Consider the following 125,513-nt stretch of genomic DNA (forward strand, 5'->3'; position numbering starts at 1 on the left):
ATCTGGAATTGCCTGACCCTGATTTGGATTCCCTGGTTCTGACCCTGACCTGTCTGACTAAGAAATCGTTTATTTCCTATTAAGCACCAGTTTTTGTATTTACTGTTCAGTCCCTGCGTCCATCAGTTCCTGAACGTGTCAGGAACGACTTGTCTTTGAAGGTCAGAGAGGCCCCTTCACTGTCCACTTTCAAAGCTCGTCTTAAAACCCATCTATTTTACTTGGCTTTCAACTCCAGCGGGATCTAGTTTTAAATTATATGTTTGTTTGTTTTTAAACTGTAAGAGTTTTTATTTTTTTAATTATTTTTTTTTATTATTATGTTGTGTTTTAATGTACAGCACTTTGTATCAGCTGTGGTTGTTTTAAAGTGCTTTATAAATAAAGTTGGTATGGTATGGTAATTGACCATCTCGTTCACCAGATCGAGAGAACCAAAGGAGGGCGTCCTCAGTAAAAACACTTCTCGACTTTAATCCTCAAGGCAGAGCAAAAATAACTCTGTCCAGTTTCATTTTTTTTTTTTTTTTTAAAGTGCCGATAAGATAAGCAGGGAACATTTTTGCCGCTACTAACAACGATCTCCTCCTGAGACGCACGGGTTCATCTTTGCCACATGACATGTTATTAGCAACATTTTTTCTGCTCAGACGGACGTGAGAAATCTCACTAAAACCAGCCTGCACAACTCAAGTAAAAAAAAAAAATTTTTTTAAATCTGTGGAAATGAAGAAAGACAACTCATGACGTCCATGAAACCAAGCAGTCCTCCACGCTGTAATCTCATATTCAACGCTGCATACTAATATATGACTCACATTCACTATGTGGTAAAGTGAGCTACATGCTCAAGGACCGTGTGTAATGACCCCCTGCTGACTCTAACTTATGCATTCTGGTGAGACGGTATATTGACTAATTTCAAGGATCTTGCGTTTGTGTGTTACTGATCTTGTTAAATTATCAAAACGGGCTACAAGCTCCCCGCCTCGCTGAGAGTAACATTAAGAGGGAAAGACGCTGCTTCCCTCTTAAGTAATCTACATTTGAGCTATTTTATTTGTGTATGGTAAGAGACATGCAGCAATGCAAGCTGAACATTTATGTATAGCATGTGTGGAAGTAGAGAAAATGCAGTTTGTAAAGGGAATATACAGCATCATGATGGCCAAAAGCTTAGCAGATGTCATGTTAAAGGGGCAGGGCAGTATTATGTGTTTTCCAGGCACATAAAATCATCTTATAGCATAATAAATAACTATGGTAACTTCAGTTGTTATAAAAATTCTACATACATCAAATATGACTTTAAAAATTTGTTTACTTTCCTGTTTAACGCCTTGAAATTAGCCTCTGTCTCTTTAAAAACTCCTGCTCTTTCTAAAACTCCATCTTCAGGAAGTCGTCACACCATGGCTCCTGTATTCATGCTTTAACAACGTTTTTACCAGCGTTACACTAAGAAGTAACTCCTATAACGAGCTAACTGCTGTTGGCTAGTCGGAAGGGGCTTTCTGTGAGCTTGGAAACTTAGAAACTGCAGCTCAGAGGAGGAGCTACATCCTTGAAGGTGGAGCGACTTCCACCCAGATGTTTTGCACAGCTGAATGGTTGCCATGGGAGATTAAAGGATTCCCCCAAACATGCATGTAAAACTCAAGGCAGCTCTCCAGGTGTGTTTTTGATTAAGGAATAATAATAACATGATATGATGCTCAAAAAAGTCGATTTTACATAATAATAAGCAGTGTACATTTAGGAGCATTTGTTAGAATAAAATAACTTTCCAAAAATATCTTTTGGCTGGATGGAATTTTCAGAATGATAACGTAGAAGATTTAAGTGACATGGTTCGACCAAATCGCAGAAATAATGTCAAGAACATTTCTATGGCTCCCAACTGGATCGAGCTGTGAGGACGGTATTTCCTTCACCGCGTCTCGCACAGTGTGGCAGATTAGCTCTGAGCTCTCTTGGACCGAGGTCAAGCTGCGACTTGTGAAGAGTTCTGACTCGAGGTTGCCCCGCCTGCAGCTGCCTCTGTGGAAATCATGCCTCTTCATACAGATGTGTTGCTTAAAAACCTGCCAACATGGGAGTCATTTGGAATGAAACAACAACAAAAATAAATCTTTGGAAGAGTTATTTTATGGTAAAAGAGTTTCTCGAGAAAGGCTGTTGTATCTGCTTGAACAGCTGCTTCAAAATAGCACCTTGCATTTTGTATGCATTCTTGTACTTAGGTAAATGTGTGGTCTTCTTGCTTCTAAACATCAAAGAGTGACTAGTGAGCTGTTAGGTAAGATTCATTCACCGAGTAGAATAAAATCTGATTTTTGAGTTTATAATTGGTCAGTCACAGGAAAGAACCAATTAAGAACAAAAATATTCAGTTAACCAGCTGATTTCTCCATATGTTTTAATTTTAAATGGTGTAAAAACATTAAGTACAACAAGTTATACTGGCTGCAGCAGAAACTGCAAGACTTGTTGAAGGAAACAAAACCCTAAATGAGAATCAATGTCACAGTCTCTGTACTGTTTTATTAGTTCTGGTTGTTACAGTGAGACTTTTTGCCATCATATTGTTGCGTTTGCTGTCGTTTTGTTATTCCTTCTGGGCCACCGTAACCTCTAGATTGAGAAAGAATCTAGTAATTGTTTGTTTCCCAATCATAATCTTGAGTAAATTAAATGTTCTATTGTGATCAGCTGGTTTGTACCCAATAATGCCATAATTTATCTTCATATTGTCTTGGAAAATGATCATTTACTACCTGAAGAGAGAGGTGAGGGAAGAGGAAACAAAGGATTGGTCAGCGTGTCCATGTGCTCAAGATAATGCTGGGAGTTGTAGTGAGGTTTATGACCTGCTTACAGATGATAGGTGGAGAGCAGAAGGTGCTCCCCCTGTAGGCCAATGCTGTAACTGTGTCTGATACTGACCTTTTGTTATGAGGACACTGGCAGAAAAGCAAGTTTTAATCAAAATCATGTTTAATTTTCCATCATTGCCATTATTTGAAAACAAGGAAGTTACTTGCTGATATAATAAATATTCTGTCAGCTGCAAATGTGTAATGATTGTACATATTTCATTTGATCATTTGCTTAAATCTTGAAGGCTAATCCTACCACAGCAAAGCACCTCCTTGGAAATGTGTCCTAAAAAGTTTATCTCCGTTTGGTACAGAAATAAATATAGAGCTACAGCATGTTATTGTTGTTACCTTAGTTGTTCACTGACTGGAAATCGGCTTAGACTCCAAAGGACCGTCTCCTTCAGACTTAAACATGGCAGCTGTGTTTTTTTCCCCCCTCTCTTTTTCTGTCTCTGTAAGCTGTGGGGGAAAGAAAATACAATCTGTTTCAGGGATTGGCGTCAAAAACACTAACACTGAAGAGCTGGTGGTGCCTTGTCTCCTCTTTACAGGCGCCCTGTCTCTGAAATGTCTGTTGGCATCTTTAAAAGGAGGAAAAGAATCAAGTGAGTCAACTCAGGTTGGGTTTATGTGCTTAACAGCGCAGAGAGCAATTAAATTTTTATTTTATGGCCCGATGAATAATTGTGTAACAATTAGGAGGTGTAACAATACCTCAGGAAACAATGCACAATTTTAGACTGAAGAACAAGACAAGGTTCTAGCAAGTCTTTTGCAATAATTTTATGTTTTCAATTATAGAGTAAATGCTACACAAGTCACAAACTGTGTGTGCGTGTTTGTACTTGTTTATGTATTATTTTAGGACAATTTCTAACCTTCTGAAAATCAATGGGCTTTATGGGGACCAACACCCGGTCCTCATACAGTGGACCCCTTGCTTAGGTTAGAGTTAGAAATGATGTAAAATCACATTGTGGGAAACACATAATACCACCAAAATAAAAATGTGTGTTTAAGTTCAGGGTCCTGTTGGAAGAAGATGTTTTTGTTAAATGGAAACAAAATTTACTAATTAACCTTTGAGAGCAAAACACTATGTGGTGGAAGAAATAAAATAAAACTACATGTTACTCTGATCACACCAACATAACACATGGTACATCAAGTGTCATGCTGTGGGGATGCCTTTCCCCAAAACTTCAAGCATTCAAGGAAAATGCTTGAAGTTGATCAAAAATGGAGCTGAATACCGCATAGGCCCTTCGAATACCTGTTAGAGACTGCAGGAGACTTAAAATGGACCAGACTCCTCGAAAAACTCTCAATCTGGTGGAGACAAACCCATAAATACTTCCAGGAATAATTTCTGTTAAAGGTGGCTTTACAAAGTATTGCCTCAGGTGGGTGGGCTGAATACAGATGCACAGCACCCTGTTCATTGTCATTATTTTATTTTATTTCACAGTTGCACCACTGTGTGTTGGTCTATCTCATCAAATTCTGATAAGATATACTTAGTGGTTGTACTGTGACACAATGCAAAAAGGCTCTGCAGGAATAAAGACTTTTGAGAGGCATCTTAAACTGCCTTGCACCCCCACATCCAGGGTTCTCCTGCTGTTTTCCTACATGAAAAGCATTAGCTGCTCATCGTTCATGAAAATGACAGTTTTATGACAGTTTCAGCATCTTGGATAGACCGTTTCTGCAGTTTTTTGGGACAGCAAGTTTAGAAAAAACTCTCATTTTTCAATCAAAAAAAATCATTTTTTCAATCAAAAAAAAAAAATAAAACAATCAAAATTGTTTTATTTCCTCAAAATGGAAACACTTTTTTCATGTCACTCGAGTCACATGATCAACAACCTGATGTTGCAAGCCATGAAGAAGAAAACAGGAAGCAGTTGGAGGATGATGGCGCTGCATGTTTTTTAATGACTTACTGCATGAACAAACTTTATTCACATGTGATTGTAGTTGTTTCTTATTTAATGAAAATGCCACAATAGCAAAACTGTGTTTTGCCGACATTAGTGGAATATTAACAAAGTTTGCTGCACATTTGTAACGGAAATGCATCTTGAGACTATTTGCTGGAAAACTGCCAAGTCAACAGTCTTTCCTATGATTGTAAAGGCCAACAGTGTGTGTTTTTGCTTTTGATTCCTAGAAATCAGAGCACTGATTAACATATTAGATGTATATTTGCTTTATGATTTTAATGACATTTGACAGAACATCATGTTTATTTCTTGCATCATAATTGGTGACTGTATGATGTTTTCTGGTGTAAAGCACTTTGATCTTAATTGTTGCTGAAATGTGCTGTACAAATGCACTTGACTCTGAGCCTCAAACATGACACTTGCTGATAGTAAGCATGAATAAACATCTTGGAAAAAACAAAAGAAAAGACGCTTGCACTGTATTTAAACCCTAAGCATCCTTCTAAAAGGTGCATTTTGAGCTTCCACTGTAAGCTTTCATCGCCTGCCACAGCAAGGTTTTAGTTCAGCTTCTGCAGCATTCTTGGTACATTAACAGGTCAAGGGTCAAAACGACAAGGACTGCAGCGCAGGCTGAATTTCACGTGGCACATACAGTGCATGCAACCAGACACAGAAGCACAAATAGCTTAAGAATGAATGAAAAGCATGATAGCACTGACTTTTTGTTCTTTGAGCCTACACATTCAGACATGAGAGCCTCTGAATTGTAATGGATTCCTGCATATTTGTGCTTTTAAGCCCCACTGTGACTGTTTTCTTATCCTTTATCGCTGTCTGCTTTGAGGAATAAAAATCTAGTCGCTGTGCGGTAGTTAAAAAAAATAAAAACACGACATCGTAAAAAAAAATATGTGACAGTGTGTAATATATGACAATCATAAGATAGTAAAAGCAAGTTTCTTATAGTGGCTCATAGCCCTTGAATAGACTCTCAAAAGCGTTGAAGGATGTTTCAGAGTTTGATTTGTGTGCGGCAGATGGTAGAATACCTAATAAATCTCAAAACGCACAGTCTGTCGCTCAGTTATCCTCCGCGTCTCTCCTGGCTGATCTAAAAGGTGGCATAACAGGAGAATATGTAGTTTTTCTATCATGTAAAAATCGCATGCGGGTGTGTATTTAATTCTATTTTGTTCCTTGGGGCAAAGCAGAATGTTGACTTTCCACAATAAGATGGCGATACTTAAGGAAAACACATACTTTTAAGTTCTCGTGTGTTATTTTATGATCTGGACTACCTTTCACAATTAAAGGAGTAAACTTTTGTGGAAACATCTCAAAAAATGTGGAAATTTTACATGTGGAGTTGAAGTCAAACTGGAGTGGAAATGATCGGTGGAAATGATTGGTGCCTGTTCCTTTGTGTGTGTGTTCAATGTTCTTTTTTCAGGCAGAGCACTTTTACTTGAACATGTTTACTGCCGTTAAAATAACACACCGGTTTTGATTACAACGTTCGACGTTATAATCTTTCCTCTCTCTTACAAGATTTTGGTGCATAGAGTCAAGAGTTAAAACTGTGTCATTGAGGCTGAACACAATAAAAACATGCATTATCTGCAGCGCTGCTCATTGAAAAGGCGCAACAGTATTGATGTGTTGAAGAAAATATGCAGACAGTAGGCGCACTTAGTGATATTCTAGTCTGCACCATTCATTGCATTAGGGAATACATTCGGCAAGAACTTTTATATCGGGTATTTTTAAAACCAAGTATGAATTTTGCTTTTACTACATTATATATTTGTCTGCTTATTTTTGTGGGGCCTTAAATGCTTTTTTTCTATTAAGTGTATTACCAGAAAAGAGCAGAAACATTTTCAGCTCATTACATCTAACAATTTTTGAGATTTTGGTGGGTAGGTGTACCTTACCACAAACCCAGCTTTGAATAGAAAAAGATGGGATTTTTGAAAGCCGATTACTTAAAAAATAAATCAATTTGACACTTATTTGTAATGACATTCTTCAAATATATATAAGTCATATTGCAAAGCAAGAAAATCCACAGTATAAATAGCTTACTTTTAAAATGAAAGTTCTTTAAAAAAAACTGTCATTTTGAAAAAAAAAAAAAAAAAATTATATTGACCCTAACAGCAGACATGGGATTTTTGGGATTCCATATATATGTTGAAACCAAGCCCCAAAAGCTATATTCCCCCTAATCAAGCCTGTTACATGGTCTTAACAGGCTTGATTTTTTTGTAGGGGTCTGGTACTGTCAAGTAAAGATTTATTAGGCCCCGAGGAAATACTTCCAATGCTAATTTGACCGTCTGAAAAAAAAATTTAAATAGACAAAATTGAGCATTTATTTGACTGTTGTTAGTTTATAAATCAGTGAACGGTTTAGCACCACAATACCTTAAAGATCTGTTATTGCTGTACCAACCGTCTAGACCCCTCAGATCTTCTGGTTCTGGTCTGCTCTGCATCCCCAGAACCAGAACCAAACAAGGAGAAGCAGCATTCAGTTTCTATGCACCACAAATTTGGAACAAACTTCCAGAAAACTGTAAAACAGCTGAAACACTGGGTGCCTTTAAATCTCAACTTAAAACCCACCTGTTTAGAGTTGCTTATGGCTAAATTAGGGTTAGAGTGCAGGTTTTGATGTCTTCGATGTTTTTACTGTTTTTATCTTTAGTTTTTATCTATTTATTAATTTCTTTTTATTTCTCTTTCTCACTGTATACGTTTTACTGATGTAAAGCCCCACGGAAAATGTCCCAGTTAAAGGGCGTTTAACTAAAGTCCTACGGGGTTTAGAGTCCCAGTTGACGGCCTTTTGACTAAAATCCGAAAGGTTAGAGTCCTTGTCAAATGGCGTTTTGACTAAAATCCGAAAGGTTAGAGTCCTTGTCAAACGGCGTTAGAGTCCCAGTTGACGGCATTTCAACTAAAAACCTAGAGGTTGGAGTCCTTGTCAAACGGTGTTTTTGACTAAAGTCCCATAGGGTTAGAGCCCAAGTTAAACAACAGTTAAACGATATTTAACTTTAGTCCTAAAATGGGTGCGGGTTTTAATGTTTTTATCTTTTTTTAAATCTTTTTCAAAATGTGTTTCTCTTTCTCACTGTTTTTTTTTCAATGTCACATGCTGTTTTTATTTTAATTATGTGAAGCACTTTGAAATGCCTTGCTGCTGAAATGTGCTATACAAATAAAATTTGATTGATTTTTGATTGATTGACCACTCAGCAAATTAGTATTTTTCATTGGATTTCAATAAAACGTCTCTACTCCAGGTAAACAAGGCTGCTGAATAACATAAAAGCATCCATTTTTGGCCATCCTCAATAGTTTCCTTGATATTGCTGGGATTTTGGGGTTGTTTTTTTTTGTTTTCTTTTGCTCCAAAATGTTTGTTGTACTTTTACTTAAGTGCAGCATTTGAGTAAATTCCCCACCTTTCCCTTTATCCACATTTTATCACAAATGATGTGGCATCTCAATCAGCTGACGATGACTTTCGCCACTTGTGTCGTTTTAGACCAATCAGATCCATCTGTTCTGAGAGCTTCAGCGTGGCGGGAGCCGTTAAGGGCTTCGTATAATCAGAACGTCTCTGGGAGTCGTCAAGATTTCCCATCTGGTCCCATCAGTAATGAACTCTTCTTTACATTCTTTGGATTAAACTGGCGGCAGCACCGACTCCAGAAGACTTTTTTTTTTTTTTTACTGTTTCACAAACTGCGTCCGACGTTCTACGTCGCTTTGCTCCGGTTTTAACTGCAGAGCCATAAAGGCGGCGCACGCGATGATGAGAGGGCAAATTGCGCCGTCAGAAGTCAGATTCCATTAGTGCCTCCGCATTAATGGAATCCGTCGACCATAAAGAGCTAATGGTAGCTCGTACCCTGCCAGCAATTTGCACGGGGGAGGTCGTGGCATCGACAAAAAAAAAAGACAGAAAACGCCATAGAGAGCCATCTGGAGCCGCGGCCCAATGGCAGAGTTCTGGATGTGCCATTAGCGCTGACTGCTACTGCAGCGCCTGAACCAATCAACATCACATAAGTAGCCCACTCAGAGCAGGCAGCTGACAGACGCTCGTTCCAAGGCTCGGCCGGGCCGTCTTATCCCAACTGTAATTTCCTTGTTTGTCACTTTCTCTAGCACTCTAATTAAAATGGCTGGATTTTTGTTGGCGTTTTTTTCTCCTGCCACACACAGATTTGCTCTGTCAGTTACAAAAAAATACAATATTTCCCACACTTTCAAAAAGTGACTGTTTTTTTTTATGACACTCTCTGTTGTTGTACAAGCAATTATAATAACTGCTGTCGGTGTAAGCAGACGTATTTTCTCCCTGAAGCAAATCAAACAGTTTCTGAAGATGTATATTTGCATGTTAGCATTAGCTTTGACCTGCTAACAGGAAGTGGAGAGGTGTGGACCTGGTTCCAGCATTCAGCCCTGACCTTTTCTCTCCGATATATTGTCATGTGTGGCAACTTGTCTTCCACTGACGGGCGATGTGGGGGTGGCAGGTTTTATGTTGGTGTGCAAGGTGAAACGGTAATTAGGTAAACGGCTTGCCTGACAGTGCCAGTCATCTGAGATACTTAATTACAAGAACTTCCTCCTCCAAACTGAGCTGTTTATCTAAAGCATCCATCGGCAGAGTTGCGCGTCTCCGCAAACCTGTCAGTCAAACCGCCTTTGATGCTCATTTTTGCTCAAAATGCCGCATTTTTATTGGATGATTTTTTTGCTGATTGAAATTTTTTTTTGTTTTCTGTTTTTATGTAACTGAATCCTTTCTGCATTGTGCCGGTTTTATTGAATGATCAGGGCCGTGAAACGGTTTGTCTGGTTTCTCGATTTATTCTGACGAAAACAGCAAACAGAAAACATGGGCCGCCTGCTCCAAGTCCTACACAAAACAAAAGTACAGAACAACACTAAAGCTAATTCCTGCTATTTTGCAATTGTAGGTTCACTTAAATATTTGTGCTACACACCTCTCCCGTAGGACAACATGACAAAAGGGGCGCAAACAGTTTAAAGACAATACCACAGAAGAAGAAATAAAAAGGAGGGGCTTCCCATCCTTAAAACAATGGCAGAGTTTTTAAAGGTGTTTCAGTGAAGTAAGAAACAAAACGAATAACCAAAAACAAGGCATTTTGTGTAATTATAACAAAAAAGAAACACAACCAGGTTACGTTTACATTTATCACATAGCAACCACAATTTTGATATTTGGGATTGATGAGATAAAGTAGAGGACATGTTTTTATTTAAAAAGTCTTAAAAGTGTGGTGTGCACATGTTTTTAGTTCTTTTTACCCTATAACCAATGAAATGGTTTAGGACTCTTCCAAACCTTTCCCTGCTTTAACACCATTACCTTCTGGGTTGTTACTCTCTTTTCTCTCTTTTGCCAAAAGAAAATTTGTAAAGAAGCATTAATTTACAGAATGTTTGGTTTTTCTAACTTTTGTTGACTTTTCGATAATTATTACATTCATTTAGCATAAATACTGCCTCAGACTTTCTGATTTTAGTTAGAAAATGGCTTTGTAACCGTCTTCCAGGGTGATAAATGTCAATGAATATTTTCCACACTTTTTCTTTTCCTCTCAACTTTTTATGCTGTATTGTTTTTTGAGATCTTTCAGTGGTCAGAAAGGTTCTATATAAATTATTTGTTACGTCTGCAGGTCAGGTAGTAATTAGGCCTAGTCCCGGTTAGCGAAATTGAGCTTGACTTTTTATTAAATTGTGGTTTAATCCCAGTTGATTCATCATTTAACAAGGTTGGGAAATGCGTCCCTTCAAAAGGCCAGGCTGGTTTGGAAAGCTTTTCTCCCTTATTGTATAAAATTATCCTTCACTTGAAAACTGCTTTTTTTGTATTTTCTTGGGTTAACTTTAAGGAATAAAATGAATCGTTTGATGATCTCAAACATGTCAGTGTAACAATATGAAGAAATTAAGCTAAGCAAACAGACACAGCTACAATGCAACGGCTAAAATCAAAGTAGTCCAGACAAAGTTAAATCAAGAATATTTTGGCAAAACTCGATCCTCAAAGCTGCTCCCTGATCGATCAGACTGAGCTCCAGATATTTTCCAATGAAGAATAGACAACAGAGCTGCAACTTTAACCGTAGAGCCAAGTTCTGTTTAATACAAAACATGAAGTCGAAGGACTGTAAACATATTTTCAGATTTTACATTCCCCCCAAAAAATTTTAAACCATAGATTAAATTTATTTTTATGTCACTACATGGTGTTGGTTTATCACAAAAAATAAAGTGGCGTAAGAAATAATTTTTAATTTTCTGTTTTACGTCATCGGTGTAAATAAATGACTAAATAAAAAAAATCTACAAAATTCAATTTAACGTCACAATCAGCCTTGTAATTCTCGTGGGTTTATCAGCCTAACACTGAACACTCTGCTGCTTTCAGTCTGTAGATCATCATGGTGCTTTGCTCGATGGCTGGAGAAAGTTACTCTGCTTTATTTTTTTTATCATAAACTTGCCCATCTCTCCTCTGCACCACTCCTACAGCCCCACCGTCTTTATTGGCTTCAGAATTTGTCTCCACTTTATTGCATTTGGCTCGCTCGCGCTTTCCTCGTTCAACGCGCTGGCATTCAGCGGCGAGTGCTGAGCGAGTAATAAAGCGCTCGTGAAGGGCAGCGCGCGGAACGCAATGCATTACGCTCCAGGAGAGTTGAAGTGGCGGTCGGCGTTCTGGTGCTGCGCGCGGTGAAGAGGCGACGCTTCAATGCTTCATCAGCACGACGCGGGTGAAGACTTTTGCCACAACTTTCCGAAAGACAAGAGAATCTTCCAGGCGATCTGCAAGGAGTTTTTTTATTTTAATTTTTTTTACTGACTTCAAAGAATTTCTCAAATAGTTCCCATTAGAAGTGGCTATACCTTAAATGTATATTGCAGAAATACTAACTTCAACTTTTCCACATTTTTTCATGTTACAATGACAAACGATTAGGATTTTATGCAAAAGGTAAACATAAACTAACCCTAACCCATACTGCGTCACTGTATAGGGGTCACAGGTTTGGATTTTATTTGCAATCAAAACTGATTCTACATCACGTCACATGTTGGTTTTCGATTCATTATTATGCCATATTCTGCCTTAGTTTACATTAAGAAATCCAAAATAAGTTAGACTGTATTTTATGAATATAATGACAAAATTAAAAAAGAAAAAAAAAAACATTTGTAGGGGCGTAGTTGCTTTCGCAGGGTGCCGTGTTTGTTATGTTTTGTACATATTAGTCCCTCTAGTAAGCCACGATGATGCGATTGCAGCTTTTAATCATTTGAAATTTTGAGACGACTTGCAATTTTCACCAGTCACTGCAACTTTTTCCCAAATCTGGCCAACGACCTTGACGTATCCTGAAGGAGCTGAATGGAGGAGGGCTGCCCTGTGAGGCGGAAACTATAAATCTTAAAAAAGACGATTTTACGTAATATTGCCCCTGTAATAAACTTGACTGCAACTTTTTGAGAAGAAAGTGATGCAAAATCGATCATTTTAAGCAGCAATAATCACAAAAAAAAAAATCACGACATCCTAGAGGAACTGGCTTATGTAAACATTAAACATACAAACATACTGAAATGTGAAGCCTGGACCTCCAACAGAGGCATAACGGAGAGCGTAGCCAACAGATGTGTAGCACAGAAAGTTGTGCACAGCTGCATCCAAAATGCTGATAACATTAATATTAATATTAGCGTTGCTGTCAAAATACCTCGGTTTCATTCGTTCACAATAGGACTACAAGGAAAGAGTGAAGACGCTACGAGGGCTGGCGTCGAGAGCACGGCGCGTACAGTGGAAGCAGCGCAGAGCTTTTTAGCGCTGCGTTTTCTCTTGGCTGCATGTGAGGCCTTATTACGGCAGCAGAAGCCAGAAATCCGTAATCCACAGGGGTCTCAGCGGGAAGGAAAAAGCTTCTTGAACAATCCCCCATTCTGGGAGCCTGTGGTGAAATCCAGCGATCAGTCAACCCTGAGCCTCTGAGCCTCCTGAGGGCCTGGGACTCAGGCCAGTGTTTTCCAACGGCCCCATGCACCACGGAGGGAGAGAGAGAGAGAGAGAGAGGGAGCAGCAAGCGACACGGGGGTGCAGTAAGAGATGACAGAGATGCAGTGAAAAAAATAAGAGAGAAATTGACAGCCAAAGAGTCTGCTGGGGGTGAAAAACACACTATAACTCAGATACAAGAAGACAAAAAAAAAAGGAAAGGAAAAAAGACTCAGGATTGGTGCATTCAGAGCTGAGTTACAGTGCTGGCAGAACACATGGGTGGGTGGTGATTTCGCATCAAGCCTACACACACACACACACACACGCACACGCACACACACACACACACTTAAGCAAACATGTCCTGAAAAAGTACTTATGAGGCCAGTACAGGTCGTATGTGGAAAGTGAGACAAAACCACCTTTCGGATGTGATCTGTGGGTATCATCGGAGGCCAACAGGAGGCCCCGGCGAGCCGTCTTCCTTGTTTTGAGGCTCTGATTTAGGAGCCATTCATTGTGCGGCTGCTCCTCTGTCACTGTAGGAGGTTGTGTTGTTGAAATGTGAATGGACTACCAAACGGTTTTACTCGGTGGAAGAATGAGGAAGGCAGCTTTTTCACAACCAGAAGCAGAAGCTTAAAAACATTCCTACCTCCAGAGTTTACATTCACAGACATCATGGTATATGTTTGGACTTTGACGTAAGATAATTGTGGACAATTCAATGAAAGCTCAACCATACATTGTTTCCCAAACTGATAATAAATAAAAATCTGTGTGTGATTTGGTGCTCAGCCCCCCGGAGTCGGTAGGACCGTCTTTCGCTCCGTCTTTTGGGACGTTTCGCAACCAGCTTTGCACATGCAGAGGCTGGAATGTGTTTCCAATTTTAGCAAAAGTAGCTCATTGGATTGGATGGAGAGATAAAGGGAGCAATTAATTTGAAATGTTAAAGAATAAGCTGAAAGTAGATCTGAACATTGAGTGAGCCATTCTAACTAGACAGCGTTTTCATTGGCCATAAAATCGCACAAATTGGAATTACGAAAAGAAATACAGAAATTCGGAAAAAACTGAGTTTTTTTTTTTATAAACGATTTTTGTGCTTGCGGTGGTTTATCCAGTTGTATCGAAAGAGATGTAGTTTGCAAAACCTTTTTTTTAAAGATTTTTTTTTTGGCTCTAGTGGCTTTTATTTGATAGTTAATAGACAGGAAAGTGGGTCATGAGAGAAGGGGGAAGACATGCAGCAAAGGTCGCCAAGGCCAGGAATCAAACCCACGACAGCCGCGTCGAGGACCAAGGCCTCCACATGTGGGCTGCGCTCAACCTCTGCACCACCACAGCACACCCATAGTTTGCAAAACCTTAATTGGAAAATTTTTTTATCACATCACAGGAGTCACCTGATCAACAGTTGGATGTTACTACTGGTGAAAACCACAAAGAAGACGCCATGCAGTGGTAGGAGGACGATGGGTTGTTTTTGTTTTTGTCAGACAATGTGCATCTGGCTCCACCAGAGCTCTTACAGCATCACAGTTCATAAAAAGCTGTGTGTCTTTCTGAGGCGTTGAATCCATGGCCCTTCTGTAAAATCACAGACAACAATTTCCCTAAAACGTCGCAAACGTAGCCGCTAACAAGGACAAAGGGTTTCTCACTCCAACGCCTTAAAAAGATGCCAACGTCTCCTCTGATTGGCTGATAGATGATGCCATGGCTGAATTATGAAATCTCATGTAATTGTTTACATCCATGGCTGCCATGATTTTCAATGATCTACCGTGAACAAACTCATTTTATCGATACATTCTGGCACAAACCGGCCCTTTAAGGCTGTTCATGGTCTTGATATGGAGCAAAATGAAAATGAGCTAATTGTTCTTTATCGTCCTCAATATAATCAGAGGAAATGTTGAAAGAGATTGTTGTTTTTTTATGACATTAAAAAGTTTTGTAAAACCTGTGACGTTCTGCAGCGTTACTAAGCCTTGTTACTAACAGGTTAAAAATGTAGTTTATAGTACTTTTCTAGTGAAAAGTATGTATGTGTATAGAAGGTCCACACACTGCCATTTGTGTTTTCCACACAAGAATGTTGTGTGTCATTCCCACCACATGTTGCATTTCGTATAAATCCCCCCGCAAAAAAGTCTAATTTTGCTCTCTTCTGATATTTGCTGTCCAACTTTCCGAAGGATTTCTCACAGCTGTCGTTCAACAACAGATTTCTTCTTTCTCGCTGCTCCTCCGTAAAGGACAGACTTGTTGGCTGAGTGCACCGTCAACAAATTCCTCCACCTGAACTGTAGCTGCAGCTCCTGCAGAGTTCCCCTGGGCCCGTTGTCGGCTCCTCTGATTAATGTTCCCTCCTGCCCGGCGTGTCGGTTTTAAGGTGGACAGCCGCGTCTTTGTGAGTCTGCAGTTGCGAGATTCTCCTTCTGTCACTGGAAGATGGATTGAGCAGCACTCTGTAAAAATGTTCAAACAACTCAGCTATAAACTTCTCCAACACTTTTTCCCCCCCGACCTGTCGGCTGTTCGTTGGTCTTCAAGATGCAGTTTGATCTCTAATGTTCTCCAACAAACTTTAGCAAAACTTCTGGATCCGTACTGAGACTCTCCACTAATTAGATGATTTTTGAATTTGATCCAGATTAAAACGGTAGATAAGAGATGCATGCCACGCTGTTTAAAAACTACATATCGCGAAAATACTAAGGATGAGCCGAGCCACTTTTTTTTTTACTTCCGTTATTGATGCCGATATCTAATGTTTAGTATCGACTGATACCGATCTCATACAGAAAATCAGTGCTGAATTGACGGAAACCGTTTTTGTAAATACAGACATAAACGTACTAAATAACTAAATAATGAGTTTATTTGAGGACTCTGCACCAGTACAGCACACTTAAATATGCCAATATACTCACAAGTTTGGTCAAACATTTAAAAACATAACTTTCATTTGTTCAGTCGGTGTAATTAGGCATATCAGTCAGTGTAAAACAAATAAAAAAGAAACTGACAAAAACAATAGGTCAGCTACCTTGTACCTTAACGAGTTAAAATAAACTTTCTTCTTTCAAATGGTTCAGGAAGTTCAACGAGGAATTTTAAATATAAAATAAATAATAAAGCAGCACAAAGCATAGAACTAGACTGAATAGATCTGCCCTCATTGATCCGGCAGATCGTCACCAATATTTGATCTAGAATTTTTGTCAATATTGGGGTTTATCTCCGTATGAATATCAGATCGGTGCATCTCTATTAAATACAGTACCAATAAAATGCATTAAAGTTTGAGGCTGTAATGTGGAAATAGAGGGGTGGGAATACTTTTGCAAGCCACTCAGATTCAATACTACTGATGCTTACTGCAAATGCAACTTTTTGTTTCATCATAAACCTAAAATAACCACAAAAAAACCCTGTCAGTGAGTAATACAAGCCTATTTTCTTGATTTCATTCCCATGTAAATCAACCTGCTGACCAGGAATTATTTTCACAAGCTTATATTTCCTGCATTTTTTCCCAGGAACTTGGACATTTCTCTCACTCGCTCCGAGACAAAGAGGCACTTTCTGTTTGTTTATGTAGCGATGACTTCTTCCATGAGCGTTCAGGGCGAAACGCTGAAGCACCGAGCGGAAGCTCTCAAAACGAGAGCTTTTCCATGGAAACGGTCATAGTGAGACGTGAATTATTCAGACCGTTTCTCTGCGGATCCCCTCCGCCCCTTTGTGTTTGTTCCCGCTGCCTAGCAAGTGTGTGCAGTCAGACCGGCCTGATGAGCGGTCATCAGAGCTCATTTGATCGGCCACCAGAGGGCAGCGTTCAGTGCTCTCTTGACCTCAGCTTTACTTCCCAGCTGTTCTCAGTCGTCCCAGTGCTGCAGCCTAACACACAGCTCCATTCACAGGCGCGCTGCAACTTAAAAACATCTGAAATGTCGTTTTCTTCAGCTGATGCTGAACTGGTTTTGGCATTCACTGAGTGTAGTGGTGCTTAAACCTTCAGACTGCCGCCGCCTCATTTCTCTTTGCTACAAAGCAGAGATAGACGCCGCTTTGAATCTCCGCCATCCTCTCCAAAAGCTATTAGGACGTCTAAGATGGAGCGGTTTTATTTTATTATTACTTTGTTTGCGCTTTCCTTCAGCTGTATGTTTCAAAGTGTCTTTTGTGTCTCAACAAGCAGGATGCATAGAGGAAAACAGAATATGAAATGTTTTTGTTTTTTTTATTCTCACAGCAGGTTTCCTTTGTGTGGGGAAAAAAAGGCATCGTCTCCACATAGTAAAGGAGTCTTTAAAAGAAGTCCCTTAAAAATGTCAACTTAAAGCTTTTTTTTTTTTTTTTTTTTTAAATAATTTAAAGCGAACTATATTTTCATCTTTTTATGGCCACAAAACGGGTCAAATGTATGAAGGGAAACATTATTTGCAGGAAAGTGCAACACATTTTTGTCCATTTTTCTATAGACACGTTGCATATAATAAATTTACATCTGGAAATTTTGAGCACCCGTACAACAATCATGGGCCCCTTGGATGCTTCTCTGATGGATGTCAGTTTAATCAGAAAGTCATGGTAGGTTTGAAGTTGTGCTGCGCCCCCTGTAACCTATTCAAAGCTCAGGATGTTGTTTCAAAACCTAAACTCTGTTTTAAATTTCTGTTGTTTTTTTTACACACACACAGATGTTTGCGTGGCTATCTTTATGGGGACTTTCCATTGGCTGTCATTCATTTCTACAGCCTAACCCTAACCCTAACCAAAACTCAATTCACACCTTAGTCCTAAATCTGACCCCTGACCCTATAACAGTGTTTCTCCTTGTGGGGACAAGGAGCAGTGGGTCCCCACAACGTAGTATGTGTCAGGAAAATGGTCCCCACAAGGTGATACAAACAAACACACACAGGTGTTTGTCAGATACACTCTCAGTTGTATCTGCCACTGAATACGTCTTGTACGTGTATTTTGATGTTATAACTTATTATATTATATATGGATATGTTGTCGTGTTTTTTTTTCTCTTTCTGCAGGTTTAGAGCCAAATGTCAAGGCTGTTTACTTTTCTTTCTCTTCTCTACTCATTCTTTCCTTTTAAAACTTTTCCCACTTTCCATTTTCATTCCTCGGCTATTTGAAATGAACCCAAAGAAATTTCTAATAAAGTTTTACACAATTCTCCACTTGTGAGAGTAAACTCATTTGGCCTCACCTTGACACTCAGACGACAATTTTGATTGCCACATTGCCGGACATGACATGTTAAAAATGCATTTAAAACTATTCTCTACATCTCTGCTCCAAAGAAACCAGGCAACCTGAGTCCTTGGCGGATTTAAAAATACATTGTCTGCTCTTGTCTTTTGTCGGGATTGTCTGGAAGAAAGGTTGTTGGCGAGACAGACAGCTTTAAATTTATGATGAAACTACAGATGTGCTACAACCACACATGCAATATCTAATGGTGAGAGCCAAGGTAAATGTTGTGCTAGTCGGGGGAGAGTGTAGGAGATGCTCAGGTCTGAAACTTATATAACCCAAGTCTGGCCTAAAGACTAATGAGGTTCTTCCACAACCTTGAGCAAGAGCGGATGGATGGACTAAGTCTTGATGTGAGTTTTTCGTTTTTGTTTTTTCTGCTCAATGATGCTTTTATCTGTACAGAACTTTGGTTAACTGCCTTTTGTCTTCCAGTGTGTGCCGATATATAAACTCAGCTGACCTTGCTATTCGCAGCAAGACACCGTGAGATGTGAGCAAGCCCTGATCGGCCATGACGGTACGACCTCTGACAGGTGAAGTGACAAACATCGATTTTCTGCTTACAACTGCATCTGATGACGGCGGGGATTTCTCACGCAGCAGGTGAACTTTCTGACCTTGAAACTGAAGTGTCAGGAGCAAAGAGAAAAACCTCAAAAAAAAAAAAAACAACAAGTTTGGATTTCAGTGACTTTGGAAAAGATTGGGCTGTGACAGGTGGATCACATCCTGTTCACAACTGTAATTATACTGGGATGATTTCAGTTTGAACTGGTTGGGACTCACCAAACCTGAGAATCTAAATGAACATCAATCAATAAGCACCGAAGTGCTCTGAAGTCGCCACGAGACTTTAGTCTTATAAACCTAATATTTCACTGATGCAAAAAAAAAATACAGTTTTATGTTGTTAAAATCACATGTGAATAAGTTTGTTCACCAGATGAGTTGTTAAAAAGCATGCTGCGCTGTCAGCCTCCTATCACTTCCTGTCGTCTTCTCCCCCTGAAGTAACATCTGGTTGTTGATCACATGACTCGTGTGAAAGAAGCGTTTCCACTGCAGTTTTGCGAAATGCACCAATTTTGATAGGAACAAAAATCCACCTCATCCTAGCGCAAAACTATTTATCAAAAAACGTGAGTTCAACGTTTCATTCTCTGCAATTTCGAAACATTGCTGAGAAACCAATGGCATAATTCCAGCAAAAATAATTTGTTATGATTACAAATTAAATTAATTCAAATCTGAGAAATTAGTGGAAACTTGACACAGTAAAATGAAGCTGCAGTAAATAATTTTTGGAACTTTTTTGTGCAAAAAAAGAAGGAGAAAAAAGAGTTTTTATACATAATTGTTAAAATGTATCACTATGGCCAGATATTAGACAGATAAAAATCTGTAAAAAGGGAAGATAAAAACAAAAGAACTAGCCACCCTGCCTCCTCCCTGTTGTCCTACTGCCAGCAGCAGAAATGCACCGCTTGGTCAAAAACAACCAATCACAGCCAATCATGATTGTGTATGCACTGCTCAGACCCTCCCCCTTGCTCGCTGCCGCACTACAGCTAGTTCCCGACAACAGAGCCTGCTGTGAATACGCAAGCTAGTTAGCATTGCCACCGATGGCGGTGGATAAGCAGTTCTCCTGTAATAGTAAATTGTTTCCACTACCACAATTTGCAGCAAACCAGCAATCTTGAGCAGCGCGTACAAAAACAACGAAGACGACAGCACGAAGTGTCATGAGGACGATGGGTTGTTTTTGTTTTTGTCAGACAGTGTGCATCTGGCTCCACCAGAGCTCTCACAGCGCCGCACAGTTCATAGAAAGTTGTGTGTGAAACGTGTTGAATTCATAACTCCTCTGTAAAATCAGACTATGATTTCCCTAAAACTCAGCAAACGCAGCCGTTCCCAAGTATAAGGCGTTTGTCGCCCCAAAGCCTGAATAAGACGCAAACGTCTCCTCTGATTGGCTAATAGATGATGAGCTCTAGCGCCACGGCTGAATTATGAATACATCTAATTTAACTGTTTACATCTGTCGCTGCCATGATTTTTAATGGCTTCTTGGATGAACAAGCTTATTCATGTGTGATTCTAATTTAAATTCTGTTTTCTAATTGACATGCCACAGTTGTGAAATATTTTGACATCAGCAGAATGTGGACAAAGAATTGGGCCCGTTTGTAATGGAAACTGAGCTGCAGACAGAGGAACCTCCAGACCAACAGGTAGCTTCTCATTATGTGTGAGCGGTGATGTTGGCTCTCCCCTCACCCTCTGCAGGATGGATTTAAATTTTGCAATAGTCAGAAACCTCACACCGTTGTGGCTCCATGGGGGGGGGGGGGGGTAATGTCTAAAAAGAAAAAAAGTCTTCATGTTACCCACTACTTGTTCAATTATTCACCTTAATTTTCCCGGCCGCTAATGCTAACCTTACTCTCGTACAGCTCTTTTACTGTTTATTAAGAAATTTCAGATTTATTTTCCAGCTGAAGTCAATAAAAGTCTGCTTGTTAGAGCAAAAATTAAAAAGAAAGAGATGATTCAGTAAGTGAATTTTAATATCCTGCTGATTGTGTAAATCTGGCTTTGCAGAAACAAGAATCTGATGCAGCGCTTCCAGCCCGGTAATATGTTTTAGTAATATGCTGCAGTGCATTACTTATTGATCTCAGGTGAGAGATCAAAGGTGTTTTTTTCTACTTCTTCTTTCACTTAGAGGCTTTTATAGTCTCAGGCGACCGGCCTAAACTTCCCTCTCTGCACCCATCTCCACCTGAAGTGGCCCTCTGAACACTTTTGGCAGTTTTAGATGTTGCTCTTATTTCCAAAGGGGACAGATAACCTCTTCTTGTATAACGTGTGGATGCTGATCCTAGACTTGCATGTAAATCGCTGCATTGGACTCCAGTATGTTACTCCTTATACTGCCACCTACTGGCCAGAGTAAGTGAACAAAAAAGTTTTTTTGAAACTTTCAAAGTCGGGAGTCAGCCAGAATTCATGAACAGCTCAGTAAAGATTTGCCTCGAGACTTGTGAGGTAAAATATATAAATATATGCATAACATCAATTAAAAAAGAAGAGCTACAATAATGTTTAATGATGGTGCATTGAGTTTATGTAGGCAAGACGCTGCAATGAACAAAGTGGACATAACGTTCTGTGGTTTGACTTTTACACTGCAACTTACGAGTTCTGCATCTTTCTGAGTCAGATCCACCGTCTTACAGCTGTACTCAAAATGATTCGACTCATTGGTAAAATATAAAGATTTAAAGGTGTTTGCAACAAAGAAACCAAAAAATATCGCAAAAAACCAACAGAACTAATATTACAAGTAGTTTCTTGACATTAAACACAGAATGCCACTTAGGCTTAGTGTGTTTCCACACCAGATCTTCTGGTAGATTCAGTTCTACTGGGGATTATAAACCTCTATCTCTACAGAAAAGAAAAACCCTAATTTACGTTGGCATGATTTATTACTGAAAGGGTTAATGTTGTATAAATGAAACTCCCATCTTCTCAAGGCAGAGCAACTCAGTGTTTCAGGAACTCCTTTCTGCGTTTCTATTTAAGAACATGAAAGCAGCTGAATCACCAACACTGTTCCCTCCACATCAAATGACACGAGGCTGACTGCTGGAAAGATTTCTGCCACGATGATGATCTGCTGCCTTTGATGGAGGGCAAATGTGTTTCTTTGCGTCGCCGCTGTCGTGTTGTACCCATAGCAGAACTTACAAGTTGTGTTCCCCCCACCCATCACAAAACCAATATTTATTAGATTACTGAACATGCACTAATTTGTCAGCATGAAAAGTTTAATGTTTGACAGAAATGAGAGCAACTGTGAAGAGCTTAAAGGGCCAGCGTTACGTGAAATCAACTTTTTTAAGCTTTGCGTCATGTTATAATGTTATTCCCTCATCAAAAACATACATAGAGTGTTGCCTTGAATCTCTTTGCACATTTGAGAAATCTTTTCATCACCCATGGCAACCATTCAGCTGTGCAAAACGCCTAGTTGGACCTAGCCCCGCCTTTGAGGACGAAGCTCCTCCTCGGAGCTGCAGTTTCCAAGTTTCCGCCACACAAAGGAGTCCCTTCTCTGCAATTTCCCCGGTCAGCTCCTTCAGACTAGCCAACAGCAATTAGCAAACACTTGGTAGATCTGATGAGCTCATAATAGGAGTTACTTCTCAGTGAAATGCTGGTTAAAAATGTTTTTTAAGGGTCAACAGAGGAGCCATGTTGTGATGACTTCCTGAAGGCAGAGTTTCAGAAAGAGCAGGAGCTTCTTAAAGAGACAGTGGCCCAATTTCAAGGTGTTAAATTGCAATTAAATATGACTTTAATTTTTTAAAGTCATATTTGATATATACAGCATTTTTATGACAACTGAAGGCAACATAGTGACTTGATTGTGCTATAAAATGGAACTATGTGCCTGAAAAACACGCCATACCCCTTTAATTAATGATTCTTCATCCTCCATTTTCTTTGCATATTGCTACTAAACTTGTTTTCTGTTACACGTCCTTTAATCTTGGGCATCTCAGATCATCCCAACCAAAGCACCACACTGGAGATGGAAACTTTGAGTCAAAAAGGCGTCAGGATTGACATGAGTGTTTTTCCAGTGACTTGGGCCAAGGTGAGCTTTATGCAAGCAGAGACTAAAACTCTAAAATTAAGTTTACAGAAAACACAATTCAGGCTGCAATTATTATGCTCCATTGCTTTTAGTGTCTGTGCAGCGGTGTGATTGGCAAGCCTAATCCTTCCTGCTCTTGAAGTAAACATATCATAACATGTAGTTATTTGAACTGAGAGGGGGGGGAAAGCATCGCTTGAGCATCACTAATAAACCGGGTAGATGCAATATTACATAAGTCAACTATTTACCTATTTTCACGGATTAGCACGGAGGAAGGCAAATTAGCTTGACGCTTCCGACGGTTTGTCAAAAGAGAAAATGTAATAGGCTTAAAGCAGGAGGAAAGTAACTCAGAGGACTGGCGTGTGATTCGGCTGCACAAAATAGGAGCTTGAAAAATGATGTTGGCCATGCTTTTCTATTGAGTGAAAATGTTGTCTCATGGTCATTGGGAGAGATGAAAATGTGTCCTTTGGGTGAACTGATGCTATCAGTAGCTGCCATTCAGAGTGAAAAAAATAAAAATCACTGTGGTTGGAGACGATGCAACTCGGTCAGCTATTGATTAAAAGTTGTTCAATTATTCAGACTTTTACTTGCTTTTTTTATTTTATTATTTCTTTAATACCCAACCTGGAGACTTAACTCTGAAAATGGGCTCAATCAAGACTTTGCTAGTGATGTTAGCAGCTGAAATTTAACTGTAAGTCAATAATATTAATAAGAAAAATATTACAAATCGTAAAGTCCATTGGGAGAAATTTCACTTGGACTAGACTTCCTGAGGTTATGACACATTTTGAAAAAGCTAGAACAAAAATACAGGTGTACATGTAAAAAAAAAATACAATTGAGGTGTTTCCGTTAAATAAGAAACGCAACTAAAATTATGTGAATAATTATGTCACTTCCTGTTGCCTTCTTCTTTGTGGTTTGCAACAGTGGCAACATCTGGTTGTTGATCATGTGACACGTCTAATGCAAAAAAAATTTTCCTATCCAGTTTGGTAAAATAAACCAATTTCAAACCTCCGGACAAAACATTTAATCTAAATACATGAGTTTTCTATTTTTTAATTGGCGTGTTTCCATTTAAGCAAATGTATTTTCAATAAATTGTGCAATTATATGGTTCAATAGAAACGCAGCTACTTGTCAATCAGCAAAACCAGGATCATCTTGCTTACAATGTTTCCATGTAGAGTTAAAGGTCAAAGCTAATGCTAACAAGTTCAACGTCGGTTTTGATCAGACTCCTTGATAACTAAGACAACAACATTTCAATTAAATTCTGGGACACAAAATGACAAAAAAAAACAACACTTGCAAAAACAGGTTTTTCTCTTTCAGAAACTTAACGTCTTGCTTTGACTGATAATAATTTTAAAGACTGACGCTTCGGCTGCTTTCTCCCAAACATCTGACAGAAATGCTGGACGCTGCAGCAGCCAGGACCATCTCTCTTTTACCACCGACAACCTGCTAAATCATAAACTGTCCAGTCGTATCTATTTTGTTCAGCACATTTTCACAACAAAGCAGTTCAAAGCGCCTTACACCATAGAAGTAACGAACAAACGTTAAACATTACATTTTCTCAAATGTTATCATCAACATCACACATCGAATAAGTTCATCAATGTTCCATTTAGCACTAATCAGAATAGCTGTGCAGCTTTTTGGGGGTTCAGATAGCAACAAAACAGTACACCGTGCCCTGTGGAGGCAGATTTATAAGCTGTTCAGTGTTGAGTCAGCAAAATAAGAGCAAAATAGTTTTCCTCTGTGTGTTTGATTTATATTATGCAGCTTTCGGATTCCAATGAGGTCTCGTGTATCTGGCAGTTGTGGCAGTGAGCATCGGCATTCCTGAAACATTTACAGAAACACAAGCAGTTACTGTTTACGCCGTCGCTCTGAGTTAATCACAGCTGCCCCCGATTGTAATCTAAATACAGGCGTCAAACACAGCTTCACCCAGAAGGTCACGGAACAGACGGGATACAAAAGTCTGACATTACTGATATTATGCTCACAAAATGTCATACAATCTCAAAAATGCTCAGATACTGAACTCCAGAGAATGGCATTTTGTCTCAGTGTGTGCAGGACGGACCCGACTGCCTAAAACCACCAAACAGCAGAGCTGGAAGTTGATACTTGCTGTTGACTGGAACCAAAAGATAAAGAGCCTTTTAAAAAAAATCATCCTTTTTTTTTGGTAAATTGAACTTTTATTTTTGCAGTATTATAAATTTTCCAGGCACATTTTGCTATAAAATGGCACTATCAAGTAACTGTGTTACCTTCAGTTGTTATAAAAATGCTACACATGTCAAGTACAACTTAAATTTTAGTCTGTAATTTAAAGCTTTGAAATTGGGTCTCATTAATTAAAGGGTTGGTATGATATGTTTTTGAGGCACAGAGTGCCATTTTATAGCATGATCAAGTAACTATGTTGCCTTCAGTTGTTATAAAAATGCTGTATATATCAAATATGACTAAAAAATGTGACTTAATTTAACACCTTGAAATTGGGCCACTGTCTCTTTAAGAAGTTTCTGCTCTTTCTGAAACTCCGCCTCCAGGAAGTCATCACAACAGCAATCCTCTATTTTAACAATATTTTACCAATATTTCACTGAGCTCACCAGTTCCACCATATGTTTGCTAATTGCTGCTGGCTAGTCTGAAGGAACTGAGTGGTGGAGGTCTGTTCTGTGAGACAGAGTTTGGAAACTGCATCTCTGGGGAGGAGCTTCGTCTTTGAAGGCGGAGCTAGGTCCACTCAGGCATTTTTCGCAAGGAGATTCAAGGATTTCTCAAACATGTACAAAAGACTCAAAGCAAAACTCCCTGATTGTTTTTGATGAGGGAATAACATTATAACATGATGTAAAGCTCAAAAGTCGATTCTACACAGTACTGCCCCTTTAAAGAAAATGCATCTCATTTTTCTGGGATCACAGAGCATCTTGAATTGTAACAGGGACACATTATTTATCTGAAGTTACACCGGCTGTGAGCAGATAGATGAGTAAACCCAGAGTGGATGAATTATATCTGGTGAGGCTAACCTTCACCCTGCCGCCAGCAGGCATGTCTGTCTTTGAAACACACAGCACTGTGTTCAGATGCCTGCTTCTTGTCTCGTTCATTTTCCAGAAGAAGTTCTGCTTTCAATCAAGTGAAGACTGTTCCTGAACGCAGCACACATACGATTCCTCCTATCTGAGCGCCTTACTATTTTCTCTTCTTTATGTGTTTAAATGTCAGGTAATACTTCACAGCTATCACCTTGTGTTACTCAAAGACAAATGAAGGAAATGTTCTCTAAATCTGGGTGAAAATATAAATCTAAGAGTAGAATCAGAGCTTTTTTCATTTCTCCATGAATCCTGTAAATCCGTATCCTTTTGTCTCCAGAAGCCATGTGACTGTTCATGAGCCTTTGTGATTAATTGGCTCTGCGTCTCATCCAGCAAACAGGAAATACAGTAATTTTGACAATAAAGCAGCTCATTTAAAATAAATAAAATCAGGAGTTGTTTATGGTTGAAATTGAATGGAATCGATTTGGGGAACCTTTCTGTCATGGAGGAAGATCAGTAGCGTGAACCTCTGAATTTGAACATTTGTATCCAACAGAAGTCGTATTTTATTCGATTCAAATAAAATACACCAACTAATGCTACTGATGCTTGTGACAAGTCAGTTGAGATCAATTCTTTGAAGATGGTGACACAAATGTGTAGCACGTCTGCTACATAGAGGCACAATTCAGTCCAACGCTGTATAATACACAGTTCTTTGTAAATTAAATATCTTCCTAGTTTTCATAAGGCTCGTTTCTGGTCTGAGCATCTTTTCTTAATCATATAAATCTAAACGTTCAGGATGTTCCTCGCTTACTATCCGGAACAGATGCTGGAAATCCCTCCGGACTTTTCTTCTTCTTCTTGCCTTTGTTCTCGGCATGTTTAAATGACTGTCTAGGATGTTTACTGAACTGGAGCTAAACAGAAGAGGAACAGCTACACCATCATACTTCCTGTAAATACTTTGGTTGGCAATCAGTGTCTTCCACAAGCAGAGGAGCTGAAGTATCTTGGCTCTAGTGACGGGAGGATGGAGCAGCAGCAGGAGGATAATCTAAGTGGTCTAAGTGGATGGAGGAGTTTCTGGTGGTGGTGAGGAAGGAGCTGATCCAGAAAGAAAAGCTCTCCATGTTTCTCACCTTTGGATAATTGGATATGGGTCACGAGGAAAAGAACACGACTGTAAATGAAATTAATTTTCTTTTTTCTGTAAAGTCATGCTTGGCGACAGAATGAGGAGCTACGTCATCTGCATCGTACGGAGTCAGCCCAGATGTTTGGATTCTAGATGCGTTCTCCTGTGAGGAGACCCTGGGTCAGACCCAGAAAACTCTGGAGGGACGACATTTATTCGTTCTGGGTGGAGGATCTCCCACAGCGAGCTGGAGAGTGACCCAGTGGAGGGCGACGTCTTTGTTTGCTTTTGACCTCACATCCCAGTAACTTGATATTCTATACAAAGAAGAATGTAACAAGAGGGATTTTTAGCTTATTTTGCTAAAATGACTCAATAAAACTAAGATTTCCAGAATATAAAGAAACAACATAAGTTGATAACAGTCATCAAGATTCCTTTCATTTGTGATTTAGATGGTTTAAAGCGATATGACACGTTAAGAGATTGGTCATTTCTGAGCTGTTTATTCCTCTAGTTTTAGCACAGGGAGAAGGAAGAGGAGCTCCATTTTTTCACAGAGAGATTACCTCTGTGGATTAATGACTCAGCTCCTGCCGTTGTCTGCGACATTGAAACTCTTTGCTCAACTTGAACATTACAGTGTTTTTAAAAGCACTAAAATCACAATCTTGCAAATAGGTCGCCGTAAATTTTCAAGCAATTTAAGCTAAACTTTCCACCGTGAGAGTGGGGAAAAAAAAAAAGAGCGGTTTCGAATAACACTGACATGCTTTCTGTAGTTCAATCAAGTCTGGAGAGTTAGTGGCGGTCTGGCCCAGCAGCCGAAGGAACACACACAGATGATATCCGAGTCTGCGGTGAAAGCCAAACACAACTTGAGACGATTTGGTTAATAAGGAGAAAAGTATGTGATCCAATAAACACCAGTGATTCTGACAGTGGATCATACAGCCCTCTCTGCGGTGATTAGCACCGCTGTTAAAGATGTCTAGAAATCCTTAAAGTAAGTAGTCGCTATGGCGACTTGGTGACCTCAAGATGGAAGTTCTCAAACTGTTTGGGGTGGAAAGATGATCTCTATATCGGTGGCCAGACCAGGCCAGTAAAAAGAATGCATACAAAGAAAATAAACACGCCAATATGAAAATATCTCTGCTAATATTTTTGTAAACTTGACCCACTTCTGGGGTCAAATTGATGAAATTTGACCCTGGAAAGCATGAGAAGCACATTCTCATGCTTGCTCATATTTAAGGAGGGAGCTGTAGGTTTATAAAGTTAGAAACTGTTTTTATTTAAGGTACTGACTTCACTATTTCTCATGTTGACCAGGTCAGCGTATAGATAAATGGGACATAATCTCATGATTTCTTAAGCAAAATGTCTCCTTTACAGCAAAAAGGTTTTAACCTCGGCTCCTGTTCACCAACATACTCTCCCGTTATGCGTCGCATGTGGAGATCCGGGTTTGTTGCGTTACTGAAAACAGAAGGTGGATCTGTGTTTCATCACTCTGGTCTCCATCAGCGGCCTCCTCTTCACGTCCGCTCCATGTACATGTAAGGTTCTGGAGGATCAGCGGCAGAAAGGTGGAAGATGTCTGACTCGCAAAGTGAGAGCCTGAGCACGATGGATTACCCTGTGTGTTTGCTTTGTCTCTTAAAGTGAGAAAATGTAAAGAACTCTGTGGGTTTGAATGTAAAGCTACATTCCTGTGACAGATAAACTGATGCAAATGTTGCACCATGTCGTTTTATGCATTAATGGATGAATGTTTGTGAAACTTACCAACATTTTGTGCTTCAGACTGAACTGGAAGAGAGGAAGTCAGTAAATTGAGCACTAAAGTGGATGTTAAACGAAGCATTTTCTGTGCATCAGAGTTTGGGTTTCCTGTTATGTGTAATATTGGCCGTCCAACATTTGAATTCTCTTTTATTTTGTGAGGAATAATTACATGACTTCTGCTACCTCTTCTTCATCCTCTCCCAGCTTTAGCAGTATATTGTGGTGCACAACTGAAGTTTGAAGTCCAAAACTGCTTGTTTTATAATAAGTATCAGTAAATTGTTTATGCAAGTCAGCTGATGTGCATTCTCCATAACTAATACATTTGTTCCCATTCAGAAATGTAAGGTTTCGAAGTTTTAGTTTGCCATTAAACAAACTTTTATAAGAAGGTGAGATAAATTAAGCTAAACTAAGATAAGGTAAGATAAGTTAAGAAAGGCTAAGATAAGACAACACAAGGTAAGCTAAGCTAAAATAAGCTAAACTAAAATATGATAAGCTGCAATAAGCTAAACTAAGCTAAACTATGATAAGCTAAATTAAGATAAGTTACGAAAGGCTAAGATAAGACAATGCTTTATTAGTCCCAAAAGTGGGAAATTTAAGATGTCCTGGCAGAACATGAACAGAACAAAAAAGTAAAAGAAGTGAAAAACTAAGGAATAAAAAAACAGAACAAAGAATCTGACACAAAAAAAACCCAAAGATAAGCCAGAAACAACCAGAGAAATAAGTGGAATAAGCAACATGAGAAACAAGAAGACTGACAATAAAATATGGAATAGATGTGAGGAAGCTGAGGTAGGAGTCATAGAAAAAACTGAACTGAGACAAAATATGAACTGGAACCAAAAGGAGAAACAGAACTAACAGCAATCTAAGAAAAACAAATACACATTTAGAAGAAGCATAACACTAGAAACTGTAAAGGAGGAAATAACTACTATAGCAACATCTACTAGACAATAACAGTCAAATAAAACTAGAAATAAGGAAATGAACTGTTATAGGAAACTCAATTGAATATGACAAGGCTAACTGAAATAAGTGCACAAGGAAATGATTGAATAAAAAAGTAGACAGATGGGAAAAATCTGAAGAACGGATTATGAATATAAGTATTCAGAAGAGAAAACCCCAAACACACCTGACAGGAAGAACTAATGACAGAAACTATGAAACATAAATAACCTATAAGAATAACCACAAGCCAAAAACCCAAAGACCATAACAAAAGCAGAAAGATCGTTTCTCAGAACAAGTGTGAAGTTTTGAACACTGTTGCTGTTTTGACATGGCAAACATTTACTCTGACCAGCGACCAACTAATTGGTATTTATGCATAACAAAGACACTAAGAGGTCTGGCAAAGTTAATAACTGCAAACAAACACTCAATAGAGCTGTGTCTGTAAAACGTTTAGTCTCTAATAAAATGACCCAAAGTCCAAGATTTATTAAAATCAATACACTATGCAAAAACATTGACCACTAACTTGACTATTGTCTATAAGTCAGTTTGTGTTTATTGTTTTATATTGTTTAATCTATTGTATTAGCTATTGCAATTCAAAGGTTCTGGAAATTATGTGTATTAACAAATTAAAGGTTTACTTCCCAAACAGCAGAATGAGAGACAAAGTGTCCGTCTTGCTGTGCCGACTCGGGTCAGATGCAAGTAAAAGAGCTCCAAACAAACTACACTAAAGAGTCATGGTACTGTAATCCTGTTCACTAAAACATCATAACTCTCCTAAGATGTCAGGCCACATGTCGGACAATTTCAGTCACACACAAGGCGAGATAAATCTGACTGAATTTGATGGGTAAGAGAAAAAGCTGGAAGAAGCATCGTCATCACCAGCTGCCATTTCTGAAACAATGGCTCTAGCTAGCACTAGCTAGGTTCAACATGTCCACTTTGGAATTCGTCATGACAACAACATCATTTTTGACTCACTCTTTAGTTTCTGTAGAGCTGCTATCAAAGTTTTTACACAGGCAACACACCAACTCATTTTTATATAAATTATTTTCTCTTGCAAATGAATAAACAGCAAGCTTTAAACTTCGTCAAGCAGCTTCAGGATGAATAAACATGAGCTGGAAGTGCTCTGGTTTGTACTGCGATTAAAATGGAACGCTCTAAATTTCAGCTAACATGTTGGACACATCGGGAAGAATGGACTCAGCCAGCAGCAGAGTTTATTTAAACCCAGCTTTTATTTTGATATTCCACTTCCGCTTAGAGGCAAGCAAAATTAGCTAGACATTACCTAGATATTTAGCTAAGACCTGACTACTTAAGTACAAGCTAAGTATTTAGCTAGCAACTTAAATATTTAGCTACTAGGCTAAATAGGTAGCGGCCTAAATATTTAGTTAGCAAGGTAAATATTTAGCTTGGAAAAAAATTTAGTTTGAAAATCAAATGTTTAGTTTTAAAATATTTACTTTAGAACATTAAAATATTTAATTTAGTTATTTTAAATACTTAATTTTTAGCTAAATATTTAGGTTGCAAATTAAATATTTAGTTTGTGAATTAAATAATTTATTTTGGGACTGTGACATTTTTATAAATGTATTACCAACATAGTGAAAATATGACCTTTTTTTTCTCTATCATTTGGCATATTTTCAGCTAAATATGCCAAAAATGCTGCTGACTTTACAAATGGCACCCCAAACAATTCAATTGTTATTATATGTAAGACAGTTGTTTCTGATTGTTTTCATGCAGGAATAAAGTAATAATACAGATCTTTCATTTTAACTTACATATAATTGTTTAATAGGGTTATTCCTCACTGTAAGATTTAGTGTTTGCAGCTTAACCCAATACTTTGGGTCAGTCCTGTTGTGGTTAAGGAACCCACAAATGGATTCATATTTGACCCTCTGTTGGGTCAGCAAAGTAACCCAGATTGGATTAGATTGTGTTTAACCCAACTATTTTTAAGAGTGTAAAATGTGTTTTGAGTAGCATCAGTGTGCGTCCTCATTCTCACCACTACTTGTTGTACAATGTTTGATTGAGCTTTCCACTTCTTTTCCACAACTACAAGAATTTGACGCGTGCATCCGGTTAGAGGGGGAATAAATTAAACCGTAAAATGAAACAAAGCCGCCATAAAAACAGCCACAAAAGGAAGAAAACAAAACAAAAGAAAGCCGGTGCTTGCTGATGCAAACATAAGAGATTTTAAAAGATTAAAAGAAAAAAAAGGGGGGCGAGCAGATGTTTTGTAAGGTTGGAAACACATTAAACATGTTTTTTTTCTTTTTTTTTAAGGCTGGAGGATGCATATAATGCATTTTGGTATGCGTGGCTGAATGCAAACAGAACCCTGTTTGTTTACAAGCCTCCACACGACACCTTTAATCAAAGCACGCCGATGCATTATTAAAAAAACCCCAAAGCCTCCTCATGAACAGAACCGACTTCCACTAATAAAGGCGGCTTCTCTGCACCTTGGCTTGCGTCATGCGCGGAGCTCCAGCTAAAGGGGGTCACTGATGTTCGTGGCTTGCATAAGCCTCAACCCGGGCTCTCGCATCCTGCACCGGCTCCCACTCACTTCAGTGGGTGACATCCCTCCAGGGAAAGTTCTGCTTCCTCGGGGAGGCGAGGAGCATGTCATCCGCACAAACCGTTGGCCGAGGCTCAAAGGAAGCCCTGTTTTGTTTTTTTTTTTAATTGTAGCGTGTGTCATGCTGAAATAATCAAGGAGGCTGCTGCGGTGTCAGGAAAGGTTGTTTGCAATAAACAGTGTCCCATTACGCGAGCCGTGTGTGTGTGTGTGCGTGTGTGTGTGTTTTTCACAGCTCCGCTCGCAGACGCTGCAGCTAATGCTTTCTTGGAATGGAGTGAGCTGAAGGGCCATCAGTGTTTTTATGTTTGTTTACTAAAAAAAGAGAAAAAAAAGAGAGACAGAGAGAAGGAGTGAGAGTGGTACCTCAGGACAGAGAGCTGATTTGGGGGCTGAAAGCAGAAATATTCTTTCCACTTCATGTTTTTCACACTTTGTTATAAGAAAACCACAAACTTTATGTGCCAGATCAACAGAATTAGCACAAAATTGGGAGATAGAAAGAAAATTTTCTTTTTTTTTTTTTTTACAAAATAAAAAAAAAATACTGACCTTTTGTACATTTAAAAGGGCGGTATTATGTGTTTTCCAGGCACATAGAGTAACTTTATAGTACAGTTAACAAAGCATATTACCTTCAGTTATTATAAAAATGCTATATATATAAAACATGACTTCATATTTTAATGCCTTGAATTTGGGCCTCTGTCTCTTTAAGAAACTCCGCCCAGGAAATCATCAAAACATGGCTCCTCCATTAACCCTTTACCGTCGTTTTTACCAGCGTTTCACTGAGAACCAGTTTGTTTAATGAGCTCTGAAGACGCACAGAACCACCAGGTTTTTGCTAATTGTTGCTGGCTAGTCTGGAGGAGCTGAGGAGGAGCAACGTCTTGAAGGCGGAGCTACGTCCACCCAGGACATGATTCCACACCTCCTATCCTCGGAGACCCGCCACGCCCCTCCGTCAATTAAACAAGGCCTGAAGGTTGATGTTCTACTTCGTGATGTTTGACAAACACAAACCTTAAATGATTAAAGATAAATAATAATGTAACTTTTATTGGTAACACCTCATTTGAAGGCGTGTGCATAAGACTGACACCAGGGGTCGCGTTAATGGAATATTTTCTGTATTTGACCTTTTTTTGTTTTTAGTTGACGGAAAGATCTGAAGGTCGTCCGTCATCTTGATAGATTTCAATTCACACTATACTTGGTGCATTCACGTGGGACACTTGTACATCGATAACTAAATCAATTGATAAAAAGCATTCCTGAATAAAAATGGAAAATGACAGAATATCTTTAAAATGAAGGAGTCTTCATCATGAATGTTTATGAAGTGTCATTCGGTAAATAATGACACTTTTAATGGACTTTTAATGCAACATTCTCTACAGAAGTTACCTACTGCAGCTTTAATAAGCAAAATGAAAGGAACATAATTTATGTTTAGTCATGTTTCAAAGTAATACAAGCATATTTTGTCATTTTGTACAGACGTGAGGAATCAGCTTAAATGGTCAAAGTTCTTTTCAAACAGCTGCATTTGGATTGAGGATTCAAAGTAGTAGATAGTAAAAAAAAAAAAAAAAAGACTCTCCGTGTTTTTATTCTTCACATTCCAATTATTCGGGGCATCATTTCCAAAGAACTGTATGTACAGCTGAGAGGAAAGCCTAATTGAGCTTCGTGGACTCCAGTCAAGAAGTTGCAGAGAAATTCTAATTGCTCACTCACGTCTCCAGCCGTGGGAACCAATGAGGAATAATTTGCGAGCCAACCGCCTGAGCGACAGGTGAAATTGAATCTTCAGGCTCCGACGGCGAACTCCGAGTATCGTTTTTTTTTTTTTATATCCAGGCTGAAAATCCTCTCGTGGAGTGCACACGCTTGTTCATTACCAAAAGAAAAAAGAGAAAGAGAAAGAAGAGAAGTGGAGAACAATCAGAGACGGGATTCACCTCAGTTAAAGTCTGCCATGAGACGAGTCTCGGATAGCGTGATCGCCCGACGCTGTTGAATCGTCCTTCGTCTTTTGACGGAGAAGACGTGGATCCAAAGTGGCCCACCTCTGTTTGATCGGGTTCGAGTCTAATTAGCTAAGGCCTCAGGCCTGTAGGAGAAAATCTCAGAAAAGCTAGACATCGATCAAGTGAAAGTCTGGAAGATAAAGCACCAGGAAGAGTTGGCAAACACGATTCGTCTTCAACAGTAAAAGGTTGATTCTCTGTTGCACTCAATGCCTGGTGTGATTATGAAAAGAAGAGAGTTATAGAAATCTGCAGGGGGAACAGAAGCTATGCTTTCACTGATCATATAAATGTGCGATTTGACGCTTCGAAAATTATTTTGCTTCATGGCAACGCGAAATTTCAAAAACGTTTTGGTTTTCCGCTAAAACGTTTCAGAGCTGGAATGAGGTGTTTTTGTTTTTGTTTTTCTTTTTGTCGTATCGAAACTGGTTTATTTCACAAACCTGTGATGGAAACGGTTTTCCGCATCACACGAGTCACATGATCAAGAAAACGACAGGAAGTGGTTGGAGGATGATGATTCAAATTGTATTTCTCATATAAGGGAAACGCCACAAATATGAAATTGTGTTTTTTTTCGACAATAGCAGAATATGAACAAAGTTTTTCACACATTTGCAATGAAATGCGGGAATTGAGAGCAAAACAGAGAGGACAGACTGGTGTGAGGCCTCTAAACCAACGTCTGTCAACGGGTAGCATGTGTGTGTATTAATAAGATTTACTTCTTCTTTTAGACACAAGCCAAATAAATCAACAGGCTGCTCGACTGGGAGTGTCTGAGTGCTGGGTCGGCAGAAAGAAGCAGCATATGATTTTCCAGCCTCACAGAGATCTAAGTTTGTGTGTGAGTGTGAGTGGAGATGAGGGGGAAAGAAAAAAAAAAAAGGAGGGCGTCCCTCTTGCGGTCCCACCCCAGCCCTGCCCCTTTCACATAGAGAAGTATCCTGTAGCAGATCAACCCCCCCAAAAAGACTGGAAACTCATTCAGTCTCTTCTGAATGGAGCGTCTTTAACGTGAGAGTGTAGGACTTAACGTTGAGCAACCCCAACAACAACAACAAAAAAACACCATGCGAGCCCTGCATCCAGTCCTGGTCGGTGCCTTGGTGACCCTGCTGCTCTGCCTGCCCGGCCCCGCGCACGGAGGTAAGCGCCACCGCAAATCACCGTTCGCTCCTGCAGCCGCCTGTCCGGTCAGAGATGATGTACGAGGCGGGACGTTAGATCCCCCTGTACCTCACAGGCATGACAGGCAGGAGAGCTAATGCCTCAAACTTCAACTGAACTGACTTCAACCTTGATGCTGCTTCTTTTTGTAAAAGATGGACCTCATGAAATTCTCTACATTCTCAGTCATTCATTGTGCTGAAACTTCACGTGTTGCTAGAAAGACGTGTCATTGTTTTGACTCCTGTCCGAGGTCTGAGACAACATCTGTTCTCTTCTAATCCTTTTAAGTTTTCTCTCCTTCTTCTTCTTCTTTTTGCCTCTCTTCACCTGCAGCCGGGTTGTATTTTTCTTGAAAGTGTTTGCACGTCGCCAAAAGGTTGGAGGCAGCGCAGCCGAAGCCCTCTGAGCTTATAGGTGCCCTGTGTCGGCGGCAATGAATGGCTCTTTTAAAGAGAAGTGTGCAGTAGCAGGGCAGAGCGGCTCCTCATTCACCCGGAGAGAAGAGATGAAAGTGAGAGAGGGAAAGCAGGGCTATGAACGTGTGAGAAAGGCAGCGCGCGTGTGTGTGTGCGTGCGAGTGCGCGTGTGTAAGGGAGGTGGGCTGCCTCATGAAAGAGGCCCATACAATGTTCCCATAGAGACGGCGTGAAGTGCCACAGGTATACTTTCTCGATGACACGACAACGCCAAAAGGCAGTGGGATTCAACAGCGGCAAGTCGGTTCACCAGGAAAACTGTGAAACCGTCTTTGGCTCGGACAGCTGTTGAGTCCGTTGCTTCCCCCTCCTCGTCTCCAAAGTGTCAGCGCGCTTCCCACATCGATCAAGTCCTGGCCAGACCTCTCCAGGAGAGACTCATTGGCAGCTGATGTGGGGAGGAGGAGGAAAAAGAAAAGTGACTTTGATCAGAACACGGGGATACCGCTTTGTTTCGGTGACACCGTATCTAAGCTCAGATGGGAAGTTGGACTCGGTTTTTTTCTCCGCACTGTGATCAGTTCATCACAGGCATGAAAAAAAGAGCCATTTTCCCCTCATGGTTGCTCATTTGCAGATGAGTCCTGCTGAACGAAGCGACGGCGGTGACACCTCTGCTGGAAGAGTTAGCGGCGCGTTGACCCAACGGCGGCTTGTCGGAGTTTTGCTGAATTATGTCTGCTGGCAACTGGCGAGGCGCAGTTTAAGTGTGGCGCAAACATTACAGTAGCTGTGCTGTCTGGGTAGATGATGGAGTAGATGCAATCTGTGGAGCCTTGGAAAGTGTTCAAAAACCTACGTTTTCCACATTTTTTTACAGACGCTGTCTGTAGAACCATCCCTTACGCCAAAGCGTCGAAACCGGATTTAATTTGCTGGGTTTCCACTGACAATGTACTTGTGCAACTTGAGAAGTTACTTATAAGTCAGTTTTGTCTAATTTCAAGTCTACTGGGATATTTGCACTAGAAACAAAAATACTTGGTAAGATTTTCTGTTTTTACAGCGTCCCTGCCTCCTCAGTGTGACAAAGCTCACCCGCTGACCCCGGAGAGCTAAATGCTAATGCTGACCAGATGTGCCAAGTTGCTGATTAGATTCTGGGGGCTCCGGTCGCGCCACAAAATGCCGACCACAAGCTGCAGATGAGCGCTTATGCAAAAAAAAAAAGTCAATAAGAACGTTAACACTTTCTTGTTCTTCAGTTGTTTTTTTGTCACCTTCCTTGTTATTAAGGGCTCTGTTTGTACCAGTCTGGTCCTGGAACATCTTGCCCAGGAGCAGAAGTTGTTCAGATGAAGCAGTGAGCCTCCCTCGTCATAAAAAGTCTTCATGTGTGGAGAAGTTAGTTTCCCCCTGGTGGAAAGTCTGACTCTGAGTTTCTAAGGCATCCAGGTGCCATAGCTGTGTTGCAATGTAGGCGTCACCAAATCCTTTACAGAACAGATTTCATAGCTTAACCTTTTTATGAAATGTACCTGCCAAACTACATTAGGTAATTTCTAGTTCATTATATCAATAGGTCATAAGCTTCGTCCTCAAATAAGAACTGCTTTGTGATTAAGGTATAAACCATTTGCAAAATAGGTAAATTTAATGTAATGAACTTTCTCTTCATTTGCTGTAACGTGTGTTTTATTGGTAAGTTCGCTTCAGAGTTTTGACGTTTTGCTTGCAAGGAAAATGTACTTTAGTATTAGTATTGTGACAAAAATAAACAGATAGAAAAATGCTAAACGTAGCCATAGCTACAATTCAGTGATGGCTACCTCATGATAAAGAGGTTTTAGCAAATACTTCAAATGGATACACGTTTTCTGAAATTTACTCTAACAGGGTGGGGTGTTTCCTTGGCAACCACAGCAACAAGAAGCTTTACTTGCTAGCAAGCTTGCTTGACATTATCATTAGCGCTATTGGTAAAATAGCTAAAGCTGGACACAAGATTACATTCTGTTTTGAAGTCTTATGACTGGATCCAAAATATTAAAAATGTTGATATATTGCTTATAAACAGAACTTGTGTGTACATATCAACCTTACTGTTCTCTGCTGGACACTTAATACCAACAAAAGTAGTTAATATTTTAGCAAAATTCAAATTAAAACATTCAGATAGGATTTGTTACCAAAATAAAAGAAGTTAATGTTCTTTGAGTTTAACCATTAATTGACTAATGATCACATTTGCAAACAGAAATGCTTGATGGAAATGGACATAATTTAAACGACCCTCCACAATGACTTTTTGTAATCCAGTCTCACTGAGAAGCGCCTGGCTGACTCCACTATTATACCTGTAAGAGATGACATTGCTGCTTTAATGGATACCAACTATCCTGCAAACTTTTGAGATGCTGATATGACTCCACTGTGAAATGTAAAAGTGACATTTTTATGGCTCAGAAGGAGACAGGCTGTGCCGCGATGCGTTGAGCAACCATGTGAGAGCACTTTTCCACATCAGGGGATGCTCACTTTATCATAGCCCCATCTAAAATTGGACATGACATGTTCCTGTTTCAACTTTTTTCTTCAAAACATCTCAACAGCCTCTGCGTCTCCTTGGCAACCATTTAGGTTCGTCCTTTCGGTGGAATAAGGGAGAGAGAGAGAGAGAGAGAAAGTAATAATAAATTGGCCGGCCGGATGTTTCCGATCCAAACACGCCTGTTTGGTTGGTATGGTGACAGTTTCTCTTTTTGTCGCTGCGTTGGTAAAAACAGGAAGTCTGATGGTGTTCGAGTGACATGTTGGAGCTGGATTCCTTGCTGCCACTCTTTTCTGCAGACAGTCAACATGTCATCACTTTTTTCTTGCCCCATTAACAAACCTTCCACAGCATCTTAAATTTGCTTTACCCATTTAAACCCATTTTGTGCGTTTGGGTTGAACAACAGGTGAACATATGAGTGATCCCGTATGGATGTGAAGATTTTTATGCAATCAATGCCTGGCAGATGGAGCCTATTGGTTTACTTTTTCACAAATAAACTTGAATCGGTTTCAATAACTTTTAAAAGGTGAGTTTTACCAATGGGCGTCCCATCACGTTTTCCCTGCCCGCCATTTTGAAAAAGTTGTCGTGATCCATTCTTACCCGTCATTTTAAAATGAAAATAATTCAATTCAACTTCAATTTCATTTTCATCTGGTTTAATTCACATTCAACAGGTGGAACAGAGAATCCATATGGTTCAATCACACATGAAGCATGTACATGTACCTAACAATTAAATTATGAACACAAATATGGATTACCCATTTTTGCGTCAATCAAATATCTCAGTGTTTTGATATTGATCTGGAAACACAGTCTGCAGCCGCACTGGAGACCGGAATAACAAGCGACAGCTAAAGTTTTGAAATCGGGGAACATCTCTCAGACTCTGAGCATCAGAAGCGCTGCAAAGCCTCCATTCAGATCAGAGATGATACTGAGATTTTTTTTAAAATTATTACTGGAAAGTTTTCTGCATCAGAACTTATTCGGAAAACGTGTTTCTGTCTCCCTTTTTTGCACATTCACTCTTTCGCAAAATCCAAAAACCACCTCCAGCAAAAATGTATGAAATTTAGGACAATTTTCTGAATTTTGCTGTTTCATCAACATTTTTTATGTGATATGTCAAAAAGCATTTAAAAAAATAGTATTTATGAATAAAGTTTGAAGAACTTTAGAGTTCAGGGCTCTACAACAGCGAGCCAGACTAGAAGGTGTGCTAGTCATTTTGCTCCTTCGTCGTCTCGCCAACTTTTGATCCATAATAATGGACAAAACTGACCAAATTATGACATACGGCAGCTTAAGAGTGGAAAAGTTATGCATGTGTGTATATACAGTCGATGTGAGGACGTTTCAGAGGGAACATATTTTGTTCTTTCCTAAATCTTTGCGTAAAGGTGAAGGTCTGCTTTCTCCATTACATACACCTGGACATCGATGGGAATTTTAACCGTACTTTGCCAAAAGCAACTTAAAATCTCCAAACCAAGTCCAAGAGAACTTTCTTTGTTGATGTGAACGGTCTCCAACAGGTTTAGCTAAGACGGGTGCAGCTCCAGATGTCAGCAAAGGTTTGGAACCATCATAATGAATCTAAAGAGAGGAGCTGGACTTCTTTTTTTCCCTTCTACGCAGCAGCATCTGTTCATGAGTGAACGAAGAACATGTTCCCTCTTCAGCTCTGTGAGACTTATAGGAAAGAACGCATTAAATATTAATGAGCAATGATTGAAAATGAGCCAGGTTTTTCACTTCAAAACGTTGGTTTCTATATGAACTCCGGAGGTTTCTGTGCTTTAGCGTTTCCTCAAAGCGCGAGTCATTTTGTCCAGGAGACATGCTGCTCGCTGACAAGCTTGTCCTTTCGGCTTCATGAAAGCAAGACCCCCTTCTAACATCGCTCAACCAATCAATATTGATATTATTTCTCGTAATGTAACTCCCTCACTGCTAGCCTGACATTTCTGGCTGCCACTTTCAGACACAAAGTTTCAGGGAGTCATGGTTTATTAACTATATTTGGGGCATTCTGGCCCGAGGCAAACATCCTTGAAGCTGAGAAGCTAAAGTTGTCTGTGTGAGCAGCCAGCCTCACCCTGCTTTTTCCTTCTTTCTAACTTCATCTCTTCCCTACAGGATGATTTCCTCCTCTCACCCTCCAACCTGCAGCCACAAAGTAAGCAGCCCTGTAAATGCAACGATCGGGGCCCAGAGTAGACTTACTAAAAAGGCTGGATTCCTGTAGCGGCAACGCTCTCACTTCTGTCAAGGTGTCCCTGACACGCAACACATGCTAACTCCGCCGGTCATCCAAGTGCGCCGCTTCGGTCGGATAATCGTTTCGGCTGCAAGAAAGAAATGCTAAAGAGTGCCTGAACGAGACGGCACGTCACGTATTCTTTCATTTCTTTTAATTACAACCACAGCTGCTCCGTCCTGCTATATTTGTGAAAACTGAGCTAACCTTGAAACAATTAAACACGAGCCAATACATTTAGGCAGCTTATTTAAGCATCTTATTAATAGAAGTTGGACCGAACACAACAAATAAAACGTGAGAGTACCACGTGTGGCTGGTTAGAATCTGCAAATTGAGTTCTGGATCATTTGGAGAAAAAAAAACTTTTTCAGTTTATCCTCCCGAGTAAATTTGGCTAGCCCTGGAGCGAGGCCAGATTAGTGAATAAGCAGCTGCCGCAGGCAGAACACTCACAAATCCCCCAGAAAAGAAAAAAAAAAAAAAAACTCAAGGCCATAGGTCACATTTGGGAATACAAATGATTGGAAACCTTGAATATTTCTGTTTATACTGGTCGTGTTGAGATTTTGTTTACTGTCTTGCGTGTACTTCGATCTTTAAGTAGAACAATTAACGGTGCGTTCACACCAGACCAGCTTAATCCGCTTTAATTTAACTCCAGTCAGTTTGTCCAGAGAGTCTGGTTTGTTTGGGGGGATCTGAACGCGCAACTGGACTCTGATGTGGATCAAAAAAGCAAATTCTGGTCCGCCAACAAATCGGACCACAGTTCAACCGAACTCTGGAGTTCACTTCAACCAGGTCTGGTGATGTTTTAGGTATCCAGATTTTCTAAATATCTAACTCTCAGAAAAGCATTAAAAGTGCTTTATGTCAAAGCTGTTAAAAGCAGAATTTTACAGTTCCCACACTGTCTCTTAAGGAATCTCTGATCATTTTAGAATAATCCACTCCAAACTTGATAACTAAGATTATAGATATTAAACTAGAGAGCCGTCCAGCCTCATTAAGAAACTGTAAAACAGCCCAGATGTCAACTTTAGCATTGTTAGCAGCTAATGGGTAGCTAACAGTAGCCCTCACAGCGCTTAGAAGTCATTTATATTTTCAGTTTTTGATTTTTTTTTTCTAATTACTCAAATTGCTGCTGCACAATTTCAACCAGTGGAAACTTCTGCCACACATTCGTTACCAGGCGTCATCATTCAGCCTGACGACGTGTCTTAATTAGCCGACTTTGTCAACACGACAGGGAAACTCAAGACCTTTTTCTCTTCCTTATGCCAGTAAATGAAATGTTCAGCAGAGCTGTCACTGTGTACCAAGTAGTGCATGATTTTAGTTACGAACCAAGCATTTGCCAGGCATTTGGCTTGTGAACGTTGGTTTCATTGTGACTGTTTTGTGGGATGACTGTGACCGTCTCTGTCCCTCCCGCTCCGACGTCTTCTGCAGTATCTCGTGTTTGATCAGTCACATGGGAAGCGCCAAGCGACGATATCTGCGGCGAAAGACGGCCATATCTGCAAACATGAAGTGTGACTCATGTAGCGCTGGACAGAATCGCTCTTTGGTGGGGGGAACAGAAGCTGAAGCCATCTGGTCGTCCTCCACAGATGTGCCAGATGAACCTCTTTCCAAACAAAGAGATCAATTCTGCTTTCCTATTCCTGCTGAAAGTTCTTGCAGAGTTGAAAAAGTGGAAGCGCTCGGTTGATTCTCCTGTGATTCAGCAGCCTTAACAAAAAAAAAAGAAAAAAAGAAAAGAAAAAAGAAAGAAGAGACACATCCCTCGCCTTGAGGACTTGTTTTCCCTTGGCAGATGATCTTTCCCTGCGCTGCTCCCTTTGAGGTGGCTGGCTGTCAAAGGCAAGCTGCTCGGATTATATTTTGGGGCTCTGATCTGCTGAGAACGCAGCCCACACATAGACCTCATTTAGCCCGCTCGTGTACACAAAAGACTCCGTTACATAAACACGGGCCCGGATTCTGATGCTAGGGGGAAGGTCAAAGGGCGTCTCGCGGCGGCGATCCTTCATTGTTGGAACCTCTTTTACGTTGGCAGCAAAAAAATGCTTGAGCAGCAGTTCGTGACAAATGGGCTACACCCAGATTCAAGGTCCATAAGCGGCAATTTGGGATTTCAGATTGTTGTGATTACCTTGTAGCCGTGTTATTTCATGCATTCTAGGGGCACGGTGTTACCTACAGCAGCAGCAACAGGAGGTCCAAACCGCATGAGAGGAAAATACTCAACTTTTCTAGAGAAGAAGGAAATCAACAGAGCTGGAGAAAGACGGTAGCTGCGTTTCCGTTACTAATGAGTGCAGATCTGTGTCAATATTCTGCTAATGTGGAAACGGAAAACACAATTTTGCAATTGCGGTGTTACTGTTGAATCAGAAATTAAATTAAAATCAAATGAGAATAAGTTTGTTCACATGACAAGTCGTTAAAAATCAGATGTAAACATGAGAATTATTAATGTTTCAGCCCTGGAGCTGGCGCTCATGGCCATCATCCATCAGAGGAGACGTTGGCGTCTTATTCAGGTGTGGAGTAACAAGCCCCGCCTACATATGCAGCGTTTTGGCGATTTTACAGAAGAGCTCTGGATTCAACGAGTTCGGATAATACAAAACTTTTTATGAACTGTGTAATGTCAGAAAAAAAAACAAAGCAAACCATCCTCCTACCACTTCCTGTCATCTTTTTGTCGTTTCTGCCAGTGGTAACATCTGGCTGTTGATCATGTGACTAGCGTGATGGGAAGAAAATGTTTCTACTACAGTTTTGTGAAATTCATCTATTTCAATACGGCAAAAAAAAACACCTAACTGGACACAAAAGCTTTTTAGTTTTTTCAAAATTAGTGCATTTCCATTAAGCAAATTTATCTGTGAATTTGATGAGAAAAAAATTAAGTGATGTACCAATTTGTCAAATAATACATATGTTACAAGAAAAGGTTCTGCAAAAGTAAATAAAAGTCATTGGTGGTTAAAGTTTATGGGTCTAGAATTGATTTTTTTATGAAACCTGTTGCCTGGATCCATATTCAGCTCATTTTAATTGGCAGATTACCAGAGTTCACGCATAAAAGTAAACACTGGTGACACTAAAGGTGTGTTTTTATTAAGATAATTTGTACAAAAAAAAAAAACAGTGAAGCAAATTAATGCTAAATAATAAATGTAAATAAATGTCAAGGCAACTTAATCGGGTACATGCAGTGAAAAGAAAACAGGATTATTTTCTACCTCTAAGTGTTTCTGTCGCTTCAGTGGTGAACTTAAACCTTCAAACCCGAGCCACACCGGTCCCACCACAGTCCGGTTTGGACTCTCTGCACGTCTGAACGCGGTCCAGAGCTTTGTGACCGCACAGTCATAACAGATCGACAGAAAAAAAAAAAAAAGAAAAAAAAAAAACTTCTAATCAAAGGGTGACGCTAAACACAGAGCAGAGCCTGGAAAACACACGGTACGATTATGAGCAGAAGAAAAACAACAGCCGTCGCTTCTCCCAAGAAATATGGCGTCTGTGGAGTTTCTGTCAAAGTAGAGCAAACCCAGAGGCTCTGGTGCGTTAAATGTCCGGAAGAGTGTTGAATTGGATTTTCTTATTATTTTTCAAGTGGGGGAACAAAAAAGAAAACTGGGTATAGATAAAGCTTCACTTTGTGTATGTTGCTTTTTATATTACATTCCATCAAGTTTCTGAAAAAATAAAGATTAATTCAAAGTTAGATGATGACCCTCATCTTTGATCCATCATCTTTCATTTAGTTTTGTCCAGATCTTATTTTATTTTTGAAATTTGAAACAGACCTGATTGGGGCTTTAGTTGCCAAAACGAAACAAAGCATTGAAATTCCTCCTGTTATATTTTTTATTTTATTATCTTGGGATAGTTTGAGCTCTGTGCATATGTGAACAGTTATGTACTCAAATGTCTATAAATGTATCAAAAATTTATCATAAAATTAATTCTGGAAGAGTACTGAATGTTAAATTAGAAACTTTGTTGAAAGCCTGCAGAAATACACAATTTAGATCATTTTAAAGTTATATGTTCTGCTTTCAAAGTGATGTCAGAAGATAGCTAATGTAGCTTTACAGCTAGCATAAATTTGTCATTAAAGTGGATCTTGCTATAAGCTAAAGTTCGAGATCTACAGCCTCAAAGTAGAAATTTCAGGGGATTTATTTGAGTCAGTTTGACTTGTCCATCCAGTCAATCTTGCAGTTATTTAGATTTTTTTTTTTTTTAAGAATAAGTACGCGCAGCAACACAGAGTGTGGATAAAACCAACACTGCTGCTCTTAGACTTCATGAATTACATCTTAAGCTACAGGTAGAGGATCAGGCAGGGTACTGCTGTGCTGAGGCATCCTGACCAAGGGCAGAACATTATTTTTTTTTAATCCAAGTGTGCTGTGACCCTGAGAAAATAACAACAAAGAGAAAACATTCACCCCTGTTTTCACTGCAGTAGCAGCAGCAGCAGCAGAATTGCATGTTTATTCTTGATAAGAGCTTTTGGGGAGTTTGGTGCCCAAAATGAAAACTCCAGAGAAAATTCTCATCATCGCAGGACTGCCAAGCTTTCAATAAGCAGGAATTATGCATGACCAGATGCCTCGATACGAACGGCCTCCACGGGCTTTTCTTTTCTGATTTTCTCTCTTCCCTTTTAGAGAGGACTGTCTGTTTTTATCGTTTTGACTGAAGATGAATGCGTTCTTTTTTTGTGCCTGCCATTGTTTCTTTTTATCCAGTGGATAAAAAGAAGAACAGAAGAGCTTTTGTGAAATTAATCATTCGGTTTGTCCCGGAGGGATTAATCATTAGGATCTTTCCTACTTGTTTACGGCGAGTGTCATCATTTCAAAGGAGCTATTATCGTTACGGGGCCATAACCACTTTAACGTGTTACATATTATCGTCATGTTTGATTCATTAGCAGCACATGGTCTCCTCAGCTTACAATGCGACACAGTGATTATTTACTTATTTATTTTATTAATTTAAAATTTTACAAGTACAAAACGTCGATATCAAGCCGGTATCGGATCGACACTAACAGGGTAAAATTGATACTTTTTCAAATTTGGCCTTGAAGTTTTGGTTTATTTTGATATTTTACTTCTCAGTTTCAAAAAGATTTTCTTTTGGTTTGTTCTCAATTTATGTTTTTTCTTTTAAGCAAAATCGTGTCAGTATGTTAATAAAGTGTTTAGTAGACACCTTTAAACTTTGTTAAAATTATGTCTTAGGCCAGAATAAGATAATTCAGAGGGAAAAAAAACAAAACAAAACAAAAGAACACCTAGAGGTCATAAGTTTTTTATATTCACTCAAAAGTGAATTAAAATTATCAGTATCAGTATCGGCGACACTGGGCCTGTATTTACTTGGTATTGGATCAATATCAAAATATTCAGTATCGCACACATTTAACAAGCACAAGCATCTGTGTATTTTACTGGGATTTTAAGTGACAGGATAACAATAAGTGTTGCATAATTGTGAAGTAGGGGAGCTTTTCTAAAAAAAAAATTTAAAAAAGGTGTTACTATAAAAACAGGCATAAAAATTTCCCTTAGGTTCTGAAGGTTATTTCTAAAACAGGTTGTTGTTTTTAAAAAAAACTTTTAACCACACAGAATCATTTTGGAAGTCACAGTTAACATGTGAAAGAAACTAAACATGAAGGGTTTGGCCTACACTATGTGAGCTATAAAAAATAAGACACCATACCAAGTTGGCTTGGTTGGTAAATGCTAAACGCTGTTGATAGTTATTGGGAAGATCTAAGGAGCTAAATACAAAGGCTTCAAAAGCAAAACAAATATACAGAATGAATGGGGTGGTTTAAATCAAACATTTTTGTTTGTGCAAGACTGGCCAAGACTTTTCTTACTGAAAATGTTTGACTAATTTAGATCTTAAAAAGAAGAATAGCAAAACATTCAGTCTCTACATGTGAAGCTCTATGCCGTTACCCAGAACAACTTGCAGCTGCTTTGCTGATCATCCATCTGCTTCACCAGAGTTTGAAAACCAAGAGTCCGTTTCCTTTTGTAATGTTGGTCCATCACATAAAATCCCAGAAAAACACATGGCAGTTTGACTCTGTATTGTTAAAAAAATGTGACAAAGTTGAGAGGACATTGTGTCTGAAAACTTTTACAAGGCCCTGTACATGTCCTAATTAGTCATCTTACATTAGTTTTGGCGTGGAAAAGGCAAGTGGAGCCTCTGGGAAAGCAGCATGAATCACATCCTGGGAACCGCTTCCTGATTGGTCGAAACGGTGTTGGGAACAGCTTGAGGTTTCCCCTGTCCAACATCTGGAGCTGGCGTGGTCAGCTTGGAGCCTGACAAATTTAAAAAGGGTTTTAATCACATAGTCTCCCCCCATCCTGCTCTTTCTTACCTAATATAGACGTAAAATAAAATTAAAAGAAAAGAAAAAAGGTGGCGAAAGGACGTCAATGTGCTGCAGTCAGTGAAGTTTAAAGAAGCCCAGAGTGTTGTTGGAAACGGACTGGGCTGCTATCAGGGCTGATTATGTTCTGTCAGCAAATTTCCAGCCTCTGGGTAGGTGGCTCCATCAGATAAATCAAATTCAACAGGGCAAAGCTGGATGTATGTGTGTGTAGATACATGTGTGTATCCACAGAGCCATGTGTTGGATTTCATTAAGGGCGAGGCTGGATTCTGTTTCAGGTCCGTCTGGTTCACACTGCCCCTGGAGACTTGAGTCTGCTATTTTTACAGCGGTGGTAGCTGCGCATGACTCATTATTTTAAATAAAGAGAACTCCGTTGTCAGTCCGGGGAGTCCCTCCACCCGCCACCACCCCTAGCTCCGAGGGGAGATGACTCATGAGCACAAGGCCACAGAGGCTAATCATGAGATGTCGCACTCAGGACTAATTGTTTGTTTTTCTTGTGATTAAGCTTTCGACTCTGTGATACTGTTTGCCTTGCCTTCGAGATTAAAAGACCTGAGCTTCAGCCCAAAGGTAATATGTGTCGACGTTTAGTCTGCTGCAAACGTACGCAAAATTTCTTCAAATTTTGCCACTGTAATGCTAACTACGTTCATATTCACTCCTCATTACTTGGGTATGCCTCTACCGCCTTAAGAAAAATTTAAAACATAGGGACTGAAATGTTTGCGCTTCAATTTTTATGTTTTGACACCAGTTGTCAAATGGATTCGGGTCTGAATTTTAACTGCGGCGGTCTAATACAGAAATACTCTGATGTAAACTCTTTCATCACAGCTCTGTGTGTCTGTTTAGGGCCATTGTTCTGCTGGAATGACACATTCTGCCCCAGTCTTAAGGCTTTAAAGATCAAAAAGATTTTATTTCATATCTGCCCCATGGACTAAGTATGAAGACTGTATTTAGCTCCATAGATTTCTACCACAGATAGCATACAGGATAAAACATTCAATGTTGGTCTAATCTGACCAAAACAGTGGTGGACATACTTCTGCTAACGCGCTAACAGCAGGGCTAATTTTTTTTTTTGCCCTGCTGCAAACTTTTGCTAACTTTAAAGACATTTAGCACACTTAGCTTTAGCATCAGCAGAGCTTAGGTTTATGATTAGTGCTTTGGGGTTAGCGCAACTGACATTTTAGCTAGCAGTCCTCACCACTAGTCAAAAAGCAGAATGGTTGCCCACATGACTTTACTAAAGAAAATGTGTTTTTCTCATTCTACATTATATTCAGTAATATGTAGACCTATTCATCAGTGAGCATGAACTGATGAATTGTATGTTTAATGTGGCCAATAGCTGAAAATTTTGCATTGTTACCATTTATAAAAAGTCCAAAATACTAATACAGCTTGGATATGGGCATTTAAGTCTCACATGAAGTACAACGTTTACAAAATATGCATTCATTAAAAAGAAAAAAGAAAAAAAACAGGAAAGTCTTTGAGGCTGCCCAAAAAAATCATGGGCCCTGGGCTACTGCCTTACTCACACAAAATCACAATAAAAACCTTTGTAGTTTGTGTTTGCAATGAGACAAAATGTGGAAGGTGTTGCACACCTGGATGCTTCATGAGAGATTTCCATCAAACTTGGTCAGAGGTAATTTTGACACAGTGTTCAGCTTCCCTGCTAGCACTCGATGGATTCCTCGAAAGGAAGTGTCCTAATTTGTTTTTTCCACATGTACAATTCTCGGTGATGTAAATAACTATGATGTGCCCCTTTCACGGCAGCAGCAGCCAGTCTCCTGCGCTTTAATTCCCAAAGCATGGCGGCGGGAGATGGCGCTCAGGAGGGCCGCTTGCTTTGTGCAGCATGGCGACATAGAGGCAGGTCAGCGCCAGCTCCTGACTTGTTGAAGATCTTCATCATCAGCGCTGCCATGGGTTCAAGAAACATTCCGAGTAATTTGAGGCCAGACGGCATCATTACGCAGTAACTTCAGACGAAATCAACAGGGCAATGGGGCTGAGGGGAGAGCCGGGGGTGAGGTGGAGAGGTGGGGGTGGAGGGTGGCACCAGACCCAGCATCTGGCAGATGACAGACTGAAGTAGCATGCGGATGATAAATATAGCTGCAGCACCAACAAAAGATCATGTTGGCTTCACATGAGGCTGACGAAAAAAAGGGAAAGGAGGGAAGGCGATCTAGGGAGGGCGCAGTGTGTGTGTGTGTGTGTGTGTGCGTGTGCGTGTGTGTGTGTGTGTGTGTGCGTGAACTCATGGTTATGTTTACTGTAGGCTCGCGTGTGAGGGCGTGTATTCTTTATGCTCTGTGGTTCACACAGAATCCAGTGTTCGGCAGCCGGAGCGAATGTCGTCATCCGGCTCGCTGAGAAGGCTTAAAATAACCAGAGGAAATAATGCACCCCATGAAGTTTGGATTGACTCACGGTTCGGCCGTCTACAGTGGCATAAAGCGCTGCGCAGCGGGCCTTAAACACACAGCTCCGGTCCGCTGAGTCCCACAGCCAAGCTCCTTGTGGAGCAGGGAAGGGGGAAGGGACTCTTGCACATCAGATGCTGAAACTTTCAACATTTTAGTGAAGAAAGTAAAGAATCAACAGTAAATATCTTCACTATGAAATCACAAAATCAGTTTGTGAAAAAAAAAATGGCACTGAATCATGATATTGGGGACACAGTGGATCAGTGAACTACAACAATTGGCTAAGCGCTAAAAGCTGTAAATACTTGTCTCAATCACAGACATGCTGCAACGTGATGTCATGCGTGCAAGACTTTCTGAAAGTTGACTACCGTTGGTTTTAGCTGTCAAGTTGTCAACATAACGCGCTAAATCTTAAAGGTACACCTGATGTATAAATGTAAAAGGGACAAAGTGCTTTGCTACTAATCATCAACACCAGGACCACAAGATAAGGTCCAAAGGCATCACTTTTCACTGGTCAGGAAATAGTATTAATTAAAAAAGTAACAAGGAAGAAGGAAGTATGTCAATTATGCTAGCTTGACTTTGACAACCTTGACATAGATGTGCTGCAGAATTCGGTGCATTTCTTCCACAGACAAATCATTTCGACTTCAGCAAGCAGAAGCTGTGGACATATTGGCAGAAACAACTATGGAAAACGATTGCAGTCGCTCTGTCCAATACACCAGGAGTCACTTCCGAAGTCCATCATGGTGCCTCAATGTGATTTGAGTCTACAGAGTGAAAAATCATGCCCTTCCTTTCTCTATAGATCAAAAAAACCTTACAAACTTTCTTTAGTTGTACTTTGCAGACCTTTTTAATCTCCCTTAGGATTTTTGTGTTGAGATAATTCTCTGAAGACTGAGAGCCTCCCAGCTATTGGACAGGTGTTGGGCCACTGCACCAGAAAACTCTGGGGACACCTTACATTTTCCTTCCAGGATGTCTAAATGGCTTTAGGGATTTAAGAAAACATCAAGCTGACATGTCATTTATGCTGTTTACATGTATTTGGACTAACTCTCTTTCTGAACAGTTTCAAATGGCAACAGCATTTTTAATGTTTACTTTTGTGTAACTACAACATCAAGATCATTTCACATTTTTCGGTTTCTTAAATAACGCTTTCTCCTCTTACGTCATCTTTGTTTTACGTTTTTGAGGAACTATATAAAAATGTACATGTCAATCAAGCAGACACCCATTTCTTTCCAAAGTGATTCTAATGTACAGTGGACCTCCACCTGTTTATTATTATTATTATTATTATTATTATTATTATTATTATTATTATTATTTATTTCCTTTGCAACTACGTCACCTAATCATCAATTATGTTGTTATGATTTTTAAAACAAACAAGCACAATATTAATGATATAAACAGTCAAACAAAACCGTGCAAGAGCAACGATTTGCATGGGTAATGCTTTTTGCTCATCACTTCCTACTTCAGTTTTGTTTTGTTTTTTAAGCTGAAACATCCCTGGAGCTTGCCACATACTATCCCCCTGGTAATACATCGCAATTATTGAATCTACTCAGAAAGTTTAAGGAAAACCAGGAAGTTACATTAAAAATCCAGGATACATGTCTGGAACGTCTCAGAGGAAAAGAAACTGGTGAGTTTCTGTATATCCATCGTAACCTCCGGAGAAAAAAAAGTCGGCGAGTTACGGAAATCTGACGGAAACTTCCAACACACTTTTGGAAAATAACCCTTAAATCTGTTACCTCCACCATTAAATAAAAATACTACCTAATAAACCGACATGCAACTTTAAAGTCCACGAGTACCAGCTTGTTAACTTAAGGGTATTAAAATGAAGAAGGAAAGGTTAACATGGCATGACGCAACATTTTTTAAATTAACTTTATTCACCATTTTAGCAGCTGAAACTCCTTCATGATGTGTCCAGCCAGTTATGTTACACCACAGCAGCTTCTTTCTGTCTGTATTCAGTCGTCAGATCTCATTTTTCTTTGCCAATAAAAGGCAAATCATGGTTTGCCACCAAGCACATATTTGCAGCTCCAGACATTCTCCACATTTCATAGGAAATTCAGAAGAGCGAGCTCGAAAACAATTATATGCTTGATTTCTTTGGTTTGAAGCAAAGAAAAAGTAAATAGCAAAATCCTCCTCAAACACTTGTGGATGGGAAGAATGAGAGTTGAGGGAGAAGAATGTGAATCTTTTAGCTGCTGACAGCAGCAGCAGCAGCGGTAGCAGAGTCCTTATGAAGTCAACAAGTGATCGGCCAAAACCGGCAAAAAAAAAAAAAAAAAAAAATGTGCTAGATGATAGGAGGGATCGCTCTGAACAACCTGTGTTTTGCAGCCAACTATGCAACCTGATGCACCACATTGTCAGTCGCGGCCCCTGGGGGAATTGCGAGGAGCCAGAGATGGTCAAGCTGACCGCGTGTGACCCCGGAGCGTCCCGTCGCTTTACGGCCAAAAACGCATTCCTGAGGTTCTCCTCAGGATCACTTCCCATTGTCCCGAGCGACCGCAGGAGGATGTTTCAAACTTTGTTTGCTCCTGTTTGGATTTGGTGAAACGTAATTGTCGCTCTCTCCATCCTTTCTGTGAGGTGGAAACATTACTCCGTCCCAAGTAGAGCTTCAGACTTTTCTTGACAAATAATGACACACGTAATCAGCACCAAAAAAAACAAAAAAAAAAACGTCTCAGAAGGCTATGAAATTGCATTTTGCTCCACATTAGTGTGCCAACAACGACTGGATGGCAGTTTCCTTCAGGGAAGTCTGAGATGGAAAAAACTGAAACTGCTCTTATACGGGTTAATTTAGGAGGTTAATGATGGTCTGCGGGTGTTTGTTTACCTTTCTCAGAAAACCACTGAGAGCTAGCTTAAAAAATGGAAACGCAGAAACATTTAATAGAGTGTAGCCAGATGCACATTTCTAAAGCAGAATGGGGAAAAGAGCCGGCATCACGCTTTTAAAACCAGATCAGGTCCCCGAAGCTCTGAACCTAAAGACTGGAGGCCATTCTGAGTGGCCATTTATTCCTAACATGATGACCAGCTGCTCTGCCCTCATCAGTAGGTGGAAGCTATCATTAGCCAGGCTGACTTATTAGCTCCAATTCAGTCTCAAATGGGAGCCGCAGGTGAAGAAAGGGAAGACACTTTTAATCAGGTTTAAGCTACAGCAGCAGTCGACTCTCACACCACAGCTGGAGATCTGAGGCTGTGCAGTGATGATTAGGGATGCAGTCATCCACTTTTTTCACTTTGCGATACTGATAGATACAGATATGAGGGTTCTGATACAGAAAAACAACACTGAGTTGACTTCATGTTTACTTTTTAAAACTCAGACAAGTTTATTTGATGACTCTGCACCAGTACAGCACAATTAAATACACCAGCAGCTTCACAAGTTTGGTCAAACATGTAAAAACAACTTTAATTTGTTCCGTCAGTAAACAGTTAGCCTCCATGTTTACCTTCACAAATACTGAGCACTTCTTCTTTTAATGGTGGTTGGCAGAACACCAAGACGTTATTGCGCCCTCTACTGCTCATGCGGGACACTTTCAGCGTGTTTGCAGTTCAAACTGGAGATCACATACAGGTGCATGGCAAAAAAAATACGATTTGACCCCAAAAAAATCTGAATAGGGTCACTTCAGGCTGCAATGTGAATGCAGCCTGAAGTGCGTTCTCATTGCGGATCAGACAATGTGACTGATCCGCCCTTATGGATTAGTCGCATTGTCACCAATGCCCGATCTAGAATTTTTTTCAGTATCGCGACCGATACAGACATTAATATCAACTCGGTGCATTTGTAGTAATAATAATATACTACTAATATTAATAATAAGACAGTTTTATTCAGAACCCACTTTACATAAGTCTCAAAGTGCTATCAGATGCCAAGTAAAAACAGGAACTGAACTTTTTATCTTTCCACAAGACGTCTGTTTCAGAGCTGGTTGCTAGGTTTCCAATGTTGACGATGCATATTTCCTTCTCACTGAACCTGACAGCGCATCAATTTGTCAGGAGCTGATGAGTGCCTGGGGGCGACGGAACAGACAGGGGTTTCACCATGATGGGGGTTGCTACAAAAAATCTCCAACAGCACAACGACATTGTCCTGTGACTGCCTTCTCTAGGGGGAAGCCTTCACCCTAACTAGCTCTGCAGCTGTTGCTTCTGCATGGCGTAATCTAACATGAAGCAACATATTTGGAGAAATATTTTCCTGGCAAACTGATGATGGAAGGTTTTAGGCTAAAAGCTTTGCCAATAAAATCTTGAGAAATTTGTTAATCCTGTTAAACTCTGCCAGTTTTTCTACACAGTGTTTCTGCTTCCCAGATGCATTTAGGTGACAAGTCCAGACTTTACTGTAACCAATATGAGACATGGACGTGGAACGACTTGATAAGCTTTAGTTGCACTCAGCCAAATAACAGCCGGGAACATCCCTTATAAGAGGCTGCAGGCTGAAACCCACTCTTATTAGAATTCCACAACCAAAATTAGCCGAGAGCTAGCTACGCTGCTACATTCCTGTCCTTTCCTGGTTTCTGAGATGAAAGTTTAAGATTAAAGCAGGCAACTGTCTCCGTGTTTTTTTGGGAACTACTTGCCTTAATATACAGAGCCTGGCAAAAAAATAAATAAAAAGATCCATAACCCTCTGACCTTTCCACATTTGGTTCCATGCAACCACAAACTTTGGTGTATTTGATAGCTATTTTTAGTGATAAACGAACACAGAGTACTGGATAATTGTACACTGTATGAACAGTTTGTATGCAAGTGTGGCATGCATTTGTACTCACCCCCCCTTTACCGCATAAATTGAGTACATCCTGTTCAGAATTCATTTAATTTCTGAATAGAGTTCATCTGAGTGTTGCTTCATCTCAGTATCACTCCATATGTTCTGTGACAACATAAGAGGTTCATTAGGGTGTTTTCACATCTGATGGTCCAGTAGACTTGTCAGACTGAGGACCAAAGTTGCAACATTTGTTACATCTTCAGCTGGCGAGGTTCATTTTCACACGGCTCTGAGTCAAACCATCTAATCCAATCGAAAACCTGTTCCACCCCCCACCTGTGATGTCACTGCACCATAAACCACTGAAGGAAACAACACGAAAACCTCTGAAGACGACTTCCTTCTTAATAAAAATTTAAGCAAAAACTGATTTTAGCAGTTCTAGGATTTCTCTTTTGAAATTGGCAAAAGACTAAGAGCTATTTCTCCTGCTGGCGCTAGACTCACACATTTGTTTTGGTTGCGTTTACCCAGAATGCCCTGCACTATAGTCCACTTCCTGCTTTTGAAGCGTTCACACCTCCCCAATTAAACCAGACTTCCTAAACAAATGAATTAGAGTTCGATTAAACACACATTTAGAGAACGTTAATGGACAAAACAGCACCATGAAGACTGAGGAACACTCCAGGCTACATCACGGATAAAGTTATGGAGAGGTTTAAAGCAAGGTGCTCTACAACCAAAGCTGTGAAGATATTACAGAGCACAATTCACTCCATTGTCCCAAAATGAGAAGACTATGGCACAAGTGCAAACCCATCAAGATATGGTTGTTCCTTTAAGCTGACAGTGCTTAGGGAGAAAAACCTTGTTTGGAAAAAGCCATAAAAAGTCCTGTTTGCTGTTAACCAAAAGTCATTAAGCAAACAGATTTATTTTCCTACATAAAACATTTTCATTTTATTGATATCCTACAAAATAAAAATTCAAACACATCAACTAAAAGCATAGTGCACTTCTGGCGTCTTCAAAGGACATGAAACTTAGAGGGTTTCCCTCAAACATGCCATCAGATTGGTATAGTTTAGATCAAACCAATGGATATGTTAGCATGGTCCAATCAAAGTTCTCATCTAAATCCAGTTGAGACTCTGTGTCCAGACTTGAAAACTGATCTTTAGTAAATACAAGAACACGCAACACTTTTTCTGTTTATTCAGTAAATTTAGAAAAACAGAAGAACTTTTTCCTTCACGGTTGTGCAACATTGTGTGTCGCCATATAACAAAAGAAGACAAATAAGATAGAGAATGTAGAGATTTTTTTTTTGGTGACAAAATGCGTAAAGGTTTAAGACGCATGCATATTTCTGCAACCACCGCTCTGGAAATCTGCAATACCAATTTATTGCCAGGGAATGCTCAGCTATTACCTGACATCTGCCTCTCTGCGTTCAGGTCAGCATTCCTGAGCCTCTGAGTGAGGGTGGAGACAGCTAGACATTTATACAGAGAACCAGGTTGGAGAAATGCAAAGCAGCTGCACTGTTTCCATCCATCAGACTTTATTGCCTTTAATCCACGTCTGTCAGAAAGACTTCCAAAACACAGAAATGCTAAGTGCTTGTGTTAGTTTCCTTGCCTTTATTTTATGCTTCCCAACTGCATTAAACTACCAGCCAAGACAAACTACCAGCTAAGATAAACATCAACTTCAAGAGTTCAGCCGATAAGACACATTGAAAACAAGGAAAGTCAAAGCGCATGCACCATAACCCAGTGATGTTCCTGGGTAAAGGTTAGGTCTGGGTTAGCTAAGACACCGATGTTTTTGAAATCTGACATGCGACTGTGTATGGATTTAGTAAAAGATTTACTCAACAAAATGTGATTTTCTTGATGTCTGAAGCACCATGTTTAGTGCTACTGTCAAACGTCTCGCTCATTCACAGACATAATGGTTCTACCTTGACCTGAGCAGACCTCTTTGGGTCTCTGTCAAATTCATTCATAAACCATTGATGGTGGTCCACATCTGAACTCGGGCCGACTGCTGAATCGCATCACTCCAAAGTGAGGTCACTTGGAAACAATCTAAGTGGGCCTGAAACGGTCGGTCTGTGCAGAGAAAGAGTGTGTGTGCGGGTGTGTGTGTGCGTGTGCGTGTCCGTGCATGTGCATGTGTGTGTGTGTGATGGGTAATATGAACTCCAACAAGCTGTAGTTCTGGATTTATGAATAAGGCTTGAGCAGGTGTCATGTATTACAGGCGAGATATACTCCCCTTCTGTGACTTCTTCTGGCCAACACAAAACAATATATTGCTTGGAAAGAGAGGGGCTGCTGTGCATTGTTGAGTGAAATGCAGCAAAAATGATGGTCTTCCACTAAAACCGTCACGAGATCCTGAGTCATAAGGACACATGGAACCATTCTGGTGTTTGGCTGTGAAACACTCGTTGTATGATGTGGACATACTCCTTCTCTGTGGGATTTTTCCATCTCACCTCTTTAGAGACCGAGACAGAATGCATACGTACGGAGCGGGGGGAAAAGAACCACTGGTGCTTCCTTTGAGATGAGGCGGGAGAAGGCAGACTTTGCTTCACTCCGGTCCATCTCACTTCAGTTTGTGGTTTGTGGCCTCATTTACTTGCATTCTGCTCAAGTCAGTTTTTTCCAGACGTGTGCAGAACTTCAGTAGCAGCTAAAACGTCTGACTGTCGACACTGGAGTCAACTCAGCTGAACATCACTACACAAATTCACCCCAAGCTTTTCTGTGATTACACGTTTCCCCTAAGCAGCCCCACAGTGGGCTTAAAATCTCACACACAAAATGTCCAATGTTAGAAGTGAACCTAACCTAACATCTCAGTAAGTTACTCAGACCCACTTATGACGAGCAAAGTCATAAATGGGTCTAATAAAGTATCTATCTAGCTAGATACATGGCTATTTAGCTAGGTGTTTACCTAGAAAGCTAGTTAGCTGCTATTTAGCTAGCAAGATGCCTCCTGGATCGATACATAGCTATCTAGTTAGATACCTAGCTAGGGTATTTTTATACTTAGCTAGGTACACTGGTCGATAGCTAGTTAGCTGCTATTTAGCTAGCTTGCTAGATAGCTATGTATCTAGCTACCTAGCTAAATACATAGCTAGATAGTTATCTAGCCATTTATCTAGCTACTATCTATATTTTTAATCCATCTATCTTTAGCTCACTTAAGACCCAATGGAGTAAGGTCTTTACCCCACCATGACGTGTGTTACTGACAAAAACATTATTTATCCAGTTTATACGACACATTTAAATGTATTTTCTTCCCACTGAACATCTGTAGAACACCTGAATGACTGAATGACTTTGTCAGGATAATCGATAATCATTGTCATTCTTTAGCAGTCAGGAAGATACAAGGCGTCCAATTGGCCCGAGGAATTGATTCCTCATCCTCTTTTAAATTCTAATAAACAACTGTGAATACATTTATAAGGCCAGACACGTCATTGATGTCAATTTTGCAGGACTAGGGTTTTGCATCTTGAAGAGCTTCTGCATAGGTTCCATCATATGCCAGTTTTTAAATTTATTCAAAATATGAATTGTCAGTTCAAGCAGTGAGGTTCTGTGAAAAGGCAGGTGACTTTTAGTCGGTGCCACTCGATGAAACTGACATGTTAAAGTAACTTCCAGCTAATATGGATTCAGTTTGTGTTTGAAGCAGGAATTGGGAATGATGTTCTATCCAGGTCGAATGCAATCTGGTTGCAGAACAAGATGATAGCTACCTATCCATTCATCTATCTATCCGTTCATACCCACTTGTCTTTGTAAGGTAGTCGGGCCAGGCAAGACAGAGACCCACAGGACAACCAGAGAAACACACATTCACTTCCCAAATCACTTCCTGCTTCAGCTCCTTGTTGCAGGGACAGATACAGGAAATCTTTCCTGCCACAGGCTATCACTTTATATAACAAACGTTAAGTTACCTTCGTACATATCTGCCCATTAATCGATATTGTACAGATTGTTTACAAAGCACTATTGTTCAGACTGTACAGATTATTAATTTTCACTGTTCATACTGTACAGAATCTTACATTTTATATTTTATGCATTTATCTTTTTATTTTATTTTTTTTATATTGTAATTTGATCTGTGTGTATGTGTATGCTGCAACTGCACAGTAATTTCCCGGTTGGGATGAATAAAGTACTTCTAATTCTAATTCTAATTCTAATTCAAAGGACAAATTAGAAAGAACAATTATCCAACAGCCTTGTCTCTGAAGTAAGGTGTCATCCTTCTCCTACAAGGAAACTGGAGTACCTGGAGACAACCGATGCATGAACTCAGAAAACATGGAAACCGCATCCAGGAGGAACCCAGGTCAGGATTTATACCATAGCCTTCTGGTTTCAAGACCACAATGCTAAGAACAGGACCACCAAGCAGCCTAGAAATTTAGTTTTTTCAATTTTAAGCAGACAATACCACAGCAACATGTGTACAACCAAACTTATACACTACTTTGTACGACAGAAACTGTCACAAGAGTAATTAAACACGTACAACTCTGGAGATTTCATAATTTCTGGTTGGAATACCAACTACAGGAAGTGCATTTGTTGTATTTCTAAGTAGGAATTTAGAAAATCCAACAACAGCACTATCTTCTCCAGGTAGGATATTAACCTTGCAACTTCTTAACAGTACCTCACTTTCAAAGTCCCAAGCTACCATTTAATGATGCTAATAGTCGCGGTGCGTAGAAGTCATGACGCCCAACAGCTTAAATTTTTGGTTTGATTTCTCAGAAATGTAAAGAACGAATTTCAGACCTCAGGCTGAACTCTTTGAAAATGACGCATGATGCAATGAGCCAACGTCTGTTCAGCACAGTCATTACCAGCAGCAATCCTTTACTCTTCATTTTCAGCAGGGAAAAAGATGCTTCATTGCACATTCCTGACAGCCTTGGATCTATGGAGTGCTGTTAAGTGTTCAGAACACCAACAGCTGGAGGCTGCACATATGTAATTTTGTCATAAATGGCTAGAAAGACTGAAATGGGTTTTCTTTCATGACGCTGTAGCCACAGGCCCGAGTGGCGACGATAGGAGGTTTCTAGACTCGGGACTAGGAGACAAGGTGATTGGCGTGCGTTGGGTTTCTTCCTCTTGAACAAACACTTCAGCCAATGTACCCACTAAGCTGATTGTCAAAAAAAAAAAGAAAAACAACTCATGTGCAGCATCTCTGCACAAAAAAACTGATATAGCTGTTGGGGTCTTATGAATCTTCCTTTATGCAAAGAGAGATTCTGCTGAAAGATGGGTTTGACGATACGCCAAGGCCTTCTGGTGGAACCGCGTATCAGAAGCCTCCAGAAGGAGACGTCTGCCTCAAAATACATCTTTTGCCATTAGAAAATCCCCTCCTCCCACCGGGTACACTGCGTACTCCCTCTCTTTTGACTCCGTTTTTCCACTTGCCCTTTCCTTTGCTGCGATTAGTTGGTTGGAGCAGATTTTTGAGGGTACAAAGGCCCCTTTTACAGATGCCATCTGAAAAATACGTTTTTGTGCCATTTGTTTGGTTTGCTTTTTTTGGTGGGGGAAGCAGTTTCCTGGGTTTTGGACTGCCTCTCCCTCTTTGCTACAGAGTCACCCTGCAGCTTATAAATGTTTAAGGGAGAGAGAAAGAGAAAGAGAGAGAGAGAGAGATCTTTTTGCTCATTCCCAAAACCACGTCAAAGCCTGGCAGAGTTAAAGAGCGAATGCAGTAAAATACATTCCATGTCATCAGGAACGCTAAACAGTTTCAGTTGTGTTCCTCAGCTAAAGTAAAAAAAAAAAAAACTACATCTCTTTGTGTATGTTCAGTTGGTGTTTACTCACCGTGGCCTGAATAAAGCTGTGCAGATGCTTTCAGCTTTTGTTGAGAATGGTGAAAACTTGTGTAAACTCGAGGTCTCCGTGTCCGTAGCCGACCGCGAATGTTAGCATATTCTCCACACAGCAGGTGTGTGGAGGAGGAATCGCTGCAAAGAGAAGACATTTTTCAACACTCAGCCTCAGATTCACGCCAAAACATCCATGTCTTGCTAAAACGGATTTCACTAAACCCTTACTAAGATGAAAAAATGTCGGTAGACAACCATGAAGCTCGTTCAAGGGTTCAAATTTGCATCCTTGAAGGTTAAAAAGACGACCTCAGTGTCACCATTTGATTTGGTGTTTCATCTGGTCAGAAGGGTTTGGATTTGTGTCAGATTAAACTGTGGCTCATTAAAGGCTAAGAGCAGACGGGGGACTGTTGTGCATGTCATTTACAGCACAAAGACAGACATGTTTTAACCTTTTATTAGTGCTGATCATTTTTGAATTGGGGTTTTGTTACCATCAGTGATTGTGTTCCACATGAGAAACTTTAATACGTAGCCAGAAGCAACTAATTTATTGTCAGTTCAGATATATCAAAAGCGTAACATTAAAAGAAATTTAATTTTTAGAAGATATTGATTAAGTAGCATCTTTCTTCAGGGGGTCCGAGCTCTTGATGCACAACAACCAAAGAGACTTAAAGAATTCAGAGGGATTCCTGCGAGTTTCCGTTACAAATGTGAGCAAAACTTAGTCAATAATGTCAGAAATGCTTAATGGGAACACCTCAATTGTGTAAGAAACACAATTAAAATCATATGCGAATAACTTTGTTCACGCGATAAGTCAAAATATGTCGCACCATCTTCCTCCTACCACTTCCTGTTGTCCTTTCTATCTTTTCCATTATTAGTAACATCCAGCTGTTGATTGTGTGATGCGTAAAAAAAGTGTTTCCATTGCAGTTTTGTAAAACGCACTAATTTTGATAGTCAAAAAAACCACCTCATACTAGTGCCAAAACATTTTAATCGAAAAACGTGTTGCTTTTTTAGTTGGTGTGTTTTCATTGAGAAATGTATTTCAATAATTCCAATGTGTGCGATGTTATGGTCAATGGAAACGCAGCTAAAGTCTGTTGTGTTGTTCTGGCAGATGGGTGGAAACAGTCTTCACTACTTTCACTACTGGTGTGGATATTAAAACACACCATTAACTCCACTAGTATCAGAAAGGCAATTTTGCAGCAGCCCCTCCTCTTTCAGAGACAATCCTATTTAAATGGTAAACAAACACACAGAAGTCTTTTACTTCCAGATGTACATCCGTAAGTCAACAATGCCTATGAAAGGCTACAAGGAGCTGAACTAAGCTCACAGCTGTAGGAGAATGCCAAAGCAAAATAAACGAAGCTAGCCAAAACTAAGGTAAGATATGAAAAAATCTCAATTCATCTAAGATCATTCATCAGGATCCCATATGGTAGAAGTGCCTCGTGGTTATATTTCAGTCCCCATTTTATTTTTTGTTGGTATCTGTTGATTTTGTGTGAATGTCCGCGATCGCGATATCACGAAAAACAGGAGGTACTACAAAGTCATCCACGCCTTTGTCGCCTCATGTTTGGGTTAGTTTATGTGTTGGTTTGTCATCTACTGGCTTTACAAAGTTCTGTTGTTTGTCTTCTTTTCTGAGCTAAATGAAATCGCCATGTTTCCCTTGTTTTGGCTTCCTTGTGTCAGATTCCAGTCTATTTTAAAATGCGTTGTTGGTGTTTGTAAGAGTCTTTATAGGCTGGAACACAAAATCATACCGGCCTTTTCATCGCACAAACACACCTACCAGAGCTTTGAGATCATCAAACCACTTACTTTAACAAGCTTCCTGATCCAGGCTAAAAATAAAAACGAGCCGATCTTCCAGGACTATGAATAATTCAATACACATCTCAAAACAAGTTTAGGGAGGGTTTTTTTTTTTTGTTTGGACTTCGATAATCCGGTGTCTGGCTACTAAAATTTACTTATTTATTGTTTTTTTTTTGTTTGTTTTAAATTAATAAACTGAAGAAAACATGACAAACAAGTTTCCCTCTGTCCATAGTGACAAAAACAAAATACATGTTTAGAAGAAAATGCTCTGTAGACACAAAACGTTCTAAAAAGAAATAAAAAGTCGCTAACTTCAAGTTGCTATTTTAAATATAGACTCTAAGCATGTGTCTGTGAAAAAAAAATAAAAAAATCAAGGACCAAACCCTTTAACTGACTTGATGAGAGGAAACAAAATGTCATGTTTCTTTTACAAAAACTGTATTTAACATACCCAAAGAGCAGAGTCACATTGTCTGAGAACGCTGCATGCATTGCCAACTGTATGAATCAATCCCTTGTTAGCCATTAATTAGGCTGCCATTGCAAAGTACTTGCACATTATTCAATTAACTCGATTGTAAATTATCTCTGCAGGTGGGCTGCCAAACATTTACAGGCATCTGGCTCTTGATTTCAGCTGTTTTAGTTGAAGGAGAAGCACAAAGCTTCAGCTCATGTCCTGCAGCAGCCTCACTGAAACAGAGGCGATGCGTCGTCGTTATTGGTGTCGCTGTCACCATTATTGTAATCTCTCGGTGGAGCGTATTTTTCAAGTGTCAGGGTTGTGAGCTGGCGAAGTGAATAAGCTGCTGTCACACCGTTTCCTGTCATGCCAGCGTATTAAAAAAATAAAAAGGGGAAAAACAGGAGAGAAATAAAAACCTGATGTGACTTTCTGCTTCATTATCTATGCTATCTTCTGCCCTGGACCACACTAGCTTCAAAGACAAAAAACTTTTTTTTAACGTAAAAGTATATTGGAGACATAATCCTGGTGGTGCAACAGCAAAATCATTATTGTCATTTTGCAATCCGTCTGTTGAACTGCCAAAATACAAACTATTTAAATTCAACATACAATGGGATTATTAAAGTTTCTATATTGTTTCTAATGAGATTGAAGATTCACTGCTGTTTAAAGGGGCACCATCATGCATTTTCCACACATTAACTTAATTATAGTACAATTAAGTAATTATGTCACCTTCAGTTGTTATAAAAATGCTGTATGCATCAAGTATGACTTAAAAGAAATTTCACTTTGCAATTTAACGCCATAAAATTGAGCCTCTGTCTCTTTAAGAAGATCCTGCTCTTTCCAAAACCCCGCCTTCAGCACGACATCACAACATTCATCTATCAAGTGTTTACAAACAGTCAGAGCATTGGATGGAGAAGTAGCTCATGTAACAAGCTCAGCAGATGCCCAGTTCCACCAGATGTTTGCCAATTGATGCTGCTAGTCTAAAGGAGCTGAGTGGGGGAGTGGCGGCTCTGTAACATGGAAGCTCGACTTGGAAACTGCAGCTCCGAGGAGGAGCTATGCCATCGAAGGCGGAGCTAGGCCCACCCAGGCATTTTGAGCAACTGAATGGTTGCCATGGGAGATTAAAGGATTTCTCCAAAATGCATGAAAGAATCAAAGTAACTCCAGGTATGTTTCTGTTGAGAGAATAAGATTATAAATATGATGTAAAGCTCAAAAAACAACAACAACATTACCCCTTTAAATACTGTTTCGGTTTAACCTTTTAGATGCATTAATATACTTGTGATCCGAAGCAGCAGTTCTTCCTGCATCTTCCAAACACAAGTGCATAATAGTGTGGAAGAAGGGTTCGGATAGTTTTTGCCGTTCGTCCAAAACTGTTGCCTTCGGATGCATCAATTAAACCAACACGATCTCCTTGTGCCTCAAAGTCACTCGAAACTTCACTGAAAACATGCAACATCAAACCCGCCAAGCCTTTTCCTCTTGAGCCCAAGTTGAGATTGGGTGTAAACACTCGCCAGCTTACAAATTAGTTCAAAGGGAGGATCCGGTCCCCGAAATCTAAGCAGAGCGCGCTGCGAACAACAGAAGAGATGAAAACGATATCACCCACACGCATGATGAGGGGGGAGTGCTAATGAGTCTTTATGAATGTCTGACCCTAATAAGAGCATAATCGCATTGGGAGCTGTGAAATTATGTGTACTCCCATTAGCGGCGCGAAAACTCACTTCTACAGTCGCCCAGATTAGTCCAAGACACTCCCAAAAGGACGGCTTGCACACGCGCCCGCCGTATTTAAATACTGAAGAATTTTAATTACTCTCAGATAGCTTTTAACCGGGCTGGCTCGTGAGGCTTCAATGGTAAATTACAGTTTTGTAAGAGCTGCGCTCCTTTAATCTGCAAAACTCAAACACGGGGAAGAGGAAGAAGACAACATCATCACAGGCGCTGAGAGCGAACGAAGCACTGTAATCCTGCCTCCATTACGGAAGGACAGACGAGGAGGCTGGGTTTTAAAAAAAATTTGTTTCGCCTCAGACCTCAGCTTCAAGTCAACGGAAGGTCTTTCACCGCTAGTCTGTTTCAAACTGTGTCTTACGGTTGTTTACTCTGTTATGCGTTTAAAAAAAAGAGAAATCTTGGAAATAACAGGGGAAACATTACTTTGTGAGATGTTTCAAACAGAACTCAGAGCTGTGACATGAAGTGCCACCGCCAGCTTGACGGCTCATCTAGATCCGCAGCAAACTCCAAACTGTAATCCTCGGATTTCGATCAGATCTGCTGGCAGGGAGTTTTGATTTCCCGGCGAGATGCAACATGCGTGTTCTGACCACGTCCCACGCAGCCTTTCAGACATACCCGATCGTTCGAGATTTTGCTCCGTCAGCAAAGCGAGGCGCATAAACGACATCTGGAGACGGTTTGGAAGAAGAGTCAGAGGCCTCCTGTCTTCCCCTGTCCGCGGTTCAGAGGGTTAAAGCTGTCATGTTTTTACTGCGTTCAGATTCGAGACGGAAAGGTTTGCGTTCTCCCAGAAGTATGACATAAATAAGGAGGCCCGTGGTTTTGTCTTTCCGTGAAAGTTGAGATGATTTTCCATTAACAGGCGGTAAAAAACGCCGTGAAATATCTCAAACACAGGTGAGCGGCAGGACGACCAAGGAAGAACAAGTATAAGACTGAAAGCCGCTATAAGCTCAAAAAGTCTGACCTTATAAAAGACGGCCTGACATTTCAGCCGCACCAAAGTTTGGCTCCAGGACTCTGATTCAGATTTGGATCTTTTATTTTGCACCTGAAAATCAAATCCAACCCTAGTGATTGAAGAGAGACCCAAGAAAGTTCTGGAGGACAATTTGACTTCAAAGTTATTTCCAGTTAAGATCAGAAACTTTCATACCCAAGTGGCAGTATAACATAAGACAGATTTTTTTGAGCTTTACATTATGTTATAATGTTATTCAGTCATTAAAAACATACCTAGAGTGTTACTTTGATTCTATCGTGCATGTCTGAGGAATCCTTTAATCTCCATGGCAACCATTGAGCTGTACAGGACACCTGGGTGGACCTAGCCCCGCCTTCGAGGACGAAGCTCCTCCTCTGAGCTGCTGTTTCCAAGCTTCCAAGTTTCTGCTTCACAGAGCAGCCCTCCTCCACAAACTCCTTCAGGCTAGCCAGCAACAATTAGCAAACACCTGGTGAAACTGCGCATCTGCTGAGCTCATTGTAGGAGCTACTTCTCAGTGCAACACTGGTAAAAACTTTAAAGGGTTAATGGGGGAGATGTGATTTTAAAGAGACAGAGGCCCGATTTCAAGGCATTAAATTTCTTAAATTATATGTGGCAATTTTACTTTTAAGAACAGACGGCAACATATTTCCAATTGTGCTATGAAGTGGTACTCTGTGACTAATGGTGCCCCTCTAAACTTGGTTATGACTGAAAGTTGGTTGGACATTTCTGAGTCTAAATTTGAACCTGATAACGAATCTGTTGAGGTATTCAATGATTAGGGTGATGGCAAAGGTTGAAGTGGCCTTTCAACCTTGAAGACCTCATAAACATTACAGAGTCCTTAAGATATGAGGGATTTAAGATGTTTTTACCCTGTGTGCAGTACGGCGAGGTAGCAACGACCCTGCATGAATGACTGAGAACAGAGCCGATGACATGCCATCATCTGCAGCAGCACCATCAAATCAAAAATGCCTCGTCTACGCTGCCCTGCGTTTCATTTTTTAAATACATATCCACACAAAAATTCGTTCAGCTCCCTAAAACTGTTTTCCTCTTTACTTTTGATACAGCTCAACCTGTAATTAAAACTGAATAATAGATGTGTACAAATGTATGAAATTTGGCTGCAGTACAAGCATAGAAAGCATTAATAACTGTCTCAGCAGCAACACTGGATAGACTGGAATTACAGAGTCAAGATAAACAAGATAAACCTTTCATCCAATCAATATTTAGAATCCCCAGCTCTTTGGATAGATTTTTAAAGCCCCTGGGGTGTTCTGTTTATTTATCTCTTCGCAGCATCAAAGTTTACAATGGGACTGTAGCCACAATCCAGTTCTATTCTGTTCCCAGAATCAGGGTTTTATGAAGTCGAGTATTGATTTTAGTTATAGGCTTTGTTTGAGTCTTCAGTCAAAACAGTGTGTCTCGGCGGACTGTCTTTTGCCTCGAGCAGAGAATAAAAAAATAAAAAAACACACATTGCTCGCTTTCCCTTTTGCCTCTGTTGGTGCTCACAAGGTCCTGTTGATGATCTCTCTTGCTCTCAGCGACTCTCCGTCTCAAACACTCAGACTTGGTTTTCTTCCGGGCCCCTTTGGATTTATAAAAGTCTTACAGCTGTGTCGATATCCACCACCCAAACAGCAAACAGCAAATCCTCAGGATGAGGTGAACAAATGTCTCTATGAATCCAAATATAGCCTGAGAGTTGACAGCTTTGTTTGTAAAACTTTGTGTCGACTATGGACAAAATCTGTTCAAGCCATCTGTGCTTATGTCCTGTACACAGTGCAGAGAGTGGCGGTGTACTCGGCCTCCGATTTGGCTCTGGCATGACCAACATCGCTCGCCTTTGTATTGAAGGAAGAAACACTACACAGGCTTTTGTGTAAATAGGGAGACTCAGATATAACCATGCTTTCAGATCAATAGATTGAGGCAATACAATATAAGAAATTGGGTTCACGAGAAGATTAATTTCAGCAACAGTTTAATTTGTAAAAGTTTCACAAATTACAAGATATACTTTAAAGGGGCAGTATTATGCATTTTCCAGGCACATAGTGCCATTTTATGTTGCAATTATGTCACTATGTTACCTTCAGTTGTTATGAAAATTCTGTATCAAATATGACTTAAAAAGATATTTGACTTTGTAATTTAACGCCTTGAAATTGGGTCTCTGTTTCTTTAAAAACTCCTGCTCTTTCTGAAACTCCACCTTCTGGAAGTCACTACAACATCACTCCTCTCCTGGCCCTTTAATGATTTTACCAGCGTTTCACTGAGATGTAGCTCAGTAGTCTTTGCCAATTGCTGCTGGCTAGTCTGAAGGAGCTGAGCGGAGGAGTCTTAGAAACTTGGAAAGTGCAGCTCAGAGGAAGAGGTGCAGCTTGAAGGCGGAGCTAGGTCCATCCAGGCATATTGCACAGCTGAGTGGTTGCCATGGAGATTAAAAGATTTCTCAAACATGCATAAAAAAGTCAAGGCAACACTCCAGGTATGTTTTGGCTGAAGGAAGTCGATTTTACATAATGCTTGTAAAATCATTATGTAATGATTTTACAAGCATGCTGCTCCTTTATAGAATCTCTACAGTAATACCTTAATTAAAACGTACTTTAACTTACTTCACCAGACAAACATCATCACTTTCTGTAAACAAACAAATGGCAGTTCGCAAGTAAGATTCAACAACAATGAGAAATCATGGGCTTCTAAAGTAGTGAGATTTCCTGTCTTCCATACAATGTAAGCAAATTAACAAGCACACATATTTGAGTCTTAGGTTTTTGATCACATATGTCACTCTAACTGATGCTAACTTTAGCTTCACTATTAGTTAGCTAGTTAACCAATGGTTGTTTTTTCCTACAACGCTCCCAAATAATTTACCTTTGGTCTTACACCATTGATTTTTACTACAGGGTAGCCTACTGAAATTATGTTTTCACATAACTCGCATGCCTTTTCATTCAGTGCTAATGCTTATTTAGACATTGAATAACCCTGTTAGCCTAGCTGACAGATGAGTGCCAACAGCCAGGCTAACAATTATTAAAAAATGTAATAGGTCATTTACATTGTGTTAAATCCCGACCTGTTAGTTTCCACATCTGTTTGATAAGAGGTCTTCATCAGCTTACGGTTCATGCAAAGGGCGACTCAAAATCTACTTCTTTTAGCATTTCAAATTAAAAGTCTGAAACAGGATATCAAGCTTGAAGTGCACACTTTTCACATCTGCAGCAAATTAAAACAGTTTGGTTTACAACACCAAAGTTACATGCTGAGAGCAATAGTGGTGTTTGAGAGAGAGACAGTACTTTGATAAGAAACGCCAAGGCCAAGACGCAGAGCGGAAAGAGAGAAAATAATTTAATGAAGTCAGAAACTTCTTGACTTTACAACCTCCACCAGAGGTTGCTTTAGTTTGATTCAGCAAAATACTGGAAAAATAAATTTTGGCCATTTTCTTAAATTACAGTACACGAACGTTCACTGCCATTTGGGAGTGGCGGGAGGGGAATATCAGTGCTGTAACGGCCCGTTGACTTGAAGTGCCTTTACATTTTCCTTAAAATTTCCAATCATATTCACACTCAAAAATGTATGACTTCACTGAGTCTACGGTTTCATTTCCCTCTTCCCAGTAGCATCAAGTCTCCTTTACTGCTTCTTGTTACTAAGACTTAGGAGTAAATAGTTATTTGTGGTTTCTATTCTAGGCAGTTACATTACGTTTGGTTGGAACATGGACTTTTTCTCTTTTCTTATGGCTTTGATTCACGCCACAAGTATTTTAGGGGCTGAGCTGTACCACATTTACATAACTTTATTATGTATGCATTTCTTAAGAATGTAATATCTTGGTTTTAATCTCAAAACTGTTGCCTGTTTCCACAGTCGTCACCTGGTTAAAGGTTAAATTAAAATACAATGAAGTCTTGGAAGTGCTTTTCTTTATTTAAAAATCCATCAGACTAGTCTGCTCTATGTACATAGCTAAAGTACTCTGTCTACCATGTTGCCATTGATATTACAGTGATGCATTTAAGAGTCTATCCTAGACCTGATGACCGACTTCCTCTATTATTAAGATGGAAACAATAATAACCTATTTTAAGATCATAATTTTGAGAGATACTGTAACATGATCAATGAGTCTCAAGAAGGGATACGGTTTTAAAACAGGTTTTTGTTGATCCTTATACAAAAGTCCTTATTTTACAAAAAATTTGAGCTGCGCATCAAAGTATTGCGAGGATAACTTGAGACATGGTAAAGAAACACCAGAGGTATTAGATTTGCTTTCATCTTATTGACAACTGCGCAATCACTTGTCAGCAAGTCTTGACATTTCACTAAAAGATCGGGAGTTCCTTCAATCTTTGAAGATATTTTGATAGTTCAGAGGGGAAATAAAGAGAGAAAGTCACTGTTTGAAGTTCAAAACTTCACATTGCAAGAAATACCACGCAACATGCCTTTAGTAAAACCGCTGAAAGATGTAGTCTATCAACCACACCTGTACTGAGACACAGGGAGACAATTGGTAGTGTTCATAATGTATTCAGAAAAGAGAAGAAACTTTCCAGCACCTGTAGACAGAGTCACAGCAATATACCAGTGCTTCTCAGTTCACCTGGTTTGAATGAATGTGTGATTAACAGGCTTATGCAGCACTTGATGGCATGCAGAGGAGGTCATGCAATCATTTGCATCAGGTCTTCTGGAACAGAGTCATGTTTAAAATGCCCGGGGCGAAGGTTCCTGAGGACTGGAACTGAGAACCACTGCCCTACACCAACTTAAAGACATTTAGAGCTGGTACTAACATCTGCTGTACACCAGCATAAATGGAGTCATTATAGATCGGGGACAACTTCACAGAGACCTGCAGAGGGGGTCCAGTATGCTTTCATCTCCATTACTTAACGATTCTGGATATCATGGGCGACCTGCTGTGACCCTCTGGCCTCTAGAGCTTGTAAGCATGGAGTCTTTCTTTGGAAGTTGTCCAGGGACCCCCGTCCCACTGGGCGGAGGCCCCTGGGACAGCAGAACATCCTGAAGGGACTGCATTTCCCTTCCGGCTTGGCAACACTTTGGGATCAACCAGAATAATCCAGTGAGTGTTGCTAGGGAAGAGAGAGAGGTGGCCGGGTTTCCCACCTGGATCTGTAATCCAGTTGTTTTTTTTCCCCTGGAGCCTAATTTTACATATTGAGATGTCGGTGCCTGAGTGACTGGATAGTGTGAATGTGTTCTGCTTGATCGATCACAACGTCAGAATATCTTTTAGAATTTGCCACCATTTGGCTGAGTCACTTCATATAGGACAATAATCCCGAGGTGTTCGCCCTACTTCTCATCACTGTCTCTTTGGGTCTCTCTCCTCTCTTTAAAAGTAACATCAAGTTGTGGTTTCATGATTTATCAAAGCACAATGTATTGTTCTAAGCATTATCTATTTATGTCTGCCATAAAAATCTTTGATATCTCTCTTAAAGACGCAGTGTCATGTAAAATCTACTTTTTTGAGCTGTACATCATGTTTTTCCCTCAGTAAAAACATATCTGGAGTTTTACCTTGATTCTTTCATGCAAGTTTGAGAAATTCATGTTAAAATGACTTCCTGAAGGCGGAGTTTCAGAAAGAGGAGTTTTTAAAGAGACAGAGGCTCAATTTCAAAGTGTTAAACTATGAAGACAAATTCATTTTAAGCCATATTTGATACACATATAGCATTTTTTATAACTGAAGGTAAAAGAAAGTTGATTGCACTATAAAATGGTACTGCATGCCTTGAAAATGCATACCGCCCCTTTAAGTTTTACCTTTCTTGATTTGAATATCTTATTTGTTGACATTTTCAAGAACTGCTGAGAAACAAAAAGGTGAAACATTTTCACAACTTCCCTTTGAAGACGTGAAAGTTTCTTCCTCGCCACGTTACCAATGAATGCCTCATAACTTCTGAACATACTGTGGTCGTCACTCAGGTGTTTAAGACAAAGTTTTTGTTTGTCAACCCAAACAATTGCTCCCCTATATATGTTGCCATCCTTGTAGAGGAGATGGCAGAACGACTGCAGTACATGAGACCGTTTTGAACAAAGTGACAAGCATTTAGCTCATTCATCCGTGCCGGTCGGGGATAACAGAAATAGAGATTACGATCCGCTTCTCTCGAATTAAATGAAGAAATAACAACGTGATCAATCAGAGGCAATGAGGTGCATTACTCGTAATTGCATTTGTCGGATCCACAGAGAAGTTGTTGGAACATCGGCCCGTTCAAACTCCCCGCTGCTCTTATCGTCTAAATGCAAATTGCAAGAAGTTGGAACCTCCGTCGATCAGCTGAAGTTTCCTACAAACTTGCGAAATGACACGGAGGAAGGAGCAGGTTTTCTGAAGTACAGCTGTAAATGTTTCACAACTAGTTTTGTGTTTTGTTTTGTTGTCTGTGTTTCCATCTAAACCATTTAGTCATCAAATGATTCTAAACTTCTTTGCTTTTTCCATCTTTAAGGCGTGTCTGAGGCTCAACGTGCTCGTGGTACCGCGCATCAGTTCTGACTCATCTTTGTCACAAGTTCGGACTTTCACACAGTAAACCATGCCTTACAAGCAAAAACACAGAACTGCTTGTTTTTTGAGGTGTTTTTTTCCCCAATCGGTGGGAATAACATGTGATATTACTTTTGCCAAAAGCAACACTTCTTACAGCTTTGAAAGAATTTCCCTTCGTAGATAAGGAGTGCTTTGCAGAAGCAGTAATGATTTCTGAACCGCATCACATTTTTTTAGAGCTACAACCAAAAATGTTTCTGAATTTTTTTATTCGGGATGCACATTGGGTAGGAGAGAAGTATTTTACTAATACTCGCGCCTCATGAGTGCTGAAGACGGGCACTGGGCTTCCCATCACACAATAAGGATAAGCAGGTGTAAGCAACTGATGGATTTTATTTGGTGGTCTCAGAGTAAAAGATTTATTTGAAACAGACTTGAGGCTATATTTGCTTTTCCTTTCAGTCAGGCCCTACCTTTTATTGGGCTTTCACATGAAATCCCAATAAACTATAACTCTGTGGTCTCCTCCCCCCAACTCTCTCTCCGCCACCACCAACCTCCCATATAATAAAACCAAAACCTTGACTGCACTTACTTGTGCACACAACAAAGCTGCCACAGGGCGTGAGTTACGTCCAATAAACAGCATCCAGCGTTAGAAGTCGCATGTTGCCACAACGTCCCCCTCGGGGCCCACTGCTGTGTGAAGAGTGTTCACCTTCACCAAAGGATTCGCCCCCACTGACGCTCATTATGCCCACCACATGTTTAGACCGTTACCACAGACGCGGTCTCCGTGTTTAAACCCGACCAAATCGACGTCCACCTTTGACGCGTGTTCATTGTGGAAGCATTGTGTAGGAAGGCTGGCATTGAGTGCACAGACGCTACAGATCAAGTCTGAGCTGAGAAAACTTTGTACATTGATCTGCAACACAGCCTGACAAAAATCAGGAGGGAAAAGTTTGTTTTGTTTGCCCGCTAAAGAAGCCCCCAACTTCCAGAGTCCGGAGCGTTCTCCCATGCCAACTTTGAACGGTTTCTGCTATCCACTGTGACATTCAGTGACATTTAACTATTCAGTATTGTGGAAAAGCAATATAAAAGTTGGAGCGTTAACACTGGAGTCCTGTTCAACATGTTACGTGTTCCCGGGCTTTTCTTGGTACGCGTTGTTTATTTTGGGGGGTAAAAGTAGAGGCAAAGTGAGAGTGATGTTGAGGGATAGTAGAGAGGAAAGGGCGAGGGAGGAGAGGGAGGGCTAAATTTCCAAACGAATGCTAAATGTGCTGGGTGGAGCAGGGTGCGCCTCCTCAACAGTAGTCTGGCGGAAAACCTTCGGATTGGCGGGAAGACGGTGGGCTGAGTCAGCCACTGGGAACACAACGGCTGATTGAGAGACGGTTAACTCATGGTGGTGTTGAGGGGAGAGAAAATGCGTGTGTGTGCGTGTGTCTGTGTGTGTGTGGGTATACAGTCACTAATAGGGGCACAGTTGGGCGTGGGTGTTTCTGTTTGCACCCGGTGCTTCTGTATTTGGGGCGTGGGATGTTTAGAGTAACGCCGGATGATGGAAGACATTGGGAGAAAGCATCTGGGGAAAGCATTTACCTGATGAGAGGTGGTGAGGTGGTGGAGTTGATGGGGTTGTTTTTTGAGGAGGGGTAGAGGGGGGTTCAGTCTGAGCTGGAAAAAGGTCAGTCTGACTGAGCGTGCCTACAGCTGGTTCTCATTATGGAGGCTAATGTGAGGCTCTGATCCCACACACACAGACTTTGCAGACCAGAGTTTGAAGCAGGATATGGGTTTTAAGAGGCCCCTTTGCTGCTGCTTCTGTGTCATGGTTTCCCTCCTCGGAGCCCCGTGAGACCGAGCGCCTTGTTTTATGGCAAGCCCTCACTATCTGATTTGGTCATGGAAGAGAGTGCAGCTATGAAGGGAGAAGTTTGCTACTGATTTTCTATGTGGATGAAGAGAAAAAAAAAAAAAAGACATGTAGCTTGATATTAACATCTCCTTAAAGAAGTTATTTTATTTCTTGGAACCATATGAAACAGACTGACCCAACACAAAGTTGATGCATAAAGTGGAAGGAAAAGAGCACAAGACGTTTCAAAGACGAAAAGTGTGGCGTGCCGTAAAAGTGTGGTGTAATTTAATAGCATAAATACAGTTCCTCTGTGAAGGCCTCAAATGTTTGTTAGAGAACCTTGGTGAGCAAACCCAGTTCAAACCAAGGAGCACCACAGAAAGGTCACTGGGAACATTGGGAAAAGGAAAGTTAGTCTGTAAAACGATATCGAGTTTTGAACAAACAGAAAAAGTGACACAGCTGCAAAGCTACAGACGTGAAAAGGAAGACAATCAGAGAAGGAAGCTATAGTCTCTGGAGAAGCTTCAAAAATCCACAACTCAACTGGGAAAATCTATCAGCGGGATGACCGTCACCTATACACTACACCCCACAAATCCGGGATTAGTGGCGTGTCTGACAGCACAGAGGCCTCTGGTTGAGCTTGCAGCATATTTGTAAGACCAAGACCTAAACTGGGACTGATCAAATAAGGAAAGGCATGGACTCCAGAACCCTTCTCCGAAGGGTGAGGCCATAAAGCTAAGGAAGACCATGTATGAAATTCTTGTTGTGGAGAAAAAACTTGTGTTGAAAGTTACAGCTTTATGTCGGGGAATGTCAAACAGGTAGTATATGCGTTCTGCCAGCTGATCTTAAAGATCAACTTCTGGAGTTCTTTCCTGATTCGACCAAGATTCCTTGTGATTTGTTAGCTGTGATACTGGCTGTGAAATAAAGCCTTTTGCAGTTTCAAGGCATCATGCATATCAGTGGAATGAGGGAAGCCGTTTCTGATAAAAAAAACCATCAGCCATTTGTCACAAGCCACATAGGGGACACAACAGAAAGATACAGGAAGGTGATCTTGTTCGATGAGACCAAAATTAGAATCTCTGGCTACCTGCTGTGTATAATGAAAAACCAACCTCTGTTAGCATATTATCTCCCTCTGTGAAAAATGGTGGCGGCAGCTTCATGATGTGTTGTTTTTTTTTCTGCAGGCTTCCAGCTGTTAAAGGCTCCTCTACAATAAAAAGAATTAAAACTGTATAATTTCTTCCATCTCATCTTATTGGGTCCATTCATCAGAAAATTCCAGTAAAGTGGAATGAGGCTAAATTAAATTCAGTTCGATTCAAAATAAAAATACTTTATTTATCCCAAAAGGAAACTAAATTATGGGGCAACAGATGAAAAGTGTTTACAGCAATATTGCATGTTCATGCACTGTCCCATTTTCATAAAATCAATTCAAATATCACTAACTCATACGACCAAAGTCTCTTCAGAGAGTCATTGTGGACACCCATGCTGTAGCCAGGAAGGATCTCCAGTAGCAGTCAGCCTCGCAGCGGATCTGAAAATCCTTCATGACTAAAGTCTGGTGCTGGATGACTTGTTAAAAGCTCGATTTCCAGGCAACAGAGAAGATATTCCTCAGTAACGTATCCTGGACGACACCATAGATTGTTGACAAGAGGTTGCCATTTCTGGAGTGAATGTAGACAAAGCCTGTATCAAAAAACATAAGGTTTTGCTTATAACTCAAATGTGTCAGTAATATAAAAGACCTAAATGACAGAAAAAGACAAAATAAATGGGGAGAAAGGTTAGAAGTTAACTTCAGCGATCTGGTAGCTATTTGGAAGCCTTACAGCAGCCAAACCAAACCGTAGCTCCGTCTTTAGCTGCTCCTAAATCTCCTTCTCTGCTGCCGACATTTATGACAGAGAATCGCTGCTGAGCAGAGAGAGCGTTCCCAGCCCTCTAAAAAGCCCAGTGTCATGCTGAAAATTAGCAGCAGAGTGACTAATGCACACGCTTACTGCAGTCACAAGGGCACTTTTAATGAAGTATGAATGGAGCTATTGATATCATGTCAGAAATGACTGTTAATGACGAATGAGGCAGACAGAATCAGGATGGGCGCAAACATGCTGACATGCAATTTCAATTAGCATAAAAGCCGAGCCCCGTGGAAACTGTGAGGCCGAACAATGGTACTGTCGAGTCTCTTGCTCATTCGGAGTTTAATTAGCACGGCTCCAGTAGTTTCTCAGGCGCTCTACCCGAAGTGCCTTCAAACACTTTTATTTTTTCAAAGCGTGAAGCCATCGTGATTGTGCAACACAACAAAACAGACGGGTCATGTGACGGGACGCCCCGGGACTTTCTAAGAGTCGAGATGCATTGGAAATAATTACGGCCATCAACGCTGTTGCACTTGGGACAGGAAGAGTCAAGAAGCATCTATAAAGCATTAAGTTTCCTGAGTGCTTGGGTAGAAAATCTCTCACTGAGATGATAAAGCTCATGTGTTTGCCGAGGTGTTAAACTCTTAACTTGTTGCATATGATTGTAGAACATATTAATCTGAATGCAGCTTAGGTTTTATGTGATCACCGTCTTTTTTTCTCTACCACATTAGCATTTTTGGAGGCACTTCAAACATAAGTTACTTTAACACTCCAGCATACAGGGATGCTTTAAAAGGCCCGCATTGCACAGATGCTATAGTAAAAAACTCACAGGGTTTTTGACGCTGGGTATCTAAAGACTTATTAGATTTATTAGCAAATCTAATAATTGAAGCACGATGCAACAGCTATCCAACTAGCTAGCGCATCATGCTTCAATTATTTTTAATATATCTAGCTAGGCAGATATCGCATCATGATTAAATTATTATATTTTATAGATAGACTGATATGGTAATGGCATCACTTATTCACTACCTAATGAGAGCACAATTTGATGCAGATACTAACATCAGGCTTTTCAAACATGTTGGAGTTTGAAAAGCCTGACATGAACTCAGCCCCAACATAAACACATGGCCCAGTTCACTGCTGCTAGAGGTAAACCCAAACCCTTTGGGTTCCACAGTCACACGACGTGCCGTGTGGGCACACAGGACCATCGGCCGACAGATTGACTTGTGTGATGTGAAACGACAAAGCGAGCTGTGAGGCGGTGGGTTCTTGGTTGCGTGTTTATTGTGATCTGAACTGTGATGTGAAATGGGCTTGTGAAGCAGGTGTTGTCATGGTGACGTGCCATCAGTTTTAGTCTCGCCCGACCATTGTGTCTTCTTTCAGATGGTTGCTTCATCCCTGTCCCCTGTGTGACCTGTGCGGTGGCAAACGAGTTTAGGTAGTTAGCCATGTCTCGGCAGGTTTGCAGATAATTCATGCTCTTAATTTTTGGATAAAGAATTGAACATCCCTCTGCGAGATGTTCCAGGGATTTCGGAATCTTAAATTACACCTTAACTTCACCTATACTTACTCTTAGGTGGACTACTTCAAAGACAAGCAATTGCATCTTATTCAGGGATATAAGAGTAAATGGGGATAAATGAAAGTGCATGCTACAGTTTCATCACATAATGACATTCCAAAATAAATACATAAGCGCACAACACTGTTTGTGGGACATTTAAATCTAATCCTGAAGCAATCCACATGAAAGAGGTGGTGGTGTCAAGTTCATTTATCTGCAATTTAATACAGGTATGATGATGAACCCTAAAATAACCAGCATTAAGCCAAATTAGTTTAATTATCCAGTCTAAACTGGATGCAGCAGCAGAACAAAGAACCGTTCTGGACGCTCGTTTTGTGTTGACATTGTAAATGTTACAAACCTAAGTGGCTGTAGTTAACTGCGGGCTAATTTCCTGCTGCTGTTGCTCTCTGGGCCATTAATGCCGCGCAGCACTGCCGAAGCCGACAGAGCTTTTCATGCTGTGCTATCCAAGTTCACTGTGAGCCTTAAAGCTTTCGGTTTTTCCTCCCTTCCTTCTCCTTCACATCATTGTAGTTTCACCTATATAAGGACAATTCAGGTGTGAAGACCAGTAAACTTTAAATTTATCGGACTAAGAAGTACGATGCAGAAGCTGAAAAATATTCCTCTGCTGCTTTTTGGATTTTTTTTCTCCTCCTTTCCTGTCTGCTCCCTTGACACCGTATTCCACCTCCAGTTCACCGGAAGATTTCAAGCAGAAACTCATTACAAGTGTGTTAAAATGCTTTACACCTCAAGTTTGTGAGCAGCCTTGCTCAGGTTGCGTGAAAGCAGAAAAAGTCACAGCTCCAGGTAGGACGATCGCTTCTCCGAAAACCAAGACACTTGGCGTGTGGACGGATGTAGAAAAAGGTCGTTCGGTGCGAGGAAGAGTACGGGTCGGAACAATATTGCGGGGGTGTCGACTCCTCTGATGTCACGGGAAGATTATGTTAACAGGCCCAACCATCTGGGACCTTGGCGGTTTGACGGCTTCCGTAGCTCGGCTGGGCTGACACAGACATGCTTTGTATTAAGTCAGTCGTAAACCGCAGCAGAGCCCTGAGCGACTACAGTACTTCTGTTCACGACTGTTTGGGTTGCAGTGTCCGAGTGAGATCACGACTCCAAACTGGTCATTAGCGACAGGAGAGTTTGATGAGCCTCCACACAATGACTCCATTAAACTTTATTTAGAACGGATATATATTGTGCTTTGCAAGAGTATTCACTTTTTTTCCTCTAGCAAGCTTTATGTTTCCTGTATGTTACTGGGGTTTCAGCACAACGGAGTGCGTAATTGTGACAAAGAGAAAAGGAGGCGTGGTTTTAATTTTCATGTGTAACGTGTATTTTTATTAAGTCTCTTAAATTTTGATCCCCCCAAATTAAATTCAAAGAAAGAAATTGTCCTCAGAAATCACTGAGGTGGTGAACAGAATATAAATAAAGGTGTTTTAACATTCGGGTGAATTGGAGACCAAAATTTGTCAGCATTTGTTACCGTTTCAGTTGCTGTTGTTCAATTGGCCTGTGGTGGCGCTGCACAAAGACCTACTGGAGAAAACGACATAAAAACATCTGAAGAAGACATGAACTTAACTTCCTCCTTCACGAAATGTAAACAATAATGGAGTGGCATCAGATTTGATCGTTCTAAGGGTTCTGTTGTTTTGTCTTTGGTAAAAGACAGCTAGCCATTTCTTCCACTAGTGCTAGAGTCGTACGTTTGTTTTGGTTGTATTTACCCAGAATGCCCTGCGCTGTAGTCCGGTTCCTGCTTTTGGAGCGGTCTCTGGTCTGCTTGTCATCCATATATGTATTCATTCACCTCCACAGTACTGAAACCAAAGTTTGAAGGTGGACCAGAGACTTTTTTGTTCCACCTCCCCAAATGAACTGGACTTTCTAACCAAACGAACTGGAGTTCGATTGAAACGGACTAAACACGGCTGCTGCACCCTTCATTTCAGCAGCTGTTCTATAAACGCATCAAAGGTTCTAGTAATCAACATCCTGAAGTTCATAGAAGACATCAGAAAGTCAACTACTAATCGTGCAACTAACAAATCTGGTGGAAAAGCAAGAAGAAAGTTGTACCTGGAAGAGAGTCATAGCCATTTGTAGTTTGTTAGAAGCCTTAAAGGGCCTTGGAAAACATGCTGATGAAGGCACTCTGGTCAGATGAGACCAAAATTACAGTTTCTAACCAACATGAAAAGCTCTATGTGTGGCAGAAACCTAGCACAGTGGCGGCAGCATAAAAGTGCAGTTGCCTTTTTTGAGAAGCGACATGGAAGCTGGTCAGAGTTGATTAGTAGATAGATGGTTGAACGCAGCCCTGAGAAAAGCCTCAGAGGCTTTAAAATGTTTGAAAATGTGGCTCATATGTCAGCAAAACACTCAACCAGAGACACAACTGAAGAGTCAGAATGGCCCAGTTAAAGTCTAGAAATAAATTCAATTTGAAACTCTGTTGCAGGACTTAATGATTGCTCCCCCTTCCAATCAGAGTTTCAACTAGATGTACGAAACTGAAAGCATACTCCAATATACTTGCAGCTGTAATTGCATCTATTGGTGCTTCTGTAAAGTACTGAATAGAGGAGAGTCAAATATAGATTCACACTGTTCAGATTAATATTTATAAACAAACATGTATTGATCTGTCAGGTTAAACCCCAACAAAATACCTCAAACTTTGTTGCTGTAAACGTGGGAAGCGATATGAATATCTTTGACAAGGTGCAAAACCAAAGATGTTTTATTCACGACCGATTCCTGGTGGTGAATCTGGTCATGTTCTATTGCAAAAGCTCGTTGTGAGCTTTCAAACTCGAACCGTTCCTTTGTTCGCTCTTGCCTCAAACTTGAGGCATCGCAAACAAGCGTGAAACCGAAAGGAAATACGACGCTTGATAGTAATTTCTTTGCCGGCTGCTGTTCCAGGCAACGTGGGACGGTTCGACGCCAGTTCCTAGATGAGACGCAAGACGATTTTCTCCTCTTTCCTCCCTTGATTGGGAGTTAAGCTTCACCTTCTAACCTCTGATCCCTGCGGATTTCCTCCTCTCGATGGCGTCGCAGCCAGGTGACGAACGAAGGAGAGAAACGGCTTCGGGTATAAAGATACAAACATCTCTCCTGTTGTTTGTGTTTTGACTTTTTTTTTTTTTGATGTCCATTTACTTGTCAAGAAGCCCAGCCTTTCGGACGCCACTCTTGCAAAAAACGGCACCGAACTGAAACAACAGTGAGTCTTTTAGATCCTCTTTTCCACGCTTTTTCTACCTGTTTTTTTTTCCCTACTGGTCTATTTTCCGAAAGTAAAAATTACACTCCATTGCCGTTCTCCTTTCCAAAGAGAAAGGTCATATATTTTCTTTTCTGCACCCATCCCTTTATGTGTTGTGTAAATGTGAGTTTCACAGAGAGAGCTTGAAAAGTTATTGGAGGAAACCTCCCGCTGTGGCTCCATAAGCCTTTTTTTTTTCCTTCAGAGTGTCGTACCTCTTCTTTCTGGCTTGCAACTGGAGTGTTTTTAAAGAGATGCAGAAGCAGATGAGGATTTAAAAAGGGTGGGCTAAAAATAAAAAAATGAAAAATAAAAATGTGAAGCTCGCTTTCACGCTGAGATATGCAAGTCTGAGAAACGGCTCCATAAAGCCAATAAAAAGTGCGTCCCTGGTGACTTCTGAAAGGTCTGTGGGGGGTGGAGGGTCCTGCCAGGGGAGGCCCCTAATAAAGCAGCACTACTGTCAAGATATGTAGAGTTGTGGTCCAGCTCTCTGCTGTTTAACAGCGATGGAGCTGGCCGTATATTCTTATACAGACAGGCTGCTGTGTTCAGAGTCAGGCGTGTAAACATGTTGCCAACATGATTAAAAGCAGCTCGAAGGCTGTGGTTTGTTGAAATGCGGTGTTTATGGTTGTTATATTGTCATAGCACAGCAAAAAAAAACAAAAAAAAACTGTGGTAGTAATTATTATGAGGGTTTATAGAGTCTTTCCTGAATGTTTTACAGTGTGTTGTATCAACCTCAACAAAACCTCATAGTCATGTCAAATTTTGATTCTACAATACGAAAGTTTATAAAAGCTTGTCTTAACAAGCAGTTGAAAACTCAACTGTTTGTTTTGACGTGTTGGGCTTTTATATTATTTGATTCCACCTGTAATGTTCGGGTGTCAAACTCATTCTGGGCCACATCAAGTTCATGCATTTCCTTAAATTGCAGTATGTAACTTTTAATAAGCATCTATAAAACATATTTTTTGTAAAGCTGTCAACATGTTGTAGCAGTATAATATGAGAAAGATAAACCAAGAAAAAAAAAAAAATCTACCTCCTTCCCCGAGCTACTATTTCTGCCTGAAGAAATTCAACACGCCCGATCAAAAACAACCAATTAGAGCCAGGAGGAGGGCCTTAGCGCTGTCAATCATGCTAATGTAAAAGCTGCTAAAGACGGTCAGACAACTCATGGTTCCAGGAAAACTATTTATCTGCCGTCATCGGTGGCTAAGCTAACTAGCCTGAGAAAATGTGGTGGACACTTATTTAGTAGGGACAGAGGATTCAGAGTAGAGTGGAGATTCACCTTCAATTAGGGCTGCAGTACTAAATTTACAGTCAAAGCTACAATGCAATGGTTTTTGTCAAAGCGTATAAGAATGGCCTAGTCAAATTCCTGTGTCAAGACCTAAAGATTGCTTTTCACCAACATTCTCCCCCCACACTCACTGAGTTTGAGCCGTTTCCTAACTAGAACGGGAAACAATTTCAGTTTCTAGATGTGCAAAGCTTGAAGAGACATTTCAATAAACATGCTGCTAAAATTCCAGTGAAATATTGATCAACTAAATATTGATTTAGAAGGTTGAATAGAGATTAACTGAAAGTGAAATGGATTTGATTTGAGAGTCGTAAAAGTTCCACTGAGCGTGAAAATGTCCATATTGCCCTGTAAAAACCCGTAAACCCCGCAGGAACAAAACTAACGTGACTGGAGCTCCTCCAGTCGTCATCGTTCCATTTCAATATTCAGTCGACTAATTACCTGGGAGGCCTGTGATGTTCAGGTCTTCCATGCTTTTACGGCCTGCATTCACCGTTTCCAGAGCTAACGGGAAACCAGACGTTCATTACCGACACAAGTGCTGTTGACCCACAGCAAGAGACATAACTGCTCAACACGTTAATCGCCACGTTGCCTTATGGTTAATGCCATAACAAAGTGAGCTGCTCTCCAATTCAATCCGTGGCTAACAACACCCTGTCGTTAAATAATTACACGCTGAGCGTTTTGTACCAGGCTGAAGTAGGCACAGCCCCGAAAAAAGGAAAGAAATCCACCAAACAACCTCTATTTATAGTGACGTTCGCTGCGGTTCAACTGCGCTACACAAGGAGATGTATGGAGAGAAAAAAACTAAACATCCAAAAGCCCATCTTTTTCTGCAAAATAGTCTTGAGTTAGAAAATATATGTATAAAAAACACTTAAATCTACATGTGGTTGTAATATCTATGACTTGACTAACATGTTCACTGCTTACCTAAAATAGAAGCCGTCAGCAAAACAAATTATGCAAGAAATCTAGTTCATGTTTCAAATCAGAAAGTCAGTCAGTCACCTCCGTAGTAAACCTCTCTGTACTTCTGTTATATGAAAACAGAAGGAAAAGGAGAGTGAAACAAAAGATTTATTCATTCAGTTGTTGTAAAAAGGGGGGAAAGACTCAGTTTCCGATGCAAATTACAACAGAAGTTAGTTATGAAATACTAGCCGTCTGCATTAGCCGAAAAACAAGACTCTGCTGTGCAAACAATAAAGGATTGTGAATCAGTAGCTGAACAACTTGAGGGAGTTCTCTTTAAAGTCAACACACAACACAATCTCTGGCCTTGGCGTGTAAAGTTTTCCACTCCTTAGGGCTCAGGGTGCTCCTTTTCTGATAATGGAGCATTGTCCAAAAATATCGAAACATCTTCTCCTACTTTTAAAGGATGGAAAATGTGGCTTTGTGTTTTCCTGCAAAAAAAAAAAAAAAAAAACATGCCAGGAGGTTTCAGACACAAACTTAAGTTTCCTCATGCAAAAGATGGAGAAAGACAAGCAAAGGTGTACACTTATGTTATGGCAATCCCAATTCTCATGTCACAATGTACAGATTCTCTGTTTGTGCTAATGAACGTTCAATTTCTGATTCATTCAACTGATGATTATTTAACTACATGAATAAAAGTTTGGGCTTCCTGTCCAAGATGGTTAGTTTGTCTCCAAGTATGGAAAATAAAAAGGTGAGACTGAAATGTCACAGCCAAAGTGACTTACTTTGTCCTGGCTCACTCTTCCTCCCAGTAGCATGCACTATTCAAAACACTTACAAGAAGGTTTCACAAAATGTGCTACATTTGTTAATGCTTATGCCAACTTAAGATCCATTTTTAGATGTGGCAGAAGGTAACAGAAACAATGTGACACCATTTCAACCTTTAGCAGATGAACCAGGAGGATGCTTAAAAGGACCGGAAGATACAGTAGCTAAAAATAATTTGATACAAGCGGTTGTCATGCAGGTAACGCGTCACAAATTAATTGCTTTTCCACGAAAGCAGTTTCAAACAGTTGGAGAAAATTAACCATTTTTCCCTAAAGGCAACAGAAACAAAACGAGCCAGGAAAGAAAAATACCAGAAACGCCTGAGATCAGGCTCGCTCCTTTATTTCCAAATCTCGGGGAACGATCCAACCAAAGCTCGGCTGGGCTTTTGAAAATTGCGAAGCGCGGTGTGAATTTCTTTGTTAATGCACTTGCATATAAAAGAAATCCACTCCCTCATTTTTCAGTTTCAGCCTGGAGGCTATTGTGTAATTAGCGCTCGGCTTTCATTTTGAATAGCTTTGCCTAAGCAGAAACCCTCTGACCTGTTCAAAACACAGCCCAAGGCACAGCCAGAACCATCTAATGAGACGACAGCCACCCAGATTTGACATTTTGAAAATGAACGAGGCGGAACTGGGGTAATTTGTCGAGGATGTAAAGTGGGATGTGTTGAATTTTCAGTTTGACCAGATGTAGCGGAGCTCCTCTCAAGAGTAATATCACTGAATGTGAGACGGATGCTCTGTTTGTGTGCTTCTTTGCCAACTTTGTTGATGACAGAGAGACTTTGGGAGAAAATGCAAATGCCTCTTAGTGAAATAAAGGAATGTGAAGGATGATAGCAGGATGGCTTTCCTTGTTCCCGACATCAAAAGGCTTTTCTTTGCTTATATTTGGCAAAGACTATGGACAGGGAGTTTTATTTAAAGAGTTAGAAACAAAAGACAAACTTCCCCTTAACAGTGCAGCAGATAATTAAAAATGTCATTAAAATCTTTCACATGCGAAAACCAGATCCTAACTTGGCACAGATGTTCCCAAGGCCTTTCTAGTTTTAAAATAAAACAAAAGTTAGCCACTGGAAAAAGTCAAGATGGCCGCCATGGTCTTCAAGGATAATTCAATTTTGCTCTAAATTTGCAAATATTTATCACAGATGAAAACTTTGGTTTCAGATCACACACAACTCAGCCCATAGAAATCATATTTACTTTAAACTTTTTTATTTTCTTTTGAGATGGTCACTGAGGTTGTCATGTGAAATACATTGTTGCACTAAACTTTCCAATTAGATGAAGGAGTCTGGTGTAAAATCATAGCCTATGTGTTTTGAGCTTTCTTTTCCTGGTGGGCATTTTTTAAAATGGCCACTATGGTTCTGATGAAGAATGGATGTTTACACTAAAATTGGCCATCGTTATTGCCAGGGCAAAGAAAACAAAAAGTTAGGTTCACTAAACACTAATCTGCTAAAGAATGTCAGCTCTGCTATCGCTAAACAGCTAAACACATAGAAAATTAGCAAAAGCTAACGCTAATCATCTTCCCGTTAACGACTGGTTTGAGACTAACAGCAAAGTTCTCAGTTTCTGATTTTGATACATATTACTTGGAGTTGCATGAATAAGATCAATAAGTCAACGATGTGACATAAGGTTCATCCAAGTAATGATAATGAAGCCTTTTTATGGCAATAGACAGGCTCAAAAGTGGCAGCCATCTTTAATAATGGTCAATCATACTGAACTTGAAGTAGATAATGAGAAATGTGAAAAGAATATGACCAGAGGGGTGAGAACAGATGTGTTTGTATGCACATTTGAAAGATTTTTACAGTAACATGCAGCACTATTAAATGGTGTAAAAAATGGCAGAACGGCACAAATGTACAGCACAGACAGAAACATGTTGGCTTGAGTCTTGGGAAAATGTCATTTTTTCTTGAATTGATATGGATGTGGAAGTTATATGATCTGATGTCATCCTGTGATGGATGTTTTTCCAGAGATGGTTGGGTCTGAGGAGTCTCTGTTTCATGGCTTCGAGCCCAGCATTTTTGCCAGGCTTCTGGATGCATCTGTTGAGTCTTTTGGCCCCCAGAATCTCACAGGAATGCTCAAACTTTCATAAATCACTGTCTTGATCTGCTTCACTGTTCCAAAATATTCTAAAGCGCTGGAGTTAAGGATTCAGAAAAGTATTTCCTTTGCATCACAGTGACTTTCTGTGTCTTGAGCTATCACCTTTGTGAGGGCGAAGCAGGTGGCTCATTTAAAGCCTCCCTTTTACATCTCCTGCTAAGAGAGTGGAAAGTCTTATCTGAGGAAACTGGGTCTTGGAAGCTGTCCATTTTCATTTTCAGAGCATGTGCGCTGGTAATTAATTGACTTCCTCCCTGGTTTACATTTTGTCAAGTGCTCCAAAGAGCAGAAATCGAGGCAGGTGGCTGAATTAGCATATCCCTTGAAAATGAGGCAAGTCAAGCCTGGGAAATCCTGCGCCACGGCATTCTATAGCCCCGGAAAACCTCCACAGGGGTAAAGACTGATGTCTCAGTCAGAGAACGCCTTTGAGGCCAGGGACGCTCCTGTTCAACCGCGTGTAACTGGAGGCCGTGTGATTAAATAGAAGTCAGGTCGCGTCAAATGTTGAGATCCTCAAAAAATTTGGGCCTAATTGGTTTCTCTAATTTTCTGATTTTTTTTTTTAATAGTCAGAGAATTGCCAGTCAGCAGTTGTCAGGTGACTTCATACAGCATCATATGCAGGGGTCCTTTTGTTTTATGCAGCTGTAGCATGAACTGAAATTGCTAACAATGAAGCAACTGGTCATCTTAAGCGGCGTAGTCTGTTCAACTTCAACGGACGAAACATAAAAAAAGTGGTTCAAAGAAAAACTAACTGTTGTTGTATCCTTGGTTAAAGTAATGTTTTTTTCTTCTCATATTTTACAGAATCCTACTTTGGGGACAGCCACTGTAACATAGTAGCCGTCCAAGATGTCTCAACCTTCCAGCTGTCTCTGAATTTCAAAACAAGTCGCCGAAGCGGTCTTCTGCTTCTGGCTGCTGGAATGGAGGACTACCTCTTCCTGGAGTTGCTGAATGGGAAACTACAGGTGAGGTTTAACTGAAGCAGAAGGAATATATACGTTTTTGGGAAAAGAGTCATGTGGAAAAACAGGACAACCAATTGTGGAGTGATAAAGTCGAGTTTCTTCTTGTGTCACATTGGATTATGAAACTAGTAAATTGCAAAAAGACCATATAATCTGCTATTTTTATTGTTATGTATGATGCATTTGGGATTATAGGGCTACAGGTCAGGCAATAGGTTGGGCCTATTGCCTTTCTTGTTTTCGGTCCATATGAAGACACAAGGGCGGGATTTTCACTCTGAAATTTGGTTTTAAGGGGGAAAAAAACTTCTTACAGTTTGTGGGCAAAAACAGTTAAAAAATTGCCCCAATTTTGAAAGAAATGTTCCCATATGGAGGACCCAGGAAGTCCTATTTATTTATCTCATTCCCCAATCCAATTTCAGTATTTTTTAGACAGAACAGTGACAAAAACTTTTAGGTTATGTGTCATTTTGCTGGAGAATGAGAAATAATTTCAGAACTTACCCACTTTAAATGTTTAACCTATTCAAATTAATTGTAAAACAAAAATAAGCATGAAAATAAAATAATGTGGAGGCATTAAGGTGCACAGTTTCTTATAACTGTGGCTGGGAATTAACATTCAAGCTCATCATATAAAAGACTGTGCCCCTTTCCATCATTTAAATTGCCTGTGATTGAACCTAAATAAAGTCCAGGTGTACTTGTGCGCTTTTTCCTCATGCAGAGACCTTCCACAGTATTAGTGGGATCTCTTTGTCAAAAGTGATCAGTCAGGACATGGTTGCAAAAAAAATAAAAAATTTAAAAAAAATTTAAAAAAATTCAACGGCATTAGATACATGGAACACAGGAAAGACAGAAATAATCAAGGGTAGAAAAATATTTCATGACTGTGACATTATCAAGACTTGTATACGTCGGTCTGGAAGTGATTAAAAATCGGGGGGAAATGTCAGAGGGGAAGCCAAGAGGCTCACAGAGCAGCACTGAAGGAGCAGCAGGAATTTATGACCCATAATGGCTGTGTAATATAGTTAGCTATCTCCCATATTCTTTATATGTGTGGACTGTGAAGAAGGTTGACAAAACAAAAATCTTTTCTTAGGAATGAAAACCATCTAATTTCAGCTAATTATTGCAAATGCATATTTGAAGTCACATGAGCAGGTTTGATGAAAACAAGATTGAACTTTTTAACCTAAAGGTATGTAAAATAAACACTACACATCACAAAAAAAAAGAAAAGTACTATATTCTTTTTATGTATACTGTACATGCAGACCTCAATTTATGAATAAATCATTTTTATATTGCAGTTTTATATACAGTATCTAAAAAATGTAGATCTGAAGTTACTTAGTGACCTTCTTCTGTCCTATTCCCACAGGCACGAATGAAAGTGGAAGCTAGAGAAATCATTCTGTCCTCTTCTCAAGAAGTGCAGCTGAACAACCTCAGGGACCACCAGGTGTTTCTGACACTGCAAGACGGCAAGCTCACCCTGACGATAGATGGTCTGTTTTCAACATACGTCCCTGTGGATGTTGGTGGAGAAAGGCTAAATATTGACCTTGGCCTTTGGCTAGGAGGAACCGGTGACCTGGACGCTCCCTATCTCAGCAACGCCATCCCACCTTTCCGTGGCTGCATTACTGACGTTAAATTTGAATCCCATCAGTTTAACATTCTCAACTCGGCGTTTAAGCAGTGCCAAGACACCAAGGAATCTTGCAGCAGTGAGTTTGAGCATACAGACGGGGAGGCAATCAGTTTAAGCACTCCAGATTCCTTTGTGTCCTTCCCTACATGGAGTGGATCTACTCGTGCTCCAAGGTCACTGGAGTTTCTAATGAAAACCACCATAGATGACGCTTTACTTGTCTTCCATCATGGCCAAACATCAGATTTTATTGCTATCGGTGTTGTAAACGGCTATCTCAAAGGGGTTTTGGATCTAGGATATGGTCTAAAGTCCCTTGAGAATACACAGGTGCAGCTGGATGATGACCAGTGGCATAGGGTCAAGATTCAGGTTGGCCCGGATTCTTTTGTTCTTACTGTAGACAGCCAGACATCCTCCATTCCTCTCAACTCATCACAAAAACTGGATTTGGTAGGAAACCTGTATTTTGGAGGCATCCAGAGGAAGATGAAGGAAGTATTTAGTGAAAGTGGGTCCTTGAATCGTTTTGAGGACTACATCACATCCGAGTCTTTCATTGGATGCTTTGGGGAAATTAAAGTAAATCAACGGGACAAAGGTCTCCAGGATGCTTTGGTGACCAAAGATGTCCATATAAAATGTGAAGGAGACGACTATGACTACTCAACCTATGGAGAACCTGATGGAATCACCACTTCCTCACCCATCGTTGATTTCGTAACTCAATTTGCTGAACCTCAATTAAACGAGCAAGAGTGTCATCCAACCGATTTTGAACCTGAGGTGTTCAGAAATGTAACTAAACTTCTCAACATCACCACTTTACGAGTACCTGATGGTGAAGAAGCCTATTTTGATATCAACAACCTCAGACCTACATTTGACCTCAGGGCTGCTGGGCTGAGCCAATCGCAAATTATCTTTACGCTAATCAATGATCCCTGGTATGGCCTGGTTGATGTTAATGTCAATAGAAACACTCGAAAATTCTCTCTGCTTGATGTGGTCGACAAGAAAATCAAGTATATGCATGATGGTAATGAAGGAACCAGTGATAGCATCTCCTTATATGTTCATGTTCAAAGTAACAGCTACCTTCCAGAGTGCCTAAAAGGTACCCATCGTTATTCGATTCCGGTGGAAATTATTCCAGCCAGGGCCTCACCAGGATCCACTGTAGAACTTCCAATCACAAAAAAGGGAAGATCTCATTTGAGCCCCAGCCTTCTTAAAATAAGTCAATCCGCCTCCAATTGTGACCAGTTAGTAATAACTGTGACCTCGGCTCCCTCTTTTGATTTTGGTTACCTGGTAAATAGTCAGCAACCAGGAAGAAGAATCTCAGAGTTTACATGCAGAGAACTGAAAGATGGAAATATATTTTTCATACACAAAGCAGGCTGGACCAGTGAAATGACCTTGAAAGTGTCGGATGGTGGGTCAGTAACTCAGTCAAGCACTTTTATGTTTTTGGCGATAGAACCAAATGCGGTCATTGTCGGCACCAATGGCTTTAGCCTTAGCGTAGTCCAAGGGAGCAATGCGTCAATAGGGATTCGGAATCTGGGCGTCATTCCTCATCCTCGTAACGGGGATATTTTATATAACATCACACAACCTCCTGTGTTAGGAGAATTAAGAGTTAAGGGAAGTGACGGCATGTACACGCAAGTCACAAGTTTTCATCAGTTTCATCTGGATCGAGAGCTAATTAGGTATTTTAGCACAGATACAGATAGCCATGAAAACACTGAGGTGGATAACATTGTGTTCGACATCCATTTGGGAGAGTTTGTTCGCCCAAACAACCTCTTCCGAGTTGAGATCCAACCTCCCAAAGTAAAAGTTTCATATCTGGAACCTTTGGAAGCCAAACCTGGAGAGAAGCAGACAATCACAAAGCTTCAGGCTGAAGTGCAGGGCAAAACCCCAAATCCGCAAACAATCAAATACATTCTTGTGAAGTCTCCTGCACATGGTAGTCTCCAGATATCAGACAAAGAGTTGAACGAGGGTGACATGTTCACACAGAAAGACATTTTGGACAATGCTTTGAGTTACGTAGTGCAGATGCAAGGATTTGTGGATACTAATGACCAGTTTCAGTTTAGAGTCTCTGCTGAGGACCAGTACTCTCCATTATATAGCTTCCCAATAAGCATACTTGCTGGAACGGATGACTATCTTTTGACAAATAAGCATCTTGTTGTTTTACAAGGAGGTGAGCTAGCTTTGAACAAAAACCATCTCTGGCTGCAGTCTTCAGTTTCCCAGGACATTTTGTATAGAGTCACACAAGAACCAAAGCATGGACGCCTTATAAGGGACACCCCAGAACTGCCTAGATTTGATGGGGCAGTTAGATATTTTAGTAATGAAGATCTTGAACATGGCAGGTTGATTTACAAGCATGATGGCTCCAAGACTACAAGTGACGAGTTCCACTTCTCAGCCACTACGCAATATTCAGACAGTCCAAAAGTGGTGGTGGGCATCTTCAAAATACAGATTCAATTCAAGAATGAGCATGTCCCAGTGAGGATAGTGGACAAAGTCTTCAACGTGGTCCGCCGGGGTCAGCGCTTGCTTACAACCGACGTCATTCAATTTAAAGACGACGACTCAAATTTCAATGACACTCAAATTGTCTATGCCAGAGAAGGAATTCTTTCGGGCAATATCATGTCGGCGTCCAATCCGTCACAGCCAGTTTTCCGTTTTACACAAGCTGACCTGAGGGACAAGAACATCTTATTCGTTCATCATGGAGCAGATCAAGAACGGTTTCCCCTGCAGGTTTCAGACGGCTTTCATAAAACCACCGCGATGCTTCAGATCCAAGCTGGTGAGCCCTACCTCCAATTGGTGAACAACACAATGATCGTCATTGACCATGGAAGCACCAAGACCCTCGACACCAGCCTATTGAGCGCCGACTCCAACATGGACATCAGAGATGATAGCGAGATTAAGTTCGAGGTTACGTCCCCACCCAGTGATGGCAGGATTATTGTGAGTGGGATTGAGGCTTCACAATTCACCCAGGAGGACTTGAAAAAGGGAGTCGTGTCATATGAGCACAGTTATGAAAGCCTTAAGGCTAAGGATTCCTTTGGTTTCACAGTGCGAGCAAAGGAGCTGTCTGAAAAAGGCATATTTAAGATAAAGATTTTTAAACAAGGTTACCTTTCAGAGCCAGAGGTGATAACCAATGAGGTCATCATTTCTTATGAGGGGGAGCACACCATAATCAGCCAGGATCATCTCAAGGTAATCTTTACAAACTGGAGAATTAAAATTTATTGAAACCTTTTGGGTTGGGATTTCAGTTTCATTTGCAAAAATTATGTTTCTCAATAAAATGCCAATTTTAATTAAGGCTGTCAACATTAACATGTTAATCTACAATGTTTAACATGTTAACGTAATGCAGATTAATCACATTACCTATTTTGACCTAAAAGCCCCTCTTCTATTGACGTTTATCTAGTTTGCAGTAGCGCATTACTTGGCGTTGTACTGTGTTCAACAATGCAGAGTCACATATACGAGTGAAAAGACAAGCAAGGAGAAAAATTCACTTTAAAACATTGTGGTTAGAGTGGGCGTGTCCAAAGTTGGTCCTCGAGGGCCGGCTTCCTGCATGTTTATGTCTCTCCCTGGTTTAGCGCACCTGGATCAAATGATGGCTCGTTAGAAGCCCTAAGAGGAACATTGACAAGCTGAAAAGGTTGTTACTACCACCAGGGAGAGAACTAAAACGTGCAGGATGTCAGCCCTCAAGGACCAACTTTGGGGACCGCTGCTATAGACCTTGACACGGTTGTCCTAAGTTAGACTCCCGACCTTGGTTGCTTTGCTGCATGTCTCTCCCTTGTCCTCTCTGCCTCCTTCCTATCAGATTACTGTAAAACGTAAGGCCATTAGTACCAAAAATTATTTTAAAAAACTCAGACATTTGGATCAAACCAAGGAAGCATGTAGCCTACGTACTGCAGTGATGAATTATCCTTCCACTGAAGCACCAACAGGTTATAGTTAACATTTCTAAATTACATTAGAAACAAAATAATTTCTTTTAAACCTCTCTGAATGTGAAAACCTGGAAGACTGATGTTTGGTTTGATGCAATAAAACTCAAATATTTTTTGAAAATGTGAGAGTGTGATTAATCTGATTAAAGTTTTTTTAAATCGATTGACATCAGTAATTTTAATACAATGTAGCAACGATTACAAGAGACATGTCATTTTCCTTTGGTTTGTTGAAGCTTTCTTGAACTTTGTTGTAATGTGTCAGAAGAGGCATTCACGTGACTCCTGAAGAAAACTTTACCGTTTCGTAACCCTGCTTCTAATCTACTACATGAAAGTTAGGGCTGATGTGACTGTACTGCTGCTGCTTTTAATTTGGTGTATGCACTAAATTGCAGTCTATTAAGTGTGGAAAACAGAGCACCGAGTATCCCCACAGGAGCTTCCTGAAGCCTGGTGTTATTTCTAATATGAGCCTGCATGCACTTCATCCTAAAAGCAATTAATGAAGTTTAAATTGCTGGTCCAGTCATAACACACTCTGAGTGCATCTTTGTATGTTTTGACTTTCGGAATAATGAGAAACCTTTTTCCGAAAGTAAAAACGTGAATTTCCACAACTGTGGACTCAATTTAGTTCCGCAATATCGACCTGTGGGCGCCCAAACCACTGAAGAATTCATCGAGGAAAGCCTTGACAGATTGGCCCCGTCCAAGATCTGGGATGTGAATTTGACCTTTGGGAGCTTTCGCGTCCTTACTATGACATGAATAGTAGCCTCGTCTTCTGGAATAAATAGAAAAGCATTAGCATGCCTGCTAGACAGGCCAAGGCCTCAGACTCCAGAGAACAGATTAAAATATTTCTTAGAGGGATGGGCTTTAAATCTGCCTGTGTGGAAAAACAGCAGCTTAATTGTTTCCAAATGTCACAGAAGTATTTTTAGGAGTTGCTTTCAAATTTGTGTCAAAGCATGTTTCTGCTCCTTAATGTACAATATTCCACAGTCATTAAGTGTAAAAGAAAACCTGAAGTCGACATTGCATGGTTAGAATGAACAAGCGCTTGTTCAAAGGAGAAATAGCAGCAATGTGAAGATTTTCCACAAATTCTGCAACAACAGTTTGAAATTAAACCGGTTTCTCTTGTTTTCCAAACTGGTTGAGACGATTTTTACAGTTTACAGCCTCCTCTCCAAGATATAATGTAGCTTTGCATTATTAATAAGATACTGAATTCTAAATCACGTGGAAGGCCCACTGGTGTTTCATGCTTGAATAAGTATTTCACCTGTGTATACTGAGATAAAACATATAATGATAGGTTTTGTATGAGTATATCAAAATGTCAGTCTTGCACAAAGTGTGGTCTTTGGAGTTAGAAAGCAGACATTTTTTAAAAGGCAGTATTATGTAAAATGTTGGGGGTTTCTTAGCTTTACATCATGTGTTAATGTTAATCCCTCATCAAAAACATACCTGACGTTTTGCTTTGATTATTTTATGTATGTTTAAGAAATCCTTTAATCTCCCGTGGCAAACAGTCAGCTGTGGAAAATGTCTCAATGGCTGCGCCGTCTTCGATAACGAAGCTCCTCCTGCAGCTCCGCCTCACAGAGCAGCCCTAATCCTCGACTCCCCGACTCAGCTCCTTCAGTCTAGCCACAAACAATTAGCAAGTACCTGGTGGAACTGAGTGTTTTGAGCTCATTTTACGAGCTACTTCTCAGTGCAACGCTGGTAAAAACATTATAAAAGGGTTAATAGAGGAGCAAAGCTTTTCAGAAAGAGCTAGAGTTTCTTAAAGAGACAGAAGCCCAAATTTAAGGCATTCTATTACAAGGTGAAATTTCATTTAAGTCGTATTAGATAAATACAGCAATTTTTTAACTGGACTTAACAGTATGGATGCGTTGTAAAACTATTCAGTGTGGCTGAAAAACACATAATCCTACCCCTTTGAGCTTTTATTGCCAGTTTTATTGACATTTTATGCACTTGGTTTCCTCTAATATAGAAAACACCTTTGCCTTTCAGGTGGAGCAGACCGATATCCTTCCTACAGACATGATTTTCACACTGAAAAGATTACCTAAACTTGGTCATGTGGTCATGCTGAAAAACAGTTCAGAGGTCGCAGCCTCCCCGGTCCTCGACTACATCCACTCTTTCTCTCAGGAAGACATCGATCTGAGCCGCGTCTTCTATGTGTCTGCATCTGTGCAGGTTAGTGGGTACTTCCTTCTGTCAAGTTGAAACAGAAATAAATCTGAACAAACCCCGTCTCCGATCATCGGTAAATCATGTCAATGTCCGTCTCTTTCAGGGAAGCGACAGCTTCACGTTGGATGTGAGCAATGGTTTCAGCACGGTGGAGGACCTGACCATCAAGGTGGACATCATGCCCCGATTTATACCCATCCAGGCGTCCAACTTCTCCATCAAGGAAGGCCTCAGCCGAGTGATTAACAAGGAGATTCTGAACATCTCGAATTACTTCTACAGCTTAGCAAACATTGACTTTTCTCTGGAAGAGCTTCCACATCATGGTGAAATCCGCAACCTGAAAGGGGATGAGCTGTCTTACTTTACATGGGAAGAAGTAAGAATACCTACATATCTGTTTTATGCTCTCCTATTGGAATTAATACAAACTGAAACAGCAAGATTTTTCTACTGAAATATTCCTAATGGGACATGAAATCCACACCAATTATCAACAGGCAAAAAGATTTAAAAGCAAAATGTTCTATAAATTAAGTTCTGTATAAGGAAATGGAATGACCAATGGAAGAGGTGGTGAACATGCTAACTGCTAGGGAAGCTCTCAGATGTTGATGTACATTGCTCAGGTATGATTGTTGGTCTACTGCACTAAAAGTGTCTCAGATCTTAATGTGTCTGGGATCTTCTTCTTCTTTGAAATCAGATTTAAGTCATGTGATGGACTGGGCCACTCTGGCAGCTTTATTTTTCCATTCTCTTCAACGGAGTTCCCCTGGCTGTTAGCTCGGTACCATATTCTTGCTGAAAAATCCACCCACATCTCACCTACAGAGATTCTTAAGGATGTTTTTGTAAATTTCTTCTTTCAGAGTCACTTATATGAAGTCTGCCAGCACTCAGTGTTGTGCTGGGAATCTTAATTACTAGTTCTTAACCTAGTTAAGTCAGGTTAGGAGGAATTGATTCTCGTTTGTGGTTCATCATAAGTGTACTGAACTCAAATGGCTCTTCCTTTAATTATACCTACTTCATTTATCATTTGGTGCCATAAAATAGAATATGGAAAATCCCACTGTGTGGCATTTGTTAATTACAGTTAATTTAATTTATGCACTAATTTTTGTGTTACTTGTGTTGTTACCAGCATCTAGTGTACATTTCAGGTTAACAGTCTGATCAGAAATATGCTGACTTAGAAAAAAATTTGAAGGTGTTCATTACTTATTTTCCTCTTCTTATGCCTGCCATAAATAATGCACACAAAAACATGACCAGCTGAAAAATGTCTTGACCAATCATTTTCTCTCACTTTCCCTTTGAGATTACCTTAAAAGTATTGGAAAACAACAAGATGCAATTGCCCAGTGTACCAAGCATGTGAATTCATGCATTTTACAATTCAGTGTGAATACTGAATTTTACAGATGTCTTTCCATTAAATTTGCAACAACTTAACTTAAATGAAAAGAAATGCACATAACGTTTGCATTTGAGGTCCGAAAACACCCCACGGTTGTCTCGTTTCGAAAAGCAGAAGAATTCATGTTTTTATCCGATCATAGGGACTCTGGGGAGCACGACGTCTTACTCCCAAACACTGCATCGCGGTTGCTACGCCATACCAAGGTGTCACAGTGAAGTTTTCCCTAGCTATTAGCAGTTAGCTCTGTTTTGAAGTTTGTTGTGCTGTAGCAAGTGGAGAAGTGGGGGGGAAGGATGTCAGAGTCGCTGCAGCAGATCTATCTGGTCTCCCTCCGTGCGGTTGAGCTGCCCCAGCTTCAGGATACCATGAAAAATGGATGAGTTCTTTCGAGTGGAAAACATCATGCATTGTGAATGGAGAACATAGTTAAGCGGAGGTAGTTGGTCACAAATCTGAAAGTTCCTACAGCTAGCCTTGGTTCTCCCCCTCCCTCTCTCGCTCCCTTTCCTTCACTGAGCCACGGTGGAAAAACTGACGGTGCCTTCGGACCGCTCGGAGCCAAAATAAACCGGCCTGGTGTATTCCTATAATAATGAATAGGTCCATACAAACGTTCTCCCATTTGCTCCTGCCAGACTCACTCATGATTTTCCCCAAAGATTTGTACTTGAAAATGAATTTGTCTAGTGAATAGTGGGAATTATCCTGTTAGAGACAAAAACGAGGGTAAAAACAAATATATAAATATATAGTGTAAAAATGTCTTTATCTTCCTCTGTGGAGGCAAACCCAACAGGAAAACTGCAGTACATAGATTTTCAAATCAGTATGAAATACCTCTCCTCTGGCAGGGAAGAAGGTTATGATATGATAAAGTCATAAATCAGGAAGTCCTGCTACATTATTATTATAGCTTACAGTAACATAAGTACCAGATGGAAACATGGAGGGAGAGTTACTCAAATAGGTTTTCATGAACTTCAGCCAGAAGAATGTCAAGACACATGTGGGTTAAATGTGTCCTCTTAGACCAAATGTGTCGTATATCAGTAGACTCTCCGTCAAGCAATAAAGTCATTCACACATGCAGAAACATATAACTTATTTGTCACACCAATACAAGCTCTCTGTTGGGTCTTCTTGGCGTTTAAGTGAATTATTCCGGGGGGGGGTTATTTTAGTGTGGATCTGTTAATGGGATAAAAACATTTGATAGCATACATTCAGGAGACGACTTATGATGCATCCCTGTAAAATCTTTTTTTTTTTTTTTTTAAGTTAGTTTTCTGGCTAAAAGTTGCTGTAGAGAAATTAAGACCAAAGTGGACTGTAGTGTCAAAACAATACCAATTTAAAAAATGTCAGTGGTTTATAGGAATCCTCTTTTATGAGCGTTATGTTTCCATTGGGAGGTTGTTACCACATAGGCTAACGATTATTTACGTTGGAAATGTAGCTGGGAGGCAGCGTACCACCAAATTATCATCCTGGGAGAAACATGTACCTGTAAACCGCTTCCGACCGGCGTAATGGCCCGATAATAAAATGGTGTAAATGACAAAAATGATTCAGCAGATAAACTGAAAGCTATTTAACTGACATTTGCATCACCCAGTGACCCCGACCAAAAATGAGTTTTGTTCTCGGAGTGTTTCACACAAGAGGAATATTATAGTATCGCACTATTTCCAATCTCAATTTCCTGTGTAGATGGTTAATGGCTTCTGTCTAAATAACTGAGCAATGTAAATGTTAACAATGGTTTAGAGATGAAAAAATCCACATGCTGGGATGCTGAGGCTGTAATATAAAAAGCAGAGACTTTTCAGTGCTTACTGAAGAACATAAATGCAAATCTGAAGATTCTTGAGGGGAAGTTTTATTGAAAAGCTTTTAACGGTTAACCCTTGACCTACAACAGACAACTCTTTTTGCATCATGACTTAGTAGAAATCAGGGCTGAACGATATGGCTAAAAAATGTATCACGATACAAGAGTCTGATATCGGTCGATAGGTAATTATCAATTCGTCTCTTGCTTTAAATATCCAGAGTGCTACCAAACTAGTGGCGTTTCCTGTTTTATCCAGTTTTCACTCAGCAGTTCTGCACAAGTTATTCAACAGGTTGTTGCTAGGTAACCAAAGAGCGAGTGAGTTAGCTGATGCTACCAACCTTGCTTAGCTAGCCGTGAGAGGTTGAGCGGCTAATTCCCCAGAATGCAAAGTGGTTTTCGGAGTTCTGTTGAATTACTGAACATTCTATCGGACATACAGTATTATCTATTGATATCGATCACATGTATGGACCTTGTTAACCGTTATTAATTTATTAAACAGCCCTAGTAGAAATCTAGACTACAACTGACCCCCACTAATACGCAGTTCAGTGTTTACGAGTTTACCTCTTCGCAGATGTTTTTGTGGGTCATAACAGCAAATTAATTGTGGAAAATTTGCCAGTTTGTGGATCTAAAATATTCATGAAAAACAATTTAGCTTAAAAAGCTAAAGTTAAATAGCCAGGGCAAATGCTACTTGATATGCTATTGGCTGGCATTTGCAAAGCAGCCAATCCAGGAGCACCATTCTTTTTCCTTGGCACTGACTGGCTGTAAGGAAATAAGGAAGACTGGAGACATTAGCTTCTGCGGTAGTGTTAAGGCAGTTTCCACTGTGCGTATTAATGCATATCAGGGTATGCTTGGTGCTGGAACTATTAAAACAGTCAGCGATAGGCTGAGGGAAGAGGGTCTCAAGTATTTGTGAATTATAGCTATTTGCGCAAATACCACGGTTCCTCTTTGTTTGGTCTCAGATATTGAAAAGTAACAGCTAATCTGAGACAGACCAAGACTGAAGTGGGCTTCTACTGCATTAACCAGTTATACCAACTGAAGATCTCAACAAGATTATCTATAAGTAGGAAGGGAACACTACAGAAAAACCTCACTTAAAGTTTGCTGTAGTCTAAAAAGAAAACACTTACCAGATGCTTTGGTTTTGTCAGAACATCGTTAAACAGACCTCGTCTTTTACATTACCTTTGTTTGGAAATTCATCAACAAAACGTTAGGCAAAATAAACCACACAGCTTATGATAACTATTAACACATTTAAGTCTTTATCTATATCTGGCAGGTGTCTAACATCCCCCGAGGTATTTGTTTTCCCTGCAAACAGACTCATTGTTCAACAGCTTTCTTTTTTTGCCACAGTCAGAAATAGCAGTGGAGGTTGTTAGCCCAGATGCCAGTCATATGGGATCCATTTGGCACTTCCTGCCCTGTAAGGATGCAGGCTATTGGTACTTGTTCACACAAAGTCCCAACTGTTCCCAGAGCTATCAGGGAAACAACATTTTAAAAATCACCAGAGGATACTGATATGCACGTATTAATTTGATGCAGACCAGACTGTAAAAAAAAGACTAAAATAGCAGAATTGTGTGAAGAGTCAGCAGAGTTTGCCCATTTTTCATACAGGTACAGTCTGACTAAATATAAGCTATAACTTTGTGAGTCTGCTTTTGTTTTACCCCACTAAAACAAATTAATCTCACATTGAAACCGTTTTAGAAATTGGTGAGAATAAGTCATTCTCTGTTTTCCTCCATCTCTTTTAGCTATTTGCATGCTCGTACATACGTACATGCACACACGTAGCGCACAAAGCTAAGGCTGAAGGAAATCACACACGAAGGAACGCCCTCTTTAGGGCGTAGCTTAAATGGAGGCCAACAAACATAACTACCAACTGTTGTTAGATGCCATTTTGCTTTGTTAGTCCATAAGAATAGCATGAACAAATGGACCAGCACTGCATTTTAGTCTTACTAAATGTAAGTCATGAGTTCAACTCACTTTTCTTCAACCTCATACATCAACAACCGAAAAGGATAATGCTCCACAGAATCCGTTGTTTAACTGGGATTGAAACTGTATTTATGCTTTAACTCTACCTGTGCACTTTGGTCAAATTAGATTAAGTTTGAGCTTTTCCATAACAAACACTCCAGCTGGGTTTGAAATAAAGGATGAACATAAAGAAAGGGACCTCAAGCTCACTGTTAAGTATAGTGGAGGATGTGTGACGCTGTGTGTCTTTATCTGTCAGAGGGGAAACAACTAATTTGATGCCGTCTCATTGGTAAAACAAGGTTGTCTGAAGTATTTACAGCATCAACGATTTAAAAAACTTTAAAAAGAACCATTATGTTTTATAAATTTATCATCTATAGTTTATTTTTGTAAAAAATGAGGAAAACACATCAACATGGGTCTCATAGTGCCCTGCAGTTTGACTGCACTGTTTGCGGCATAGACTCATTTTCTTTATACTCATCTGAATATTGGGATAAGATTTGATTACGGTTGTTATTCATTACCTTGTAAATTTGTCAATCTGTAGAATAAATTTAACCTTTTTTTTATTAAACTAGTTTTTCAGAGATATTTTATGGAGATATGCCTGACCCTGTATGCTCACATTCTGATGGCAGCGTCATTCTGTTTCTCTTGATGACGCTTCAGACGAAAGTCTAGAATACCTTTAAATGCAGTCCAATTGCAAACTTCCAAATAAAAACATCAAGTCTTAAAAGCTGAGTGCAGCCAGAGATACTTAATCAAATATTACATAAAAAGTACTTATATTTATACTTGTGTAAATAAAATAATCCTGTTGCCTTAGAGCTTCTAAATTGATACATTTCCTTTTTTTTCCCCCTGCGGTGGGACGACTTGGATCAGCCTCAACGCTGTAAAGACTCTAGGTTTTCAAAGAATTTCAAACACTCGCTTCAGATTCAGAATTAAGTGACAGCTGGATACGATTTTGTCTCCTACAGGTAAAATTTGGACAGGTGGTCTACATGCACGACAGCAGCGAGACCACGGAGGACAGTTTTACACTCTCTGCCTCGTCATACGAGATTGAGCGCCGCAGCCTCCCTGTCACCATCTCCGTCACTATCATACCGGTGAACGATGAGCCGCCAATGGTGGCACGCAACGCCGGCCTGGAGGTAAGGCTTCTCTCTTTGACAGTGCGTTGGCAACACGTTAAGGTAAATGAGGTGGAGAGACGCTGGATGGGAAACTGCTTGATAACGTAGAGAATACAAAGCCTGTTTTCTATCGACTTATTACACGTTTTACCATGGATGTAGAGTTTTCCCCATCGTATTATATTATGATACACACTTGATATCAGCTTTGTCCATGTTGGACTGTAAGACTGTTGATAAATCTGTCTGGTTTAATGCGTTGCCCAAACCATGAGAAACACATAAAGGAGCAGAAAATGAATGGCCTCATAAGAGTTTATGAGGTTCTGAGCTGCAGAAAAGGAAGTCGGTTTATAACTGCATGTTGGTACTTTAAGCTTTAATGTTGATTTAGCGTGTCAGAAGCTTGGGCTTTCCACAACAAGATAATTGGAGCCGTTGTGAAAGTGTTACACTAGAATGAATATACGATCTAAGGTCTACTTTTTGAACATTGATTATCTAAGAATAATTTAATTAAACTTAATCTGTTCACATCCAGCCCATCATAAATCTCAATTTACACCAATGTCGTTTTGTACAGTATTACCATTTTTTGTGCTCTTTATAGAGTAATGCTAAAAAGCCAATAGTAGCAAGGTTGCTAGCTCAGCTAGCTAGCCTGCTATTTGTAGCTCTCCAGCTTATTTTCACATGATTACCTCCTTCGAATCTTTGCCAATATATGACAAGTAATGTTTGTCTGAATGTACAGATGGCAAACAAATCTCCAGAGCTACAAATACCAGGATAGCTAGCCGAGCTAACAACTCTGATAATATTGGCTTTTTCACATTACTCTGTAAACAGCACAAAAAGTGGAAATGAACAGTAATCGATTCACATAGCTTTTAAGAAAACCTGGTAGTATTACAACTTTTTGTACTAATTATGCTAAAATGTCAACATTAGTTGGGTTATTAGCTCAGCTAACTAGCTACCCTGCTATTTGTAGCTGGAGATAAATGTCAGATATTAAACAATGTATAATGGGGAATATCCTAAAAGCAGAAAGGTGAAAATAAACTGAGTTACTACAAAAAGAAATTCAAGAACAAGGTTCTGTGAATCCAAAATAATACAGCATGACAGGAATACATAGAAACATGTTGGTGGAGACTCCAGGACGATCTGAAATTGATTACTGAATGCTAGACAGGTGAGTTAAAGATGGGAGACAGCTTGGGAGAGCAAGCAGCTGAGACTACGGGGGAAGCTGCTGGGACGGGGAACACAGACAGAATCAGAAGTAAACAATAGAGATAAAAACGTAGGAGTACACAGAGATGTATGTACTGAAGATTGTGAACAAAGAGGTAACGAAGAAACAGAAAGTCTTTACTGACGAACAGCTCCAACTCAGAGGGTAATAAAACACATAAAGTACTAAAGTTAGCTACAAGAAATCCTAAACCTAAGGAATTAAGTGAATATTAAAAACAAACCAACAAATCCTAGAATAAAGCAAAAGTCCTACAGCTCATGGCAGAATCTTCTCCTTAAAGTCGCAGTATTATTTTTATAAAAAATATGTAGTGACAGCAAGTTATGAGACACATAATCTGTGAAAAGATGGATTTCCTCCACGAGCCACTACTGCTGGCTGAATAAATGCACCGCTACCAACCAAAACCAACCAGCCAGAGTCACGAGGAGACGTCTTAGCGTTGTCAATCAATGCTGCTCAGGGTGCCAGTGGCGGTGAAACAACTTACCGCTGGAAACGTTGGGTTAAAGTTAAAGATACTGTTATTGCATTTTTTAGCCAAAGACTTTTAGAATTTGGTGTAATGTTGTATAGAAGTAACAGAAATTTACAGGAATTGTTGACCATTCTCAGATTGGTTATTCATCCTGATCTACAACATATTTAAGCTTTTTCTTGCAAGGAAAAAGTCTGAAAAAGGAACACAGTCCAATCTAAGTAAATCTTATATATATATCAAACCTCAACTTAACCAAAATTTAACTTTTTTACTTCTTTGTTTGGAAAAAAGGAGGTGAATTTAGTAGATGTTTATTATGGGCTTTTATTGCATTGTGGAAGTTCGTTAGACTTAATTGCATTTTCAAGTATTCTGTACGTTTTGCCATCCATTGCATTTTTTGTTATTGTGGCCAAACGGTCAGTAAGCCCAATTAATCTTTGATTTGCGTCAGTCGAGTCGTAGAAGTTTCTGAGGTTCAGTCGGGTCGACTCTGCCGTTAGAGGACTCGGGGTGTAGGAGGAGGGAGGGTGTGTGTGCGGGGGGGTGAAGGCGGCAGTAATCAGCTCACAAAACTGGAAACTAACTGTGTCATTCAGCCCTCCCTGCTCTCCCTGCGGCTCCCCCGTCTCCCTGGCAACCCGTATTTTTGGAAAACCCAAGATGGTCGACGAGACCGCTGCTTTCTGGCAGAGCGGAGGGCGGCATCCAATCCCTGCGACTCCTCTGCTGCGGCGGCAGAATGTAACATAATAACATACGGAGACGTGTAACCCACACAGAGCCGGGGCCGGCCCCAGCTGCCGCTGCGCTGATTTAAAGCAGGAAGTATATGCGTCTGTATATGTGTGTGTGTGTGTGTGTGTGTGTGTGTGTGCGTGTGTGTGTGTGTGTGAGCAACCTCTGCAGCAGATGATCAGATGTGATGACTTACATGGTCTCCTCATGCACAGTTGGTCTTAATAAAATGTCTTTCCATCTATGAATTTAATATGAATTTTGAATATTTTTACTTTTCACGCTCATAAGCATTAGACTACAACTGATTTGAACCTGAAACCACAATGAAAATATCACTGCTGTCTTCTCTTCTTCGTAGTCATGGCAGACACCATCATTTTCTCACTCCTAGAACCCGAGCCACACTCCTGAACCAGTCGAGATTTTGGTTGTTACAGCTTCATATCCCCAGAGACTCTGACAGAAAGAGAAGGGGGGAAAAGCAATACTGTCCTGTTGAGTCACCTGCAAACTAAGTCATTTGTCTGTGGCTGCTACTTCATTAGTGCCTCAATATGAAATCTCAGCCATTGTGTTCAATCAAATTGAATTTGCAATCTATCCTCCTTAGTTGCTAAATGCATTGATTGTTATATAAACCATCAATTTGTGGGGCCATTTTTGGAATACCTGCCCTAGATTGTGTGGGCAGAAAGTGTGGGAATGTAGCCATCTAGTGGAATATGTAGGGAACTGCACTGTAGAAACACAAGAGGCAGTGAATAAAACAAACTTGAACTAGCGCCAGCAGTGCTGGACATTACGACCACTTAGAGATGAGACTAATCATCTCTTGATCGTGTCAGTGGGTGGGATATATTGGACACACATCTGCTCCACAAAGTTGATGCATTAGAAAGGGAAAATGGGCAAGCTTAAGGGTTTGACTGGGTCAGATCATCCCCAAAACAAAAAACCTTGTGGGGGTTGTAGATAGTATCTATCGAATATGGCTCAAGAGAGGATGAGCAGTAAACTGGAGACAACGTCTTGCTTTTTGACGCTGATAGGGCGTTGCAGCTTACCTTTGTGGTTCAACCTAAGAAATTACGTACTGCAGCTGACTCCCATAGCCACATACCGATCAAAAGTGTCCATTCTGATATCTAATCACCCCTAAAGATGATGGCAATGGAAACATGAGAATCAGAAATTGAGTAATGAATGAAAGTTGGCTTGGTTTGATGAATCTCTTGCATTACACTAATTGCCAACAGCATGTGTGTTTCTTATTCAGAGTAGACTAGAATCAGAAGACCTGGGAGGAGCAACAGCAGATCTTTAATCTATTGTGGTGCTGAGCCAATCGGTGATTTATAAATTAACAGAAATATTTTAAAGTCCATTCTCTGAGCAATAGGAGTCAGTGTAAGGACTTTAGAACTGGGGTGATGTGCTCTATCTTCCTGGTTTTAGTGAGAATGTGATCAGCATCGTTCTGGATCAGAACTGATTGATTTATTTTAGGCAGGCCTGTGAGGACTGTTGCAGTAATCAGTGTGACTAAAGATAAACAAGTTTCTCTAGGTCTTGCTGGGACATAGTTCTTTGATCCTGGAAATGTTCTTCAAGGCTGACTTTGTAACTGTCTTTATGTGACTCTGAAGGTTCAGGTCAAAGTCCATTACTACACCCAGATTTTGGGCCTGATCTCTAGTTTCTAGCTATAATAACTGACTCTCGATCAGAACCTGTTTGTATCTTATGTTCTTTATATTGGTTTTAACCTTAAAAGAAAAAAATGTCTCAGACTCTTTTTGCTTCATATCCACTAAAATATCTTAAGTTTTCCTTAAAGATTAAAGATTTTTTTACACAGTCATTCTTCCCGGTGATCTTACATTAGCTTGTCTTCAGCTGCTCAATCTTGTTTCCTGCAGCATCAGAATAGAAAAGCCATATGTTTCTGCTACAAGATATGAATCTGCTAAAGACGTTCTATAGACGGTCCACCTGGTCAAGAGTCTTTAAATGCATTAATTTCCTCTTTAAGGCTCAAGATTTTCTAGGAATCTGATTACAACACATAATTCTCCACATCAGTATTACATATTCCACATTGCCTGGAGCTTTTTCCTAAACCCATATGAGCAGCAGCAGCTACACAAGCAGACTTGGATGAATAATGTCTGGGTATGGTAACATAAGTATTTTTCTCCTGGTTGGTAAACCTGAGAGACTTGCCAGGTGGGTGCCATTATCAGCTGAGTCATCTCTGCATACTGCACCATATCTAGAGTTACTTAAAGAGCCATCTCTCTCTCTTTTGAAGATTTCTGTGAGCAGACGGATAAAGTACAGGAGTGCATTGAGCAGCTGCCTCGTCAAGAGATGGTGGGTGTTCTGCTGCAAGGCAAACAGAACCACTTCCACTCTTTCTCACAAAGAGGCTCAGATTGGCTCAGATTGTTTGGGTTAGTCTCCATTTACCCGCCGTCTTTGTGGCCTGAGAAATAAGAAATAACTACCAGGCTGTGCATTTGCGGACTTAGGAAGAAAACCAGCCTGAGGAGATAGAGACTCTCAATGGCGTGGTATTACTGGATTACTGGATCCATCAAGCACTTCGATGCTTGATGGAAATATGCAAAAGCAATGACACCCGCTTAACTTTTTTCATATTCCGTCAAACATATTTAGTGTATTTTATTGAGATGTTTAGTAAGAGACTAAGACAAACTAGTGTGTAAATAATTGTGAATTAGAAGGTGACGCAAAATTAGTTTTCTAAATTTTTTCGTACAACAATCTGAAAAGGTGTAGTATACATTTATATTAAACCCCTTTAACTCTGATGCCCCTCATTAAAAATCACTTGCTTTCAGAAGCAAGTGATTTGCTTCTGAAAGTGAGTTAGTATTACTAACTCACTAATACTAATTAGTGAGTTAGTATAACTCACTAATTATACTAATTAGTGAGTAGTATAAATATAATATGGTCCTGAGGTCACAGAGGTAAACTATGTCAGAGAAAGAGAATGCTACTGAGAGAACAGCATTATGAAGACCAAGGAACACAGCAGAAAGAGGCAAGGGAGGAAGTTTTAGAGAAGAGTTAGCAGTGTTAGGCTATAACAGTTGCATTATTCAATTAGTGATCCAAAAAATTAAACATAAATGTATAAGTCAACTACATCCAAAAGTCCAGACTCAATGGAAGAGTGGCAAGAGGAAGCTCACTGTTTAAAGAAAGCAATAAGACATTTGGTTTTCTACAGGAAACACGGTAAACTGGTCACATGAGAGCAAATCTGGTTGTAATGTGACAAAAATATAAAATATAAATAAAAAATAAATTCCTGGTGCATACAGCATAAATCTGTTCTCTGTCTTGGAAGTTATAGGCAAATTAGAATGGTCAAAGCTATTAATTCCAACGGTCTGGCCTTTAACGCCACTTAGAAACGGTTTCAAATCAGTCTCACGTGTAGCCATATGGGTCAGGTCCCAGGATGACGTAGGTGTTTGAGAAATCTTTAAACTCCGTCAGGGGTCCCTAACGAGACAGGCTGACTCACCTCTACCTCTGAGATTCAGAAATCAATCTCTGTTGGTCCTAATAAATAATATCCTCTAATGTGTTATGGCAGGCGGGGGGCTAATAACGACTTTTATTGGCAGCTATTTATCAAGTACATTAAGTAAAACTTGCAGGTCAATGGAAAGAGGATGGAAGAACTTTTGCTTAAGAACATCTCTGTGCCTCTATGGTCCAAATGCAAAGATAAAAATACTCCCTTATAAATCTAAATGTTGCTGTTGAACGTAATTCTGACCATTGTGGTAATTCACTGCAACAGTGCAGAAAAAGTTAACGAGTACAGCTGCAGCCTTTCTTGGACTGAACAACAGGCCAGTTGGTTTCCCTTCCACTCAAAGCCCACTTGTCTTTGAACTCGTCCTCGGTTTTAAAAGTTGTCATTAGAGCGGAACAAAGACACAAACTCGCAGTTAAAGAGAAAAGAAAAAAGCTCAGAGTGTGTGATGATGGAATACAGCTTTGAACTGTTGATGCAGTGTGTCGTCGTGACGGAGCTTTGATGGAGTGTGAAACTGAACAGGATGTTTTACGCAGTGGACTGTAAGGCAACTAAATTATACACTTCACAACACATTTGTTACATTTGAGTCTGAAATACTGTATCAGAGATGGCATAAAGGGAGCTTGGAAAAGAAAACATTTCTGTGGCTTGACATCAGGTCTGGGCTGCAAAGATTAAACTCACAAAGTGAAAGAATGGAGATGTAGCCCAGCAACGCTGTCATACAAAGTCAAGCAGTCCTCGATAAGACTAAAATACGTGAAATAATCTATCAGTGGAACTTGTACTTAATCAACATTAAGCAATTATTGACTTAAAACAAGCTCCTGTACCTTGCTTAAAAGTTTCTGAGGTACTTGTACAAAAAAATTGACCGAAAGTACTTGGTAAGATTTGTATTTGCTGAAGCTCATAATTATAGTATAATAAACCAAGACGTTTTTTAATGTTTAAATTTATTTTGAAAGTTGATCAGAGCACCTGGAAGCTTTCAATTAATACTCCATGACTTTGTCTTATGGGACACAAGTAAAATCTTCAAAAATCAGAAATGCAAGATAATGTGCCATTAAGGAAAGGTAGATATGCAACAACAAAAAATACTAATTGCCTAAACTAGGCTTTATATACAGTCAAAGCAAAATTTTGAGCTTAAACCCACTAATGCTGGGACAAACCAGGCTGGATGAGGACTTAGTTAAATCTTACTAGAGTCCATAAAAAACATATTTTTCAGACTTCTGCACATCTTTAGTACAGGTGTATTAGTAGATGGCTCTGCAAAAAAATGCATGTTGTTGTAAAACCTTTGACATTACAGAAGCATTTTGTTATAACAAGAAAGTCCTTCAGTCTCTCTCAGTCTTTTTTTTAAAACTTTGTTTCTTCTAGACAACACTCAAACATCCCATGAGGTGTGGCTGTTTTACTGTTATGACTTTTCTCTTTTAAACAAGAACATATTTTGTTTTCAATGAGATCTAAATCCCAACAAACTATCTTGTTATAATGAGAAACGTTCTCGTTTTAATGAGATACTGCTCCTGAATTTATTTCCTACCTTTGGCAGTTAAATGCTTCCGTAGAAGCAAGCATTCAATATCCTAGAAAGAATTAATTAGCTTCTTCTCTTAGTATTCACTGTGATAAAAATGCCAAGTAAGGAAATGTATTAGCATTTGATCATTCACAGTGTCAAAATTAAGTAATGTTAGCTATATGAGCTAACAACAATGTAAAAAGTCAATAACAATCTAATGTATTTATTTTCTTATCTATCCAAACATTGAAACAAGACTTTTAGTACAACAAGTTACAAAGTTGTCTGTGGGATTGATTTAATGGGGGACAAAATAAACAGTTTTAGCAATATTGTATTTTGAGGTCAGAGTTTGCTAAGACACTTAAAGCAAAACTTTTGAATTCACTGTCACGTTTTGTTACTTTTTTGGACCAGAAAGTTCTAGAAATTCTAATAGTAAAGCAGATGGAGCACATCGTAGACATTTAGCTAGCTAGTTAGCATGCTAATATTAGCCTTCAGCTCAAACAGCAGTAAATATAGAGGAACTAGCTTGACTGCCAACTCAGTTTTTACAGTTTCTATGAATGAACTTAAAAGTGAAGTTTGAAACTATGAACTATGGCTGAAGTGAATTTAAAAACAAGCTAATCCTTGAAGTACTCAGATCCAAAGAATGCTAATGTTAGCATTCTCACTTATTTTACTTCATTTACTTTAGTGAAAACCTGGGTACATTACAACTATATTACAAAACGTATCACTGTATATATAAAAAAGTTACATTTATATAGCAAGTTATGTAAAAGTCTATTATTTCAGTAACTCGCCTCACTGAGGGAGCAATATTATATAGATTACACACTGTTTAAGTCTTTATTTACATTATGATAATATTTCCTCTTCCAGCTCATGAAAAAAATTATCTGATTGATGGGAAGATTAGAAAACTATATTAGACGCCCCCAAAAAAACAGAAATGTGGGTTTAATTAAGTCTTTTTAATCCCTGCTTAAAGGTTTTTATCTTCAACTCTTAATCTGACAAACCAACATAATCAGAGCATGTATTTTAATTTTCTAAATATGACTTTGTATAAATACATGGTCTTGACTTTCCTTTGTTCAACCCAACCCGGTCTCTGTGTAATTTTCTGTTTCTAAACATTAAAAGGTTCACTACAGCACATCCACTCATTAAAAAGAGATAAATGAACATATTGGACTACTCATTACAATTGTTTATTGGTGTTGTACAGCTGAGTCTCAGTGAGCAGCACTGATAAAGCGATATCCAAGTCTGAGGTATCTTCTCTGCTTTTTGCCAGAGGGTTCCTACTCCTTATCCAGAGTCTGAAGGCAGAAGAGGAGACTCCATAGATCGATAGAAAACTCTTATTGCGGGGCAACCTCAGCTCTCTCTCCCAACTGATCCCAGCTATTTAAGAATGTCTTTCATGGGATCTGGCCCATTTCTTTCAATTAATGCTCCTTTCAGCCAGCCAACCATTAGAAGTCCATTAGAGACCCTCCACCCTGGGAGAATCATTCAGCCTGCAACACTGCTCTGTCTTCTGATAACAGGAGCGTCTGCGCTCTGCAGTGGAAACATAATTAACCTTTTTAATTGTTTCTGTAGAGGTGGCTACAGACTGAGCTGCATTCTTGTTTGTGTATTTAAAGTTGTTGTTGCATTTTTCCCCTTGTAAATATGCACCAATTAGAGATTCTGGGCTGATTTCCAATGTTTGGTTTGTGTAAAACTTTGCCCCATCAAACACGATTTTAGTGACTGACGAGCCTTCCAACGAGTATTAATTATTTGTATCAGGATCAGAGATCACATTCCTATGGAGCATCAGGGAATTTCTTCTTTTGCGTTACACCTAGCAAAAGTACAACGCAGTATTAAGGCTACCGTAAGAAAACAAAAAAAAATTTAAAAAACCGTCATAAAATTACGAAAATAAAGTTATATGAGAATAAAGTTGAAACAATGTGAGAATAAAGTAATAATATTTTGAGAGTAAAGTCAAGAGCAAAATCGTAATATTACCAGAATACAGTCATAATAATATGAGAATAGTCATATTTCGAGAATAAAGACGTAATGTTGTGACTTTGCTAGGGGTCTCGGTAACATCCCACCACGTAACATGGACCAGGTTTTTAAATCAGACTTTAACATTAATATTAGTTTGACGGTCTGATTTGCAGCCTCACCGTCTCCTGTCTGTCACCTTTCTGCCTAGGTACACAGATCTCCTGAGTAATCGTCTGCGGTGTCTCATTCATCTCTGCGTGACTCCGCTTGTCTTTGATATTTCCCAGGTTCTTCCCGGAGAGCAAGTCACCATCACTGCCAGTGTGCTGAGCACAGAGGACGCCGATACCCCCGCGGAGGAGCTGGTTTACCACATAGACATACCAACCAACGGGGTGATGGCATTAAAACAGGAGCCGGGGGAGAGCATTCAGAATTTCACCCAGGCTCACATAAACAGAGGGGAGATCATCTTCACCCACGAGGGTTAGGGGCTAGTTTTCTTTATTAAATGAACTTCATGTGCTCCCAATTCTCTCTTTAATTTGCTTGAATGCATGCAGACCTGCGCCTCTCGCAAAGTCCCTGGGACAGATCGATGCACCTTTTAGCAGACACTGAAGCTACACTGTGAACCCTTGATCATCACTTTTCCTCGCTTTACTGTGATATATATAAATGTTTTTGCTTGTCAAGGTTACCGAGCTTTAGCAAACTTTTAGTTACATCCTGCTTTTATGACGTAGCAAATGTAACGTTTAAAAGAGAGAGGGAAAAAAGCCAAACTTCTCTCTCCTCCTGCAGGCGAAGAATCCGGTGAGTTCAGCTTCACGGTGACAGATGGAGAGCACACGTCTCCTCTCTATCGATTTGTCATCAAGGCCAGGCCTCACACCATCACCTTGGAAACGGGGGAGGAACTCGTGGTTTTCCCAGGTAAGGACGGCAGGAGGCTTCCGGATTTCAGCGACGAGGTGACGAACGTTTGGTTTCGTGACTGAGCAGGCGGTCGTGACACAGAGCCAGGGATTCAGAACATTTTGGGTGACGGCTGAATGAAAGGGAAGTAGGAGGATGAGTAGGAGCGATTTGCTGAATGAATGTACGCTACCTCGGTTAGTGAGCGTGATAATTTGGTGGGGTGGCCAGAGAGGTGCCTGTCAATGAAGTTGTAAAGCTCCTTTCAAGGTGCTTTGCAAAACTATCCACATCCCCTGCATTTTTTCACATTTTCTCACATAATACATTAAGTGTTTTACTGAAAATTGATGTGTTAGACTACGACGGAGTAGAGTAGAGTGGAGGGGCAAACCTTATATTCTACTTCTCACGGCTTTCTTAAAAAAGAAGAAAGAAAAAAAGACACCAGTCCAGAGGAATGTGTCCCAGAACAGCTTAATTAAAAAAAAAGTACAAAAAGTTCATGTCTCTTTAAGCATTAAAGGGAAGACTATTCACAATTAGAGACAATAAAAAGCTGTGCAGCTTTAAAGTTGCACAAACACCAGTATGGATGTAAACATTGAGTTTATTGTTTTCAGACTTTTATATGATATCTGCTACTCTGCGTTCTTGCTTTTACCAATGTTGTGCTTCTCGATATTTAATGTTGTGACTAAAACATGATGTGATGTGAAAAAGTTCTGAAAAGAGCTATAAATAAACATTTTTAGAAACACTGTCCTGCCAGACACTGACATCAGACGCTGCATGTGTTGGGAATAAATCTCGTCAAACAGCACCACTTAATGGACATAAGTGGTAATTGCAGCGTCATGCACTTTAATTTGCTCTAAATTTTCCAAAATACTCATTAGGACAGATTCAAGTTTCAAGGAACTGCTTTTAGCTATTATCAGCATCATTTACTTAGCGAGGTGCTACTTTTAGAGTAACCTCTTAAATAGTTATGCATTTTTTTTAAACAAATGCTGTGGTGCACAAGAGACTATTTTCCACACAGAGACGTTTTCTTTGTCTTTTCAGGAACACGACAGGTCATCAAGACCACTAACCTCAAAGTTGGAACCAGCGAGGACGGGAATGAAGCGAGCTTCCTGCTCGTCCGCGCACCTCGTTTGGGGAGGCTTATCCTGGCCAATGAGCGGAACCAGTTTGTAGAAGCTAGCTTGTTCTCACAGTCACAGGTAACTTTGAGTGATGTTTAGATTGTTTCTTAAAAGAGATTAAAGAAGAATTAAAGAAGGCCATTGTAGATAGAAAAAAAGGAGTAAATATATGCCAAGAAACTCAGAAATTTTAGACTGATCTCAGAAATCTTGAAAAACACATGGACATTTCTGAACTTGAAAAGTTAACAATTTTGAGATAAACCTTAGAATTTATCTTGGAAAAAAGAACTTTGAATTTTCTGAGTTTCAAAAGTTGAACATTTTTGATTCACAAAAATTCCTAAAAAAATTTCTGAGATAAATATCAAAATTTCTGAATATTTTCCTCAGAGCTCAGAAATGTATTGTTTATTCTGTAAAATCTCAGATTATTCCCCAAATTTCTGAGTTTTTTGGCATTAATTTAGTCCTTTTTTCTACATTCAGTGGCCCTAATATAAACACTCTTTTATAAGGTTTTTGTGTGAAGTTTCGGGAACTGACGGGCTGACAGCACCCCACTGTGTCCAACTGAGGGATCTGCTGCACTCCTCCTAAGACTGCGGGAGGGTTAAGCCAATCCAAACATTCATCTTGAACCTTAACATTTAAACAGTATAAATAGTATGTCATCCAAACCAACAGAACAGGAGTGTGTATTTTATTCAAATGAAAGGCTTTTTAAGCAATTGTATCTGTAATAGGGACCCAGCCAAACGATTACAGGGAAGGATTAAGTGTCAGTAACAGGTGATCACTGTTACTGACAGTGATCACCTGTCAGTAACAGGTGATTATATATATATACTAGTATATCTTTACTAGTGTAAAGATATACTAGTAATTCAACTGATATATCTAAAGGTTTCACTTAGCACTGACTCAGCACTTAGCAGGATTTTGTCAGACGTTTTTGTAGCATATTATCATTACCAACGCCAAAGAAGAATTATTACTCCACACATTTTTCAGGGTTTAAAGAGAGATTTCATACAAGATCTGGACTGAAATATTCTTAGCAGAGGAAGAGAAAAGGTTGTCTTCACTTGACTACTTAAAAATTTTAACTAGCAGGAAAAGAACAATGTTTGTGTGACTGTTTAATGCAAAAGCAGCTAATAAAAATGCAATTTTTATATTCTCAGAATTATACATTTCAGTTCAATGTAACCATGAAAGGCCTATTCTGAGGTCAGAATATATATATATATATATATATATATATATATATATATATATATATATATTGTCAGGTTTTGTGAGTTTCCCAGTGCTATAAAATATAATACTACAGTGATGCATAAAATGCAGGTGCAGCAAACTGCTACTTCTAATTCAAATAATGTGGAAACTTTTGTTAGTTGAGATGATCAAAAATATCCTCTCCCAAACAACATTTCTAGCCCCTCTTTATTAAAATCCTCATAATCCATCTCCTTTGAAATTATGCATCTGTAAATGGCTGGTAGCGACAAAACATTATGTGTGTTTTTTATCATTTTAAGAATACAAATAATCCTGTTTCATCCTGCAGTTAATTGATGAATATCTTTTGCTTTAGATTTGTCTTTTGGATATGTATTAACTCACTGCACCGTGTTGATTATGAAGTGCCAAAGCTTTCAGTATGTGGACAAAGTAGGTTCTTCATCTTGGCCAGCAGGGGGCATGATTTAACCTGACATTGTGATGATGGTATCAGGTTCTCTGCTTTTGCAGATTTGATTTTACATGAGAACCGACTGCCTATTTTGGTTTTACCTCAGTCGATTGTTTTCAATTAGAAGCAGGTTTGATTACAAAAAAGTTCAAATTCCACAACCAAATAGCTTTCCGTGCTGTGATGCTGCAGAAAATGCCATCAATACCTCAAAATATGCAAAAGGGAGCAGTCTGTCTTTTAGGCAGCAACACATAATACAAAATAAATAAAAGGATGAAAAAAGTGTTGATGAGGTACTGTGGTGGCAAAGGGGTTAAGCACATTCTACATATGGAGGCCATAGTCCTCAACGCAGCCATCACAGGTTCGATTCCCGGCCTGGTGACCTTTGCTGCATGTCTTCACCCTTCTCTTATTACCCATTTTCCTGTCAATTCACTATAAAATACAGGAAACTAGAGCTAACAAAACCTTCAATATAAAAGAGTGTTGACTATTAATACATGTAACTCAACACTAGCTGTTCTGTTTTTCTCTTGATGCCCAGTTGGAGTCTGGAGCAGTCTACTATGAGCACCAGCTGCCCACCGAGCCTTTCTGGGTGGTGAGAGACTCCATGGAGTTCACTGCATCATCCCAGGCTTCTCCAGATGTCCGCCACTCGCTGCCCATCACAGTCTCCTACTATGCTGCTCATAGCAACATTTCTTCTCAGATGTGGAAGAACAAAGGTAAAGTATTCACTGAGGCAAAAAAAGGGTTGTTTTCAGTAGTAGTAACATAAACATTTAACTTCTACAAAAAAAACTTGATCTGCGATGGACTGGCAACCTGTCCAGGCTGTACCCCGTCTCTTACCTGAAATGTTTCGCTGGAGTTAGGCACCAGCACCCCTTCTAGCCCCATTAGGGACAAGGGTATAAGAAAATGGATGTATGGATGAAAAAAACTTGATATATTATAGTTTAAACATGATTGAAATTAGAGTTGATTGATTATGTTTGAAACTATCCTCAAATGCCCTGTTTTTTGTTTTTGCTTTTTTGAGCAATCCTTCTCAAAGACTGCCAAATCTAGTTATAATCGAATTAGTGTCCTTGTCTACATGATCTCTTATATTTGGAGGCCGTAGCTCATTCTTTATTTTAGAAAGATTTCCTTGTTTTAACTGTAACTGAACAGTTCAAAGTCAGAAAGAGGATTGACCAATCCTGCTTTTGCCGCTGCCACTATAACAAGCTCCATCTGTCTCTCCAAACATTCTGACGAGAGTGTAAAGTGCTGCACAGTTAGACATCAACCGGAGACGGTCTGACCCCAATGTTGAGGATCTTTTACAAATGATATTTGTGGACTTTGAGATTTTTAATTGTGTTTTTTTCCCCTTCAGGGCTTGAAATTGTGCAGGGCCAGAGGAAAGCAATTGACAATTCCATTCTTGATGCATCCAACCTTCTGGCAAGTCTACCTGAAGAAAAGAAAACTGACGCAGATGTTGTTATTGAAATAAAGCGCTTCCCTGATCATGGTCGTATCACCCTATTGGGTGAAGATCTACCCCGTGACAACCCGCTCTTCACACAATCAGACGTGTCTCAGGGAAAGTTGGAGTATCTTCACGATGACTCGGGGGCTGCTTTTGACAGCCTTGCTTTCAAGGCCTATCTGAAGTTAAGAAGTGGTGATAGGACCTCCCCTTCTGAGTCCGTAATCCTGGATGAGATCTTTCATATTTCAGTCAAACGACGTGGTTCCAACCCCCCTGAACTAGTCACTACAGATATGCTTCTGGAAGTTCTCCAAGGCTCCAAGACCTCACTAACCCAGAAGCATCTCAACACCCAAGATGAAGACAATCCACCAGATGAGGTGCTCTTCAAGGTGACCAAAGCCCCTCGTAATGGCTATCTCTTTAACTCTGTTACATCAGAACCCATCTCTAAGTTCACTCAAGAAATGATCAATCGCGTAGAGGTAGCCTTCCAGAGCGATGGCACCCTTAAAGGCGGATTTGTGGAATTCACCATATCAGATGGCGAGCATGAAACGGGGCCACACACACTCCACATAGGAATCTTAGCTCGCACCCTGCTTCTCGAACTAGTCCCAGAGATCAAGGTACGACAGGGAGACGATCAGATTCTTGTGACTGAGGAGATGTTGAGGGCCTCTACAGGTGGTCCTGTTGAGGAGGAGATCCTTTATAAAATCACCAGTACTCCAAAATATGCAGCTGTCATGGTAGACAGGCAGCCTACATCTGCCTTCACCCAGAAGCAGATCAAAGAAGGAAGAGTCAGTGTCCGTTTTGTCAAGTCCACTTCACCCCGAGACAGTGTTTCATTTACAGCCCGTAGCCGAGCTGCCAATGTCTCCTCTATCCTTAACATCACTGTGCAGCCTCTGGCTAAAATTGCTCAAAATCCTTTGTTACCTCAAGGCTCACTTGTCCAGTTGGACAGAAAGCTTTTGGATGCATCTCCACTAGCCAACAAGACAAGAGCCTCACCCACATTCACAGTCATCCAGGAGCCAAGAGGAGCTCGTATTGTGGCTTTTAAGGATCCTGATGCTGGCCAGCCAATACAGACATTTACCCAGAAGGACTTGGATGAAGGTCGCGTGGCAATGGAAATATTAGATACTGCCTCAAGATCAAAAGCGAAGGGTAATCAGGATGAAGCTCGGTTCCTGCTGAAAGCCCATGGAGTGCCTCCAGCAGAATGTGTCCTTTCATTCCAGACAAGCCCTTACAACACCTCTGCAGTTTATCCTGCCACTCTGCTAAAGACCCCAGGAGATAGTGTCACCCCATCATCCCCTGGCTCTGGTACACACGGGAAACCACATGTTTCCCGTCGTGGGAATTTTTGGTCCGTCTTCATTCCCATTCTAGTTGTCCTCCTTCTCTTACTACTGGCAGCCGTCTTGGCCTACTATCTAATCCGTAAAAACAAGACAGGAAAACACAACGTCCAGACAGTGGCCTCAAAGCCCAAAAATGGAGAGGTGGCCACAACAGAAACTTTTCGCAAAACAGACCCAGCCAACAACATTCCTATGTCCAATGTGGACTCTAAAGGGGCAGATCCAGAGTTGCTTCAGCACTGTCGGACAACGAACCCGGCCTTGAAAAAGAACCAGTACTGGGTTTGAAACACTTTGATTTTGGACATAGAAGGAGGTGGACTTCATTTATGTTGGTGTTAAGTTTTCCTACAGCAGTTTAAATGAAACACACTTTTGACGCAATTTTTCACCGACTTCTCTCAGAACAGCTGTGGACAAATTCTCAGGCATGAAAACACTGAAGACGTATTGGCAAAGAAGGAAGTGATTTCTTACATTCAGAGGGCTAATGCCATGTCTATTTATTTCCATTGTCTCATTCCTCACTGTCAAAGGGCACAGACACGACATGAACATGCAAAGTGTTTGCAAAAAAAGTACTTTTGATGTGCTCAACTATTGTATTAAACATCATATAGGCAAAACATTAATCATGCTGATAGGTACATATTTCATTGTTTTTATTAAACTACGTTTGGGATAATCAGGATACTTGATGAAAAAAAATATGACTTAAAAGTGAAACATACAATTAATGGCCACTTTTTCCAGGTACATAAAAAGCAAATTAGCATAGCCGTCTCTGTAGTTTACAGAGAATGGTCTAAAAACAAGAAACTATTCAGGGAGATGTTGTGCTGGCAAAAAAAAGGCAGTTTACAGTTCATAGAAAAGCAACTGTAACTCAAACAACCCACAGCAGCCTGTTGTCAGCGAAGAATTGACAACAAAACTGAGCTGCAAGAAATCAGAAAAACTTGCTATTTCACCTGAAACATCCACCGGGTCATATTGGGGTTAAACAACATTAAGGCACATAATCAAGCTGCCTTATTTTAATGGTTCTGGCAGGTGGTGGTGAAGGATATTTTCTTGGCACACTTTGAGACACAGACTACCAGTTGGTCATCCTTTAAGTGCCCCTACTACCAAAATGTTGGTGCCAACCAATAAATTTCCACCTATTTATATGCACAGTGTACCCATTTTCTGACGGCTACTTCCAGAAGGACAGTGCACCATATCACGAAGCTACAAACCTTTTCACACAGGTTTGAACATGACATTGAGATCATTGTACTCTAACCGTATCCACAGTCACAAGCTCTTAATCCAGTAGAACACCTTAGTGATGTGGTGTAACATTGGCGTCATGGATTATGGATGTGCAACTGACAAATCAAAATCTCAGGAATGTGTCGAACGCCTTAGTGATTATTTACCAAAAAGAATTAAAGAGGTTCTGAAAAATAAAGACACTTAAACCGTAACACTAGCAAGGTGTAGCACATAATGTAGCTATATAAGGTACATTATTTTTGCCTTATTTTTGAAAATGTAACCTCAATTATTCAATTCAAAATACTTTATTGATCCCAAATTAGAGAAATTAAATAACAGAGCTACTCCAACATGCTGCCAGCGCAATTCTAGAACATTATGTTCTATGTCCTATCTCAGGTATTCAACCTAAAGATAATATCACTTTCTGTCTAGAAACCGAAAGATGAATACCACTTTCACAGCGTTGTCTGCATACCATTGCATCACATTCAAACCTAAAGTTTAGGGTTTTCCCTTGTCATTTTTTAATGCTAAACTAAGCTAAGCTAAGCTAACAATAGCTAGTGCCTAACATCTTAAGCAGAGCTAATGCTTTTCCAATTGTAACCACAAGACAGATGCTTTGAAGCAGAAAGGAGTTAAAAAGAAGCACTTGAAGTCAAATTGCACAAATCTAATCCACTCCAGCTCTCGGTCATGTTGACATCTATCAGATTGTATTGTTGCTATGCGTTTCCAAAGAGCTTGTAAAAATTTATTGGACTGGAGAAGCAGAACAGAAACATTACTTTGGTCCTGTAATATTTAAGCTGAAACACCTATTTAATCTCAAATTGAAAGGTATCCAATAAGGATTTTCTTGTCTCCAATAAGGACTTCACAAAAACTAAAAATAACCACAAACATCCTCAGCTTGTTGGGTCTTTTTAACTTTTAATGACAAACCAGAAAGCATTTATTTTTATTAGAAACATTCCTTATTTTAGCCTAGTTGAATGTACAGACTCATTTTATAAAATTAAATAAAATTAAAAATTTTTAGTTTTTTTTTTTTTTTGCATGTTAAAGATAAAAAGAAAAAGGTCACTACTGTAAATCACAATCTTCTCCTGCTAAGGTTTTGGTACTTTGACCTGTTGTGCCAAGTTAATAATTCTAATTTGGAACAAACTAGAGCAAAATGAGCTGCTATGTTTATTTGTCCTGACAGCATTTACCAGAATTGCCTTTTTCACAAGCCAAATAGTAATTTTGTTGTGTTTTGTTTCTTTACATTAGCCTTGATTTGTTGTTTAATAGTCTTCTTCAGCAGTAATTATAGATGCAGCACAGAGCTTCGAAACATTAAGACACTTTGTATTAGAGTGATACCATTCAACATAAAACAAAACTTCTTCCCTCGGGATATCCCATTTCCACCCTCTAGTTTATGTGTAAATATTGTGTTTAAAATAAAGTCTTTGGTTTCCTAGTAAATGAAAAGATTTTCCATATTTGAGAATGTGTTAAGAGAACAAGTAACTATATTAAAATTGACTGTTCAACATTGATATATGTATATGTTTGCGAGTCCATCCTTTTTATGTGTCACTCATATGTTGTTTTTTTTTTTGCTTTTTTTAATTCACTGCAGCATTTCATCACCATGTCTTCACATTTGTCGTTATTTATTAAGTCGGTCACTCCCCATTCATCAGCTCATATTTTCATGTGCTTTGTTATTTTTCATCATCTGCAGACGCCTTTAAGTAAAACGTTTCTGGACCAAATGCAACATCAGGACTGCAGTATATCTCTGACTCTGTTACAGGCACTTATGGAAATAAAATGTTGACGCAACAAATTGTGTGCTCATTATTTTCTTCGTGGCTTTAGTTTGTCATAAAACACAACAGTAACACCCTTTTTTTTTATCTCCTGCTACAGATTGCAGATAGGAAAATATATACGACAAGTTTGGTTTATTGCTCTTGTGGTTACACATGTAAATGGATTCATGGTGAAGTGCATTTTAATATTTCCCACACTGAAAGAAGCCAATAAACTGTCTTGTACAAGTTTATTTTAGAACCTCGAATTCACAGAAACACAGACATGAATATTTTGAACCAGCAGGGGGCAGTGCAGTGTAAAAAGCTCTTGGGCGGGAGGTAGTGAGGAGACTTGAGCAATGTTTCAATTTGTCATGATTTAAACTTCACTTCAAGCCATCATTCTTTCCACTGAATGGCCTTTGCTTTAAGCATGTCTCCCAACCTTTTTTTTTTTTCCTTTTTTCTGTCCTTCCTTTCTTTCTTTCTTCCCCGTCTGTCTCCGGCTTGCCTTTGGCCCCGCTTTAAGAACTGGTCCTGCAGGTTTCATAAGCTGCTTGGCACAGCTGTTCCTCCACATGTGTCTGCTTAGGTCACCGTCTCTGAGCAGCGCATTGCTTGTGTGCAACAAGTCTCCTTGTGTTTTAATACGCGCCACAACTGCTGAACCCACAACCCGAAAGTAAAGCGAGTGAAATGATACCTACGGAAACTGCAGGATTTAAATTCCTAAGCAATGAAAAATGTTTACTTTAGTCTCTAGAGGCTTTGATTTGGGACAAAAGAGATAAGAATTGAATTGGATATGGGATGAAAGACCATCATCTTGCCCCAAGAAGACTAAAGTCTTGACTTGGTTTTTGAACAAATTTGTGAACTTTTTATACAAACAATATGTAATTATATTAATGTAATTATATATTATTGGCTTCTGAGGGATGGTTTTCTTGTATTTAAAGCTGGCAGCTCCAAAAGTTTGACTTCTGAGAATAAGGAGTATGTTCAGTTGGACCAAAATACCAGAGAAGAATTAAGGTTTTTGTTTTTGTGAAGATCAAGTTATCGTTATATCATCCCGTTCCTCAGAGCTGGGGTTTTCAATTCCTCCCTACATGTAAGTACTTATCTTCTCATTGCATTGCATGCTGGGTTTCTCTTCCAGCACACAGACTGCAGATCTGGCACAGCAGTGAGTCTCATTCCAGTCGTTGCCTGATCCTTTACATTAACCTCTGTCTGAACCGGCTTTTTTCTGGGATATTCATTGAAGATATCCTTCCAGACTCTTTTCAAGCGTGATACCTGTTTTTGTTTTAACGTCTGTGCTCCTTCAACAAAAAATCTGAAAAAGGGAAACGCTGATTTGAGGAAGTAGTCTCTCCCTTTGGTTTTGAAAGGACTCCTCCCGCAGACGCAGGCTGGTTTTAGGACTCGATTTTTCTCTGTAATCACAGAGATCTCTCGACTTCCAATGTGAACTGAGATACACTCTTTATTGCTGGCTTGTTTTCAGCTTAATCAGATAGCCGGGCCTGTGATTGGGAAGAAACTGTCCTTCCTCCCAGTAGGCCAACAGGAATGAAAACAAGCAACAAAGGAAGCACAATCCATTCTTCGGATAGCATCGGGTCAACCCTGACCGTCAAAGACTTGGGAAGGGGGGAATGTCTGTGGAGTTGCTTATGAAGAGTCAAGTAGGTTCAAAAGCAACAACTCATCAAAAATTCAAGGTCTTTACTTTATGTCTTCGATCCCAGACACAATTATTCATCCACCAGAAACACCAAACAGTACAACCAAAGATTTAAGTATCTACGCCAGCATTACTCCAGGAAAAAGGGGTCTTTGTTTGTTTATAACCCTCTATATGCAGAGCTGTGTTGACATTAGACTTTCTTCTCTGAGTCAGCTGCTGCAGAAGTGATATGTCTGTTTGCTTTGGACGTCATTCAGCTGCATTATTTACATATTCAATGAGCCCACCTCACACACCAAAGGGAACTGAACGAGACGCTCCTCACGCTGCCGTAACAAGCACAGAAAGTCAGAGGCCTCGCTGAGTGGCGCGTCACTTTTATTAAATCTAACAGTGAACTGTGACGTTTTTCTCCCATCAGGTTCATGTAGTTGTTTGCAACTTCCTGCTTGTCTTTACTCGGTTGACACACGATTTGTGTTGAATCTGCTGAGCTTCTGTGCCTCATAGCTTGGGAATTTTCTCCTGTAAATATCAAACGCAATAATTTCGTAGTTGTCAAATTACAAGGTTTTTTCTGTCATGCTTCATGTATTTTTCCAACACTGGAAATAAAAGGAAATCAGCTGAGTCCTAATAACAGAGGAGTAAAATGTGTGCTTCCAGAACAAACACACTAGAGAAAACGGGGTGGGGTGATGTAATTGATGCTTGTGAAACAGCATTAAATTAGTAGGAAATAAAGTAGTCGAACATGCATTGGCTACGTTGAGCTTCCACACATTTTGAAAAATAAAAACAATCCTAAAAGCTCAATAATTTTGGTGTGGGACTCTATTATGAAATTATGAACTGTCAACATCTTACCTTAAGTAGGTAATAATCTGTCGTGTGGATTTTCAGCAAACAACCCATAAGAGTTGAACATGAAGATAAAGTCTGCATGAAAACTGTAACAACTGTCTACTCTCAAGTCCCTGACCGTACAGTTTGTGTGCATTCTCTCTTACTCTTCGTTCAACATTCCTCTCACAGTGGGACACGTATACCATGTAATTAGATGGAACTCTTTGTAGGACGTTCTAATGACTGGGAAGGGGATATGCTATGCAGCTATTACTCTAATATGTACTGGAATTCTTCAACAGGGGAGCATAAAGGTTCCCACATGGCCATTTCTGGAAAGAAACAACAACAATAGCAAGGAAATTACCATTAATGTTACTTAAATACAAAATTAGATTATAATACTTTCTGGCTTCATACGTAGTAGCTATTCTTTAGCTATTTTGAGCTTTACGTCATGTTATAATATTATTCCTTCATTAAAAACATACATAGAGGGTTGCTTCGATTCCTTCATACATGTTTGGAGAAATCCTTTAATCTCCCATGGCAACCATTCAGCTTTTCGGTAAATGTCTAGGGGGACCAAGCACCACCTCTGAGAGCAAAGTTTCTCCTCGGAGCTGAAGTTTCAAGGTTTCTGTCTCACAGACCCCTATTCCCCCGTGACTCTGCCACTCAGCTCCTTCAGACTAGCCAGTAGCAATTAGCAAACACCTGATGGAACTGTTCACCTGCTGAGCTCATAATAGGAGCTACTTCTCAGATCAACGATGTTAAAAACATTGTTAAAGGGATACAAGAGGAGTGATGTGGAGACTTCCTGAAGGCAGAGTTTCAGAAACAGCAAAGACAAATTTCTTTAAAGTCAAACTTGATATATATAATATTTTTATAACAACTGAAGGTAACATAGTTACTTTATTACAGTATAAAATGCCTCTATGTGGCTGGTAAACACATAATACGTCCCCTTTAAGTCCCTGTACTCACCATAGAGCTCTATTTTTGGTCCAACTCCCATGAGTTCTGCCTTGTTTTCATTCACTTTCTGGGCCTGATGGGAACAGATGACTCCAGCCATGTTTCCCTCTGTGTGAAATAAACTGTGGTCACCCTGCTTTGTTACTTTCTCAATGGTTGGAACACTATTGTCATGGAAATGTGTTTGCGAGAGTCTCCAACACCCTACGGCAGGATTGCGAAAGTCTACAGGAATGACGCGGTGTTGGTTCTACGTTGTATCCCACCCTCATTTCATGTCCCCCACCACTGTTCGAATTCACCTTGTTTTAATCCTTTTCATTTTCAGGCTAAAAGAGTGGATCAGGCAGGAAATCAACAGGGTGGACCCCCGTCATCCCTCCCACACAGCAGAAGGTGGGGGTGGGGTCAAGCCCTCAGATCTGGGTTGTGTAATTCCTCCGACCAGCTGATAGGGTGGGTCTCTCCCTCTGGAGGTTTTGGTGCTTTTAAGAATCAAACTTTCAGTTTTACATGAAAACTATCCAAAACATGTCAGCATAACAACTGTTCCACGCTGCGATTGTGTAAGAAGCCGGCAGGCCTCATTTCACAAACTTGGCCTAACTGCTGCGCTTGCGACTCCTCTCGACTGCGATTAAGGTCAAATGTTGAGCAAGTGCCCTTTGTTGCTGTTGGATAATGAAGACGTACAGGCCCAACAGGAGGAGGAGGAAGTGCGGTTGGAGGTGAAAGCTGAGGGAGCGGGGCGAGCCGATGCCCTGATCCACACGGACCAGGAGGGAGTGGGTTGGGGCGGGTTGTGGCACACACAGAGATGTGGTATGCAGGACCTGACTGGGAAGTTATTTGAGGGGAGAGACCTTCTGGAAATCCACTCAGCGCCGCCGTCTGCCTCTGCTGCCTTTCATTAACAGCTTTGCTTCACAGACCGCCTCATAACGGCGTTGAAACAAGCACTTTGCTTTACATTTTGCCCCTTTATAGTCTGGGAATAGATTTAATAAAAGATTGTCCCAGCATGACTGAAGGAACTGTTCAATTGTTACTTTAATTGAAGGATTGTAACGGTCGTATTTTTTTGACTACTATGGAAATTACAGCTC

General features: G+C 40.0%; 1 protein-coding gene across 1 annotated transcript; it reads left to right on the forward strand.

The window, feature by feature from the left end:
• Positions 1 to 34,666: 34,666 nt before the first annotated feature.
• On the forward strand, positions 34,667 to 120,913 carry cspg4 (chondroitin sulfate proteoglycan 4). The gene is made up of 11 exons (XM_088006516.1): positions 34,667 to 35,703; positions 87,006 to 87,169; positions 88,563 to 92,108; positions 94,910 to 95,098; positions 95,199 to 95,474; positions 101,370 to 101,546; positions 111,450 to 111,648; positions 111,967 to 112,098; positions 113,149 to 113,309; positions 115,484 to 115,667; positions 116,327 to 120,913. The coding sequence occupies exons 1-11, from the start codon at positions 35,628 to 35,630 to the stop codon at positions 118,090 to 118,092; spliced, it is 6,870 nt and encodes a 2,289-aa protein (XP_087862642.1). The 5' UTR covers positions 34,667 to 35,627; the 3' UTR covers positions 118,093 to 120,913.
• Positions 120,914 to 125,513: the final 4,600 nt, after the last annotated feature.

Source organism: Poecilia mexicana, unplaced genomic scaffold, assembly GCF_051168715.1.
Source record: "Poecilia mexicana isolate PSO_F unplaced genomic scaffold, ASM5116871v1 scaffold_6, whole genome shotgun sequence".
Classification (NCBI taxonomy): domain Eukaryota; kingdom Metazoa; phylum Chordata; class Actinopteri; order Cyprinodontiformes; family Poeciliidae; genus Poecilia; species Poecilia mexicana.

Bases quoted from the DNA above. Each gene is read 5' to 3' on its own strand.
- cspg4 (XM_088006516.1), top strand. From the start codon at position 35,628: ATGCGAGCCCTGCATCCAGTCCTGGTCGGTGCCTTGGTGACCCTGCTG. The intron at 87,170-88,562 runs GTGAGGTTTAAC...CTATTCCCACAG, and splicing joins TGCTGAATGGGAAACTACAG to GCACGAATGAAAGTGGAAGC. The intron at 111,649-111,966 runs GTTAGGGGCTAG...CTCCTCCTGCAG, and splicing joins GATCATCTTCACCCACGAGG to GCGAAGAATCCGGTGAGTTC.